Source organism: Cimex lectularius, unplaced genomic scaffold, assembly GCF_000648675.2.
Source record: "Cimex lectularius strain Harlan isolate CLEC.00 unplaced genomic scaffold, Clec_2.1 scaffold391, whole genome shotgun sequence".
Lineage (NCBI taxonomy): Eukaryota > Metazoa > Arthropoda > Insecta > Hemiptera > Cimicidae > Cimex > Cimex lectularius.
In genome coordinates, this window is record NW_019394149.1 from 1 (window position 1) to 144,179 (window position 144,179).

At 34.9% G+C, this 144,179-nt stretch overlaps 4 protein-coding genes across 6 annotated transcripts; 3 read left to right on the forward strand and 1 right to left on the reverse strand.

Moving 5' to 3' along the window:
* The first annotated feature begins 2,204 nt into the window (after positions 1-2,204).
* LOC106668243 (nuclear hormone receptor FTZ-F1) lies at positions 2,205-92,151 on the forward strand. 3 transcript variants are annotated; one of them, XM_014396799.2, is made up of 6 exons: positions 2,205-2,225; positions 16,316-16,642; positions 67,490-68,190; positions 90,860-91,121; positions 91,312-91,412; positions 91,790-92,151. In XM_014396799.2, the coding sequence occupies exons 2-6, from the start codon at positions 16,330-16,332 to the stop codon at positions 91,934-91,936; spliced, it is 1,524 nt and encodes a 507-aa protein (XP_014252285.1). In that variant the 5' UTR covers positions 2,205-2,225; positions 16,316-16,329; the 3' UTR covers positions 91,937-92,151. The 3 variants fall into 3 exon arrangements, with proteins under 3 accessions (XP_014252285.1, XP_014252280.1, XP_014252281.1); XM_014396794.2 differs by lacking the exon at positions 2,205-2,225 and having other exon boundaries at positions 15,676-16,642; XM_014396795.2 differs by lacking the exon at positions 2,205-2,225 and having other exon boundaries at positions 15,679-16,642; positions 90,863-91,121.
* A 7,961-nt stretch (positions 92,152-100,112) lies between these two features.
* LOC106668290 (probable dimethyladenosine transferase) lies at positions 100,113-101,301 on the forward strand. The gene has a single exon (XM_014396901.2). The coding sequence runs from the start codon at positions 100,345-100,347 to the stop codon at positions 101,263-101,265; it is 921 nt and encodes a 306-aa protein (XP_014252387.1). The 5' UTR covers positions 100,113-100,344; the 3' UTR covers positions 101,266-101,301.
* Positions 101,302-107,015: 5,714 nt separating this feature from the next.
* Positions 107,016-109,870, forward strand: LOC106668220 (U6 snRNA-associated Sm-like protein LSm2). The gene is made up of 4 exons (XM_014396751.2): positions 107,016-107,168; positions 109,386-109,453; positions 109,516-109,606; positions 109,681-109,870. The coding sequence occupies exons 1-4, from the start codon at positions 107,166-107,168 to the stop codon at positions 109,804-109,806; spliced, it is 288 nt and encodes a 95-aa protein (XP_014252237.1). The 5' UTR covers positions 107,016-107,165; the 3' UTR covers positions 109,807-109,870.
* Positions 109,871-112,030: 2,160 nt separating this feature from the next.
* LOC106668225 (LIM homeobox transcription factor 1-beta) lies at positions 112,031-141,387 on the reverse strand. Its single transcript, XM_014396755.2, has 7 exons — positions 141,121-141,387; positions 116,191-116,395; positions 115,901-116,124; positions 115,682-115,818; positions 113,245-113,431; positions 113,067-113,174; positions 112,031-112,989 (listed from the first exon to the last, which is right to left on the reverse strand). The coding sequence occupies exons 1-7, from the start codon at positions 141,188-141,190 to the stop codon at positions 112,772-112,774; spliced, it is 1,149 nt and encodes a 382-aa protein (XP_014252241.1). The 5' UTR covers positions 141,191-141,387; the 3' UTR covers positions 112,031-112,771.
* Between the last annotated feature and the right edge of the window lie 2,792 nt (positions 141,388-144,179).

Sequence of the window (144,179 nt, forward strand, 5' to 3'; positions counted from 1 at the left end):
TCTCTTTTTCACTCTCTTTCTCTCCTTCTTCTTCACTAATTTCCTCTTCCTCTTTCTCTCTCACTCTCCTTTTCTACCTCTTTCTTTCTCTCCCTGCTTCACTCTTTTCTTCTACGTCTTTTTTTCTCTCTCACTCATTCTCCCTCTCTCACTCACTCTCCCTCTCTCTTCTTCACTCATTTCCTCTACCTCTCTTCTCTCTCTCACTCTTCCTTCCTCTCTTTCTGTCCCTCTTTCTCTCTCTCTCTCTACCCCTTTCTCTCTCTCTCTCCCCCTTTTCCTTTACGTCTTTTTCTCTCACTCTTCCTTTCTATCTCTTTCCCTTTGCTTCACTCTTTCCTCTACGTGTCTCTCTCGCCCTCCCTTTCTCTCACTTTCCCTTACTTTCTTTCTCTTTTTCCCTTTCTCTCTCTGTATCTCTCCCTCTTACTTTCTTTCTCTTTTTCCCTTTCTCTCTCTTTCTCTGTCTCTCTCCCTACCTTTCTCTCACTCACTCATGTTCGCTCTTTCTCACCGCCCTTTCTCTCTCGCAATCTTCCTATCTCGCTCCAAAATGTATTAAAAAAAACGAACTATAATTCATTTATTTATTTGCAAAAGTTTAACTTTAAATAATTTACTCGTACACATAGAATTAAATAAAACGACAAAATTTCAAAAAAAAAAACCCTAAACATTCACTGTGTCGAAAGAATAAATAATTAAAGTTACTTTATTTGCAAAAATTGTATTTTTAGATAAAAATAGTTGAACTTTCTTATAACACATACTTATTGAACATTACGTTCTAGAACTAAAATTTGTATGTAACAGTAAGCTGTTTGTATGTAACATTTTTCAGACGTTATAAACCGTTAAGTAACTAAATCTTTGTATAGTTACTATATGTTTAAAAAAACTTTTGTATATTTGTATTAGTATTTGTATTTAAGACCTAATGATATAAAATAATGATTAATGTATTTTCCAGCTAATCGTAAGTCTTTCGCGACCTAAATTTGCCAGATTTTTAAGTAAAACAATGTTCATTCATTCTCTCTCCCCCTCTCTTTCTCTCTCTCTCCTCATTTCTTAATCTTTTTTCTACCTTTCTCACAGCTTCCCTTTTTCTCACTCACTCATTTTCTCTATCACTCCCTATCTCTTACTTGTTAATTTTCCCTTTATCACTCTCGCTCCGCTCTCTTTCTCTTCTTCTTCTCACTCTTTTCTACCTCTCTCACAGTCTCCTTTTCTCTCACTCAATCATTTTCTCCCTGGCCGTTTCCGTATTCCTCACTTTTTAAATTTTTCTCTATCACTCTCACTCCACTCTCTTTCCATTCCAATTCTCTCACTTTTTTTCTACCTCTCTCTTGCAGCTTCCCTATCTCTCACTTACTAATTTTCTCTGTATCACCCTCCCTCCACCACACAAACAAACAGACCTTCTTTCTGTCCTTCTAGTACTTCTACGCCCCCCTCTCTCTCAATCTCATTTCTCTTTACATCTATTTATCTATCGCGAACATCACACCAAAAAAAAAGTTGCTGAATTTAAAATCGCCCAAGTTCCGTGAGAGGAAAGAACTGATTATTGGTGAATCAATCTTGATTGCGTCATGCAGAGGTAGCATTGTTCGTAGAATGCAGTTCTTAATTAGTTTTGTACTCTTATCCTAGAGTTTCATGATAGTGTTTTAAGACCTAATTCTCCACAAATCGTAGTAACAAGAACTTGGGCAAACTGGGAATTGTTTACAACTTGTAAAGTTAAACCATCAATAAAACTCTTCCAAAATATACAATTGTTTAAAGCATTTCGCGTAAAACTATGTCGTACGTCTACTTCCCCAAATGCAGAAAAAAATCTTGACTTTTAATCAAATCTTTTGATCTTGACTTTCATAGTAATAAAATATTTATTTTTTTATATGAATTTAGTTTTATTTTACAAAGATAAGTTTTTAGATTTTGGTGGGAAAGATATTTGTATTTCTTTGAATTGGTCGGCTTTTTTAAGCGCTTTCTACCATTTGTCATCATCGTTATGTTTTCAGTCTGTTGTAAAACATTGTTTCATTAATCTTAATGACATTATCTCTCTCGTAATAAAATCATACGAATCTACATCAGACAATGGGTCTTTAAAGTCTTGTTTGTGTTTTTATGTCTAAGCCTAATCATTGTATTATTTTGTTTCAGGTAATTAGGAGATGTCCATTTCGGTTCCTTATGAATCCAAGGTAAATTAATGTAATTAATATTATTAATGTTACAACTGGAATAATGCAGTGCTTAAAATTAATGTTTTTTTTTGTTTTTTTAATCGGGAAAAATTATTTTATAGAAAATGAAATAATTTGAAAATTGTACGTATCGCACCATAACAGCATAGGAACACAACGAACAGACCTTTCCTTTATGTAAATTCCATAAACCATCGTTTGTTAAGTTTCGAGTAAAATGTAAATATTAAATAAATAACTTTCTAGCGTTCAATAGAATAAAAATAATTTATTAACAAATTAATTAAACAAAAGTTATATTTTGAGCGTATTTGGACTTAATGGGGTCACTACCTCGACCTCATCTAATGAGAAAATTGGCCTCCTTTCGGTACCATTATCTTCCGAACCCCTTGACCAAATTTGAAGAAATTTTGTTTATTTGTTGGTTAATGCTAATCATTTTTTATATATGAATTTTTAAAATATATCAATATATATAACACAGTAAGGACGACTTAGGATTAAGAGATTTCATGTTTCTAATTTTGTAAAATTTTGTCCCTGTTCCAGTTAATTTTGATTGAATATGTAAAAAAAATCGATTGTCTTTAATTAGAGTCTGGGAAGAGTACTTTTGTGTAAAAAAAACCCCGATAATTTTCAGCAAATCATCAAAACTCATCTTTTTCTCTTATTAAATCCTTTATATTTAGTGGTCTATTGACCAAATTGCTTCTTTCAATTAATTAATATTTTTATGTAAGGTTTTGTTTGAAATGAAAAAGCTAGTGTCACGAGCGGGATTCGAACCCACGACCTTCGGCTAAATACGCCGCTGCTCTACCACTTGAGCTATCGTGACTTCGATCCACTCGGACACNTCCCTCCTCTCTCTCTCTCTCTCTCTCTCTCTCTCTCTCTCTCTCTCACTCACTCTCACTCTTATATTCGATATTTACATAGTTAGCTAACCCTGTTCTATTTTGGAAAATCGATTTTTCACCGTGGCAATTGTTATTTTTACCTGGTGCATCCCTCCTAGGTGAAATTGTCAACCTTTTGTTCCCCATTTTATGACTCGTAGTCTTGACGGCTGCTCAAAACAACTTGTTTTTACCTGAATTTCGTTTTCGATTTTTGAGTGAGAGTTTTATTATTTATTACGACGTGCTGGAAAGTTTTTCGAGAAAAAAAAAGGTTAAATAGAAAAATACCTTGGTAAAAGGTCGACCATTGAGATAATATTGCGTACAGTGCAAATTTTGGCCAATTAGTTATAGATGAGATTGAAGCATTCGTTTAAGATGCAATTTTCAAAAAAAATAAAAAATATGGAACTTCTGGTGGATTTATTTTCTATAAACCAAAATCTCCTGTAAGGATTGAATTTCGAATGACTTGGACTATTGTTTTGTTTTTACTATTTAAATAATAGTAACGTGAAAAAAATCGAATCCACACGCTGTTAAGTACATTGATATAACATAAAATTCAACTCCCAATTTAATTTAATCAATGCCAATTTTAATTTTTTCCACATTAGCACTGTGTAGTACAATAGTTCCTGATCTATTGCATTTTTAAATATTATCTCTTTTGTTTCGAGCGTATGAATCCGCACGTGTAAATTTGTTTGTAGCATGTTTATTTAACAGAAGTACATTTTTAGAAAGAAAGCACGTGTAGAAAATTTGATTCATTTGGCGAGTTTTACAAACAACTCATTATTTTATTATTTATTATTTAACATAATTATTATTTTAAATTTTTATTATAAAGAAATATGTTCTTTGCCTTATTTCTTTTGTCCAAATTGATTCAGAAATTTAATCTTCCATTATGTTTTTAGGTAAAATTTGAAACATAAATTCACTTTTTTAAATTTAACTCATCTCAACGTCATAGGATCAAAAGCATTTGATACATGACTCAGTCCTTTGCTCCCCTATCAGCTAATGTGGGAAAATGAAAAACCCACAGCACAATGTACAAATTTTATTTTTGTCATGCTTAATGGCTTGGAACCTGACTGAACTTTGGCATCCTTGCCAGATAATTTTACCACCTGAAAAACTCGCAATACAACGTACAGATTTTATTTTTTTAGGTTTAATGACTTGAAACTTGACGCTGTTATACCTTCGCTACCCTATCAGACTATTTTGGCACCAGAAATACTCAGAATGCAATGTCCAAGTTTCAATTTTCCATATTTAATGGCTTGAAACTTGACTGGAGATTGGAAAGATATCCGTCTTTCAATTTATTTTTGTCATTTCTTTATGTATTTCTTCCCCCCCTCTAATTCCATTCTGCCTCTACACCTATATCTCTCTTTCTCTCGTTTCTTCTACTATCTCTAATCTAAATATCTATATCTCTATTTCCTTCTACTCTCTTTCCTTCTCTACATCTTATCTCTTTGTCTTGTTCCCTCTATTCTCTCGATGTCTATCTATCTTTTTGCTCTCTTTCTCTCTCTCTCTCTCTCTCTCTCTCTCTCTCTCTCTCTCTCTCTCTCTCTCTCTCTCTCTATGCGTGCGTGTGTCTCTCTGTGTGTGTCTCCCCCGTCCTTCTTCTACTCTCTCATTTTTCGTCCACTCTTTTTCTTTCTCTCGTTCCTTCTACTCTCTCTGTCTTTCTCGTTCTATATCTCTCCTCTACTCCCTCACTCTCTTTCACGCTATCTCTACCTTTCTTTCCTTCCTCTCTCTCTCTCTCTCTCTCTCTCTCTCTCTCTCTCTATTTCTCTTCCTCTTTCTATCTCTCTATCTATTTCTTTCATTTCTTTTTTTCTCATTAATGCGCTAATTGTAAGAGAGGTTGTTTGCGACATAAATTTTTGAGATTTTTTAAATAAAACGATATTTTTTCTGTAATTCCTCTATCACTCTCTCTCTCTCTTTTTCTCTCCATAAGAAAGCCTGGGGAACTCCTTCAATAATTATGTGCGTTATAATTATTTGTGTCTTTACCTTTTCATAAAAACTTAACGTGCGTAGAGGGTCTCTGCGAAACCAGCTAGATCAAATTTTTTGACATTTCTATAGTGTTCCTCGGTGACTTTTTAAAAAATATTTTTGGTTTTATATTATTTTAGATGGTTGGCAGAGATAAGAAATTTTTGTGAATTCCGATTCCAATTCTTAAAAAGTACATAGAATCTTGATCGCAGATTCTATCTTCTATTTACAGTAACATTGTTTTTATTTTATTTTTAAGTTTTTCATTAGAAGACTAGATTTATTGTTTACATTCTGATACGATAAGTTTAGCTTCATCTTTATGTTATTCGTATTCTGTATTATGTGAAATAGTAAATTTTATTAATCTTGATATATCTGAATAAAGAGACGAAAAAAAATTAGTTCATCGTTTTTCGCCCCGAAATATATTAGACCTGGCGACCAGTTGCCAGCGTTTTAACCAGTTGTACAAGTCCTAGATTTACAAATAGATAATCAAATTAATGGTGTTTTATATAGTTCCTACAACAATGCAATTAAAAATTATGATATTTTGAACTTTTCTGAAGACAAAAAATATATTTAAAACCGATTCGAAAGTTTGTATGGTACTCGACTTCGTGCCATACAAATTAAATAAATTATTTCACAGTTGTCTTACTTTTCTACACGTGTAACTAGATTCGGGAGACGTTATATTTTCAAAAGTTCTATCTATTTTCCTATTAAGTGAAGTTCCTCGGCAGGTGTTTGTCCGTGGGAACCGGCTACGGTCATGCATGTCCAATTAACCCGACGGTTTTCCTATGGCTCAGTCTTTCGATTAGTCACCAAGACGAACGTAATTTCGAGTTTTGAAATTCATCTTCCCCGACTGGGTACAAAATAATACAAAAAATTAAACTATTTTAATTCGTAGAACCATTTTTAAATATTAGGGGTTAGGATATTTATACAAAAAAAAAAGATTTTATTAGTAGCACTAAATTGAATTGAATGAAGTATTGACCAACCCCTTCACATTTTACGTTAAAAATCATCGTAAACATCGAACATGAGAAAATCTTCATGCCTAATAGGTAATAAGTAAAGCAATAAAAGATTGGTGATAATTGGGAGCAGCGGCCGCATTCCGTAATTAAATCGGGATGACAGCCAAGCTGTATTTTTACCTTTCATTTAAGGATCTGCAAGGGGGGTCCCAAGGACTCGGTTGGACAAAGGAAATCGATCGTTTACGGTATCGTAAGTCTAATAGTAAAATGTTTAATTAATAATTGTAAAAATGTGGATGGACATAGTTATCAGTTTTCATTTCACGCCATTCCTGAAGGAGACACTACTCTAAACTTATTGAAGGGGCTTATTGTGACTTTACTGTTTCGTAGCTGATTGCTTAGGAGAGAGAGAATAAGATGGGATAGGGACTTGATAAAAGAAATGTGCCAAATGTGTACGTCCCTGTTGTTTTTCCCTTACATACGTAATTAACAAATATTTAACTTCATTCATAATAGGAGAAAACATTCGGAATACCCTAGCACTATGGCAACTGTCATGTACCTCGATCAATCTATTTTGCTCTTCTTGACTGCTACAATTTCACTTCTTCTAAATCTATGCATGTATGACACTAAGCTTTTGCTACAAACATAAACCAAGTCAGCCAGAAGGTTGACATTCGTTCTATTATTGTCGGGTAGAGTTCATGAGTGTTTCTCCTTGTCAAGACATTTTATTTATTATAGTTCTGGCCATCGACCTGTCTGCTTGCATGTTGGAGTTTATCGTCTGTTGGTCATAACCTTGTTTATCGGACTACCTTTTTCTTTTTCCGATCGTCACTGTTACAAGGTTGAATCAGTAAAACATCGACGACTGACATCATACAACCCAAAGTGTCAGCATGACAGAAAGACAGTACCACTGACTTAAGAGAAAAAGAGACAAAGAACTAAAAGCTATAGAAACCATTGCACGCAATACCTGCTGCAACACAGGCAATAAAACAAATTCACATATATTTAGGAGAAAAGTACAAAAAATTATTATTAAAAAAATATTTATTTAGAAATCGTGAGATGCGGTCTGGTGTGATGTAGGTTTCAGAAAAACATTTTCTTTATCGTGCCAACGTTTCGATCTTTATTGAGATCATCTTCAGGGCCTGGGATTTACAAACATTGTTTACATATTACAGTTACATTTTGGATTATGTTTGGATTATTTTGTAATATGTAAACAATGTTTGTAAATCTCAAAACTAGTGATTATGTGTGGTGATGTGTGGAGACAACACAAGGCCCTGAAGACGATCTCAATAAAGATCGAAACATTGGCACGATAAAGAAAATGTTTTTCTGAAACCTACATCACAACAGACCGCATCTCACGATTTCTGAATAATTATCGATTAACGGTCACTAATCACCACACATTAAAAATAAAAACGACGATTCTTTTTTTAATTTAAATTTTTTACAATAATTAACTCTTACATTAAAAAGCCCAAAAAAATCGATTTAATACAAAATGCATGTATATAGACCAATAACTTTCAGTAGATTTCTCATAAACTAATTTTCTAAAACAATCCTATGAAACATACAAATACACAAACGTAGATAAAAAACCTCCCAAAATGCCAAAAGTAGGGAATAAAGCAAAGGCTGTTGTCAATTATAAATCTGCCTTGTTGACAAAAGATTTTAATAAAACGTCTTAAAGAGCTACATTTTCATATGCAACTGCTGCATTTGAAGAATACATCAAACTCAACAGTCCTAGTTAACATAAACGAATTAATAGTTATTTGACAGTAATTACAATAGAACGATACATGTACGCATTTAAATGTATAAACACTTGAACAATTTCTTTAATATTATTATTTTACTTTTATACTTTTTTATTGGTTTTTGGAGTTTGGGTGATATTTGGTGATGGTTATGACTCTACCAAGATCACATTTCTTCACATCAAAAATTTTGTAACCTCTTGTTAAAAAATAATTCGTTTACTAGTTAAAAAATTTTTTAATGCATTTTCACCCATTGAAATGTTTTATTAGACGTTCATTTATTAATTGTTTTTATGTTCAGATATGATCAGTAATGATAAAAATCAGTGATAATTTAAAAAAAAAATTAAATATTGACGACCTAGATCGGTGATTCATTCATAAAAAAATTAACGGCTTCCGGCACCTTACGTTTAAAGTAATGAAGTACTATTATTAACATTATAAAGTATTGTGTGGTGATTAGTGACCGTTAATCGATAATTATTCAGAAATCGTGAGATGCTGTCTGGTGTGATGTAGGGTTCAGAAAACATTTTCTTTATCGTGCCAACGTTTCGATCTTTATTGAGATCATCTTCAGGGCCCAAAGATGATCTCAGTAAAGATCGAAACGTTGGCACGTTAAAGAAAATGTTTTTCTGAAACCTACATCATACCAGACCGCATCTCACCATTTCTGAATAATTATAAAGTATTCGTGATGATCGGTTAAAAATATATTTTTTTCATTTAACACACCCTTAACTGGTGTATAATTATAATGCTATGTATTTCGTATGGCAATATGAGTATTTTGGTACAATGGACGTTACGGGATAAATCTGCACACTGGGAGTAAAACTAGATAAATCCAAAAACACTACTTTTGATTGTCTAAATGTACGGTGAGTCAGCACTGTAAGCCCAAGGTCCCAGGTTCGAATCCAGCGGCCCTGAATTCGAACCCGACGTACTTTCTTACTGGGATTTTTTTTTTTCAAAATAGCCCTCCGAGATTAGTTAAAATATCCTCGTTAAAAATGTTTACATCCATGGTACGAATTCAAATTTTGTAGTAACGTTTTGCCTTTTCCTTCCAACCGTATTAATTGTACACAAACAGACCTAGACACTTGAATACGTAGTTATTTTATTTTGACAAAATTTGACCTACTTAGTTTTGCCTCGAGGGTGCGGAAATACGGAAATAAAATTTTAAATTGATATTTTTTCAAGTTATTTTATACATGTATTATTTCTGTTATGGAAAACGTTTTACGATCATAGAAGTCGAGACTTAGTGCTTTGGATCAAGAAAAGTTGTTTTGGTGTTAGTTCAAAAAAAATATTAGGGCCCTACGAGCCTAAAACCTTTTTTAAATATTGTTTTCCGCCGTTGTGCGTAGATTTCAAGGTTAGCATATATCAGCCAATTTGTTTCTTTTATCTAGGGTAAGAAAATAATATGCAGATATATGGCAAGTTACAAAAACTGATATACACGTTAAGTAAGTAGGCAAAAAAAAATGTTATTGAGACATACAATTTGTATTCTTTTTAAGCAACTTTTAAAGCTCTTAAGTACGAATTTTCATGGCAATCAAAATTGTACATAATTGGGCTGGTTTCGACTTAAAAATCCAAACCTCTTTTGGATTTTATCCAATGTCCACGGTATTCCAGCCGTTGGAAAGCTTACTTTTTCTCGTTGAGGATTTATTAAATCCGTCGGTTTTTTTTCATTATAAGTGAGAAAAACATAGATGAAATCCCAGAAACATTTTATTTTATATCACAGGTTCTGATTTATTTACTTATTAGGGTAGATTTGTGTCATTACATTTAAGGTAGTATTATTAACTCCTGTGAAGTTTCATGCCGTTTTAAAATAATCACTAGTTATTCAGAAATCGTGAGATGCGGTCTGGTGTGATGTAGGTTTGAGAAAAACATTTTCTTTATCGTGCCAACGTTTCGATCTTTATTGAGATCGTCTTCAGGGCCTTGTGTTGTCTCCACACATCACCACACATAATCACTAGTTTTGAGATTTTCGAAAAAAAAAAGTCGGAAGTATAAAAATCGACGAGAAAAAAATTTTCCAACAAACAAATTGTGTTCAGAGGTTTTTGTCAGGAAACAAATGCTTTTTCAACTATCTTACAATTAATTAAGGTTTTCAGTTGAGATAAAAAAGTCAATGGCACGAGCGGGATTCGAACCCACGATCTTCGGCTTGATACGCCGCTGCTCTACCACTTGCGCTATTGTGACCTCGACCCACTCGGACACTAACTTCCCATCTCAACCACACCTTTTGAATTTTCCCTCCTTTTTGCCATTCTTCAACTGACTTTTTTATTTCAACTGAAAACCCTAATTAATTGTAAGATATTAATTGGTTGGTCAAGCAGACCACGAAACTAGTGAATTTTTCAACTATTTTAGTCAGGAAATATTTCGGTATTTACTATATTTCAAGATATCCTAACTTCACCCTCCACCATCAATCCTTTGCCGATTACACAGCTGTGCCATCCTCTTCCTGATCCCACAATTGCTTCGGAGGAGTTCCAGGCACATGTCCTGCAAATAGCAGAATGGACGCAAAAGCACCCATCCACCCTTCAAAGCGAAACCTGCCATACAGTATGACTCAGTTATACTTCCATCCATGAAAGAGGCTGCATCCGTTACTTTGAGTTCCATCTAACCTTAAGACTACCCTGGAACCAACACACGACTAAAACGTCAGACATTAAACAAACATTTCGGACTAGTCTACAGACTACTGTCACGCAAATATAACGTCTGAATAAAAACAAACTGACAACCTACAAGACAAGGAAGTTTGGACTAGAACTGTGGGACAAGGCTATTCACTATTCAAAGAATACAATCCTTTCAATCCAAAATCTTCACAATCGTAGTCAGTTCTTCTTAACGTCTCCAAAATAACCTCTCCCCTCACCCAAATCGAGTTGCCCAATCCTTATCCAATAGAAACCACCTGTATAATCCCACCAGACAGTTGAAGAGGAGATGGCTGGCCACATGACCTGCTGAACGAGGATTAATTAACAATAGTTAGAGTAGGTAGCCGGCACGGTTTGACATTGGCACGACGCTCACCACTGCAAGGGTCCCGAGTTCGAATCCAGCGGCCTTGCAAAAAATTTCATTTTTTAGGGTAAAACCCTTAACGAACTTGATAGCTATACAACAAACCTATGATTGTTGGCGGAATTGGCTCGGTTCAAGTGTTTTACCCATTGCCCATTAAAATTATTATTAGTATTATTGTTTAAGGCGTATTTTGATTTTTTTGACTTTTTATATATCTATTTTAATTTAATACCATCCTATATTATTAATATTATTTTTCTTATCTTAATTAAGAGAGAAAAAATTGACTTTTAATCACTTTGAAAAATATGTACAACAAAGTCAAAAAAAACTTTTAAAGTTATTTAATTGCTTGAATTTTTACTCAGATCCTAGGGTTCGTTTTTTTATTGTTACTTCTTCTTTTATAGATGTAAGGTGGTTTTATTTATCAAATTTGTATTTTATGATTATTTGGAGGTCGTGAGATGCGGTCTGGTGTGACGTAGGTTTTAGAAAAATATTTTCTTTGTCGTGCAACGTTTCGATCTTTATTGAGATCATCTTCAGGGCTCAAAGTGGCAAAACAAACACTTTGAGCCCTGTAGATGATTTCAATAAAGATCGAAACGTTGCACGACAAAGAAAATATTTTTCTAAAACCTACGTCACACCAGACCGCATCTCACGACTTCCAAATAATCATCAAGTAACGGTCACTATACACCACACATTTGTATTTTATACAACTTATTTTATGCATGACAACATATGAGATGAGGTGTCACATATACATACCAGTAACATACGAACTGGCCGACTGAAAAAGCTGCCTGATGAGTTGGACCATCGTTAATTGAAGTCCTTTTGTAAATAAATTTTTTTATTAAAATAACTTGCATAAAATACAAGATAGATATATATTTTTAGACCTAATATCTTGAAAAAAAGCTTCAGGTGATCCTAAGTCCTTTAGTTCACTGTATGACTTAATAAAATTAACGAACACTCTGGATCAAGGTATGGTTTTGAAGAAGAAGAAAACAATTTTAGTTCTCTTGCCAAGGTTTCAAGATGTTTGGATGTTGGGACTGAATCGGTCTTCAAGAAAATTTGAGATCGCCTGTAAAAAAAAAAAAATTTAAATATGTCAGTCTGTAGACATATTTAAGGTTGTTTTGCCCTGATGATGACCTTGAAATAGGTCGAAAGCTTGGCATCCAGTGGGTTCCTAATTGAAAAAGTGGTCGATACTTCTTATAAGGAAAATTAATAAAATTAAGTCATTGATCTTCAGAATAAGAAAAAAATTAAGCACTGCTTTATTCCATGTTTACGTTCAAACAAAAGTATTATTTTCAGATTTGAACATTTTACAAAATGAACTAATTATTTGTATGTTTATTAGTTATGGTGTGTTTTATGTTCGAGAACGTTTGCTGCTCCTGGAATAAACGGAAATTCTGCACATCCATTTGTTTTACAAAACAGACTTTGTGATCTTGTTAAACAACTTTTTCCATTCCAGTCTAATTGCAAGCCTCCAATCAGAATTCCGGATCGAATCGTGTTTCATCAATGATTTATTTTCGATGTCAGTTATTTTGTGGTTAATTCTTATTTCCCAAATCCGTCTGTATAACTTTGCCAGTTAAATTTCATTTTTAATATTTGTCGAGGTGTTTATTTTGTTTTTCGATGTTTCACGTTGGGTATCAAATGGTTTCGAGCACGTAAAAATATCTCTTGTTTGTTGAATTTATTTTGATAAAATCAAGTGGGTGAGGACAAACTGGTTGAATATCTCTATAATTAACCAATTTATAAATTTCCCTTTTAACCTTTTGTTTTGAAATGGGAGTTTAGTATGAACGATCTTCAAAATTTGTTGGCATTTTCTAATACAATTTGTCCAAATTGAGCTGCGTATTTCATGATTTTTTTAAAGATGGATTTTTGATTGAAAATATTGTCAGTAAGTAGTTGGGAAATGGAAGCAGCGTCTGCAAAATTGCGGCAGTTCATTAGCAAATTAAGCCGTTTCTTTCCCCTTTAAAATACGATCTGAAATCCTTTATTAATATAGCTTTTTGCCGTCAAATTTAACCTTTTTAATTTCAAATTGATCTTTTATACCTTCAAATCAATTTTTTTTTAAATTTTAAGTTCACCTTTTTTGCATTTAAATTAGCCCTTTTGAATTTCAAATTTTTAATTTCAAATTAACCTTCCTTTCATACTTCAAAAAAGCTAAGAGGTAGTATGATACGTAAGTACATAAAGTTATATTCCTACATATAAAAAGAGTAAATAAAAATATCCGGGTTCTTAGAGACAATTTGAAAATTAATTGCACTTCAATTTAAAAACAATATAAAATTAAATATCAAAAGAAACGTTTCTTCTTCTTTTCTTTATTTTTTACATAAAATAATTGGGCTCTATAAAAACCACGATTTCTCACATTTCCCAAATTAACGGAATTATCCTTTAATTATAATTAAAATAGTAATAATTATATGGCTTTAACAACCCAATTGTTTTATTATTTTCAAAAATCTCAAGTTTAAATAATCATTTGTTTTTATGGGCTTTTTTTCATCGTTTTTATTTGAAATGAACCATTTTTAATTTCAAATTAACCTTAACAGGTGGTACTTAATAGTAAGTAAAGCAAATTCCTGCAATTTGAAGTTTTTTTAAATATAAGATAATTAGGCTGTTGGAAGACCATATAAAAATTAATTAAAAGTAAAAGCAAATGGATTTTAATTTGAGATTTTTTAAATATAAAATAATTGGGCTCATAGAAGACCATATTAAAAAGGAATTATAATTAAACTTAAAAATTCATATAATTAAGCATAAACAGACAAATGATTCTTCTTTTAAATTTGAGGTTCCTTTTTTATTTATAAAATAATTGGGCTATTAAAAACCACAATTTCTCACATAGCCAAAATTAACGGAATTATCTTTTAATTATAATTATAAAATTGTGTTAAATTGGATATAGTTTTTAATTTTAATTTAATTAATTTTTGTACGGTTTTGACAACCCAATTATTTTATTATTTAAAAAAATCTCAAGTTAAAATAAGAATCATTTGTTTTTATAGCCTTTTTTCCGTCGTTTTTATTTGAAATGAACCATTTTTACTTTCATATGAACCCATAGGAGATGATATCGTAATTAATAGCAAGAAAGTAAATTCCTGAAAATTTGAACTTTTTTTAAACGTGAAAAAATTACGCTTTTGTAAAACCATGAGAAAATAAATTACAACTAATACTCGAAATAATTTCAAATTAAAAATAAGAGCAAATGAATCTTAATTTGAGATTTTTTAAAAATATAATATAATTGGGCCGTTAGAAGACCAAATTAAAATGAATTATAATTTAAATTTAAAATAACATAAAATTAAGGAAAAACAAACAAATGATCCTTCTTTTATTTTTTTTATTTTTTTAATATAAAGTAATTGGGCTATTAAAAACCACAATTTCTCACATTTCTCATATTAAAAGAAGTATTTCTCTTTTTTTGTAGTTTATTTTTAATTTTAATTTCGAACATTTTCATATAGTTTTTAATAATCAATTATTGTATGTTTAAAAAATATCAAATTAAAAGAAGTCATTTGTTTTTCTTCAAATCAACTTTAAATGAACCCTTTCTGTAAAGTATTAATAAGACTTAGGAGTTGGTATGAAGTATAAGCCTGTAAAAAAAATAAAATGCCGGAAAATTTGAATTTTAGATTTAACTTGAGATTTTTTATGAATATAAAATAAATGTGTTCATAGAAGACCGTGTAATAACGATGTACAATTAAAATTGTAAATAATATAAAATTACACATAAAACAAATTATTTCTCTTTTAATTTTGAGATTTTTTCGTTATTTAAAAAAATTTAATTTAAATGTAAAAAATGGTCAATGGTTAATTTTGACGCGAATAGGTTTTTTTAAATAATATAAAATCATTGTGCATAAAAAGCACAATTAATAGAAAAATCATGCTTGTATTTAATTTTGTCTACTTTTGAAATTTAATTGTAATTAGTGTTCATATGGTCTTCTAAGATCCCAATTATTTTATATTTAACAAAATATACATAAAAAATTGTCCTATACAGGTTTATAAAAAAAATTGTACGTTACATGTCATACCAGTTTTTGTTTTAATGAAAGGTTTAATTGAAAATTTAAAAGGGTAAACTTGACAGAAAAGAGGTATAACCTGAGTCGAAGAAATCAAGGTAAATTATATTATACTTTATTGTTTTATTTTTGAAGGAAAGGAACGAGTTTTTTAAATTTGAGTCGTTAAATTAGTCGAGTTTGTCCCTTTAAAACCTGTCAAATTTTGGTACAATTTCATATTTCCTCTGGGGGCTTTTGTTTTGTAGTACTTTATTTTTTTAATCTAAAATTGAACTATGGACATTTGGAGGCACCCACTAATTTGTAAAATTGAGAAACGCTTATTTTGTGTTTATAAATATGTCTCGTTTTGCCTGGAGTGTTTGTTTAGTTGTAATCCATTTTGGAAAAGAAATTTTAATAGGCATGTTGATGCACAGTCATTGTATCCACATTGAATATTAAATTCTGTGCGTAGACAATGGTGTTTGTGTGTTGTCGAACGAAATTGGACGGATCGGGTTTTTGGTCGGAGACGTTTCTGGGCCCCGGGCCGAGGTTTGACTGTGTTTACCTCCACCTCAGTTTAAGTACAGAATCGAAAGGATAAAATTTAGTAAACAAGTGTACAGAGTGTTGGGTGGTTTGACTGAGCTTTGGTGGGGGTTGTGGCAGTAAGTAGGTCAGTGGGTCGGCTCCCCACTCCCCCCCAACTGGGTCACCATTCACTTTCACTTATTTCCAAGGGAGGAGGCTCACTCTGAGTTGTGCCAGCGCACGCTACACAAGCCCGTGTGCTGTCGACAGTTGAGTGCGTACCCGAGTGTCTAGTGCTATGTGTCTGTGACAGTGGAGCATAGAATATGTTATTAGATATGGAGCAGCATTCGTCCCTCGTATCCTTGAACATGTCCCATTTCAACCTGAGCCCGGGGACGGAGCAGAGTGGAGGCGGCGGGGGCGGTTCCAGCCCCGGGGGCAGCTGTCCCCCGCAGCTATACGGCTCGCCGCCGCTCTACTCGATCCAACCCTCGGCACCCCAGCACAGTCCCTCCCTTTCACACGGATACAACCTAGAAGCGTGCTTCTTCTCGCCCACAGGTACCGGCGTCGGGATGGAACTGCCTGCTGGCGGCGCCTCTTCCTTCCAGCAGCAGCCGCAGATGTTGCAGCAAGCCGTGTCCGACATGCCGGACACCAAGGAAGGGATCGAGGAGCTCTGTCCCGTGTGCGGCGACAAGGTTTCAGGCTACCACTACGGACTCCTCACCTGTGAATCGTGCAAAGGATTCTTTAAAAGGACCGTCCAGAATAAGAAAGTGTACACCTGTGTTGCAGAAAGGAGTTGTCATATCGATAAAACACAAAGGAAGCGATGCCCTTTTTGTAGATTTCAGAAGTGCCTTGAAGTCGGCATGAAACTAGAAGGTGAGTGTTTTTTTATTCATCTAGTAACATAATTTCACTACATTTTTCAAAACGCCCAAGGCTAAAAAAAGAGCGGGAAAATAATTTTTTTAAACCGAAACTCATTTCACACTTCACCTATACCACCAGCTATCAAACTAAGAACAATCACAATCGGATTTCTTGAATTAATTTGAACCAGTGTAAACATAAGAAAATAAAAAGCCCCCCAACAATTTTTTCCCTCCATAATATCGAAAATATCGCCTCCATCCTGGCCTGTGACGATACTCTAAACCATTTTGAATTTTTTTTTAAATTCAGTATCAGTATTTCTGCCTAGAATATCGCCTAGAAATTTAACCTGTTTGTTGTATTATAAGACGCAATATATTCTCGGAAGAATTATTGACTTGAAAAATCGTTTTTCAGGCTCGGTTTAGTAGGGTTTCACTCTTAACCTAGGTCAATCAATAAGTCAATTGATCATGCTGATGCTGATAAACATTAGGAAAAAATCCATGATCTTAAGTCGGTTCATTTTATTTATTTTTTTCAAAAAAAAAAAAAAAAAAAAAGATTTTTGTTTATATTGATGCAGTTTGTTAAATTCTTCTAACAAAATATTTTATTACTGCGCTATTAGTGTTAGTTTGGATATTTGCTAATAAAATAAATATCCAGGTGTCTAATAATCTATAATGAATCCTCTTTTCCAACAACAAAAACAATTTTAAGCAATAAATATTGTAAAAATTATAAATTAATTTTTTTTTTGGGGGGAGTCTTAAACTTTTATGATCATTAGTCAGGCATGATTTTGTTTTGCCTATATTAATTGCATTGCTAATGTATTATTCTAGGCTGAGAATAGATATAAAAACCATAGAGTGGATAGGTTTTTTTAGTTTACATATTTTTCAAAAACTTTGGATAAAAGTAAAATTGAAAAAATGTCCCTAGTTTCGGACCAGGCATCTAGATGGAATAGCTTAAGGTGACAAAATTCTGCTAGGGCCAAAACAGCTTTCCCTTTTCTTCGAGTATACACATGTACTAACGTTTTCACTTTTAAAAGCTATGTTTTGATGATAGGAAATTCGGATGGATTTTATTCGTTGTAAATGGGGGTGGGGACTTTTTTGAGGGATAAATTGGCTTAGTTGTTTCGCCACTTTGTTTTTGTCCTATAATTCTATTTTTATTGTAGTCCTGTGTGGATAATATTTGTGAGTGGGATTTGATGGTACTCGAATACTTGTTAATTTTTGTCTTAAGTATAGTCATATTCCTACATTTTTTAAAAATTTCGTACTGAATTTGAAACAGGACGCTTTTTTTTAAATTTTTTCCGAAGCTAAAATTAATTAAAAGAACCATGCGCGTGCCAATATTTTAGGGAACTCGTTTTTGTGTAGCTGCGCGCGCCACTCTTTGTTTTAAAGACCAAGGTTGCTCCTCGATTTCCTGGATTGTCACTGGTCGAACACAAAAATAAAATTTTATCTTAGAAGGCAGACCGTGACTTCCGTAAACGCTTTGATCTAAGCCGTTATCCGAATCAAAATTGAAATTTTTAAGCCAGGGATCCAAAGGATTGGGCCGGACATTGAGGCCAAAACCGACAAAAAAAATGCTTTACCGATCAAGCACAAGTTCTGGAAAAAAAGAATGTTTTTTTAAACTCATAACAGTTACACCAATTTCAATTCTAGTCAACCCTAGACCCATATCAGTATATTTTAAAATTTCGTATTTTTCAAGAGCATTTTATTTATGTCAGAGACCAAATTTCTAAGTAACAAATTTTCGAAAATCTCAATAAAAAAATGTGCTTTCATATATACGTAATACATAATTTTTTTCTACCAATTTATAAAAGGCTCTCAGTTTATGAACTCATCAAATGAAAATTTTACGACCATCTCGTTGAAAAAAAAGACAAAATAAAGAAAATAATATTCCAGCGAATAGGTCCTGCTTAACGAACATTTTATAAGTATGAAATAAGTACAGGACTTACTGGCGCCTAAATTCCTTGGTACAGGTTGATCCATGATCCTAGCAATCATAATTTATTATTATAAATCATTATTGGACTTAAACCCCAAGGGTTGACACTCCGCGACGTGCTGACCTTAAGGTCTATACCACAGAGGTGTTCAGATACCCCTTTATGAAACTGGATCGTAGGTATCTCTCTTGTGGAGGAGATCGAAGTTCCCCAAACAGCAGGGCTTTCTTTCTACATCTAGGTTATTTCAGCCAAAACGCATGCAAAATATAATCTAGCCTAAAACTAACATCTATAATAGCGAAAATAAATACATTCACAGCTATTTACAATGATCTCGTGCAGGTTAGAAGGTGGAGTACCTCCATTGCTCCATCGACCCACACACATTAGTAATAATCTAATCTAAATTAGGGTCGATAAATAATTTCATAAATATTCCTCGATCAACCCTAAAAAAACACATGCAGGCATTGCTCGAGGGGCGATGATGACTAGATTTTACCTTCAGTTCTTTACCAGACACACTAATAAATACACGCACAAAATAAATCTATGTACAATAACAAAACCCTTGGCATCCAAAAAGCGGAAAAGGGCATCCAGAAACTCGCTACTGTGCCCGAAAACCACTTAAATCCGGCGGCAGGCCTACAAGCTCTCTGTAAAGAGCCGAGGCATTATAAGCTTCTATTATGTGGGACACATCGAGCAACCTTTCTCTTATTATTATTTGTTAATTATTATTATCGTAGGCTTAACAAATTTAGAAAAAAATTGTTTTTAATGGTTTTTTTTTCTTACACGTGTTTTCTACGAGTTTTGATACTTGCATCAAAATCTGTTTTTTTTAACGTGAATAGATTGTTCCCAAAAGAAAGTGGTTTTAAATTAAATAATAAAAAAAATTTAAAAACTTACATTTATCGGTTTTGTATACATATATATATATATATTTTTTTTTTTTTTTTTTTTAAATATAAACTATTTTGTTTAGGGATCTGAGAGGTGACGAAAGTTAATTGGTACTGGGTTCGAATCCTATCCATGGCATAAATTTTTTGTTTAATATATAATAAAAAGAATAGAAAATAATCAAAAATCATAATTTGGAATGGTTTAGTTGATCATTTCCTATTATCCCGGTGTGCCTTTTATCGCGTTTTCCCTTTCGCATGTTTAATCCATTTCGCCATATGTTGGGCTAAAAATGGTGAAATGCCGAAACTAGTCTGTCATACGAAACCGGCCGAGAGTAGGCAGACCAGGATGACCAGAGGCGATAAAATTATTCCATGCTGCGTGCTTTGCCTTTTCGCTTTAGCCTGTTTTGCTTATAACCCCGAATTGTACGTTTTATTCGATGTAAAGATGCAAGTTAATTTTCGACCATTGTTACACAAGAGCGCAACACGGCGACCTGTCATCCCCCATCCCGCGTCTACGACGTCCCATTCATCTGTTGTGGATGTTGTTGTGAAATTGGGCGAAACTTGACGTGGATGATCTCCTCAAAATATCTTTCCGTCGTTTCCGACCGTTGGGAAACTTTGTTTTGCAATTTATCTCGGAACCTGGCGCAACCACTGTCGAAAGGTTGGCCTTTGAAGGTTTAACTCATTCCACCAAAGCGCATGGAAGGAAAGAGTGGACGTTTTCAAGAGGAATAAACCTGGATTTAAAAGCTATTTGGTCAATTTTTTTTCTTTTCAAGCCCGTTTCAATCGTTTATACGAGCATTTCGCTTCATAATAAACTACAACGTCAAACGTAGCATAGATCAATTTTTTTCTCTTTAAAGCTGACTTGTATTTTGATTATTTCAAAATTGACATAGCAAGACTTGAGAAATAAGCTTCTGATCAAAGGTAGATTTAATAATAATCCATTATATTTCGTGGTCCGATTGACAAATAACTTATTTCAATTAATTAATCTTTATGCAAGGTATTGGTTGAAACAAAAAATTTAGTGTTACGAGCGAGATATTTAATAATAATAGATCTTTATTTGCAAGAATGCACATTGCATATAAATTTGCAATAAAAAATATTTTGGTACATCACTGCCTCTGTCAAAAAGCAATGCTTGTACTAAACAGCAGTTTTTGGAGATCCTAAGAGAAACAAATACAGAATAAACGTGTAGTATGAAAAACCAACCAAATTAAATCTTGGCTTTAAAATATCTTAACTACAATTTTAAATTTTTTAAATTATAAATTGTTTGCCTTCTTTGTAGTTTTTGAAATTTTGAATAATGATCCTCTCTTTATAAAAAGAAAAAAAATATGGCCATATTTAATGAAAAATTATAATATTGCTGCGTAGTCTTTACATTTGTAAAAATGGGAGTAGGCAAATGAATTTTTTTTGTGGTATAGTCACTGATGTACCTAGTTACAAGATTATTTTTGTATATACAAACATGAACATTTAAGAAAGACTTGGTATAGATTCATTACTTTAAATTCACTGTATAATTTTATCGTATTATATCTATATAGTTTATGTAAAATAATTTTAAGAGTTTATAGTTACATCCAGAGTCTTAGTGTATCATTTTAGGAAACAATGCCATAGGCTATTATGTATTGTGCAAGGAAAAAATTTATTGCCCTTAAGAGTTCAATTTTTATGAAGTTGCGTAGAATTTTAAATTTATAAAAGAGCTTTCTCAGACGGGAAACCAAAAAATCAATATGTAAATTAAATCTCAAATTTGCGTCCAATATCACAAGATATCTAACTTTATAAGCAAAAGGTATGAGCAAGCAAAAACATGCATTATCATCACAAGTATGAAAAGCAAATTTTAAATTATTAGTATTTATTTTCTTTTTTAATGAAAATTGTAATAGATTACATCCATTATTTAGTGGTCTGATTGATCAGAATACTTCTTTCAATTAATTATTCTTTGAATGAAAGGTCTTGGTTGAAATGAAAAAGCTAGTGTCACGAGCGGGATTCGAACCCACGACCTTCGGCTCCATACGCCGCTCCTCTAACCACTTGATGTCACGATAGCTCAGATTGTTAGAGCAACAGTGTATTTAACCGAAGGTCGCGGGTTCGAATCCCGCTCGTGAACCTAACTTTTTCATTTCAACCAAGACCTTATATACAAAGAATAAGTAATACATTACCATTTTATTTTGTTTAAAAGTATAAAGTTTGAGTTTAACCAAAAATTATTCATTTTCGTATCATTATTTGTAGTTTTAGTTAAATTAATTAAATTATCACCTGAGAAAATGATACTGCATAACTAAATATTTTTCCAGAGAATTTAATTTTCAAAAAATCCTTAATGTATAAAAGAAACAAAATTGGGCCTAAGACTGCGCCTTGTGATACTCCCGATTCAACGTGTAAAGAAGAACTATAAACTGCTCCAACCATTGTGAATAGAGTTCTGTCCGATAAATATGATTCAAGGAATTTAAAGGGAATTTTAGCGATACCAATACAATTTAATATTAAAATTTTCCGAAACAGTTCCCCTTTGTTGAAATTGAAATGAACCGATTCTTAAATGTAATCTATTTCAGACAAAACCAGCGAGACTAGGCGGACCGGGTTGATCAAGATTCAAGGTCTGTCACCTAGCAGACTCCGAGTGTTTCACAACATATTACTCATATATAATAGTATACCAACCTATTAGGATATTTTTATATTTTATACGGGTTACTTACGGATTAAGACAACCACGTTATCCTTTTATTATTATTGAGAAATCGATTCTGAATTACCTGTCTCCCCTCTTTCCTCATTTCCTTTTTAGAAACGAAGTAACCCATATTAAAAAAAAAAGAAGAATTTAGCCAATTTATTATTATTTTCGGGTACTTAGCAAGGTTAAAATAAGGGATGGTAAAAAATCATACTGCTTAATTTTACTTCTCTGATTTTGGGGATTGCTTGCTTATAGTTCCAAACAAAATAAATACAACTTAAAACATAGTAAATTGAAAAACAGTTTCCAGTCAGTCTGCTGTTTGTACAATGAGTTGCGACATATCTGTGCCAATATCATTTTATAAAAGAGTATTGTCAAACGTTGAGTAACACGACGTGAATTAACACCAATTATCCTCAACACTCTAAAGCAATAGCCGTAGTTGTTGACTAATTATTTTAATATCCTTTTTATACCGTAGTTTACTGTTTACTGCAGGGTGAGATGTTGAGATTTAGATGTGGATTAGTTAAAAAAAAGGATAGTTGGTAGAATATAAATAATAAAGTTGAATGGTCAGTTAATGGCCCTGCCCTAGGTTAACGCAAAATTTAAATATTAAAAATAGGGAGGTAGACATCTCGTACCCTTAACGAGGATAAGAATTTTCAAAATCATCCCATATTAAAATTAATTTCAGTCATAAAATGATTTTACAGCTAAGTTTTGTTTTTGTTTCTTTCTATTTAAAAATGTGGTAACTTGATTTTTTTATATTAAAGTTTTGTTTGTTTTGCTTTCTTTAGTTTCACACTGATAGGATCGAACGCTTTGGACCTCCACTACATTCATCATTCTATACAGTGTCATAAAAAATATAAATTCTTCATTTATTTTTATTACTATCAATAAACCTTCGCCTGAGGATGACTCCATATATTTTTCGGTCTACGAGGTTTTAAATTTCTGTTTAAATCTCTTAATATAGTTCCTTCATCCGTATAAAACATTCAAGCTGGAATTGTATTACCTCAGTTTGGCCCTTTCCGAGCATTTTGGCCTATCATTTCTGTTGTTGGTAAGGATGTAAGCAGGGTGAGGATACAAGCCCAACGATTGAGATGATGAGAAGCCATAAACAGCGAGTTAAATCAGTACTTAAGTCATGATCATAAAGGGCCAAACTACAGGTTCATCACTGGACAGAACTCGAGAGGAAATCTTAATAGTTAAAAAAGAATTAATTAAGGTTTTCAGTTGAGATAAAAAGTCAATGGCCGAGCGGGATTCGAACCCACGATCTTCGGCTTGATACGCCGCCGCTCTACCACTTGAGGTCACGATAGCTCAAGTGGTAGAGCAGCGGCGTATCAAGCCGAAGATCGTGGGTTCGAATCCCGCTCGTGCCATTGACTTTTTTATCTCAACTTAATACCTTAATTAATTGTAAAATATTAATTGGTCAAGCGGACCACAAAACTAGTGAAGTTATTTAAAAAAGAAATTGTAAATTGTTTGTTTTCTTCATGGGGTCTGAGTATGAACCTGTAGGTTGATTCGGTTGATATTTTTGTCTTCCTATTATATCTGGTTAGATATTTCATATTTGTTTCGGCTTCTCGCAGTCTTCAGTGCTGGATCTCTGACAACAATTGGCCATTTTTCATTTTTAGTGACCCTCGTTGACCCAGCACTGAAGAAACCAGAGGGTGATGAACCTGTAGTTAGGTCGATTCCAATCATTTTAATCATTCAACCTTCTCTTCTCATCTTCTATCTGGTTTGGTCTCTTAAACGTGTTTGGATCTCGCGATCTTCACTACTAGGTCTCTGATTTATTTACAAATAGAACAAACACAAATTGGACAATTTTTCATTTTGAGAGACTCTCGTAGACCCAGCACTGAAGAAGAGACGAGAAGGTGGTGGACTTGTAATTAGGCCGTTTACAAACATTTTGGTATATTTTCGCTGGTTTGGTCGCCATTAATTGCGAGGTTTGTGGTGTGTCTCACCCTACTTATAACCCTGCAAAGGAACAAACCGACCATTGTAGATGGCGATAAGCCAAATCGTTTCCGACAGGCCAAAAGAGCGAGTATAGGCAGGAGATAAGACCAACTAGGACAAACGCAATTGACCAGTTTTTCATTTTTAGAGACTCGTAGACAGCACTGAAGAGACGAGAAGGTGGTGGACTTGTAGTTAAGACGTTTACAATCATTTTGGTTCATATTCTCTGGTTTGGTCTGTCAGGCGCGTTTCAGCTTTTCGTCTTCTAGTAATGAGTTTCACCCCTCCTTACATTTATGAACAGACACGAATTCCACAATTGTAGATGGCGATAAGAAAAATCGCTCTTTACAGACCAAAACAGCGAGTACATGCGGATAAGGATAGGAGCCCCGGGATAAGGGCAAACCACAGTTTCATCACCCCGCAGACGCCATGAAGAAATTTTACAATTTACCATTAATTTTGGTCTATCAGACGTGTTTCTGCTTTTATCAATGATGAGTTATGATTTGGTCAGGGTTATAAAGAGGTTGAGGCAAGACACAAACTAGTACTGTGGGTTGAAAAGCTAAAACCTTGTCTGACAGATTAATGTGTATTAGCAGGCAAAAACGACCTAAACTCGCAGAAACCTTAAAGAAATTTAGCAGTTTACCATTATTTTGTTAAATTAATTCTTAATTTTTTATCCTCGGGGTTTGTCGGGTGGTGAATCTGTAATTTAATCGTTCCTAATGAATAAGGTCTTCCTGTGTTCTCTATTTTCATCTATTTCACAAGTTTCTGCTTTTATCAACCTACAATCGTGGGTTTAGGTATGGCCAGGGTTATAAGCAGGGTGCGGCAAATCGCGTATTCTGAAGGGGAAAAAAGTGAAACAGCCTCTGTCAATCTAAAACAGCGAGTATGGCAGACCAAAATGAACGAAAACGACAAAATCCTGGTTTGTCACCTCGCAGACTCCTCCGCAAAGGCATTTCACAATTTACCATAATTTTATTTAAAATAAACGCTATTGTGAGATATCGAGTCGAGGTCTGGCTGATGAATCTGTAGTTTGGTCGTTTCCAATTATTTTGGCCCGCTTGTACTCTTGTTTGGTCTATCCGATGTACTGCTTTGGTCCTTGTATAAAGTGGATTCGTGTCTGGTTAGGGTTATCAGAGTAACACACACACCTAGTACTAACGGGCGAGAAGCTGTCGTCTGACTGACTTAACCAGCGATTATTGGCAGACAAAAATGATCAGAGATAAGACCAAACTGTTCATCAATATGAAGATATTTCACAATTTAACACCATTTTGTTAAAAAATAAAAACTATTGGGAGATTTCGTCTCGAGGTCTGCCTGGCGATGAGCCTGTAGTTTGATCGTTTGCCTATAATCTCCTATTTAGCCTATCAGGCTGTTTCTGCTTTTATACATTTGCAATGGTGAGTTTGGATCAGGTCATGGTATAAGCAGGTTAAGTCTTGACTACAGTTAGCACCAAAGAACGAAACTGCATCTGAAACATCAAACCAGCTAGGTTTGCCGAACAAAACGGATTTCAATAGCCGACTGACTCAAATAATTATCAGTATTAATTATCCATATACTTTGACATCTTAAAGTCTCATTTGTCTATTTTAAGGACTTATTTAAGGAAATATTTAATGAATCTGCTAAAAGCGAAACTTCCAATGATGGAACAGCTGTTAAGCACGGGTGTACATGCGTGCGCGTATCTGAGCCGAAGGGGTTGCCCAATTCGGCCAAGTTTCATCAGGCATGTACACATAGCCATCCCACCGAGGGTCCCCGTCGTACTAGCCGTCCTGAAAATGTTACCGAAAGATATGTTATTATCTATTTTCCTATTTCTTGTTCCGCCTTGTGGGACTTTTATTACGGAGAAACAATTCGTGTTTTATGACCTTTAATGAAACTGCCGGGTTATTGAAATCTAATTACTGTGCAGGCTTTGTTTCGAGCTAAAACTTGTTTTTCTCACATATAGTAAAAACGCTTTAAGCTCTACTTTTTGTAAATGATTTTTACAACGAGATTTGATAGTTTTGTCTTGTTTTTTGGATCTTTTTTAGCATAAGGTAAAATTTCGACTTGATCGTTGCATGTCGAAAGGTCAGGAAAGGTCCTAAGAGATTTTCCACTGAAATCGACTGAAACAAATCCATGAACCACATCATAAATTCAGGCAATGATTAATATTTGTGACCTTTTACTAAAAAACTATTATACCTTAAGTTTCCTTCGTAATACTATCAAAGAAAAATAGTTGTATAATTATTACCAAGAAGACTTTTGCTTGAGCCTTTTGGCACTGTGCTGAACCGACTAGGGTCAATTATTGGTCAGTCTTCACTGTTTTTGATTAATTACTCAAACGCGTTTTGGCATTGCGCCATCTTCAGTGAGGAACTCGATCTAAACTCATCAACTTTTAGCACTTGTTTTATACCAGGTCTGATCTATCCTCTCTAAAGAACAGCTACAAACCAATGTTATTTAAAGATTGTATCTTTCTGTATCTAGTTGATCATGTTAGAGCTTAAAATCGAACATATGCGCCGAGTTTTCAAATACTCCGTTAAAACTTTCGGTGAGTGATTTGAGGTTCATTCCCATGAAGGGAACAAGTCGAAAGTTACGCAATTCATCGAAAGTATCTAAGACAGTCCAACCTTGACATTGCTTCTATCCCCAGGTACTCGTTGCGCAACGGTCAAGTCGGTATGGCCCGTTTCAACTAGTACCTCAGGAGAGTGCGAAGCGTTTAAAGAGAAGAGACGACAACCGCGTATGGAGCCGGGATAGCTTTCCCATTGTTCCAGTAACCTTTAGAGCTCGGTTGTAATTCTGCGTTACATCAGAACTAGGAGGGGGTCCCTTCTACCGTCATCCACCGAGCACTCCCACAACCGGCGGAAACCATTTTCGAACATTTTATTATTTACCACCCTATAATTTCAACGTTCAAACTTGGAAAAGAAAAATTATAATAAACCGTGACGGTTTTAAATTGTATTTTTATGTCAATTTATCAATTTTTACGATTTGAACTAGGTACTCTTTTAACAGTTTTCCCCCTTCCGTTACTGTTAAAATGCCCTAGAGTTAATTTTAATGTACACAATACGTTTAACATTATACAGAAAGTTAAGCCAAGTTAGATTTATTTTTTTGAAATATTTTTTTAACAAGTTTTACTTGAGTTTGTCTCTAAATCTGTCTGTTATCTTTTTTCCCGCTTCCACAAGAGATCTTATTTAGAACAAGAGCCACAATAGCTAGCTATAAAATATTTTAAAATATATATCCACTTTTATAATAATAATAATAATAAATATTTAATTAGCCATTATGGGAAATACCCAAAATAATAGTTTTTTTGGATTCGAAGTCGAATAATAAAAAATAAATAAAAATAAAAATCTAGCACATAATTATAAAAATAATTTATTATAAAAATTGTAAAATTAACAATGTATTTTTATTATAATAAAACAAGTAAAAAATTACATTAATTTAAAAAACATTGAAAAAAAATCTTTAGAATCAAGAATGTATGAATGTATTCATTTTTTGTAACTGACTAAAGTTCTGAAACTACCGATTTTAATTATATTTTCATATTTTAGTATTTTAAGTTAAAGAAAAATTAAAGTATTTATTCGTATTTATTTTTTGGCAAGTCATGGCAATAGTTCAATCTTGTGCTATATAACTTTAAGGATTTATGAAATAATTTTCATTTAAACGTATGATGACACGAACAATTTAAAAATAAAGTATACTTTCTGCCCAAGTTCTTGGTTGAGATGAAAAAGCTAGTGTCCCGAGCGGGATTCGAACCCACGACCTTCGGCTCAATACGCCGATGCTCTGACCGCTTGAGCCAAAGTTCGCGGGTTCGAATCCCGCTCGTTGCTTTTTCATCTCAACGATGACCTTACAAAATTGTATAATTAATACGGTCAATTATAACTCCTAAATACATGTATGGATTTTAAAAATTATTGTTTTAAATTTAAAACTTTATTTTTCTTGTATAGTTACTTTGTTTTTATCGTCTTGATTTTATTAAAATTATTTTTATTACAATTTTCAGTAATTTTTAGGTCGCGTAATATATTCTTACTAGTTCCTCCTCATAACATATGGTACTAAGGCGAAATAAACCGTTTTTAGAGCAGATAAAATGCTTCTACGAATTCCAAATTTGTAAAAAAGTTTTCTGATTCTGTTTATCAATGTTTCGATCTGAAAATAAATGTTCAAATGTTGGTCCAGTCATCCACCTAAGTATTTCACTTTAATAACAAGACGAGGACAATTTAAAATATTTCTCAATGAATGTAAAACAATTGTATGGTTATTTAAATCTAGTATGCTTTTTTAATGAAAAGAATATAGTTAGTTTATTGTTAGTTTTTTTATAAATTTAAAAGCAGAGAATTTTTTTATCAAGCCTATTTTTTATATACAGAAATGGCTGTAATAGCTTTTACTAACTTCATTTAAATTTTTTGCTCAATAAATAAGTAGTGTCATTAAAGTTAGTTTTCCCCAGAAATGTTCAATTTTAATAAATCGTTAATGGAAATAAGGAAAAGGGTAGGACCTAAAACTGTACCCTGTGGCCCCCCATACTTACTTGATAATAGTGTACTATGATAAAATCCAATTTTATGTTTCTGAACTCTATCAGAAAGATATGGTTTAAAAAGATTAAGAGCAGTTTCATTGATGCCCATTTTAGATAATATTGGTCAATAGACACATGCTTTCTTAATCTCCAAAAAAATTTCTTTATTTTTTTTTAGCATCAAATTCTTGAGCTATCATAAGACATCAGTGCTGAACGTGAAACGCCTTGTCTCGATGGTAGAGAATGCTACAAAATATCGCAATTCCCCCTGAAAAAAGATGAATACGGTCAAGTGATTTAAAAAATGAAAGAATGAACTTGATACTAATAGAAATGAGAGCAACAGGTTGCGTTGTATGTATCGGTGTGTGAACCACCGCCCGGATATCCTCCCGTCATGCATCACATCCGTATACAACTCGGTTTGTGACTCTAATGGGATATAATGGTTCGGGGCTGACTACGTTATTTTTATTCTTATCGCACCCATCCACGGCACATGAAAAAAAATGGGGAATGAACGTTGGAATAATTTAGTAAAAAGGACTGGTTTACCGCCTCGTCCAGATCCTGAGTGTGCGACCGATATTAATATCTCCTCGGGGGACTTGCCGCGATTGGGCAAGAGAGCTGCCTCGCTAAGAAAACGATATGGAATGATAATTAGCTGACTCCTACTTTCGTTTTATTATCACTATCGTAACACAAGCTTTATCTAGGTCAGACAAAGCGACAGTCATCGGTGAAGCTTTAACCGACTGCCGTGCTGGTAGGAATATAAATCCAAACCCACAGCTTACATTTTATTTTTTGATGTAAAGTGTTATTAAAAGGATGCTTTGAACAAGACCTTTCAAGACCTCTCAAAATAATCCTACATCCTCTTTGCAGGTTGTTCATTCATGGTTATAAAAAAAGTCAATGAACTAATGCTCGTTATGTTTCTAAAACAAATTCATTTCTGAAGACTATGCTGGTTTTCTTAGTTTTGCGTAACAATACCATTGGATTTATTGTTTACCAAATATTTGATATTTTTAGTAGCTCCTTTTGTCATTGGTGATTGCTCAACGCTGGAAAAATTGTTTGTAAACTAAAAAGACAATGTATGGGTAATAATGGGCGTTGAACCTGTAAAGGTTTTTGACTCCGGAATTTTATGCTTCGCTTTTTCGATTGCAATTTTGTATAGAAAACGTAACTAAATCGGCACGTCAAAATGCGAATTATATTTTAAAGGTAGGGTGGAATAACTTGGACGGTCGATTCGTTGATTTCTCAAAAGTAGAACATATGAGAAACATGTTTTAAATGCATAAATACAACATACTACACTTAAACATAGAAAAGTTAAAACGATCGTTTAATGAAAAAAGTCTTGACTTGAACAAACCGAAAAAATACTGAATTGATTTCCCATTTTGACTTCAGTATCTAAATTGATTTACTATTTGGTATCTAGTTATATAACTGCAACTCTGGATCATCGGATGCTAATTGACCTGTTACTCGTGTGGTGACAGTCCAACCCCTATATTGGGCAATAAATGTTATACCCTTGTTACTTCATTGGCTAGATTTGATTTTAACTTTACGACACTTAGCTTCCGAATTCCAATTCTTTTTTGGACATCCAAATGTCTTCGCTCAATTGACTAATAATAATTTCTAAGAAGTAACGAATGAATAAAACTTCAAATAATCTCGCTGGGTAGTGTACAACAATGTTACTAAATATGGAAGTAGATAGCACTTTGGCGTAAGGTCAGGTAGATTCCTGCAATGTTGAACTCACAGTTATTAAATATGCAAAATACTGTCCTAGTTTTCTTCTAGATGAACTCTCCCATGGATCCAACAAGCTAGTTTTGTCACTGTTATCTCTCCTACCTCTGGACTTCGATGGTCAGACAAATTCTGATATCAGTATATTTATTATTTAATTCGAAGTTAATAGTGGGGTCTTCCAGCTGAACTTGTGAGCTATCGACAGCTAAGTTTATCAGCCAAGCATGTTCAAGGTCATAATTAAACAAATTTTATATATACAGTTCGTCCAGTACCGGTAGGGTTCATTATCGTTCTCCACAAATTATATAATTGTTAAGTATGATGTACTCAATGTACCACAATTGACCTTTCCAAGCTGCATAATTGGAAATGGACTTTTCAAACAAGGATCGAAACAACAAGCCATGGAAGTTTACAGTCTTACTCAAGACCTTTTTTGGTATATACATACCTACATATATCCTTCATCATCCTATGCACAAACGGGTACAGTGAGTGCTGACGAAGTACTCAATATTCAACGATCGACCCCATTATTTCATAATTGGAAATAGGCTTGTCTTTAAAGCGGTCAGGTCTTAGGTTAGACCTCTTATACGTTCTGCTAAACGAAGTTCAAGTAGCTTCATGGTGCTATCGATAGCTAGTTCATAGGGTGGTGCATTTCTTCATGTGCCTTAACTATTCGACGTAGTACTCAATATTCTACAATGTCCTTCCCAAACCATAATTGTGGATAGGCAATTTTTGGCAGGCCCAGGTTAGAACTCGGTTTTTCCTTACTGCCCATCCAAGCCATTCTCTGTTAAAAATCCGATGTAGTTCTTCACATTCCTACGTTACCGACATATACACGATATTTGCATCTAAGTGACGGTCGACGATATCCTCAATATTCATCTATCATCATACTTCAGTATGAGATTATGGGAAGTAAGACCCCTCGTCAGGCCATCAAAAGCACCTATATAGGTTTTGTTGGCAGTGTTTGTTTATACCTTGGGTTATCCATCCTGACGAAGTAAGACCCCGGGGTTATCGACAGCTAGTTCATTTCAGGCCCAAGGTGGAAGTTCGCCCTCACACTTAATTTTATGGTTCTTCCAACATACATAACGTCCATTCCAAAGAGTGAGTGTCAACATGTCATCATAAGAGTCAATATTAGTCCAAATCTCTATATAACTACCCCAGTAAGGGTCGATAATCTCCTCAATATTCCTATATCAAAATACTGCCGACTGAGATTATTGTATATAAGACTTCTCGAGACAAGCTGTCACTTGGCCAAGGTTTTTGGAAGTACTTCGTTCAGACCTTGGTCTATCAATCTAGACGGTGTAAAGTCCGGAGGCTATCGACAGCAAGATTATTTCAACCTCAACACACTCACACTCAATTTTACGTCTTTCAATGTAAATACCGTTCATTTCAGTAGGATGTTTGTCAGGATGTCCTCGAGATTTCTCTATAAAATAGTATGTAGTATATACAGTATTTTTCAGGGCAAACTGTTAGAAGCATCTACTCGGATGTTGAGGTTGAGGTTAGACCTTGGTCTGTATAGTTTTTAATAAATATATGTACATAGTCATTTTCCGTATGGTTTAATATCAATGGGTGCCACTTGGCTAGTTTAGAAAACGTAAAACCCATAAAATGAATTTACTATCTTACGAACTATTATAAAATATCGTTTTGTTTTCATTTTAATTCATTGGTCAATGTCTGTGTCCGGTACAGGCCATTTTTCGGTTTATTGCACTTTGTGAGTTGAGTAAGCAAAACAGTTACCGGGTTGTACACATAATTATTTAAAAAACGGATTGTTTAATCCGTGCGGGCCGATGATCCCCTTGGTAAGCATTTTTTTCTTCAATTTTTCTGTTTCTTAACTCGCAGGCGTTTTCCTTGTTCCGCGTTTATCCGCAGATGGTTCGTTCAACCTTTACGTAACACGTCCATAGCAAAACATTTACGGAAAAATTGCCAGACGGTGCGCTCCGTTTTTCCAGCCCGTCCCGTCATCACGGGTTCACTAGGCTAAAATAAATAAAAACACGGCCTTAGCAGTTACTAAATATTGGCCAATAAGTTTGAAGGATGACGCCAGCAGTTGCGTTGCACCGTTTCACAATTGCTTCGTTTCCCCAAACCCAAGGGTACTAATGGGCTCTCCAGACCGCAAAATAACGGCCTTTGGTCCGGCTCTCTAATGCTCCTTTTGTACTTGTACAAGTTTATACAGTTCATGTGATTTTCACAACGCATAAATCAATTTAAAAAAAAAAAACAATAACACTGTTTTTTCAATAAAATCAAAACGAAGAGATCGATTTGTGGGTCAAGTAATAAGCACATGGGTCCGATTAGTTCCAACACATCCTAAATGAAGTAAATGAGAAAAAAACAGCCCGAAGAAGGAAGAAAACAAAATTATTTCAATCTTTAACTTTGTTAATGATTTAATAATAATAATAGTACATATAAATAAATGATACTTTTTATCTGTCTCGGTGGAGATGAAAAAAAAAACTAGTGCCATGAGCGGGATTCGAACCTACGACCTTCGTTCAATACGACATTGCTCTAACTGCTTATGATATCTCGTGGTTAGAGCAGCGGCGTATTGAGCCGAAGGTCGTGGGTTCGAATCCTGTTCGTGATACTACGTTTTTTATCTCAACCAAGACCTTAGATAAAAAACATAATTAATTTAAATAATTAATACGGTCAATTACAACTAAAAATAGACTAATAATACAGTTTGGTGAAAGGTTGTTCAAGGATTTATAAAAATCACCCTCTATGTATTCAGAATTAAAAAGTTACGTTCTTACTCTGTTATTTTAATTTTCTACTTACAAATATAACTATTTACACATTGTAACGAATTTGATATATAACTAAAATAATAAACAATGATAAGAATGAACTGGAGCAAATAAAACAAGATAAAAATGTATACAATTTGTTGATTTTTTTCTAAGTTGTTACAAACTAAGCTAATAAACTTTGCGCTTCGAAATAAATAAATTTTGAACGATTTAATGCCTTGAAAATATTGCGAGATTTGCCTGGTGAGTTGATAACAAGGACTTCTACTAGAAAGTCCAGTTTTGTTTATAAAACTGGAAATATTCTCCCAAAGTTCAAAATTAAAAAAAATATATATATTTTGCTTTAAAATCTGTAGGTGAAGTTTCGAGGTACAGTTTACCAGTCAATTAATTACGAGTGTTTGACATAGATTTCTACGTTGTTGATTGGTAAGAAATAAATTGTCTTCTCCACAATAAGCATTTATTTCGTTAGACGCGTTTCGGTCTAATATAGACCATCTTCAGTGACATTTTTTTAAAATAAAGTGGTTTAACGGTTTATTGCAGAATCTGTATTCTTGACAGACTACTGTCCACGTCCATAGTGTAGATATCCACTTTTAAACTTACAACAATGTTACAAAACGTCAACTTTATTTTTAAATAAGTTACTGAAGATGTCTAATATTGACCGAAACGCGTCTGACGAAACTGTGGAAAAGACAGTTTTATTTTTTCCAATCAGTTTATTATAGAGTTCCACAAAATTAGGACGGGGCACTATCAAAAAATTCTACGTTGTTTTACAATATGTCAGAATAACACAGGGTAAACTTGTTTATCAGGGTGACACTATTCCATGTGATTCTTGGACATTTCGTGTCTGATAGTCTAATCGGGCCGATTGCGTTTATAAGTTTGATTAAGATTTATATATGAATCATTCAAGCTTGAGTGACAAAACTTTATACAGTCGTGCCTAGATTTCAAAATCTCATGGGATAAATCCGTTATTTTTTTTATAATAATCGAACTTTGATTATACAAGTCCATTATTGAACATGCGGATTGTAATGATTATCCGCAAATGCAGATAGTCTCGATAATTTGGCCAATTTTTCCTAGCTCGTTTTAACTAAACTAATCCGGCGAACGAGTATTTACTTAAATAATTAAGTATTATATTCGTGTATCCTGCCAGACTCGCTACAATACTAGTTCGTTTTCGTACTTAATGAAATATTTAACGTGGGATCAACTCTACAAAAAAACTAAAATTTTGATCGCACACTCTTCAAAATGTCCACCAATTTATTCCTACGTTTCAAACGATTATAAACGTGTAATTATAGGAAAAATATAAATGCTAAAACCGCCTGATGTGTTTTCTAAGCAAAATTACAATTTATTGAATGAACAATGACAACAAGACTAGGCTCAAGAGTTCGCCTTGTGGCCTCGTGACCCTGACCTAATTGCCGAAATTCCAGAATAATTCTCTAAGGACTTCTGATTTTTTAATATGAATTATTCAATTAAGTATGGAACACTCGGCCAGCTTCTCCCAGCGTGAGGGAAGCAGTCAAAAGCTGTTCGAAAATTAAGTTAAAAGACGGAAACCTATGATTTTTTTTCTGAGCCTATTCAGAATCGATAAAAAACACTTTATCATCTACTTTTTTTAAGTCATAAGGCCTCATAATCCAACATATCCAAAACTCCCCCTCCTAACGCGTGATGTTAGTTGTCCACAAATCTCATGGAATTCTGTTTCTACGCGTTCCAAATTTCTTATAATAAATAATATATTGTTCGTATTTGCTAAGCTAGCGGTTCTGGATAAATCTCTGTCTAGCCTTTGGAAATTATTAATAAACAATTTTGAAAAAGTATTGTAAAGTGGTTTGACCCCCTGTCCACGACACCGAACGGACTGTTGCCCGCCGAGCAGCCCTCCAACGATTAAAGAATGATGGTTCTAGTCACAAACTGGTTTTGCAGTGATCCGGATTTCGAGATTTAATTGCCGATAATCAGTCTACTGAATATATCTTTCTGGAAACCTCCTTCCCAAGCCATATTGCAAGTTGTTTCTTCGGATTTTGATAAAATGGTTAAATTGTGAGATTTCTCAATGTGGTCTTCGGGTGATGACCTATACAGGGAGAACAGACCTGATCTGTAACGACCAAATTATAAGATCTAGTAGGTCTGTTAGTTAAATTCAAAATATCCTTTAAAAGTGCCTTCAATGGATATAGACATGCTAGTCTGAGGACATCGGTTATTTATCACCCTTTGTTAGATCACCATCAAAATTGTTTAAACAAACTGACGTCAACGTATGTGACTTAAATTGATAACTTTCTGCGAGCGGAGTTTCTCATGTTCTATGATTGTATGTTTCAAAGCTCAAGAAAGCTGAAATAATAACACCATCAACCTAGAAAAAAAGTGCCACATCTCGTGATCGTGAAAATTCGAATCCCTACCGTCCGTTCAGAGCAAACTTTGTGATCGGGTTCGGAAAATTCCTTGTTTATTATGTTTGAATAATTTATCTAAAGACCCGTCCGTAGCATTCAAACAGCCGGTATCCGCTAGAGATATCGAGGGATTCACATGTTGAAAGTACCTATTATGGCCCTACGTCAGGCATCGATTCCTCTCCTAGATCGATTATGACCTAAATACCTCGGACAAACCGATTCGGTTATTTATTCCTATTTCCCGAGTGCATTTTCCATATCACTACTAATAGTCCAGACCACATTGCATCTATCGAGTTTTGATAAAACTTAGCATATTGATTTCTCTTTAACCGTGCTTAATTGATTCAAAAAAATTTCCTGTTGGAATACTACGTAATGATATTTTAATTATATTTGATGTGATTTCAGTTAAATGTCATATCACTTTCTAATAATCAACACCAATCTATTAACTGATAGCTTTCGAAAACATGTTGGTATAGTTGTCTTATTAATCCAGAGCGTTCTTTATATGATCAAAGAAGGTTCTTGATGATTGTACTTATGCGGCAGAAGTGCTGCGAATTTGCGTGAGAATATATAGTCTCCATGGTAGTGGGGGATAATGAAGGGTATTGCTTCAGTGACACAGTGTGCAAGAGTTAGCTAACGGCACCTCCTTAACCATAGTCCGTGTCCTGCCGACCTCCACCGCGACTTGCCCAATTTCGGCCCGACGCCAGGGGCTTTGTTCGCACCCGAAGGAACCCCGTGGAAAGAAAACGCCGAAGGTCGAGATTTTAGTTCCTCGTCGTGAATCACCCGCGATAACCTGGGATGAATCACGTTCGTGGGGGTCTGAGGGGAAAAGGAAGCTTGGGGGGAAAATCGTATACGACTTTGAGCCATGGATGCACCATTCTTTTCTATATTTATTTGATTACTTCATTTTTCGTATTGTTTAAAGCAAAATCTTTCAGTCGGTTTTAATTTGGGTTTTAAACAAACCTCACACTCCTTTCATTTTAACTATTCACACCAGTGGTATAAACTACGATCTGATTGTCCAATATAAATCATTACTGAAAGAAGTTTTGTTGAAGGTTCATGAATCGTAGTTATCGTATATCGCTGGCTCGGAATTATTGTATCCAGGCTGGTAAGATCTTTTGTTTCAAACTCGAAAAACTTTAAAATAGTAGTTATCCATTTAGGCTTCCTTACAGCGCAATTTGAATGATTATTTTTAGAAAAGAAACCCTTCTCTTAAAATTTGTTCCATATTGGTAAATAGAGCCATAACAGAAAGTCTCATAAATAAACTACCATATATGCCATATTGATTTGACCCAGTGTACACCAAAAATTATGTCAGTTCATCGTTCTCATATCGAAAGTGTTTAGGAACAGTATGGAATTTCATTCGAAAACCCGCTCAACATGTACCTTTTCGAAAATGGCATAAAGACGGTATGAAGGGGCCTTCGTCGTTCGTCGGGGTGGGGCGAATGAAAACGAAAGCCTGTCCGGTTTCACACAACCTTGACACGGTTGTACACCAAGTTGCGACACGAGACGGCAACTGCCAGAACTTTCGGTTTCCATCTTCAGGTGTTCCAACGAAACTCGCCCTCCTAAGGCTTGAAATCCTTCCGGAAATCGGTATTGTAACGCCGACAATTCAGATCGATTCTAGAAGGTCTTCTCAGAATAAACAGCAAATTTCATCGCAATACAGAAACAAACAGAATATACAACTGCTCGATACATAACGAAAAAGTTGTCGGTGCTTAACCCCGTTTATACCGTGACAACCAGAAACTAAATACTGGATAAGGATAAATGTCGATCCAGCGAGGATAGGCATACCAAATCGGTCGGCAATGAACCCAAGTTACAATTCATCATCCCCCAGACTAAAAAGAAATGCTCAATTTCCCAAATAAACAAAATTCCAGGATATCTCTTCCATTCAAAACCGTCAGATTTCACCTCGTACCACCATGTAGTACGTTTCTTTACTCGTTTTTTAAAACACTAATTAAAAAACCCTCAAACATCGAATTTAAAAAATGATTACAAATCAGAAAAGCTCATCTCTTGTGACCTGAGTGTCTAAACAGGTCCTCTTTGTAAAATAGCCCTTTTTTATATGGATTTGGACTATATCATATATCAGAAACAGGTAAAGCATATGGCAAAGACATTTATTGCCACTATGTAACAATTTTTAGCAGAGAGGTAAAAGTAGACGAACACCCTTCCATATTAGATTGTACACAAATTCTCTATAATTTTCACCTTTTTTCCATGTTCTTGTCTGTAGCACTAGAATTATTTTCATTACATTGTCACTTTCTAGCACCGGCAGGGAAATAAATATAATAAAATTTCCCTTTTTCTGTCCAATATTGCAGTTTGTGTCGGCCACGTACCGAATAATGAGTTTCTTTGAAAAATTAAACAAAAACTTCGCGTAAATCTATTCTAGTTTATTAGACATATAACGTATCAGTTTGAACTTTTTTAGTTCAAAATCGATGTTCTTTGGTGAATTTTTTTTAATAGATGTAGAAAAAGACGATATCCCTAAATGATCATTTAGGAAAAGGGAAAAAAATTCTTTTTTTCTCCCTCATCCCACATGGTTAAAACGTGCCTCCAGAATCCCTTTGTTCATACCAATATTGCGATATTTGTCGACCACATATCGAATAATGAGTTTGTTTGAAAAATTAAACAAAAACTTCACGAAAATCTATTCTAGTTTATTAGACATATAACGTATCAGTTTGAACTTTTTTTTAGTTCAAATTCGATGTTCTTTGGTGAATTTTTTTTAATAGATATAGAAAAGTCGATATGCCTAAATGATCATTCAGGAAAAGGGTAAAAATTCTCTTTTTTTCTCCCTCATCCCACATGGTTAAAACGTGCCTCCAGAATCCCTTTGCTCATACTAAGTTTGCAGTATTTGTCGACCACATATCTAATAATGAGTTTCTTTGAAAAATTAAACAAAAACTTCACGAAAATCTATTCTAGCTTATTAGACATATAACGTATCAGTTTGAACTTTTTTAAGTTCAAAATCGACGTTCTTTGGTGAATTTTTTTAAATAGATGTAGAAAAAGAAGATATCCCTAAATGATCATTTAGGAAAAGGGAAAAAATTCTCTTTTTTTCTCCCTCATCCCACATGGTTAAAACGTGCCTCCAGAATCTTTTGTTCATTCAGGTCTGGATTAAGATATTTAAGGAGAATTTATCGAATGAAAAACTTTACACTGTAAGTGTTACGAAAAATTAAGCGAAAATCTCACGAATGTTCGTTCTAACAAATTCCCTACAAATTCAGATTTGTTAATACACAATCCATGTTCCTTGTTCAAAACATGTTTTTTTATATAAAAAATAAAGTTAATGCGGCTAAATGTTTGTCCTAAATCATTTAGGAAAAGGTAAAACAAAAGTTCCCTTGAAATAACTATACAATTATTTGCATTAAGCTTTCTTACACCGGCAGGGAAATAAAACGCCGAAAATTTCCCTTTTTCTCCCACGTGCATAGTTGAAAATGTCCTTTTCATTCAGGACTGGATTAAGATATTTGTTAAATCATATAATAAAATAATAAATATAATGAAAAACTTAAAAAAAGTTATAATTACTTTTTTCTTAAAAATTAAATGAAAACAAAAAGTACGTTGTAGTCCATATCAGTTTTTTTTTTTTTTTAAGTACAAAATCCATGTTGCTGGATGAGGTTATATGTTAATCAGGGGGAAAAAATCCTATCTATAAACTTTAGTATTATTTTCGATACATTTTCTTGCATCGGAAGGGAAAAAATCAGACACAAAATTTTCATTTTTTGTTCTGCTTTCCATTTTGTTCAAAATGTGCTCCAAGAATCCTTTGTTCAATACAAAACTTAAATAAAGTATACAATAATATGTTTTGTAATGGATTTGTGGAAGTTCACATTTGAGAAATAGTAAGTAAATAGCCTTAAAAAAAACCTTTAGTGACATTATATGAAAATTAGCAAAATTTTAGTGTTCAAATAATTTTCTTTCCCTCCCCTCGGTCATTTCGATCTCTCCATCCATGATTGTTCAAGGACCTAGAGTCCCTTTGGTGACAGTGGGATTGAACACGAAATATCAACGAAATTCTTTATTCCATCATCAACACTCCGTCTTCATCTAATGAACTAACAGAAAGAAAACAGTAAATCCATTTGCGGTCTACGAAGGACGATCAAACAAAGCAGGCACACAGTATCACCAGATCATTAGGACGATCATGCTGTGGGTTTTTAATCATTACTCTGCACATTTGAAATATCAGAATCCCATTGTAATATTATCTCTTGTACTCCGTACACCTTTCCTTGTAAGTAGTTCATTCATTAAAGGTTAATATTTGAAAGTTAAGTATTTTTACAATAATAAAATAAATAGTGTCCTTTGCGAAAGCTGAAGTCCCTTGGTTACAATTTTAAAGGATTTTCAACCAAAATTTGAGTATTTCAAATATTTTTTCTACCCTTCTCAATCCTGATGGACGTCCATCCTATAATTGCTCTGCTAGATTGCTTAATCGTAAGTTCCACAAAGAACATAGTGACCATTGATTTTTTTTTTTTTTTTAAGATGTGTAATTAAGCAGTTGTTTTACTGGCTACAAAAGTTCACTAGGTGATTCCTCCTAGAACAAAATATTGCTGAAACTCTCTAGTTTACCCTGATGGAGCATGACAGTAGTAAAACTAACTCATCCCACAATAAAATTTTATTAAAAAAACTTTTTTAATTCCGTTAATCGTAACTTTAAACTACAAGTGTTCGTTTAAACATACATTTCATATATTTTTGTTCGTTTAAAAATCATTAATGGAAGAAAACTGTCTAATGTTTTTCATTTGTGCCAACAAAATTACACGCACACATCCGACTAGCAGCTCCGCATTTTGTGATAAATAATTGTCAGGAAGATTGATTCGACCCAAGCTGTTTAAAAAAGGGAAATTTTTGTAAAAAATCGTAATGGAACCCGAATTTGAGCATTTAGCTGGATAGGTGGCCGCAACGGTTTAGGCGTGATACGGCGCTCATCACTGTAAGGTGAAGGTCCCGGGTTCGAATCGCGGCCCTTCATTCGAACCCACGTCTTTCTTACAAATGGGCTTTCAAAAACACCAGCACCCGAGGGTTGATATAACCTCTACTATTACTGTACTTCTTAAAAAAAAAATTAGCTGGATATATAAAATTTCTTCTTTTAGGGAGAGGGTCACACAGTTAACAATATTTTTTTATTATCGCTCTCAATTAAAAACAGATGAGCTATGCTGCGATTCGAACTCAGGACCGCCAGCATGGTGTATAAGTCAAGCGCCCAACCATTCGTCCACCTCGGTACCCTCAAGTATTATGGCTATCCGATTTCAGAGGTCGCTTTTAGCCTGTGGTTTTGTTTATTGTGTGATTTGATGTCCTGATGAGGGCAATAGTTGTTCTTTGTAAGCCTTCTTGTTTAAAGAAAGAAAAAACTATGGGTTATGGTGATGGTTGGGGTGATATTCGAAAACTTGTTTTTAATGGCAGATGGGGCGTCCATTCTCGCGAATTGCGTAGCACCTATGCTAAAGGTTTAACAGTGGATTTTTCACTTGTTTCTTCAAATCGTACGTGAAATTTCGTCAATCACGGTTCAAAAATGCGTCAGCTTCGTCTTGTTGACTTTGCCGTCGGCCACACGCGTGACCTGTGTTCAAACAAAAAGATCGGCCGAAAACCAATCGATACCTAAATACGCCGTCTCTCGCCACGACCGGGTTGACACGGATTTACGTGACCTGCGAACATTTTTAGGCCAAATCGAGGAAAAACCGTGCTCATTTCAAACCCCGACGGTCCAAATTTTCCAAAATATCCGTATAGTAAGTACATACAACACGTCTCGATGGATACAAAACAAATCTCTCGTTTTAATTTATAACATGAATTAAACTTGGCCTCGTTTCCTACGAAGACCATTGGAAATCAAAAGTTTAAGACGGTTTTCCTCTGGGAATCGAGTTTCAAGGTGGATAATGCCTTTGCTCGATAACCAGAAGGAGGGGAGAAGCAGCGGACCATGACATGCTGTATCGAGCACAAGGACCCTTACTTTCAATCCTTACTACCAAATACAGGTATGGCTTAAATGTGGCCATCCCCGGGATTCAAATCTTAACAGACGGTTTTTGAACCGTCCGACCATTTTTTATCATCCAGGACGTCTTCCTCGATTGACATCTTGAAAAGATTCGTCAAAGATTTATTTTTATCGATGCATTTCCATATCATTGTTCTCCCAGTTAACGACAATTTTCGAACAAAATTAATATAATCATTTAAAAAATGATGATTTTTAGCGCGAGAGCGGGAGAAAGATGGCGAAGAGAGTAAAAATATAGAACCAGATCTTGTTTTCCTTGAACTCAAAAATCAACTCTGCCAAGGGTCTACTGTTACATTAGACAGACACGCATCCGTGTACCGTGAAAACTTTTGTATTATTAATGAGACGTAAAGCAATAAGAAAAAAGTTCTATTGTTAATGCAAGCTTATGTGAATTTATTAAAATTAAAAAGTTCTTTTGTACCGATTGCCCACTCCCTCCCCCAAGAGAAATAATTAAGCAAACAAACCTCAAGTTTTTATTGAATTAATTAAACTATTATAATTCATACTTTGAACCATTTAAATTTAATGTAATATACTATAAATAATCCATTATATTCAGTGATCTGTTGACCAAATTACTTCTTTCGATTAATTAATATTTTTATGTAAGGTCTTGGTTAAGTTAAAAGAGTCATTGGGGCGTCTGTGGCCGCAACGGTTTAGGCGTTGACACGGCGCTCATTACTGTAAAGGTCCAGGGTTCGAATCCAGCGGCTCTACATTCGAGCAAATGGTTTTTATTTTCAAAAACACCGGCACCCTGAGGGTTTATATGACCTGTTGCGAACCCTCGTAAAAAAAAGTCACTGACTCGAGCGAGATTCGAACCCACGACCTTCGGCTAAATACGCCGCTGCTCTTCCACTTGAGCTATCGTGACTTCGATCCACTCGGGCACCAACTCCCCATCCCAACAACCTTTCGAATTTTCCCTCCTTTTTGCTATTTTTCAATACTATAAACAATAATCAAAACTAATTCCCCATCAGCATTCACTTCCATATTATCTCGAAGCTTTTTCGTTGGTTTACTTTATGGTTAAACTATTGACCTAGTATTTACACATATTTCAACATGTGAGTATTTAATAATATTATTTCCTTTTACGACATTAATCAAATATTGTTTAAGAAAACAATATCGATTTCTCCTTTGTCTGGCGGTCTGCCACGCTGTGACAATACTGGTTTTACATTAAATCGCAATTCAAATGCATCGAATTATAAGTTTAGGTGTTCTTGGTTCACTCTTCAATGGTGACAATTGGATAAGATATTTTCCATAAGATTACATAGTAAATTAAATAGTTTAGGATTCAGTTTTAACAAATAGAGATAGAACTTCTGCCAAAATAATAATAATAATAATAAGTAGATGAAGAAAATAAATTTTATTTGAATAACAAAAATTCTGGGGGGGGGGATTAACAGAAATTAAACGTACCGGAGCACAGAAAACTAAAAAAATTTAACCATTCTCGGTGTTAAATTGTAAGAAGGTAATCAAGCTTAAACCTATGTGGCCCTATGCCGTCCTTAAGCAAGACAACAATTTAACAAATTTTTTTTTAAGCTTGAGGGAAATCCCGTCAAACAGTTTTGACAACACTGTCCCCGCCCTGAACAGATAGGATTTCCTGCTAACCTTAAAAAAACTACTAAATTAGGCATTGCTCTGAAGCAAATTTAGGCAAGAAAGGGTTCAATTATAAACTGTATATGAAAATGTTTACCTTCGTCGAGTATGACAATCGATGGGAGATGCAGTAGTGGGGTGAAGATTTGCAGATAGAAGATTTCAAGATAGAGATTTTCGATTGGCGCCAGAAAAATCAGTGTTGGCAATAAATGACAGTAAACAACACTGTCCCCGCCCTAAACTCACAGCATTTCCTGCTAACCGTAAACAAAACTACTAAATTAGGCATTGCTCTAAAGCAAATTTAGGCAAGAAAGGGTTCAATTTAAACAGTATATGAAAATTTTTTATCTTCGTCAAGTGTACAATCGATGGGAGATGCAGTGCTGGGGTGAATCCTGGAATTTGGAATTGGAGATGGAAAATTCCAAGATGGAGATTTTCGATTGGCGCCAGAAAAATCAGTGTTGGCAACACTCGGGCAAAAACATAGAAGGAGAAACACTGCACCCGCCTTACACTCATAGGATTAGCTAAGCTTTAGAAAATTTGCCAAATTTGATGTTGCCCTGAGGCAACTTTGGGTAAGAAAGGGTTAAAAGTGGAAAGGAACGGGAATAATCGGCTTGCATGATGAAATTGCATAGGTGAAAAAGCCAGGAAATTTTGGAAATGTTTGTTTTCCAGGATTGGTCAAGGACGATCCCTCGGTTTGTTGACATTGATAGACACTATTTTTTCAACGGCCCAGGAGATGGAATTTAGGTCCTCTTGGATTTCACTCTTAATTTTCATATGACTTGTAAAATATTATTACTGTATTGTTGAAAATTACCATAACTGCATATAGAAAATACACTCAATTCAAAAAGGACGGAAAAGTTACTTTTTAGTCAAGTTAAAAGTGTAAGTCCACAGGTCTAAAACGACTTGCTAATAGTTTTAGAAACTTTCTGCAAAGAACAATTTTAAATCTGATCAACGTCGACTATTAGAGAACGATTAAAAAATAATTCAAAATTTAGGATTTGCAACCCTTGGGGTTCCACCAATTGAGAATCGCTTGGAAACGAACAGGTAAAAAACGGCCATCTAATCCTTTTTATCGCTTTCGAAAATGGACTTGTCGACAGCCGAACAACGTGTAATGTCGAGGGGTTTCCGTATAACAAAATAACGTGGGTGGACAATACAAATAATTGACTGGGAATTTTTTTTTGTTTTTTCTATCAAACTTTCGGTCATTCGACTGTATTTTAAATATAAAAAAATGTCTTTTCCTCTTCTCCTAGAGAAAGTAAGATTTTACTACTCCAAAAGTACCGAACGTGATAGGGAATTTTTCTAAAATCTGTCGCGAGGTTTTTAACTTAATTTAATATGGCTTATTTGTCAGAGAATCATTAAATTTTAAATTACAGGGTAAAAAACAGACCAATATTTCCCTTTTTTTCTCTCCCTCCATTCCATTTTGTTAAAAATTTACTCTAGAAATCCTTTGTTGCAATGTGCAGTTTCGAGTTTTCCCCCTTTCCTCGAGTTATTTACGATAAGTCCACTGAGAAATTTTGAGTATATTCATCCTTTTTAGTACAAAATCTCTGTTTCTTTGTAAAGACTAATATTGTATTCAAAATACACTCAATTGGTCTAAGTTTTAATTAGGAAGAAGTGGGATAGACTGAGACAAAAATTTCCCGTATCTATAACCTTAGAAATTGTATAAATACACTTTCTTACACTTATAGGGTAAAAAACAGGCCAAAATTTCCCTTTTTTTCTCCCTCCATCCCATTTTGTTAACAATTTACTCTTGAAAACCTTCGATACAAAGTGCAAACATGGATAAATTTAGGACCATTTCATTTATTTAAAATACCAGGATGCTACTTTTTTTGTAGATTTTTGTATTCCAGTATGCAAATGTAAACAGGATGCCGGATGGAGAGGAAAGGGCAGAAAATGGAATTATTACAAAAATGACTACAATTAAAATTATGATTTTTTCTGACCAAGGTAGATACATAGTATCTGGATATTATGAGGATTAGTTCCGCAGGTTCAAAAATATTTTTAAAAAAAGACTACAACCCCTACGCCAAATCAAGTCGAATCGTCCCCCTTCGAAAGTCCGGTGTCAGAGGGTAGGAAGAGGTCGTCTGCGAAGGGCAGAGGGCCCGTTAGAAGAAAGAAAGAAGAAGCACCTTGACCGTGCCGTCTGAGACGGTGGTCGAGGAGGCGGGCGGCCCGAGTGGAGAGCAGCGGCTGGGACGATCCGAGGGAGCGAGAGTGGTTTCTGGTTGGGCGGCCGGCGGTTCGAACCGGCAACGCCGCCCCGACACGGGCCTTACGCAAGCATTTCAAGGCCACCCCCGCCTCGGCCGACCGCACGCCCCAACGCCGATCCTCGTATTGTTAGTCAACTCTTCCACACATCCACCGCGCTTACAATTCCTCTTTCGGCCCTCTCTCGCCTCCATCCGGCATCTTTCTCATTTACATTGTCATGTGAGAAAACAAAAAAATTCATCTTGGTTTTTTTAATCAAGAAACTATTTTTGAAATCCTTTCTATAATTAAAAAAAAAAAATAGTGTCAATGGGCCTAAATGTTAATCAGGAGGAAGGGGAAGAAATTAAATCATAAAATTTACCTGTCCATAGCACTATATTTATTTTCAATACAGTATCTTACACTGAAAGGTGAAAAAATGGAAAAAGTTCCCTTTTTTTCTCTCCCCCACCATATTTCATTGAAAACATGCCCCCAGAATCCTTTGTTCAAAAATGAACATAAAATGTATATTGGTTTATTTTAGTATAGGGCTGGATTATTCGAAAACAGTGAAAATACTGTCAATAGGCCTAAATGTTATTCATGAGGAAGGGGGAAGAAATTAAATCATAAAATTTACCTGTCCATAGCACTATATTTATTTTCAATACAGTATCTTACACCGACAGGGAAAAAATGGAAAAAAGTTCCCTTTTTTATCTCTTCCCCACCATATTTCATTGAAAACATGCTCCCAGAATCCTTTGTTTAAAAATGAACATAAAATGTATATTGGCGTATTTTAGTGTAGGGCGGGATTAAAATATTCGAAAACAGTGAAAATCAGATATAAAAAATACTGTCAATAGAACTAAATGTGAAGAAATTTAATCATAAAAATTTACCTGTCCATAATAATCGATTTATTTCCAATATACTATCCTACACCGAAAGGTACAAAATAGAAAAAAGTTCCCTTTTTGCTATCATCCATCCTATTTGATTAAAAACATGCGCTAAGAATTTTTTTTCTTTTTTCAAAAATGAGAAGTATCCCACAGTTGGTTTACTGTTGAGTAGGTCTTGACTAAAATATTCGAAACCAGTGAAAATCAGATATAAAAAATGCTATCAATAGGCCTAAATGTTATTCATGAGGAAGGGGGAAGAAATTTAATCAGAAAAATTTACCTGTCCATAGCACTGCATTTATTTTCAATACAGTATCTTACACCGAAAGGGAAAAAATTCCCTTTTTTTTCTCCCCCACCATATTTCATTGAAAACATGCTCCCAGAATCCTTTGTTCAGAAATGAACATAAAAAGTATATTGGTTTATTTTAGTGCAGGGCAGGATTAAAATATTCGAAAACAGTGAAAATCAGATATAAAAAATACTGTCAATAGGACTACATGTGAAGAAATTTAATCATAAAAATTTACCTGTCCATAATAATCGATTTATTTCCAATACACTATCCTACTCGAAAGGTAAAAAATAGAAACAAGTTCCCTTTTTTCTATCATCCATCCTATTTCATTAAAAACATGCGCTAAGATTTTTTTTCTTTTTTCAAAAATGAACATAAGAAGTATCCCACAGTTGGTTTACTTTTGTGTAGGTCTTGATTAAAATATTCGAAATCAGATTGAAAATATAAAAAGTATAGTCAAAAGGCCTAAATGTTAATCAGGAGGAAGAAGAAATTGAATCATAAAAATTTCTCTGTCCGTAATTGGATTTATTCCTAACACACTATCTTACACCGAAACCATCAGTCGGTATAATACAGTGTATTGAAAATAAATCTAATGTTATGGGCAGGGAAATTTTTATGATTCAGTTTCGGCCCCCTTCCTCATTATTACCATTTAGCCCTACACGAAGATAAACCAATATACTTTTTTTGTTCATTTAAACCAAAAGAGGAGATTCTGGGAGAATGTTTTTAATGAAATAAGGTGGGTGAGAGTAAATAGGAACTTCATATATCTTTTACCCTGTGGGTGTAAGATAGTGTATTGAAAATAAATTTAGCGTTATAGACTGGTAAATTTTCATCATTCAATTTCGTTCCCCTTCCTGCTGATTAACATTTAGGCCCATAGACAGCATTTTTTATATCTGATTTTCACTCCGATTTCGAATGTTTTAATCCACCCCTACACTAATATAAACCAATACACATTTTATGTTCATTTTTGAACAAAGGATTCTGGGAGCATGTTTTCAATGAAAAACGGTAGGGGAGAGAAAAAGGGAACTTTTTCTATTTGTTTACCCTTTCGGTGTAAGATACTGTATTGAAAATAAATGTAGTGCTATGGACAGGTAAATTTTTATGATTGAATTTCTTCCCCCTTCCTCATGAATAACATTTAGGCCTATTGACAGTATTTTTTATGTCTGATTTTCACTGTTTGCGAATATTTTAAATCAGTCCTACACAGAAAATTAACCAACTGTAGTATAACTCTTATGATCATTTTTGAAAAAAAAAATTCTGGGAGAATGTTTTTAATGAAATAAGGAGAGTGAGAGTAAAAAGGGAACTTATCTAGTTTTTACCCAGTTGGTATAATACAGTGTATTGCAACTAATCTAATGTTATGGGCAGGGAAATTTTTATGATTCAATTTCGACCCCTTCCTCATGAATAACATTTAGCCCATATACAGCATTTCTTTTATCAGTTTTCGAGTATTTTAATCCAGCCTTACACGAAGATTTTTTAAATTATAGAAAGATTTTCAAAAATAGTTTCTTGATTAAAAAAACCACGACGAATTTCGGTCGGAATTTTGATGATTGGTTGTATGGTTTATTTTGGTTCGAAAGAAATTGAATCATCAAAATTTTCCTGGCCATAACGGTAGATTTGTTTTCAATACACTTTCTTACACCGACAGAGTAAAAAATAGACCAAAATTTGCCTTTCCCCCTATTCAATTTGTTTAAAACTTAAAAATTGAGTTGATGAGCCTGCAATATAAAAAGACTTAGCTACGTTTTTCAACAGATATTGAAAATAACCGAGTGAGGTGGTTGGGAAAGAAGAAAAATTACTTGAAAACCCCCGATTTATATGTGTACTGATATACATATTTTATTTACGTTTACATAGGAACAAAGGATTTCGACAGTAAATTTTAAAAAAGTGTAGTAGGGAGAAAATGACATAGTTTACATGAATATAAACTATCCAGTTATATATTTTGTTTTTGTTCATTCTTGTCCAAAGGATTATGAGAGGATGTATTTATCGAAATAACTCGGGGAGTGGAACGAAGTTTTTTAACAGGCCTTGTGTTCCCTCTTAAACCCCAATCATAGAGTTTCTTAAGAATACCAAATCTCCAGGTCGTATCGTATGCTTTTTCTTCTTCTTCTTCTTCTTCTTCTTCTTCTTCTTATTATTATTATTATTATTATTATTATTATTAAGAATAGTCGTTATTATTTTATACGTTCTAAAGCATAAGTTTAAACCCTGGGGTATTAGAGTGTGGTCAAAGTACCCAATCTGTTCCGCACTCCTTGGTGAAAATTTTTTAATTTCCAATACCGTCAATGGGACTAATTATTGATAAAGAAAAAGGGGAGAGAATCAATAATAACCCTTTTAAATTTTTTTAATGCAAAACAGTACAATCAGTTGTCCTAAATTTAATCACGATTGCACTTTGCAACAAAGGATTTCAAGAGTAAATTTTTAATAAAATGAGAGGAGGGGGGAGAAAAATAAAGAAATTTTGATCTGTTTTTACTGTGTCGGAGTAAGAAAGTGTATTGAAAAACCTCTAGGGTTATAGACAGGGAAATTTTAAGTCTGTGTCTATGATTTTCCCAGTTCTTCCCTATTAAAACTTAAGCCCATTGAGGGTATTTTGTACTGAAAAGGGTAAATAGACACAAAATTCTCTCAGTTGGCTTAAATGATAACTTGAAGAAGGGGGAATATGGGATGGAGGGAGAAAAAAAATGAAAATTTCGTTTTCATGTAAGAAATGGGTGTAAGAAAGTGTATTTACAAAATTTCTGGGGTTTTATGTCTCAGTTAAAAAATTTGATGGAGGGAGAAAAATAATTTTGATTTTTATTCCTCTGTCGGAGTAAGAAAGTGTATTTAAAAAACCTCTAGGGCTATAGACAGGGAATCTTTAAGTCTCAATGTACCCACTTCTTCCTTATTAAAATTTAGGCCAATTGAGTGTATTTGGTATATAAAATTAGTTTTTACAAAGAAACAGAGATTTTGTACTAAAAAGGGTGATACACAAATGTCTCTCAGTCGATTTAAATTTTTTAATTTTTAAGTTAATATTCGACGAAAGGGGGAAAAACTTAGTCATAAAATTTTTCTTTTTTTCCCTACCGAATAAATGTAGTTTAAAATTTAATGATTTTCTTACAAATAAGCCTTATTAAATTAAGTTTAAACCTCACGACAGATTTGTGACAAATTCCCTATCACGTTCGGTATTTTTGGAGTTGTAAAATCTTACTTTCTCTTGACATAAATACATTTTATATATTTAAAATACCACCAAATGACAGAAAGTTTGATCAGGGTGGTAGGAAAAAAAAAATCAAAAAAATATTCAGTCATTTATGTGTATTGTCCACCCACGTCATTTTGTTATTCGGGAACCCCTCGATATTACACGTTGTTCGGCTGTCGACAAGTCCATTTTCGAAAGCGTTAAAAAGCTACATGGCCGTTTTTTACCTGTTCGTTTCCAGGCAATTCTCAATTTTCCTAAATTTTGAATTTTTTTATTTTCTCTAATAGTAGGAGTTGACCAGATATAAAAAATCTAGAAAATTTCTAAAATGGTTAGCAAGTCGTTATTGACCTGTTTGGATTACACCATTATTTAACTTGACTAAAAAATGTATACATCCTGGGTATTTTCCCCATTTTAAAAAACCTAACTTTCCCAGTCTTTGAATGTTCTTATCCTTTTAAAACATCCTCTAAAGTCTTGCAATTTTTTTTAATCCCTGTGTTTGCTAGTTTCCGTTGGAAAGACAGGCTTCGAGGATATGGAAGCTCGTGCTTTTTTTAACCATATTTCAACTTGTGGAAGTCCAAGATACAAATTTTTTAAATATAGATTTGTATTTTCCCGTTTTAACAAAATCTAACTTCCCATTCTTTGAATTTTTCTATCCTTTTAAAACACCTACCAAAGTCTTAACAAGTTTTTTTAAATCCACGTTTGCTAGTTTCCGTTGGAAAGACAGGCTTCGAGGATATGGAAGCTCGGCGCTTTTTTAACCATATTTCAGCTTGTGAAAGCCCAAGATACAAATTTTTTAAATATAGATTTGTATTTTCCCGTTTAAAAAAACCTAACTTGCCCATTCTTTGAATTTTCCCATCCTTTTAAAACACCCACTTATGTCTCACAATTTTTTTTTAAATTCATGTGTTTATTACCTTCCGTTGGAAGGACAGACTTCAAGATGAAAGCTCGTGCTTTTTTTAATCATATTTCAACTTGTGGAAGCCCAAGATACAAATATTTTAAATATAGATTTTTATTTCCAATTCTTTGAATATTCCTATCCTTTTAAAACACCCATTAAAGTTCACTTTTTTTTGTAAATCCATGGGTTTTTAGCTTCCGTTGGAAAGACAGGCTCTTCAAGATGGAAGCTCGTGCTTTTTTAAACCATATTTCACCTTGTGAAAACCCAAGATACAAATTTTTTTAAATGTAGATTTGTATTTTCCCATTTAAAAATAAAATCTAACTTTCCCATTCTTTGGATTTTCCTATCCTTTTAGCCGATAAAGTTTATCAATTTTTTTTAAAATCCTTGTGTTTATTAGCTTCCTTTAGAAAGACAGGCTTCAAGATGGAAGCTCGTGCTTTTTTAACCATATTTCAGTTTGTGGAAGCTCAAGAAAATATCTTTATATGTAGATTTGTATTGTTAATTTTTTTTAACATATTCAGCTTCTTTCTACAGAAGCTCCAATTCTTTATGCTTTGTATATTTTCTTTGACAGTCTCTTCCTAGTGCTTTTATTTTCCAACTTTTTTGTATTTGGTAATAAGCTCAGTTGCTTCGTTTTCTCATGTCCTCTAATAAGCTCAGTTCAACTTCTGTGTTGCTCTTGGCTTATTTTTCTTTTGTCATGTATTTTACTACCTGAACGGATTGAATCTTTGCTAATTGGCCTGTACCAATGTTACCGAAACAATGTCATTTTAGCTCTGAACCTGACTAAGGTGTACTAACTATACAATTATAAAGAACGTAATTGAAATTTAAAAATAAAGCGCTGTCTGGAAAGGGTTTAAGAAGAAAATATTTTATTTAGTTAGTTATCAATGGAAGACTTCAAATACTCACTCATCAGTCCTTGTGGTAAATATTTTCATCAGTGCTAGATTTAAAATTGTCCAAAAAAATATATTACAAAATAATGAAAAATAGAAATGGAAGTTCAGCATTTACATTAAATTTTTGTTTTGTTATCTTTCTTTAAAATTTAGATGTTCAAAATGGTTGTTTTAGACAAAATTGAACATTGTTTGGAGTGGTGGTACTACATAAGAATTCACTGAATGTGTAGGTCGATCGTTTCCGACCATTTTTCCCAATCACTGAAGATGCCTATAATCCGAAACAAGTCTGACATACAACTGGCTAGGGTGGGCCATCGAAAACGTTCAGAAACGACCAAATTACATCCCCCCGCAGACCCCCAAGAGGAAAAACCACAAGAACCCAGAAGAACGAAAACATTTTACAGGTAGAATTCGACTTCTCACGTTTGAGTAATTTTCAACGAAGGTAGGATATGCACGTCAGGTACTTCTGCCTTTACAGCGTGAAGACCGAAATCCCACATCGTATTTCAAAATTCGGCCAGGTTCTTTTGTTGTCAAACTGACAAAAGTCAAAACTGAAAGTAAGTCTGATATACCCAACCGACCAGTTTTTAAATAGAATTTTCATGCTTTCGCCACTTTTACTTTAACTATGAATAAAAACCAAATATATTCGAAATATTTAAAGTACATGCTTGCTTAAAAACGTATAAAACGGATAAAGGATAAAACTCGCGGGAATGACTGCGGGTGGGACTGAAGCTCCGCCTCTCCTGCTACCTACTCCCATGCACATTCTTTCATAGTCTGCCTTTTGATTTGCACATAGCCGTATTATATGTTCGAATATCGATTATATCCGCCGATTCCGGTTGGAGAACTTTGAATACGATGAATATTCTATGACACTGACCTACGAAAGCGAACCGGATGAACAGCACTGCTATTCAGCGTTCTTCGAAGGACGCTCACTCCTTTCCTAGAGTGATTGGGAGCGAGGGGAGATGAAACAATGCCGTGACGTGTTTGTGTGTAAACAAGAGACAAAGACACGTGGTCGAAGGGTGTCGGAAGGCGCGGGAGAGTTTCCTTTCGCTACAATGTCACGGTCGGCACTCCCACTTTCTTTTGTCCTATTTTGCGAACCTGTTACGAAATAGCCTGCTTCCAACTACTCGCCACGATCTTATATCCGCATAATCGTCTAATAAGAAAGGCACGCGTTGAAACTCTCGACACTTGTACTATTCTCGAAAATCCTAAATTTAAGCGCATTCAAAGATGATTTTTCAACATCCTATGTCTTATTCTGTCTGCCATACGAAGTTAGGCTCGCGGTTGTAGACAACTAAGTCATTTCAACCTCTAACGCCTCCAAATTTTCAACTACAAATACATCAGCTACATTCAAATACCACCAAGTACAAACTAGTCCCACTTAAATACCGTCCATTAGCTATTACCTAGTTCTCCAATTTCTTCAAAGTGAGCGACGAACGATCGGCGTCCTCATAGTGCGACCTCACGGCAAGCTGCCAGTGTTATCTGGTGTTAGGTCCTATTCTCCCAAACCACCGAAGTTAGCTCGAAATCCATCTAAGCTTAGTCATTTCAACTGCAAGACATCAAGTGCACACATACTCACACTCATTAAATATTTCTTTTCCTATGTATATACCAATGATTCTAATAGGACCATGAGAACTACAAAACCCAAGGCAACCACAAACTATAATAATCTAAGTTAGGGTCGAATTGGAGGTTGTCAACATTCTTCCTTCACTGATTACCTGGTTAATTTAAGGGAAGGTCATTTAGGCGCAAAACTTAATCACATATTCTAAGAGAGGTTCGAATGGAACTTAACATTCCCTAAACATTTAATCGCGTTGAGTTCTTCCTTTACCTACTGCACTATACCACTGTTCTAAGGGAAGGCAGATATGGTACTCTACACTTCTCCGATCACCCGATAGGCAAACTTTGTCGATATTCTAAGTGAGGGTCGATGAGTACTCAATGTTCCTTCTGAACCCTTTCCACAACCTATACCCCTATGATAGTATACCTTGACCCCCTAACGTAGGGTCTTTGTATACCCAATGTTCTTCCATCACTGCAAAGGTAAACTAAACATTTATTTAGCTTATGTTCTTCTTAAGCTCTGTTCTAAGTAAAGGTCGATGGCACATTCCATACTCCTCCATCACTCAATAGGCAAATTATGTCACTATTCTATCTGAGGGTCGAAGGGTACTCATCCTATGCAAAACTGAACATTAAATCCATTTGATTTGTTCCTTTATCCACTGCACTATACCATTATTGTAAGTGAAGGTTGAGGAGGTACTCTATTCTCCACTGTCCCAACAGACAACCATTTCACTACTGTAAGTTAGGACCATTTTGTACTCCACATTCTTAGTAAAGGTCGTTGTGATACATTGTACTCCTCAATCAAACGATAGATAAACTATGCCACTATTGTAAGGGAGGTTCGATGAGTACTCATTCCTCCATCACCCAATGCAAAAACTATCTTTTACACATCTGATCTAAGTTTGGGTAGATCGCGTATGGATAGAAGAGGTGGCCACGTAGCTTCTTCCACCTTGATCCAAAACAGATCTATGTGCACGTTTACGTTTATTATAATGCACTATGTTTAGTGAAGGTCCATGTGGTACTGTATATTCCTCAATCTCCTAGTGACAAAGAGAAAAGTAGACTATAAACTTACTGAAAGTTCCGGCTGGAAGTAAGTACTCAATATTCCTCTATGACCCATTAGACAAACACTGCCATTATTTTAGGTGAGTAGTCGATGGGTCATAGATATCTCCCCACTAGCGTATAAAAAACAATCTTGTACACATGTAATGTTATGTTTGGATCGATGGGTTAGAAAGAATAGTAGTAGCTTCTGCCACCTTGATCTAAAACATTTATGCAAGAGGTTGATCCTAAGCCTTCAAGATCACATGTCGACAGTATCTTCCTCTTCTCGGCAACATTTCCACGATGTCACAAAGTACTCGAACTTCGGTATGCCTTCTCAGTGCCCATTCAGGAGACATTCAAGTTTTTTTTTCGTTTGCCCTCCAGTAAGAGTTGTAGTCGCTATGAATCTCTCGATCGGGTTTTCAACATCCCACCATCGGTCTCTCACACTACACGCTTAATTTTAATCGCATTTAACACAAAACAATTGATTTTATAAATGTGTGGTGATAGTGACCGTTTGTCGATAATTATTCAGAAATCGTGAGATGCGGTCTGGTGTGATGAATGTGTCAGAAAAACATTTTCTTTATCGTGCCAACGTTTCGATCTTTATTGAGATCCTCTTCAGGGCTCAAAGTATTTGTTTTCTGCGTAAGTGTGCCATTCTTGCTTGTCGTGTTGAGAGACCCCCAAAAACACTTTGAGTCTGAAGAGGATCTCAATAAAGATCGAAACGTTGGCACGATAAAGAAAATGTTTTTCTGAAACCTACATCACACCAGACCGCCTCTCACGATTTCTGAATGATTATATAAAACAACATGGAGAACATTGGTTCATAAAAAGCGGGTGGCATACACGCACTATATAAGGAGCCAAGGCATGACACTTTTTAACCATGTAGGGCAAAACTAAAACGCCTTATCTATTGATTTTTTTTTCTGACGTGTGACATAAACGTGTTTTGAACAGATAACTGAAAATTATTCAGCTTTTTAGGCTAATGAATTCTTTTTTCTTAAATGCAAGTCAAGAAAATCTAACCCGGTTTCTGCTTTCAAGTTGAAGATTTCAAACTATAACTCACGCACGTATTCAATCAGGTCTGCAGCTTATAAATTTGCATATAATGTAAATCAGACATTGTTCTACTAAACTTCATGTTTGGTACTAGAACAATGAAATGTATATTTGGCTTTTTGTAATTTTTTCGTCAAAATTGGAAGAGAGTGTGTCTAATTTTTGTAGGACTTGTGTACCCATGATCTGTTGATTATAAACCTGAATATTTAACTTTTTTCTTTTATATTTTTAATAAAAAGTTAATTTGATGGAAGCAGCATGTGAACCAAGGTCGAGGGAGGCTGAATTTAATTCGATAATTCCGTCCGTACAGCTCCCGTTGACCCCAAGTGCAATTTGAACAGTACATAGTACGGCTTCAGTAGGAAATTGGATTCGAACGAGTCTAGGGTACGTCGTCGGTGTAACGATGAAAAATCGGGTTGCCCGGTGTAAAAAACACAATCGAGGAAGGGAATGGAAGCAATCAAGTAAGAGATGTGGCAACGTTGATGCCGCTGCCTACCTGTGACCTGTCTATGAGCATTCATAGAATCATAACTTTCCAGTTGATTTCAAGACCCTCTTGTGGACAGGTCTTATTACAAATCAAGACGAAGTCGTAACATCCTTTAAGCCACAGTTGCGTTCTGACATTCAAACAGTTAACACCTCGAAGCTCTCGATCCTCAACCGTTTCTTTCCCATGTGGAAATTCCATAAACCGTATTTTTTCGTTTTTAAATAGTTAAATATTTTCTTGGTTTTCAATATCTCATTTTTATTTTTCCCATAGGAATTTTTCTTTTTTTATTACTTTTTCGATTCATTATTCAGGGATAAAATCATAACCCTGATAAATCATCGGCGAAGGCGGTACTTGTATTACGCGATTTTGATGAGGTTTTTGAAAATAGGTCAAAGTCAGTAAAAAAAAATAATAAGAGGCCCCCTTGAGTATTCTAATCAATCTAATTATCCAGACAGATCTTACTTCGATGATAAGGAAAGTTAAGATGAAGAACATCAGGTATAGAAAGGAATTTTTTCACCTTTTGTAAAAGATGGTTTTACACTCACTTGTTATTTACAACTATACGGATTTCAAGCATCAAACCGTCATCATCAGCTTGAAGGAGTAACAAACACGTCTCTCCATATAAATAGAGTGTGTATACTGTGTCTCCACAGTGTGTGTGTGTATACTGTGTATCAACCTGATGATGAGCGTTTAATGCTTGAAATCCGGCTAGTTTTAAACAACAAATCTGTCAAAAGAACCGGTACAAAAAAGTGAATCTACATAACCCCACCTTCATCATTTCTATAATAACTTTGTATAAAAATTATTTTGGAAATGATGACACTTTCCGTCCATTTTTTTTTCCAGTGTTCAGAGACATAGGTCGAGCTCGCCCTGTTTTATTTGGACTCAAGTCTTCCAAAATAGTCTTCCAAGACCCTTATTTTAAAATTCCATCCTAAATAAATCGTAGGCAGGAATCGCGTTAAAATTACTCGTTGACGGAAGCCAAATGTTGAAACAACAAAAACTTTACGCGTACATAACAGGCTTTTTAATAAAAAAAAAGGAGAGTTGTTGGATTAATTGATATGAGCTCGTCTTAGGAGGAAATTATAAATAACTTAAATAAATTTATCATCAAACCAGTATCTGGAGAATGTCTTGAAAAATTCGAGAGAATCGAAGATAAAATTAAATTTTTTCAATTAATTAAGGTTTTTAGTTGAGATAAAAAAGTCAGTGTCACGAGCGGGATTCGAACCCACGACCTTCGGTTGGATACGCCGCTACTCTACCACAGACTTCTATCGTGACTTCGGTCCACTCGACACTAACTTCACTTCTCAACCCCACCTTTTGAATTTTCCCTCCTTTTTCGGTTGCAAGATGTCCGAAATGTGGAGAAGATCTCACTCATTGAATGGTTGTAAAATTGACCAACCTATCTGTATCTATTGTGGTAAAGATCACCTGGCTAACGATAAGAGCTGCCAACATTTTAAGAAAACAGTCGAGGAAAATCGGGAAAAAACATATAGAGCATTCCCACTCCTCTATAGATTCGGTAAATAAATTCGATATTTGTAATAAACTTGTGAACGATGATGACTATGAGAGAAATTTTCCTCCACTTACCGCCAAAACTCCATTGCATCCGAAATCAGATACCCATTGTTAGAAATGAGGACTGACTGTATGATCTCGGAAACATTCTTTACAACATCCTATAAAGTCTCATCGGACTATAAAGTAGAGGAAGATCTCAGGAGAGCATCAGGTACAATGATATTGTATACATATTGCCCCAAAACAAACGAACGAACTTGATCGGGTATTTTTTGTACAAGCCCAAGATATGAGCAATCAAACTCAATAGGAAAGTACTTCGGTCTTTCAAGCAGAAATACATGCCATCAACGCTTATGCCCTAGAAAATCTTAAGAGAGTACACTGGCAAAAAAATCCTCAAAAGATCTGATAGACGAGCATCTATTAGCATTAGCGTGTAAAACAATCACATCGAAATTACTCAGTGAATGCACCCATCTAAAACCTGGGACATAATAACCTGATGATATCTTGGGTGCCAGGGCACCGAGGAATTTTGGGTAACGAAAAAGCAGACACACTGGCCAGAGGAGGATCTGCAAGACCATACATAGGCCCCGAACCTATACTTGGGATAACAAAAACAAATATAGAATGGCAGAATGGATACAAATAAAACAAAAGGAGAACTGGTTAAACTCTACCGGTGCTAGACACAGTAAAGTTATGCTAAAACAACCACTAGGACTTTCTTTTACTTGTCCCGCTTCTAGGCCCTTTAAGGGCATATGCTAAAACAACCATCACCAGGACAGTTGGAGAGGGTCAGACTCAGATAAGTGAACATAACGTGGGCGTATATAAAGATGATCCCATCTGCAGATTCCTCAATGAGGAGGAGAAACAGCCACCCATATTATCTTCGAATCCGAAGCTCAATGGAGAGATAACCTAGCATACAAAAACAAGCCTAGGGAATGAAATTGTAGCAGCGACAGTCAATGACTTGATACTTCTAAGGAAAAGGATTGAGTCTATTGCAGTAACTATGCAACTAGGTAGGTACAATAAGCCAGAAGGTTGCAGTGCCTGGGGAGCACAAACCCCGCTTCCTAGTATCCTCATTACCATCATCATTGCGTCCTAAAAATACACGAACTGCGAAAGCATATCCGAAGAACCCATTATAAAACCATCTAAATCTTCTCGTACATCTTTCATTAATCCCCATAAAACTTCTGTATATGAAAAAATATATTAATATTTTTTTGAGAAATAATATCCGCGAAAGCGAACTATCGGAAATGGATATAGTAGATCATATTGGACAAACACTATATAATCTAGTAAAAGGCAACTTACAGTTAAATCATTAAATAATAAATTTAAAATTGATCAAACTAGAAATAAAAACATTTAAAACAAAGCAATTTAGAGCTAGCAATAAAGAGTTTTTATGTACAACACTGGTATTTTTTTTTTTTTTTTTTTTGGCTTCGATTCTAATGGCAATGGCTAAGTATAAAGTGCCATTGGTTGATAACGAACCAAATTCTTATATGTTTTAATTTACCAAATTGGTTTGGCAAATAGTCTGTAATATGGTCCTTTCTGATCATTCAGGTCTACTCGCTGGTTTTTTTATCAGGCTGTTTTCGTGACAAACCGACCAGTGAAGATGGCATATCGAGTTATAAAGGAAACACAAGGAATACAAACAAGGAATACATTAAGATTTTTTTCGAACAAACAAAAAATTATGTACAGCAAAAAAGGAATATTGTGTTTCTATGTCAAGTGACTATGGCAAAGAGCCTGTCGGCAAAATTCCATTGGTTAAAAATTGCCTAAAGTCCTGTGAGCTTTAGTTTACCAAAATTGGATTCGTAAGTACTTTGTAATTTGGTCCCTTCTGATTATTCTAGTCTGCTCTTTTCGCTAGTTTGATTTGCCATACTCGTTTCGTCTTGCATCTCTAGGAAAAACCGACCACCGAAGTGACATGCACAATAATCCAGCTGGGATTGGCATACCATGTAACGGAAACAACAAAATACCAATAAAAAAAACAATCATAAAGTTTTACGTATAAAAATGCTGTATAACAAAAAAAAAGGTTTTTCTTCGACAAGTGATAGTGGCTAAGAACCTGTCGATAAGGTGCCATTAGTTAGTTAAAACTTAACAAATTTTTAGAGTTTTAGCTTATCAAAATAGTTTGGCAAGTAGTTTGGTCCATTTTGATAATCTGATCTGCCCATTCTCACTAGTTTGACTTGTCAGGCTCGTTTTGTCTTGCATCTCCAAGACAAACCAACCATCGAAGATGCTAAAGACGGAATCGTCCAAAATGCAAATAAAAAGCAATGGTCACAATAAAAAATTGTATGAACAAAAATGATGTAGAACAAAGAAAGATTATGTTTTCCAGACTTACTCACTGAAGATGGCGCAATACCGAAACGTGTATGAATAATCAAAACCCGCGAGTGGAGTCAGACCGAGTAAGTGACCCTGTGCATCAACATGAATTAATTTATAGTTTGGTGAAAAAAAGAGCTATACAACAAAGAAAATTGCTTCAGAGTCAAGTGACTATGGCTAAGTCTGTCGACTATGTGCAATTAGTTGAAAACTAACCAAATTCTTTTAGGTTTTAGTTTATCAAAATTGCTTTTTCAAGTATGTACTTAATTTGTATTATGTATGTCCTTTCTGGTATTATGGTCTTCCAGTCTCGCTGTTTTAATTTGATTAGTCTTTCTTCTTCAGGACAAACCCCACCACCTATGATAGCGTAATTCGAATGTGGGAGAAGGGGCAGAACAGGCGGAAATGGCTAAATCACATAAATCAATGGGAACGATGATAATAAAAATTTTGACGAAGGAAAAGTAATGTAGAGCAAAGAAAATATTTTCTTTTTCGAAAGACTATAGCTACCAGCAGTCGTCGATATAGACCATTGGATGGAAACGCCAAAGTTTTATAGATTTTATTTTTATACAGCATTAGCAAATTTATTCTTTTTTAATAATTTGTGATCATTCTAATCTGCCTATTGTCTCGTTTCGGCCATTGTCTTTTCAGGGCAAGCCCACCGCCGAAGATGGCGAAATAAAGACCAGCAAGTACTGAAGGTCCAGAAAATAAATTAAGCAATTGTTAGTAAAAATATAATAAATTATTTAAAAACTATCTTAATTGTTAATTTTGGCCCTTGTTCTTTTGGTACTTGGAACAAAGGAAGGTAGAAATAATAATGGTGGGGTGGGGTGGTTATGTCGATTCACTTTTAGTAAATGATTTGTCTATTTGACCTATTAAATGTTCAAAACTAATAGTTTTCGGGTTAGTTTGTCAAAATTGGTAACGTTTAGCAAATAGAGATAGATTGGGAAAACATGCCTGATGATTTTTTCTCAAATATATTTCATATTAACAGGTTTGAGGGCGAAGAAGATGGTATTTGAATTTTCGAATTTTTGACAAGATTTAATATATTTTTGTTTAACTATTTTTATATACGTTTTATTCTTATTTATTTAAATTTAAATTCCATGTTTTGTTAATATGCCAAGTGGACTCATGATGGTTTGAACCTGCCATCACCATAGAATAAAAAGTTCTTAGGTAGCTTTTTACCATATCGATGATAACTTAGCGTGTTTGCTTATCGAAAAACCTTTTTCTTCATTTAATACTTTCTTAAGACCTGAGAAACTGGAACCTTGCCTACGCAGTTATTTATCGGATATTTTTTTCAGGAGTAAGTGACCAACCTTGAGATCCCCACCAAAACTCAGACACTCAGGTTCGTGGTACGGTATCCAACCATAAGGGAGTTTTGTTTATAGCGATATAACAAATTTTATAAAAAGAACATTCATTGGTTTGAGCATAAAACTTTAGTTTTATTGGTTTAAAACAGTTTCACGCGAACGAACTTGAAGACTTAAAGTTTACAATGGTGTTTCTCCTTTTATGTAATTTCAATAAAAAAATTGTTTCTTTATTTTATGGCTTTTTCAATGTGGTAGTTTCTACTAATCTATGCGTATTTATTGGTACTCGCGCCCTAATCATTGCAGTATTGAAAAAGCAGGTAAAAAGATGGCTTTGTTTAATTGACCAAACTGATAGACGTGACGTCTAGGTTATAAGCAGGGCGAGGCCCGACTGTGCGGAGTGTTTCAACCAGATTGCTTGATATTGAGTCTATAACATCAACAACCTTCAATTCAGTAAACCTGACCTTTACAGATGTCTTAAACTTTCATTTCGAAAATTTCTTTAATTGCCGCCTTGAACCTGTGTACCTCTTGTCCTAAATTTTCCTAAAATCTCAGAGAAACTTTTTTTCTCTACGGACTTGCGATATTTCGAAAGGTAAAGAAGATCTTAGGTACATTGCTGAATAACAAGTCTGACAATTAGTCAATGTAAATATTGAAATGGAATTAAAAAGTAAATAACGATAATATTGTTTAATATTTGACTAAGGATAAAATAATATTGTCAAGCAGGACTAGTGTAACTAGCATTTTATTTTTGCGATAACCGTCCATAAATATTAAAAGTTCTATTGTACAATTAAATTAATTTTACTTAATTTAAAATATTTTTCCCTTTACGCACTCGCGAGTTTCGATGTCTCAAACGCTCCTAGGCATTTTCTTGAATCAGTTCCTCATTGAAGATGGCGCAAAGTCGAAACACGTTTGAGCGACATCGAAACCTGCGAGATTAGACGGACCCAGTGCCATTTCACAACAAAAAATTCCTACCGTTTGAAACGCTTCTTATTATTTCATACAACATTAAATTTTAACTACACAACTCAATCTAGTTTCCTGACAACAACGAAGTTTTAACAGATGTTTATCGATGTTATTTGCGAACGTGACTGGTTTTGAAGTAAATCATTGTTAACGCGTAGGTTTCGTCGTGTCTGTAATCTGGGTTATAAGCAGGGAGAGGCAGACCAAAATTAAATATGTTAGATGTAACATTCGGGGTGAGTACTGCACCCTTGAGAGCTAACTCATCTCCCACCGTGTACCCTTCGCACACCGTTCCCCAAGAAATTTGATTACTAGGTCAGTTTCAGTGGTTAAATTTCTTCGACGGTTTACGTTGTACATCTCGAAGCACGTCGTTCTGCTTGTGTTAGTACGTGTTTTGACGTTTCTTCTGGGTCCTTGCAGAATCTGTCGCCGTGTTGGATTATACTAATCTTCTTTAACTGTCTATTCGGTCTGTAGTGTCCTGTTAAGATTGCCATTAGGATTTGAAGTTTTTATCTTCCTTTGATGCATTCTGTTGCTTCTTTCCTTCCAAAAGTTCTTGGATTGTTATTGACTGTTTCATCCTTAGGAGGCAAATTCAACTGAAAATAAGGCGTTTTTACCTAATAATATCCAAGCTTTGTGTTAGGTAATAAACTCTTTTTGATAGAATAAATGACACTGAGCAAACTCGACAGAAAAAGGGGACATTTTTATCCAATAATATCCAGGCTTTTGGTAGATAATAACCTATTTTTGATAGACTCTTTAGCTGAAGCCTTAGGAATTAAACTCAACAGAAAAAAGATATTTTTACGCATTAATGTCCAGACTTTGGTAGGTTGAAACCAAGGTTTTTGGTAGAATAAAGACTCTTTAGCTGAATGTTTTAGCCTTAGGAATCAAACTGTACAGAAAAAAGATATTTCTACGTATTAATATCCAGACTTTGATAGGTTGAAACAAAGTTTTTGGTGAAATTAAGGCTCTTTAGCTAACTGTTTTAGCCTTAGTGAGCAAACTCGTCAGAAAAAAAATTACCTAATAATACAGGCTTTTGATAGAAAAAAACCTCTTCGGTACAATAAAGGCTCTTTAGCTGACTGTTTTAGCCTTAGGAATCAAATTCAACAGAAAATTTTTTTTTTAACTTAATAATATCCAAGTTTTTGATAGATAAAAACCTCTTTTTGATAGAATAAAGACTCTTTAGGTAACTGCTTTAGCCTTAGTGAGCAAACTCGTCAGAAAAAAATTTATCTAATAATACAGGCTTTTGAGAGAAAAAAAACCTCTTCGGTACAATAAAGGCTCTTTAGCTGACTGTTTTAGCCTTAGGAATCAAATTCAACAGAGAAAAAAATTTCTTAATAATATCCAGGCTTTTGATAGATAAAAACCTCTTTTTTATAGAATAAATCTTTAGCTGACTTTTTAGCCTTAGGAATCAAACTCAACAGAAATTTTTTTAAAACCTAATAATATCCAGCTTTTGATAGATAAAAACCTCTTTTTGATAGAATAAAGATTCTTTAGCTACTTTTGCCTTAGGAAGCAAACTCAACAGAAAAAAAGACATTTTTACAAAATAATACCAAGGCTTTTGTACATAACATATTCCTTTTGGTTGTTTAAACACTCTTTAGTTGTCTGTTTTAGCGTTAGAAAGCAAACTCAACAGAAAAAAGACAGTTTTACGTAATAATATCCAGGTTTTAAGTAGATCAAAATTTCTTTTTGATAAAGACTTTAGCAGCCTGTTTTACCTTTAGGAGGCTAACTCGACATAACAAAGACACTTTTGCCTAACAATATCCAGGTTTTGATAGATAAAAACTTCTTTTTGATAGATTAAATTTAAATTTGACTGTTTCTTCCTTGGAAGCAAGGTTCTTGGATTATTTGTGTCCAATAAGGGAATTCATTTTCAATTTTTTTTGTCTGTACTCATTGGCACTGAGTACTATACCACATAAGGTCTTAGAACCTACTCTTACAAATTCTGGGACCAGCAGAGAGTAACTTCATTTTACATATCTAATTAAATTCACTAGTTTTCGTGGTCCGCTTGACCAATTAATATCTTTCAATTAATTAAGGGTTTTAGTTGAGGTAAAAAAAGTCAGTGTCAGAGCGGGTTCCCAATAGCTCAAGTGGTAGAGCAGCGGCGTATCTAGCCGAAGGTCGTGGGTTCGAATCCCGCTCGTGACACTGACTTTTTTATCTCAACTAAAAACCTTAATTAATTGAAAGATGTTACATATCTAATATATTTAATTTAGTTTTGCATTCAGCACCTCCTTCGAGCTTGTGTTTGAGCTTAGTGTTTTGACGGAAGATAACTGACATATTCTTGTTTTTGTACCCTTTGTTCAGATTGAATTGAGTACATCTCTCAATCGCATGGACTTCAGCCTGGAAGATACTGGAGTAGTTCTGAGTATTTGGTTCCAGGACGACCAGGACCGAACATTCCCTGTGCCTTGTTGCATTCTATGTAGACACAACAGTGTACCAGCAGACCTTTTCACTTCATTGATTTATTTCAAACATATTATAACGACTTACTAAAGTTTTAAAACAAAGCAGTTAAATTAAAAGTGTGCAGTCTTTGCTCATCTTGACACGCTCGTACATCAACAAACATCCGCTTTAGTTATTTGGCTAATTAATAGGTACTAGTGCAATACGAGCACTATTGTAACATCTCTGTTTTGCAGTTTAGGACAAACTTCAGTATATTCTAATCAGAGGATTCCCCTTAGTATTTGACACTTTTTACTTTTCTCACTTCTCCTCTCTTCGGGTGGGGAACAATAAAATATTTCCCCAGACAATTACTGCTGCTAAATCTTGATAACGGGCGAAACAATAAAAAGACCCCCCTACTCCAGAGTTGCCAATCCGAATTAACATAGTTTCACACAACAATCTGAAAACATTCCTCATTCTTCTCCACTTGCGAAAACGCGCACGCGGAAAAATCGGCGGGGGGCTTTCTTTTGTTGTTCTTTTTATTTGCGTCTTGCACGCTTATTTATCTTTTCCCTTTTTATCTCGCCTTTTTTTTTGTTATCTGACTTTAGTTGACATCTCCCTAGGAGCATATTTGAATACGAACTATTTTCTCGTGATAAGTAAAGTAAGTGGTTGAATGCCTTAGACAAAACCAACAAAAACAAATCGTAAAGTTTTTGTGTCAATTTAATTTGTTTATAAAGTTATGTTACATGCTTGGATTCATTTCCTAATAATCTAAGCCGTGAAATATCCTGTTATCAGGTACTAAAGGGCATTAAATGTCTGCTCATCCTGTCAAGTTTAGAAGTTCCTGATTGGAAATACTAAAGATCTTAGGTGAAGGATCATGGTAGTTGTCCAAATTAAGCACAATATTGATTTATATTTAGCCTTCCTCATGGCAAGCAAAATCAAAGCGTAATATAAAAACCGAGGGATACATGTCCTTTTTGAATAAAATATCTCCTAGGTCCTCTTGTTCAATACAATAAGTCTCAATTTGAGATAGATTTTGACTCAAATTGAGACATATTGTATTGAACAAGGGGAGCTAGGAGATATTTTATTTTTGAAAAAAGTTATGTTCTTTGGGATTTTTTAAATTATTCTTTGATCACCGAGTTTTGTGGCTTAATGATGTTAACCTTAAACCCTAAATGTTTTTTTTCCATTCGTCTTTCCATGGTGCAAGGTTTACAATTTAGGTGAAGGCACATCGATCATTAGATGGTTAGTTACAGCCACCAAATCAGTGTTCTCAGGGTTCTTCCAGATCCAGGTTTTCTTAAGTCGGCAATATTCAAAAATTTGACAACTTAGTGTTTTATATCTGTGCGCTACCGTCGAAAAACTTCCCATTATTGAAGATTATCAAAAAATCTTCGGCTGATTTTTACAATTTCACGTATCAGCTTGCAGCGGTTTTATTTCACAGGCTTAGATCTCACATCGCTTTTCCATTCGACGTTTCGTCATATTTTTCACCCGGGTGACGTGGCGAAGGCGGGAGGAGAGCGTTGTATTGATCGTATTGTTGTCCTTGACTGTTTGAGCAACCCTTTGCTGTCACTGACCCTACCTTCACTCTCCTCTATTGCCCTAGACACTGGCCTTAACACCAACCCTTCCATCTACCCTCTGTAGTTGTGTAAGGACTGAGATTCAAGTTTTAATATTGTTTTCTTAAATCATTCTTGAAGATGACTCTTTGCAAAATAAATTGTGAAAAATTGTGTTTTTGTTTTTTCAGCGGTTCGTGCCGATAGAATGAGAGGAGGTAGAAACAAATTCGGTCCTATGTATAAGAGAGACAGAGCTAGAAAGCTGCAGATGATGAGGCAGAGACAGTTGGCAGCCCAGACCCTCAGGAACAGCAGCGGCTATAGCCCGGGTGGCCTCGGAGACGCAGTGACCCTCAGTTACCAGCCGGGCTCCAACTTCGCGAGCCTCCATATCAAACAAGAGATCCAAATCCCACAAGTCTCGTCACTCACCTCCTCCCCGGAAAGCTCACCAAGTCCCATCGCGGTGGCCCTCGGCCAGGCCGCGAACGGAAACATCTCCAACAACAACATGTGCTCCGTCATGCCCGGATCTCAGACTCAGCCCGCTCTGCAGATCGTCAACGACCAAAGGATCTCCCACCAAAGCGTCCAGGCTTTCGAACACGCCAAACTCTGGTCGGGCAACACGTCGCCCCCGCCTTCGAAAACGTTCCAATACGAAGGTTCTTCCTCCCAGAGCCAGTCCAAAGTATCGCCCATGATTCGGGACTTCGTCCAAGCCATCGACGACCACGAATGGCAAAACTCCCTATATAACCTATTACAAAATCAGACGTATAATCAGTGCGAAGTGGACTTATTCGAACTCATGTGCAAAGTGTTGGATCAAAACCTTTTTTCGCAAGTGGACTGGGCAAGGAATTCCGTATTCTTCAAAGACCTCAAGGTATTTAAATTTATTTTAATAGAATAGTAACCATTTGCCTCATATAAATTTAGTTTAGACGCATTCTGTTCGCCATTAGAGTGAAAAATTGATATTATCAATCAGTAGTTTTTTTATTAAGTTAAATTTGACAGGAGGGCTAGCACAATGGGGCGCGGTTAATAATTTCTGGTCCCCCTCTGAGTTAGAGTCCACCTATTTAATCGGATATTTGGGTCGCCAATGGGAAGGTCTATTCGGTCGAAACATCAGGCCGAGACAAAAGACGTGTTGGGAAATTTCACACTTGCGTAAGCCGGAGGAAACAAACAATAGCTCTTGGAAGCAGCATTTTCGTTTTCTCCTGGTCTTCCTGGCATCGATTCAGATGATGTGCCTCCCGCGACGCAGTTTAGGTTGCATTGCGGAAATGTCTCGTTCATTTTACAACTGACCGCTCTGAGCCTAAATAATTGCTCAAGTTTCTGACGTAGTAGACCTTCCTAATACAAAATTGCATTGGAATTTTCACTCTTAAAACTTTTTTTACAGTCAATACTGCTTACACTTCCTTTTTATATTTAATTAATTAAAAACAGATTTCTCTGTCAGAACACGTGCACTCCCAGGCGCGCGTTTTCACAATATTGCACGTTGCCAAATCTGTTCCCCACTTCTCTAAGCCTAGAAACTCCACTCTCTTGATTTACAGACCCAGGATCTATTTTTTTCGGAGTTTTCCACTTCGGGCTAGTAGAAATCAGATGCGTCAATATTTTACATAGGATCTGGATTTCACTATGAAGTTACTATGATCAAATATCTTTATGATGTGTTTAGCTTCAGTGGAGGCTTCCTTTGAATATTACTCATAGTGGTTAATGTAAATGATTCATAAGTCTGAAGTTCATCTTTCACCAAAAGCGTATGTTACCGAGACAGCCGATACCGTGTATGTATCATCTGACTGACAAAACATAGCGAAAATAAATGAACCAAAATGACAGGTAACGATTAGCTTAGCAGGTTACTAGATATTGACAGATCTTGCCTCACCCTGCTTATAACCCTGAACAACTAAAAAACCCACCATTGAAGATGGCTAAAAGCTGGAATTTGTCTGAAGACCAAAATGATCGATAACGACCAATTAGAAAATTGCTAGATATTGTGCTTCACCCCTTCACACCTGACCAATTAAAAACCCACTGAAGTTGGCGAAAAACCTAAAAGCGTAAGAATAAAAAACGACGATGATTGGCAGACCATAACGATTTCTAAAGGACAAATTAAAGGACTAATAGAGATATTATTCGAGGTTTCTTCTTGCCTTACCCTGTTTATATCCCTGAGCAACTAAAAAAATTGTTTTGACGAAAAGCTGCAACGCTTGTGAACAGCAAACAAGATTACTATATATTCATGGTGACTTGCCACACCCTGTTTATATACCGGACGAATGATTGTAAGAGATAACTACTAGCTGCACAGGATTGATGACAAAACTAGCTATGACAGGGCGACCATAATGATGGTAACTTACATTTAAAATATAACTTGATTGAAGGTGTCTTGCCTCACCCTGCTTATTACCGTGAACAAAAATCCACCTGAAAATGGCTCAAGCTTCAACATGTCTCAAGACAAAACAACCGACAATAGGATGACTAAAATGATCGGTAACAACCAACATAAAATATTTGTTAATAATCAGGGTGTCTTGCCTCTCCTTGCCTATACCTTGACCAAGTAAAGAGCCACCACTAAAGTTGGCCAAGATGACATCATTACAGGCGTTAATTGCAAGCGTTGTACGCTATAACAGGGCGATCATAACGATGAGTAACATTAGACTTAAAATATTCCTTGATTGAAGGTGTCTTGCCTCACCCTGCTTATTACCTGAACGACTACACTCCGTAACCTCTGATAATTAAAAGTGTGAACAACAATCAAGCAATGGTAGGCAGACCATTATGATCTTTAACGACTACTTACAAGATTACTAGATATTCAGAGTGTCAAGCCTCACTCTGCTTATACCCTGAACAACTAAATCCAAACTAGTGATGGCTAAAAACTTCAACGCTTCCGAAGACAAAACAAGTGATAATAGGAAGACCAAAATGACCGGTAACGACCAACTAAAAAAATAATTTGATATTCAGGGTGTCTTTCTTCACCATAAGCAACTGAAAACCTACCACTGAAGATGACTAGGTTCAGTGTGGTTTCCTTTGAATATTAATCAAACTGGTTAATGTAAATGATTCCTGAATCTTAAGCATCTTTATTTAGGTTACCTAGACTCCTGAAATCACCGCACTGATCAGACTTTGACATACACCGTGTCGATACGGATTACAGATCAGAGAGAATCGGAAACTCGACATACCCGGTCCGAATGTTTTTAGGACGGTTAGTTTTCAATCTTTCAAAAAAAAGAGCATGAGACGACACCGGATATGGAGAGAGAGAGGGCAATTGCAAGTCGTGCATTAAATTTTGCGATATTCATCGCGAGGGCCTATGCATCCCGATCAAATTGGCCAACATAAAATCGTACACATTTGTAATTCATTGGAAAAATACACTCATTGTGGATGGGATTGGGAAGACGGTATGCATCTTTTCGCTTATTGCTTATCATATTCAGATATTGATTCCAGTTGAATTAGCAATCAGCTTCATCAGAATGTAGAATAATAATTGGTACATGGAAGAAAACCCGGTGTTGTAAAATGGCCAAATATGAAAAAAGAAGAGAGGAAGTCTAAACCAGATCGGGCATTGTAAAACCGCCAAGAGGTCACCTAATGGCACGCGAACCGCTTCCACAATTCTAACCACCAAGCAATTATCTGTTGGTAACAAGTAAAATTTACAATCGACTAATTTCCTACCACACTGCAAGACATTGGCGACAGTCATAATAGCGTAACCAAACGTGCAAACAATTTTTAACTTAAATAATAATATAAATGTAAATCATACAATCAATTGTAGATTTTATGTACTTAAGTTCATTAAAAAAGTCCATTTCGGGGCACCTGCCTCCCCTCTTCAGACTAGTTTTGGATAAATATGGGCCTATCCGAAGAGAAAACTGGATTGAAGAGGAGAGGCAGGTGCCCCGCATCTATACGTAATAAAATGCTAATTGGTAGTTTTATTTCTGAAGTAACTGGGTATATAAAAAATAAATGGAGAGAAGAATAATGTAATCAGAATGGACGCAGAGCTGCTATTTCTTTCTCCTTCTGACCCTTGTTGGTTCTTGCCATTCGCTGGTTCCTCTTAATTGTTATTTCCTGGCCCTTGATAATTCTAAGCCTTTGCTTATTCCCTACGTAGATCGTGGCTGTCACAGTTGTTTCCTCCTGGTCCTTTGTAAGTTCTGATTTTTGGTGCGCCTTGCTCCTGGCTGGTCTCTGTCAATTGGTGTTTACTGGCTATTGGCGATTCTTGCCACTTGCTGGTACCTGTCCTTTGCTGTTTCCTCTCCATTGTTCTTTCTTGGTCCTTGGTGATTCTTCCCCTTGCTGGTCCTTGTCAACAAGTTCTTCCCTGGCCCTTGATGATTCCCACCATTTGCTTTTCTTACCCCTTCGTAGATAACAAGATCGTTGCTCTTTCCTGGTCATCGGCGATTCCTGATTTTTGGTGGGTCTTGCTCCTTTCTGGTCCCTGTCAATTTTGTTCTCTGGCCCTTGGGGATTCTGCCCTTTTATCTTTCCGCCCCTTTCTAGTCGTTGTCAGTAAGCTCTTTCCTTGCCTTTTATGATTCCTGATTTTTGGTACATCCTGATCCTTGGTGGTTTCTCAATTGTTGTTTCTTGGCCTTTGGCGATTCTTTCGTGTCCCTTGCTGTTCCCTGTTGACACGTTCTATCTGGCCCTTGACGATTGCTGCCATTTACTTTTTGTTGGCCCTTCGTTGACCCTGACCGTTGCTGTTTCCTGACACGAGGGTCCTGCCATTTGCTGATTCCCTCACCTTGTTGTTTCTTTGCCCTTGGTGTCGCCTTGCCATACTAATAGATCCTTAGTGGTTATTGCTCTTTGATGTGTCGAGTCCTTTTGTCGTTCATACCCCTTTGCGATTACTGCCATTTGCTAGTTTTTGCCATTGGTGGTTCCAGCCATTGCTCTTGAACCTTAATGCTTGGCCTTTGCTATTTCCAGGCCCTTCTAGATTCCTGGCTCTTAATAATTCCTGCTGTTTGGTGCACCCTCTTCCTTGCTTTTCCTGTCAATATTTTTCCTGGTCTTTGGTAATTCCTCCATTTTTTATTTCCTACTATTTGTAGTTTCCTGACCCTGAATGGTTTATGTCCTTTGCTATTTCCAACCCCTTCCTGATTCCTGCCATTAGCTGTTTCATAACCCTCAGCCGTATCTGACATTTGCTAGTTCTTCCCCTTTGCTGTTTCCATACCCTTGCTGGATCCTTTCAGTTAGTGTTTCCTAGGCCTTCAACAACGCCCTTAATCAATCGAATAAAATTCGGTTATTTCTGCTTGTTTTTGTTGGCTGAAGAGAAAATGGTAGGGTTAAGCGAAATCGACTGGTATACAAAGTGGTAATACTTCTGATATTGATAGATGGGAACGTAAGTGGTATAAAGTTAATGTGGATATTCAACTTTCGAAAGGTTAAAGGCATGTCGACCTTTAAATGGAATTTGTTTTAATTCAGAAACAAAAAAAGGCACGTTTTGGTCATCATTATAAGCAATTTTTACAATTTAATCTTCAAATAAATAAATGGTTAGTATTAAATGGACTTGGTTTTGGTTCAATTTATATGAACGGACAAAAATTGGAAACACCGAATGTATAAAACGTTGAAAAAGCTCCAAGTCCGATCGTGAGAACGTAGAAAAGAAGGGAAAAAGAAGAAAAAAAAGAAAGAGTGGAAACGAATAGTGATAGAGACCAAGCGTTTTGTAAATAAAAGTGGTGGGGCTGCCCGGTTTTGTTGATCGTGAGGAAAGAGTGGTGGGCCCCGAGGAAGATGATGCAAGCCGAACTTGGCCCAGTTTCGGCCACTGTTTCACTTTTTAGCCTCCTTCACCACACACAGCCAGACGGGACGAAAAAGTGTAAAATCCCCGTCCCGTTCCTCTAAATTGTCAACTGTTCAATTGCTCCTGTCGCCATTCCATTGTGGGCCGACAATTTTTGACTGTGACTTTTCAACGTCACTTGTAGAACGAGGAAGCTGTTTGTCAAATTGGTGAACAAAAGTCTTGACGCTAAACACACATTGTTAGGTTGAAAGGTTTCACATATAATTCCGACATTTTTTCAAAATAGTTCCGGTTAGCTAACTTACCACCATTTTCGACTTTTATGACGTACCATAATGGTATATCCTCGGCAGACGAAACTATGTACAAAAAACTTACTCAAATAACATAAACTCTCCCTATTCGTATATATCGGAAAACTATTGTGTTACCGCCTCTGAAGCCGCAAAGGTTCGTAAAAATCAACTTAAGGATAGGTGGACCAGTTTGATCGACTTCAACAATTTTTTGTATTGTGTAAATATAAAACACAACAAACTTCACCATACGCATATACAATTTACTTAAAACAGGCACAGTGTTTCCGAGAGTTTTTGGATCCAGTCAGCAGGTAGCGCTTCAGAGTGGCCCTACAAGAAAGATGTGTCGCCTGATCGTTGCAGATCATTTCTGTTTGCCGGTTCTTGCTATTTTGGGTTGTAACACACGTTAAGGTCGTTTTGCTGGTTTGTTGCCTCGCCTCTCCTTGCTTATAACCCAGACCAACCCGGTAAATTTCACAATTTATCAAACTGACTAAATTTTTTTAAAAATTCATATGTACAGATTTTCATAGATATCGGCGTTTGAAATAGGCAAGATTGATCGGAAAACGGTCAAACTAATATTTCAGTGTTTGAAATCCATTTTAAGACATATCTCAAAGCCTGTAAGTTCATCGGAATTGAAATCTTCTCGTACATCCTACCTCATCCAACCAAGCCTGTGAATCGAACAGTACCCAGATTGTGTCGGAAGACAACGAATGAATGATTGGCGGACGAAATAATTGATAAAGAACAACTTACAAAATTAATAGATATTAACTTTATCGAGCTTCACCCCGCTTATAACCCTGAACAACTACAAACCCACCACTGAAAATGGCAAAAAACTAAAACGCGCCTGAAGAACTAGCGAAGTAAGGATGACAAAAATTATTGGTAAAGACCAACTTACAAGATTACTAGATTTCACGGTGTCTTACCTCATCCTGCTTATAACCCTGAGCAACTAATAACCTCCATCGAAACTGCTAAAAGATGAAATGCGTCTGAGAAAAAAACTGGCTATGATAAGCACACGAAAATTATCGATAACGACCAACTTTCAAGATGACTAGATATTAAGATTGTCTTGCCTCACCCTGCTTATATCCCTGAACAACTAAAACCCACCATCGAATATGGCTAAAAGCTGAAACACGTCTGAAGAAAAACTGGCTGTGATAAGCAGACTAAAATAATCGATAACGACCAACGATTAGAAGCGTGTCTTGCCTCACCCTGCTTATAACCCTGAACAATTAAAAACCACAATCAAAGATGGCTAAAAGCTGTAACACCTTGAATACAAACTAGCAAAGGTTGGAAAACCAAAATAATCAGTAAAGGCCAATTTACAAGATTACTAGATATTATCTTGCCTCGACTTGCTTATAACCTGAGCAACTAAAAACCTTCCGCTTAAGGTGTCAAGCTGCAACGCTTCTTAACAGCAAAGAAGTGATGATAAGTCTAAAATAATGGTAGCGGCCAACTTACAATATTTTTAGATATTCTGGTTGTCTTGCCTCGCCCTTTTATATCCCTGACCTTGATTATCACCTTTTACGAAATAAAAAATTCACTAAAGACCAAACAAGTAAAACACAGACCAGGATGGAACCGACCTAGGTATAAAATATTTTCGTCAATAAACAGGTAATGAAAATACCTACATAGAAGTAAATATAAGCAGTTTAATCTTTGTTGTGCTGCCATAGCATGTCAGTATGCTATTTTTTAAAAATATTTTATTGTTAGACTTTGATTTTCGTACTGTGTTTTGATTTTTGTTCATTTCCGATTTTGTTGTTCTCGCTTGAAGGTGAAAGTTTGCAATGTTTCAGGTAAGGTGACAGTTCTATTGATTCTTAGTGCGTTCAAGTTAGTCTTAATTTATTTCAATATATTTTTTTATCGATATCGACATCAGTCCTCTTTACGACCAAAGAAGACATTGAATCAACTTCCTGTGAGATGGTTTCTTTTCGATTTGATTTGGCTGTATTTAAACGAAAGTGGTTCTTTGTTTCGGCTGCATGTATCGAAAGTATTTAAAATGATATATTGTCCATTCGTAGGTGTTTAAAGGAGCCGTCCTTGAAATTCCGTTTCTATCCGTGTTGTTCATATACGAATTATTTTAAACCCGATTGTAAAGGGGTCTGGTTAATTTTAGTCGCATTCTAACCTCATGATGTTTTTCCTTGAGGAAATGAGATTATGAGGAAATTTATGAGGAAGAAGATGGATGAAGGATCCATATTCGCTGGTTTGTTTCTACAGTCTTCAGCATTTCACCATCTTCAGTGTTGGTTTAGTTTCAAAAAGACGACCTGAGCTTCCTCACATTGTACAGACCCACTACTGAAGTTGGCGAAATTTCCACATATCAAGATCAGAAACAAATAGACATACTTTTTATCCAACTAGAAAATATCAGCATGAATTACTCAAATTTACTGCGTTTCCGGAAAATAATGCAGGTTTTCATGTTTTCTTTCAACTACCCCTCTATATAATAAACTGTTTACGTTTCTTGGATAATTTTTTGTACGAATGTCAACATTTTTAATCCTCTTCCAAGCAAAAATGTTTCGTTATTTGGGAATAATTCAGTCTTTTATTAGATGTCAACGCGCTAATTTCGCGTAGTTTTTGATTTTACGAGATAGAACTTGGTCGCAATGGTGCCCAAACGTCAGAAACATTAATGATGTCTCGAGCGATGGCAGTATGAGAAGAAAATCCCAGAAGGACTGTTCGAGAACGAGCCAAATCTTTCAGTTAACAAATCGTCGCTGACCACCTTAAGGCAATTGGAAAGGTTGTCGAGTCGACCCAAAGCTCGAGAGTTGGGTTTCTCATGCATTAAACGACTGTCGAAAAAATCATGCACAATACATCTTTGCCGAAACAGAAGCGAACCTTTTTCAATAGTGAATCTCTATGATAACAGCGTTCTAGGCAGTGGCTCGACAATGGAGAAGCAGCATCACTTTTTCAAAGCCCCCAACTTATCAAAAGAAAAGGTTATGGTACTCTTTGGTGGTCTTCATTTGGGCAGATTTCCTACAGCGTCTTGAATTCTGGAGAAACAATCAATGCCGAAATGTATTCCTTTCAAATTGAAACAGTGCAGCAGAAATTGGCATTATTGAGGCCATCTTTGGTCAACTACCCTCGGTCCCACGTCTCACAATGGCCACACGAAAACTGTTGGATCTTTTTATGAGGTTCTGCCCCACCTTCTTATTCTCCAGACCTTGCGCCTACCGACTATCGTTTTATTCAGACACCTGGACAAGGTTTTACAACATAAAAAATTTATTGATCAAAAGTCGTTAGAAAATGCGTTTACAGAATTTGTTAATAATAAAGGCTCAAAATTCTATTCAAACGGTATAGTAGAGAAGTTGCCAACTCGTTGGGAGAAGTGTATTGAGAGTGATGGAGAGTATTTTAATTAATAAAAATGATTAAAATAATTTATTTAATTGTTTTCATTTTAAAACCATAAAGCTGCATTAGTTTCCCGACAATGCAGTACAATGTCATGCCTATGCTGTAAATTATAAAAGGCGTAACATATCAGTAATGTGTTCGACAGCTTTAAGTTATTAGCTGTACTTTCAACTGCTTTACTTTTCGGCCACACCTGTGAACGAGTTTTATTCCATTTAGTTTTGTACAAGGGGTTCCGCCTTTGCTCGACTCACTTCTTGACAAAGAACTGTTTTCATTTTACAAAATCCACCTCCACCCATCACCCAAAAAATCGTTTCCTGGCAGTCTCGAAAAGCGAATATGCAGAAGACAAACGTACAGGATTTATTTTTATTTTTGATTAACCCCTCGACCGCGTTTCTCGTCGTAGAAAGAGTAAACGAGATAAGTGCATTGACTATAGGACATGATGAAAAAATTGTCCTAGGGCTCGACCGGCCATGAGCGATAATGTCGTTTAAACGCTTCTGCAACATCGAAAACATTTCTGCAATGATGTTGCATCTGCAATCTATCCAAGTTTGGGAAATGTCCAAGTGGAAGTCAAATTGTCTATATATCTTTTTAAATTATAGGTTAATTGAGATAAACACATTTTATCCTTTGTTAAATTGTATTTTGAGATATGCGAGGTGAAGAACAGTTTGGTCGCTTCCGATCATCCCTCTATGCCAATTCTCTATCATAGTGCTATCATCATTGATTGATGATCTGTTATACGTGTTCTGACAGACCCACTGAAGTTATCAAGATAACGAAAGGAACCATGTGTACAATATTTATTATGCCAACTAAGGCTATTGGAATCTTAAGACAAACTCGACGGTCATACCATTTCCTTCATCCCAACATAAAGGAATTTTGAGAAGGCAGGATGGTGTTCCCCGTGGACAAACCATCAGGAACAGCCTGCCATTTTCTTCGATTAAATGATACGTTAAGCTACCCCTAGAAAGTGAGTATGATGACCATCATCAAAACTGTTGAAATTCGCCATTCTCAAGCAACAAATTGTAGTCTGAAGACTGGGTAAGCATAAGTGTCACGTGGTCATTCATATTAAACATTAACTAACGAAACCTGTTTTACGATGTGATCTTTAGGAGCCGTTCGATTGCTGGGTCGGCCCAGGCTCTTAGTTTAGAATTGATTTCTTCACTGTTCATAGATACCATTCATCTCGAACAAACTCATGTTACAAAAAGCCAGGCTGAGGTTCCATCATGCATGGTCAATCCATAGGATTTCTCCTGCCCAATAAGGTTGAGGATCAGTAGTATCACCTTTGAGTTCTTCCAAGCCTATGTTACGATGGGCCACCAAGCTTAGCAACTTCCAATCGGTAGACACTTTGCAAGCCTACTACCTTTATTAGCTCTAGTTATTTAGGGGTAGCATTCCTGAGAGAGGTTCTGAACAGGCACAAGGTCGCATCACCCGTAATGCCGTCTTTGTTCAATTAAATGAACTGTGCATCCCATCTATTCTTATTACCATTCTTCTCGTTCAAGGATACACAGGTAGCATCGCACTCGACCCGATGATCATGCCATTCTTCTCACCCGCAAATAGAGGATTTATGGGTAGTATGGGTTTCCATCATTCATAATCAAACCAAGAGACGAACCTAAACTCCATCCATGTTCCTCTATTGCACAACGAGGTTGGCCATTATTATAACCTGTGTAGTTCTTCGACATTCGAACTCTCAGTACATCAATCGGGTACCTACTCCTTTCAAATTAAGCTTCAGTTATTCTAGGGCAATATCCCTTAAGTACAGAGAGGTTTCTTCTGTCGTCCACTCTAAGATATGAGTGTAATAATTATACTTTATAACAATAACCGGTGATGGCTTATATTGTTCCATAATCAACTACTGGGGCATTTGTCAACATGAACAACTCCTGCAGTCGACTCTTTGGTTGGCACTTATTCTACCTTAACTCCTGATATGTCCAGTTAACTATAAATTGACCTTTACAAGTTGGCACTATCTACACTCTCGATTCTTGACTGGAAGCACTGCCTTCTGTCGTAGTCATAACTTTCGAAGAAACTAAACAAAACATTTGCTGCGCCGCGATAGTTTTGCCATTCTTCTCTGCAATGACTGGAGTTCTGAGAATGCTAGTTCAACCATGATAAAACTATTGATTTGGAATGGACTTCACTCCATGTTCATCTGCTGCACAATGAGGTTGAATAAAATTATCATTTTGATGCATCTTGGTCTTTCAAACAACTCCCTGGACAACCAATTGTTGTGAAAAGGTCCTATCATTCATAGATTCGATTTCTGTGCAATTAAATGAACGGTTCGCTGTCATTCTGCGTTTCTTCCGACGTCCATAGATAGGTGTGTGAGAATCATTACCATAACAGTTGATGGTTTGCTTTCTTAATCAACTGCTATGTAATTTACCAACAAGAGCAACTCCCAAGCAGTCGAATATTTGGGTCTCTTCTACATTTCCATTTGCTATACACCTCTATCCACTTTGCGCTCCTTGGCCAGAAGCACCGCCCTCACGGTTTATCTACGCTATATCTTAAGCCATAGTTTGCGAAGAACATGCAAAGTTATCAATATGCACCCGAAAAAAAAATATATATTTTCGGATCTTGCGGGACTGTGTCTATACCGATGGTATTACCATTGTACCTGTACAAAGACAGTGGAGTTCTGAGAAGTCTGTTCAATTAAATTAATCGTTCTCTTTTAATCTAAGAGAGGGGACCTATTCACCAACCCGAACGTCATCCATGCAGTCGACACTATGGACTAGAGACGGGCAAACACGTTCCTTTTGGGACAATTCTTTGTATTGAACTACTATAGTTCATTTGAGTACTATCAACATGAACTGAAGTACTGAACTGTAGAGCTCCGTCAGGTTATTTAGGTTCGGTTTTTCGACGAAGCACTATTTCCCTAAGTCCGAAAAGTAACTGAACTATTGTGCTGAACTCAAGTACAACAAATGAACTAAAAGACAATTGAACTGGGAACTGGATGAACACTGCACCCATGAGAGGAGTATTGGACCAAATAAGCCCAAGGTTGTGAATTCGCGCTCGCGCATGATTCTTGTGAACCCTAGCGGTGAGGGGCTGAAAAGTACTACAGTTCCGTAAAGAGAAGACAGGTCAGTACAGTTCTTTTTCAAGAAAAGTTCATTTGAACTGGGTCGTTCATAAACTACCCATCCTTACTCTGGATGCATCCTTACCTCCAGTAACTCTCAGTAAAAGCATTGCCCACTTCTCGAAGGACATACCAAAGTTAAGAATTTATAACGAGAATAGATCAGTACTGTTAGAATGCTGTATTCTTCCCAGTTACGTCCGTCCTGATATAGAACAGAAAACTAGACATAAGGACTACAGGATTGCAGTAATCAAAAATCCTTGAAAAACACTCCATTTATTCGTTTTCAATTTACAACATTAAAAAACTTCAAGGTGTAAAGTCAGGTTGTTTTCTGAACTAGGCCGTTTCAATCGGCATGTTAAACAGGCATCGTCCAAACGCCCGCCCCGGATAAAAATCCTTTCCATCTTTCGGAAAAGTTACGAAACGGCTAACGAGCCTAGGAAATGGGAAAACGGCAATGAAAGCACGGTAATTCGGGGCTTGGCCGGGTTCGAACAATGCGATGGTCCTTGACCGCGTTGGGCCCTACTCCATCGCCTGCAACCGGCCAGGGTAGAGGGGGCGATCGGTGCCAAGGACCAACAACGTCTACCCTCTTCGGAAACATGGATAAATAATGGATAAACTGACTTTTTTTATTATTGTTCTAAATTTGGTACTTATACTTGTTTCACATCCATTGAAGAGAAGCAGATGTAACACAATTGATTCGCAGTATCCAAGATAACCAAAAAACACTATTCGGCCTTTACCAACTCCTTCCACTGACTTCAACGAGGCTGCATTCGTGTCAAGGGTATTTGAGCTTGATCAGACCTTCCAACTTGTTTACAATTTTTTTTCTACAATCCCATAAACTAAAGATAATACGCACAATTCGTTGTGTCAATGTAGTATGCTTATTCCTAATAGCTTGTCTTCTTTTCTTCAAAGAATTTTATTAGAATTTGATTCTATGTTTTATCATAGATAATTCAGTTTTCATAATCAGGTTTTCCTTGATTAATTTAACAGTTAAGGGTAGGGGTAGAGAAGCAAAAAGTTCGGTGCGCCTATCCTCGCTATATCTTTTTCAATAACTAGGATGTTTTGGTCAAACCAGCCTTTCCTTCAACCCTATTTGTTTTCCATTAGCCATCCTTGAATATTGTTTATTATTATTTTATTATACTACTTTTTAAAATTATTTTTTATGTATATTACAAATGTGATCACAGTACGTTTTTACATACGGTCACACTATTGCCAGCGCTGCACCCAGAGGACACATGCCATGAGAAACCAGTCAATGCTGACAGTCGCAAGGGATGACCGAGTTGGTGGGTCACGGATTTGGACCAAACTTTTTTTTGCGATTCTACACCCCAAAATATCGTACACATAATCCGCCTTTTGTTGAGAATGTGCCCAGGTGTTTCGACAATTTTTTTTTTTGAAAGTTGAAATTTTCCGTATTTTAATAATTTTTTTCGCTTTTGTATTTGCTCAAAACAATATGATGTGAATACATCATTTTACAGCATTTTTATGTAGTTTGCAATAAAATGTAGATAAGGCTATCAAAGTTTATCAATAACGAAAAAATTTCTAAAAACTGAATATTTTTCGAGTTAACTTTAAAAAAAAATAATAAACATTTTTTCCGTGAAACATCGGTAAAATTAGGGGTCAAAAATTCGATAAATTTAAATTAAAACAAAAATTTATATTTAGGAGTTTCTAGAAGTGTTCAATCAAAATTTCATATTAGTTTCATTAGAGAGAAAAATTATGACCCAGTTTACATGAAAAATATTTTGTTTTTAGAAGTCTTGGTTATTGATAAACTTCGATAGCTTTACTGTATTTTTACTGCAATGTAAATGAAAAATGCAAGAAAATAATATAGTCACCTAGTTGACTAGAGCAAGTAGAACATAATTTTCAAATTTTTTGGCGAAACGAGAGCCTATTCACAAGAAGTGGCGGATACATGTCCTATATTTTGGAATGTAGGATCACCAAAAGCAGTTTGGTTCAAATCCGTGACACACCAACCTTGGCAGTATGAGGGATTAAGAGACAAGGAGGTCTCGAGGCACCGTCGATTAAGTAGACATGGCGGGTTCTCATGGTGGAAATGTGTAGAGAGGACTCGAGCAGTAGGGTTGGTGTGAAACTTTCGGAATCGGGGACAGATCAGCGTTGACAAAAGGAATGTTGAGGTCGTGGATAGTGTGGTCAGTGACGTAGTAAGTAGCTTTGACGATTTGTCTCATGACTTTTGATTGGATGCGTCGGATATTAGATGGCTTGGTAGTTCTACACCGTATATTAAGTCTTGTAGAAGGTTAGTTGTACCCAGCCCTAGAAATCTTAAAATTGCCCGACTTAGATATAGTCCTAAGAATCTCTGACTTAAATGGAAGTTGCTATCTCTTACTAAAAGTTCTGGGACATTTTATCCATTCAAGTGGTTATTTTTACCGTCCTTGTTTCGTGATGATCGTCTTCAAGCAGATGTTGTTTTGTTAATTGTTCAGGTGGCGAAAACAGGTCAAAATGATTTGTAGTTATGAAACTGTTCGATGACAACCCATCGCATATTTTGTCAAATAACAGATTTACATCAAGTTATTGAATGTCACTAGCAAACTGCCTATTTGATGATGATGCTGGATACTAGGAAGTGGGGTTTTTGTTTACCAAGCAAGCCTTCTGGTTTATCGTACTTTCCTAGTCCCTAGTTCAGTGCAAGCGACACGATCCTTCTAAAAAAAAAACTGCGTATTTGTACCATGATCAAATCCCCCGATTTTCAATTCCGTTGACCGTCAAATTTATCAAAAATAATATTTACATGTAAATAAACTCTTCCTGCAGTGAATAAAACAAATTCGACTTAAATATTTTACAGAAATAGGGGCAGGTCTTCAAGGCCCTGGTTTTACTTTCACTTAGCGTTGTTGCTGCAAGAATGGTGGGGCCATCGTTGCCCAAGGCTCGAAAATGTACACGTGTTGACAGGGCTTCAAGTTCATCCCCACCAATTGGTCGCGTGTGGTCAAAATAACCACAAATACCGATGAAAAAAAAATCTCCGTTTTAGTTTTCTAATTTTTTTATTTCTCAATTTGCGCAATGATTAAGTATAGGTACAGAGGTATGGAAACAACTTGTTTGTTACCCCTTTACAAATTGTATCCAATGAAGAACAGAAAATTATTTTTTTGACTATTACTATTTTATGACCTTAAAGTTGTGTGATTTCCTCTTAGGGTCTGCGAGATGCAAAAGCTAAATTACCGATCAATTTAGCCTGTCGTCGCTTTGTTGGTTTATAGACGTGTTTCGGCATTTGACCTGTCGGTTTTTAGTTTGTCAGGGTTATAAGCAGGGTAAGGCCCACATACCCACCACTTAAATGGTGGCCATCTTAAGATGGCCGTAGCCAAAACGCGCCATACCACAATAGTGAGGCAAGGCAAAATAATTGAAAACGACCAATCTACAAATTACCAAATTCTGAATTTACAAAAAGTATTGCATAGTCGATATGAATTGAACATTAAAAAAGGAGGGAAAATTCGAAAGGTTGATTGAGATGGGAAGTTGGTGTCCGAGTGGATCGAAGTCACGATAGCTCAAGTGGTAGAATAGCGGCGTATTTAGCCGAAGGTCGTGGGTTCGAATCCCGCTCATGACAACTTTTTCATTTCAACCATTACCTTACATAAAGATTAATTAATTGAAAGAAGTTATTTGGTCAATCGAACCACGAAATATAATGGATTAAAAAAAGGGTTCAATTTAACTATGTTTAAAGTGTTTCTTACGAACAATTTTAATATCTTGTTCAATTTTCCCCTCGTCGTACTAATTACAGAAACTATTTACATTTTCATTTAAATTTTTACACTATTATTAAGACACAAGCTTTAAACCGGCGCGACTCGGAAAATATGAATCGCTGAGCCCGATCGACTGCAGACAACACAAAGGACTGTTCCAAAGGGGAAAGCGACACGTGGAAGGCAGGGTGTCTCAAAACAGTTTACGTAATTTAGGGACAAGCATGTTGTCGGTACACACGGTCCTAATAAAAGTTAAGCTGACCAATTGATAGTTTTTCCCTTGCAAGGACTATTTGTTCTCGCGTAAACATATTTTTTCATGGCATAGTTTTAATCTTTTGAGTAAAATGGGTCAAGTTTTAGGTCGAAGTGAATTTAAACCCTTTGCGCGGATTAATTAATCCTCCCAGGAAGATTCACAATAAAAATTATTTATAGGGATTATGCGTAAGTCATTTTTCAACTTTTCTTCCACAACATGCATTCACGTGATTTAATTCTGCGTCAAAACTACATTTAAAAATAGTTGTAAAGGGTGGTGTTGGTCGGTATTGATCGGTACTCAGCCTCGTCCTAGTGGCCTACAAAACGTTTTGAAGGCCTGGGAGCAACACGTTCCGACCACCCCAAAATAAAAGAATACAAAAAACCACCCGGAACGTCCCGATGAAGATTTACCAGGACGTTTTTCAATAAATCATGACAGATCATGCTGTTCTGGTTTCATAAGACGTATTCTGATTAGGGTTTTTATTTTGAAAGGAACAAACAAAACCAACAAGAATCAGAAGACAGGACGAACGGAAAAGATCAAGCGACAAACCCATGTCATTCGTCAAATCATACTATATAGCTAATTACTACTCCGAGAATTGATTAATATGCCAAAAGGATCATAGTAAATTCTCAGTTCATTTTTTCCAGAGGGTGTTAGGCGACATTCAATGCACGTTTGATTCAGTGTTACTGTTAGATCGTGCGTTTTAGTTCAATGTTATGCTGTGTTTTATGGATGGGAACAGACGTGAACGCATCTCAACAGAATTCAATAAAACTTATTCGGCATTTTTTATATACAGACTCGTCTCACTTTCAAAGACATTTTCAACTCATTTATTGAAATATGTACAGTCGAAGAAGAAGATAAATTAACAAAAAAATTTGCGATCCATTAAGCACAATTACTTCATGCATTTGTAATTTGATTAGCCAGCAAGTTTGGTCACATTTCGCCGTTTTCAGTGCTCTATTTTTTTGCTTCACCCTGTTTATATCCTCGACTAATTAAAAACCTAGCTAAAAGCTGCAACGCGTCTGTCAGGATAAACTATTATAGTTTATATGGATAATCGGAACAGACCCTAGGTGCCGCCTCGCAATCCTCAAGAAGAAATCTTGATTTAATACAGACGTAAAAGACCTGATTAAAATGTTCTCCCTGTTTATATCCCTGAATGACTAGAAACCACCTGGTAATTGGCTGAAAGGTGAAACGCGTCTGAACAACTAACAAGCCATGATCGGTAACGAACAACTTACAAGGTCTCTATATATTCAGAGACTCTCACCCTGTTTATATCCTAAACAGGTAAAAATTCACCTCTCGGCTGAAAGCTGCACGTGTCTGAAGACCAAACAAGTTGGTATAAGCAAATCAAAATAATCGGTAAAGAACAACTTACAAGATTATTTATTTAGAAATCGTGAGATGCGGTGTGGTGAGTTGTAGGTTTCAGATTATTTGATTCAGAGGGCCTTACCCTTTTTATACACCTAAACAGCTAAAACCTAAAAATGCTGCTTATTGTCTGAGCACTAAACGAGTGTTGATAGGCAGATCAAAGTAATCAGTAAAGAACAAATGAAAAAGACTACTTAAGAGTGTCTTCCCTCACCCTGCTTATAACCCTGAACAACTAAAAACCAAGTTCCAAGATGGCTAAAAGACACGTTGAAGACAAAACTAGCAAAGTTAGAAAGACCAAAATAATCGGTAAAGACCAATTTACAAGATTTCTAGATAAAGATTATCTTGCCTCAACCTGCTTATTCCCTGAGCAACTCAAAACCCAACCACTGAAGATGGCTAAAAACTGGAGCGCGATTGAACACTAAACTAGCGAAGTAGGCATACCAAAATGTTCGGTAATGACCAACTTACAAGATTATTAGATATTTAAGGTGTGTTACTTCACCCTGTTTTATCCCTGACCAACTAACAACCCAACTCTGAATAGGCTAAAAGCTGTAACGCGTCTTGACAACAAGCAAGCGATGTTAGACAGAGTATAATGATCGGAAACGATCAACTTACACTATTACATCAGTATCTAGCCTCACCGTGCTTATAACCTTGAAAAACTAAAAATTCACAACCGAAGATGGCTAAAAGCTGCCACGCGACTGAAAACAAATCAAGAGATAGGCTCGTAAAAATGATTTGTAACGAGCAACTGAAAAATTCATGTTGAACCGACATGTGGTCACGTGTTGGGACTTCCAAGATTGCGCAATGTCGAAACGCGTCGGAGTAATTAAACAAACCCATGAGTGAAGACGGACCAAATAAGTGGACCCTATGCCGGTTCAGCATGTGTTCACCTACCAGACCCATTACCAACTAACTGAAAAATTGCTAAATTTTAAGTGAATCATGATTACTAGCTGTCGAAACCTCTTGTTTCTGGTTTAAATTGGCTGTTTGCTCCATTAGAGTCTTAAGTCTGATTTAAGTCTGTTAAGCCCCTGTTTAAATAACGAACGGGTAAAGCAGGTAGAAATTTGCAGTCGCTTTGCATTCGATCTTTACAGACCTTCTAAAGAGTAAACCATTCTAGAGACTTCTGGGTTCTTTGGTCCTTTCTACCGAGTTGTCTAACGGCTGGAACTGCAGGACATTATCTTCTCCTATTGTGTGCCATGGACAGCAACGTCATCTTCTACTAGTCTGATTTAAATCTGAGACCCGCTTAAATAGAACGTCAAAGGTCCGAACTTGCATCCACCACAGGTTAGCAATTAGATCTCGATGTTTCATCACAAACAGTCGAGTAAAGGTTTTTGTCTTCGTGCAGACCATTGTTTCTTAAAACATTCTAGTGACTACTGTATGATTTGGGTTTTTCTTCAATATGCATCTGTCATCTTTGCCAGTCGATCTCACTAATGATAGTCAGAGCACATAGAACCAAAAGGTCATGGATGATCCAGGGATCGAACTGTCAGGGCTGATCAGATCGCATTAAGCTTTAGTGTAATAATGAATTAAACTGGCGACTGGTAGAGTTTTCAGCCAATTTGCCAGGCCGTACAATTTTAGAAAAATGGCTTTCATGTTATATTTCTTTGATGGGACGGAAAAGCACGATCAAATAAAGACCCGAGAAGAAGACTGCCTGTTGCGAGAAATGTGATCATTCGCATTCACGTTTCGTTTACCCATGGTTCTGACACAACTGTATTTTGGGTGTATTGCGAAAATTTTTAGGGTTTCTTCACACAAGTTTCAAGTCATCGGGTAACTTAATGATACCCAGAGATGTTTCTCCGTCCGTAATAAAAACACATCGGACAATTATAACAAAGGCACTACGTGCAGGCGATCCGTAAATTGAATTCTCAACGACCTTGCCTAGTTTTCTTTGTTGCGCAATCCTTCGCCTTCCGGAGGGTGTCTGTTCGCATCGGCTGCACTTTCCCTCGTGGTTTCCCTGTCGGTTCTATTTTAAATATCCTCGTTGAAGTCTACCCATCCAATTTTTTCAATGAAGATATTTATTTGAAATAAAGCGACTTCAGGAAGTGTACGTTTTAAAAAAATGACTCTAAGGACGGGAAATTTCCCAACTGAGATGATCATCAGTCGAAAGTCAAAATCCATCGCATTTCTTGCGCGAATTTGATTTTATTTTAGCGTTTTTATTGGAAGATAGGGACGGATTTGAATTTTTAATAATTCGTGTTATAAAATACAAGAAATACACCGACGTGAAGTGTTTTCGAAGCTAGTGCGATGAGTGTGAGCGCTTTCAGACGAGGAAGAACCTTGAGCGCAAGGCCCTTCCTCGTGTTGTGGCAACTTGGCACTCTTCTTGATCATCGTTACCGAAAAATTTCTAACGGTTTTTTAAACACGTGTTTTTCCGTATTTTCCACCTCGTACGAGAAAATCATGTGTTTTTGCTTGAAACCGGATCCTTTGGCACGAAAATGATCATCCACCTGGGTCTGATAAGCATCCTGTACTCGATTCTACTCTACTTCGCCTTCTCTTGCCTTTTCGTGTTCCTCACGGCGACCCTGACCACCAACTTCGTTTTCTTCGTCGTCTTTGATTGAATGTAAGACTTGAATGTTTGATATCGGTTTATTACACCATTGATGTTGGACGGTTTTGGTCTACCTACGTTCAGCAAATTTTGCCATTTTATTCTTAACTCAACCTTACATACGTTTTACATACGCCGGTTTGATTAAACAATGCAGTCAAAAAGTGAAAAACATTAATAAATGACATCTAATAAAAGTGTTTAGACTTCTTACTGAGAGCAATAAAAACTTATGCTTCAATTTTATACTTGTATTTATATTTTTATAAATATTATATTTTTCTCTTGCTCAAACCATAATAGACTATAGTATTTTTCATGGGGGGTACTAATAAATGCTACATTAAGACTGGATGTAACTATAAACTCACTCCTTAAAATTATTGTGTGTAAACCATATAGATATAATACAAAAAAAAATTAAGTGAATTTAAAGTAATGAATCAATACCAAATCTTTCTTAAATGTTCTTGTATATATAAAATATGTATATACATAAAAACAATCTTGTAACTAGTTCCATCAGTAAATATAACACAAGACACAATTCATAGGCTAACATTTTTACAATGTAAAAACTACGCAATGAATTTTTCATTAAATATGGCATTTCGTTTTTTCCCTTTTTTTAAGAGAGGATCATTATTCAAAATATCAAAAACAACAAAGAAAGTAAAAAATTTATAATTTCAAATTGGGCTTTTTTTTTCATATTACACGTTTATTCTGTACTGTATTACACTGTTTATTGTTTGTTCATTGGTTTGTTTTTCATTATCCTTTTATAAAAACATACTTTGTTTCTTTCTTTGAGGATCTCACACGCTACCTAGTACAGGCAGGGGATGTACAAAAATATTATTTCGTTCTAAATGGATCAAATTAACTTAGTTTGATCTTTTTTGATTATTTTGAGCAGCCTATCTTCATTTTGGCCTGTAAGATATGCTTCTAGTTTAGCCTTAAGTGATGAATCTGTGCAAACCTCAAAGGAAATCTCACAATTTAATTTGAAAAGCTGTTTAATTGTGCATGAAATTTTAAAAAAATGTATCATATGGAACGACATTAAAATATATTAGTCTAAAATATAAATTTTGTCTAGGAATAGTCTTCCATAAATAAATCCACTTACGATTTAGTAACATTTTTGAAGTAAAAAACATTTTTTATGTCATAATTTGATTTCATAAAATGGAATAGTCATTAAGTTGGCTTGCTTATGCCCCAGACAACTTGATAGTTGCTGCTTCTTTTTTATACCGTTCCTTAGGAAAAGATATGTTGGTGAGATCTCATATTGATCAATTTTTTTTTTTTTTCATTTCGGATCTTTCTGCTCTGTCAGACATAATTTGGCATTTTAATATTTTTAGTGGTGGATTTTGTGTTTTTAGTTGTTTCTTTTTAAATCTATAAGAAATACAAAAAGAAGATATTTCTTGACGATGTTTTAGGGAACAAATTTCAGTTGTTGTTGCCTATCCTCACTGTTTTTGGTCTGTCTTTCAGTATTTTTACATTTTTAGCAGTAGGTTTGTGTCTTTAGTGTTGTTTTTGCTTTTTAATTTATAAGAAATAGAAAAATGCAAGATTTCTTGTTGAGGTTTGAAAATTGATCATCATTAGTTGAGTTGTTTCCTTTCCTGTCCTATCTATCCTAAGTGTTTTGGCTTGTCGTTTGGCATTTTAGCATTTTTAGTGGTAGATTTGTGTATTTAATGATTTTTTTTAATCTATAAAAGATACAAAAATGTGAAGTTTGTGGGGCTGATCACTTGTAGTTGATGTTTCCTATCCTACCCTGTCTATTCTCGGGCTGCTCTTGCCTATTTTTTAGAATTTTTCATTTTTAGTGGTAGATTTGTATTGTGAGGTCTCTTTTTAATTCTATGTTAAAAAAAAAAAAAAAAGAGAGATTTCTTGTTGAGATTTGAAGAGTGATTAACTTGTTTTTGGGCTTTTTCTTGCCCTGCTTATCCCCTCGCTGTTTCAGTATGTCAAACATGTTTTGGCATTCGGTAAAAATCTTTTATAAAGTTTTTGATGAGTTCTGGGTCAATGAAATTGTTGATAAAGTAGTTTCCGATCACCCTGATTTGGTCTGTCATGCATTTCAGCATTTTGCCCTATTTGGTGGTCAGTTTGTGTGTTATTTCTTTATAAACCTATAAGAAATACAAAAAGGTAAGATTTCTTGTTGTGGTTTGAAGAGTGATGAACTTATAGTTGGTTTGTTTCCTGCCCTGCCTAATTTGTTCTTTTGGTCTGTCAGACATTTTTCAGCATTTTATCATTTTTAGTGGTAGGTTTGTTTTTTAGTAATATCTTGTTTTTTTTGTTTAAATCATTTTCAATTGCCTAGTTCTCTGACAAATATATTACAACATTTTGCCATACCCGGTGTATTTGTGCTGTTTGATTAATTAATAAAATGTTTATTATTTTATTATTTATCTTTTCTTTCTATTTCAATTACATTTTTTTAATTGCTTTTTTGTGTGTGTTATTTTTTTATATTTTTTTTTATTGGAGGTTGATGACCAGATGAAGTTACTCCAGCACTCGTGGTCGGACATGCTCGTGCTCGACCACATGCACCAAAGGATGCACAATTCACTGCCCGACGAAACGACACTACCAAATGGACAGAAGTTCGATCTGCTGAGCCTCGGCCTCTTGGGCGTTCCATCCCTCTCCGAGCCCTTTACAGAGATCACTACCAAACTCCAGGACCTCAAATTTGACCTGAGTGACTACATCTGCATCAAATTCCTCCTCCTACTCAACCCAGGTGAGACAACAGATGGGAAAATCTTGATGGAAATGTTTGTAAAGTCAATGGTCAATGTATCGGAAAAGTTTAAAAATAATTAATAAACTTTTATTAGTACTAAAGACTCTTTTTAACGTGAGCAACTGATAGCAAACGTTAATAGTGTTCATGTTATCTTGTTTAGTACATTATTTTTCTATGTTTACAGAAGTGAGAGGCCTGATGAATAGGAAACACGTCCAAGAAGGACATGAACAAGTTCAACAATCCCTTCATGACTACTGTCTGACAACATATCCACAAGTGCAGGTAGATGTACATCGATTTATGATATTTCTTACAATCCACTTTCGGTTTCACACTCTAAAAATTTAATAAACAACCAGTTTTTGTATTTTAAAAAATTTTCCCACTGATTTTTCAGTGATTGTGAAAATGTTTAATTGGAGCTAGTTATGTTAGTTCTAACGTTTGCTTATTTGTGAAACATTTACCGCATTTCTTGTAGAAGGCATGAATCAAAAGTAAATTTTATTTGGCAGAAACTGCAGTTGTGAAATCATTTGTCTTCAAACTTGCAGTTGAAGTATTGGTAAAACCATTTCTCACAATGTGTTGGTTATGAACTTCTGCTGATAAGGGCAACGAAAACATTGTTAATTTTTTTCTTCTTCTTTTTCTTTCAGGACAAGTTCAACAAACTCCTGCAGATCCTTCCCGAAATCCATAGATTGGCGACAACGGGTGAGGAACACCTGTACGTGAAACACTGTAACGGAAGTGCACCGACACAGACACTCCTCATGGAGATGCTTCACGCAAAGAGGAAGTAACAATATTAATAGATATGTCAAGGGACTCATTGCAAATTTACAATACTCCTTTAGGCAGAAGCATACAGGCGTACCGGCATCAAAATGCCAGCTTATTAGGCCAGTATGCCAATTTTGAAGGAGTAGGATAACTATAAAAAGAATTCTATTGTAAAAAGAACAACAATCTCCAATGTCCAATGTGCAATATTCATTTAAAGAGGAGAAGAAAAAAATCCGAAGAAAAGTGAGATTGCAGGTGTCATGTGTTCATAAGTTAATAAGCAGTTACCTGTTGTGTGCCCTAACCACAGTTTACCAGGCTCACAAGACAACTGTGTAAATTATAAAGAACAGTTTGTAGATTTTATTATGTTATGGTTATAGTTTTAAGTGTGTGATGTGCAAGACAGAAGGATTATTTGACTCTTTTTTAGATCTTATTGTTTAATAGAAAAGAGAAATGCCTTCAAAATATATATAAAATATAAAAAAAAAAATTAAAAATAAAATCTAAAAAAAATAAAAACAAAAAAAGTACAAAGCACATTATAAATTGCTTATTTTTTTATTGAAAAAAGGCATTATATAAACCAAGAAGTACATCTTTCATCTCGCAGGCCCAACACCAACCATATCTTTATTTTTTTTCCTAAAATAATGAATTGAATTTTATCATATATTGTTATTTGTTGTTTAAAAAAAAAATTGTTACCGACCTATCGCCTGCAGATTTTTGTTTTTAATAATATTTTAAATGTACAAACACTCAAAAATATATAAACGTATATTTTTTTGACGAAGATTGTTAAATTACTGTTATACATTCCAGTTTTACAAGAGGGTCTTGTTCTGGAAGGGATATTTTGGGCATCATAAAACAAAAATTTATTTATGTATAATTAATTATAAATCGTTATCCTCACAAAATTGCTAAAAGCATGTGAGGTGGATTCACATGGCTTGCAAGAAGAGAAAAAACAGTTGTGATTGAATTTTACTAATATATTTTTTAATAAAAATGTATAAAAACAATTTATAAAAAAAATCATTGTAAAAAAAGTTATATGTGTGTAAGTCAGCTTAAACCATAAGAAACACAAATTGCAACAATTTACATTCCAAAACGAAAGTTTCAACTTTTATTTTTCCTTTTGCCATAGTTAAATGATTAATTTTATTTTTTTTCCTTTTTGGTTATGGCTAATTTCCATTAGACATTGCACATTTTCTCTTGTCTTTCTTATCAACTAATTTTGTTTCTTTACTTGTTAACACGTTTGGGGTCATGGTGTTGGTACATGTATTGATTTTAACTTTTTGATTTTTTAAATTTTTTTTTCTTGAAAACCGTAAAGAAAAATAATTTTTAAAGGCCAGCGTTTGTTGTTTTAAATAAGGAAATCTAAATAAAAGTTGGCCTTTAACAATTTGATAATTATTTTAAAAAAACTAATAACTTTTGACAGTTTTAGTTGATATTTTTGGTATGCATGTTTCCTGTTAAGATATTTTATTAAGTTTTAAAAAAAAATGTGTTTTTTGTTTCTAGTTTGAAATATTTTTATGGTTTTGATCCGTTAAAAAAAGATAAACAAATAAGAGTTACCAGTTATAACATGGATTAATTGTAAAAATTGGACCCAACTGTGATCAGTCACCACTTTTGTGACATGTGACATAGATTAAGAGTAAATGGTATTTTTAGTCTTTATGACAAAATATGCATGATTTTGTTTGTATTTTATAGTTTTTATTAATACAAGAATATATAATAGTTTAAAAAATAATTTACCAGCTACAAATAAATTGTTTTAATAAATTCTTTATCAGGCGTGTAAGAGAGTTGAACGTGCGAGAGAGAGTTATCGAGTGAGTGAGATTGATAAAGAAAAATCGATGCAGAAAAACCTTAAAAAGATTTCCACAAGAAATATTTCACACATTTTTTTCCATATGATTCATTACTGTAAAACTTCTGTGTGAATGGTTCTGTGTGGAATTTGAGTTTTTTTTTATTATTGTAAGAGTATGTTTTTTTTGTCACAGTTACCTACTGGAACTAACTATTAGATGAAAAAGTTGTTAAAAGAAAATATATAATTTTAAATTTTACAATCCCAGACCAAAATTAGCGTCCACTGTTTCGGCCGTTTTGTGGCGGATTAGAAAAAGAAGAGAAAAAAACTTGCACTCAATCGCATATTTTTAATTGTAAAATGCGTTATGTATAATAACAAACATCTGTCTTCGCTGTCAACAGATTGATCTGTTTCTATCTAAAAGTATGATACTTTTCAAAAAATCTGCCTTGCTAAAGAAACATTTTTTAAGATCTCCACTAGCACACATTTAATTAAGTTCCCTAATAACACAATTATCTCTTCAAGAGCAGGGTTTGAGTCTCGTTACATTTTATAATGTGTACTTAAAGATAATTTGGATTTTTTTATTCAAATCGGGAGAATACAGAGGCTCTTCCAGAACTTGTTAAAATTTTATGAAATGTTCTAATGAAAAGTTACTGTATTAGTGAAATGAAATATATTTCTACTTACCTAAGTTGTGTAGTTTGAACGATTTCTATAATTTTTATAGAACGAGGTTTTTTTAAATTGCAGGCACTATCTTCAGCCACCTGAAAATTAAATATAGATCAATGTTCAAGTTTATGCGTGTGTTGAAAACTTTCACTCAAAACGTTTAAAATACAAGGTAAATCTGTTTGCGAAATAGAGGTTTGTTTAAATACAAACGTCGATTTTTTTTTCCCCTAAAAAAATTTGTAAATATGCATAACTTTTTAAAATTATATTTTTGTCTTTTGGTTTTCTGTTCTTTTTAGACAGCATATGTATGTGCAATGTATAAAAAAAATAATAATGTGAATGAGATATAAATTATGTATATTTTTTGTTTAATGCTGTCCATTTTTTACACTGCCAGGCTTTTTAAATGATCTGTCACTTAATTGAAATGATGGAAACATTAATCAATCCAATATAATATGAAAAAATGTACATTTTTCTATGTATGCTGTAAATTTTGTGATGATTAAAAGAAAGAAATTGGTATTTTAGTATGAGAATATATTATATATTTTTATGGAAAGTGTTATATAGAAAGAAGAAGCAAGGGGGAGCAGTTATTAGAATTTCTTTTAATTGGAAAAAAAAGAAAGTGATAATTGAAAAAAGTGTATTGTGATTAAAGAGAATTTATTTTTAAAAAAGATATTAAATTACTATGAGAATTTTTAAGAACTTCAGTTAAAATTTTGATCCCGGTTATAAAAATTAGATAGAAAAAAATTCATATATTCTATTTACTGTTACATTTGAGCAGAATTTTATGATTATAGATTATTTGATGAACATCACATTTATTTTTTTCTGGTCTAATGTTTTTTAAAATCTTGTTGAATTGAGAAAAAAAAATTATTTCTAGCAAAATCGATACAATGAATACGAGCCTACATATAATATTATATAACATGCACATTAATAAATGAGAAATTACTTAAATATTTTATTCAACTTATTTTTGTACACAATTTTGGAAGTGTCTAGTTTTACATAATAAACAAAAAACACAAAACAAAAAACTTTTATGTATATTTTTTAATTGTTTTTTCTTTTATTATAAATGTATTCATTTTTCTTTGTCTGTGAAAATATTTATCAAGCAAAATATATAAATAATTATATGTATATGAGGATGATAAAAAATTAACAATAAGTATTTAAAACAATCAGAGAGCACAATATGATATATTGTGATGTTTGATTACTTGTGTCAAATAACCAAGATTTCTTGTGATGATTTTGTAATAATTTGTTTTTAAACTGTCACAGATTTCCTCTGTCCTGTAACCTACCATTCATTATTTTTAAATATTGTTTATTAAGACATGGAAAATTGTTACCTCAATTTATATAGTTAACTTGTATTTTTACCATTTTAACAAGTCAGCATTACCATGTTAATAATTAATGGCGGCTACTGTTGCATTATGTCAGTGTATATATATTATAGGCATCTTTTATGCAGATGCTATTGTTTTTTCATCTCTGGTTGAAAGATGGCCTCACTTTGTCAATAACTTGTATGTATATAGTCTTAGGTTCTTTATTGTAGAGTAAAATAAAAAATAATAAAGGGAGTAAAAAGTAAATCTTTTATTATTATTTCTATTATTATGATTATGATTATTATTATTATAGTTCTTAACTTATTATAATTTTTGTATTACCAGATAATAAAATGGTAAACAGTAATAAATTGACATGGTGAAACTGTCCTTCTTCCAGTTACTAAATATTGTGGATGAAATGTAGATATAAATAAAAGCAAAATATTTTATCTGTCTCCTGTTATTTGCTACTTGCTTGTGCCTTTAAATGACCCAACATCACTTTTTGCTATGGTTTGTATTTTTTAGACCCACCACACTATAAACTTTTAGTTGAATAGGATATATTATTTTTAGTTGAATAGGATAAAACCTTTTGCAATGTCTGACCAAGATCTGTTTGGTGACGAAGACACTGAGAGCATTCAAGATTCTCAGTACTGCTCGGAGACTAGAATGCTCAAGCATTACTGGAGCTATGAGAATGGCCCCCATTGTCACCCTGGAAGTCTTCCTGAATCCCACTATATCTTTCATCTGGAGAAAGCAGAGCCACAATTAACATTCTCACAATAACCTACTCATAAAAATAAGTAATAAAAATTCAGAAGGAACTTCAGGAGACAAATTTATAGGGATGCCAGTTGACGCCATGAACTCCCAAAATTCAGATTTGATAAGAAATTTCAAATTAAAATACCTGATATGCAGATGGCTCTAAGACGGTAGGGGCCAGCAACTGGTATCTATGAAAATTAACCAATGACGAATGCAAATAATACTTGGGAAATATTCCACTCTTTCGAGCAGAAAATGTAACTATAGAACACTGTGCCAAGGAGATAAAAGGCAAGAATAGGCATTTATTCAGACAGCCAGATGGCATTGAGAGCAATTACTGCATCGGAGTAAAGTCCCGTCGTTTGAGTTGGAGGGCGCAGAGGGTAGAGGGGCAAAATGGAGAGGCCGAAAGATTGGGCAAGGAAGTTCCATGAAGACACCTATCGGTTCTGAACTCTTTGGCGGCATACCAAATTGCCAAAAAGGTAGATCCATCAGACATTGGATTAAGAATAAGTTCTCAGTTCAATGGGACTGTATTCCAGGACCGTGAGAAACAAAAAACCTAATTAAAAGACCCTCACAGAAACTAACTGAACTATTAAACCTACGACTTGTCAGGTTTAGAATGATAGTTGGATGCTAGTAGGACATTGCACTTCCGAGGCTTATGCATACACTCGGAACAGTAGAAATAAGCCAAGCAGATATTGCCAGGAAGAAGAAGAAAAGCAGAACATGTCCTTCTAAAGTGTGAATGCTTATGCAGGCTGAGATTCCTACGGTAAGGAAAAGCCAAGGCATGAAAGATGCACAGGATTTTGAGAAAGCTTTTGGGCTGTAAAATACTCCACTTCATAGATATAGTTTTCGTTGAGTGAAAGTACATATTAGTGAGAAAGTAAGTATAGTGCTGATGGTTGAATATTGTGAGTACCCCCCTCAACCATGACTTTCATTGTGTACAGGAAGAATACTATGTACTCCTTACTCTTAGAAAAGAAAAAGCAATCCCTGAAGGATAGCAAAGTTGTGAGATCTGATAAAAAGCCAGCTTCGAGCTTTACGAAGATCTGTAGACAGTGATCTAAATGGACACATTGGTCTCTGTGCGCAAGGTCATAAAGAGGCTGGCTCCACTAACTGAGAACTAACTTAAACCATATTTGAAAAGTAGTACGCCAATGATACTAAAATATTGCCTGTTTAAATACTTGTGTATCACTTTGACTATCAACACCATCGCTTCCTCGATCTCACAGCCATCATCTCATCAGTCGGTGAGGTTTCTGATGTGCTGATTTACGGTGGTTGGGAGGGTTTTTTGAAAATTGCAGTAACAGGAACAGACTTTTTATCTAAGGTATTGGTTGAGATGAAAAAGTGTCGTGAGCGGGATTCCAACCCACGACCTTCGGCTCAAGTGGTTAGAGTAGCAGCATATTGAGCCGAAGGTAGTGGGTTTGAATCCCGCTCGTGACAGTAGTTTTTTCATCTCAACCAAGACCTTAGATAAAAGTGTAATTAATTTAAATAAATTCTTTAGATATATATTTTTTTAAATGGTGGAAATATGGAAAAGCGCAATTTTAAAATAGTCTAGGAGTCAACATGTTCCCTTTTCACTAGTTTTCTGGCAAGTTTTCTGCATACAATCAATAATGATTATGTCATTTAAGCTTATTATCTAGTACAAAATTTAGATAGTTTACAGCTTTTTTATTATTGTTTTCAATCTCATAACTGATAAATTAATTTTTATTCACATTTATGGCTAGTATGTTAATGTAGAAGTAATCATATACTTCAGTTAATACTGTTGTCAAATTTTTTATATTGTCTTTAGTATCGCCAGCAAGTTGGAAGGGGGAAATATTCTTATCTGTACTATTATGAGAGCTTTCAAGTCATTTAAATATATCACAAAAACTATAGGTCCTAATTTGGACCCTTGGGCTACACCATGTTTAACAACTTCATGACTAAAATAAGTGCCATTAATTATTAGTCTGTTTCTTGTTTTATTATTCAATTTTCACAAAATTTCAAAGATTTACCCCTGATGCCAAAGTGACGTAACTTTTCCAACAGAATTGTGTGATTAACCGTATCGAATGCCCTAGGCACATCACATAGTATATTATGGTCACATAGCCATTGTTATAGGTGTTTTTTTTTCATAACCATTACATGTCATTATCACAACATTTATTTAAGCAATGGTTCTTAGGTCATTTCTGTATCCATATTGTGATGGACATTAAATTTTTCCAGGAACTTGTACAGCCTATTCTTGAATGCTGTTTTAAACAGTTTTGACAAAGCTGGAGTAAGTGTGATCGGTCTATATCACTTGACACACTCTCTCTGACCTTTTTTACAAACAGGAGATACATTAGTAGTAAAAGTTTAAGTTTATTGGGAAACTTTCCCTCTATAAAGCTAAGTTTAAATTAGCTAATTAAATGACTATCACTGATTGCCTCATTTATATGTTTGGCTAGATTTGTGGACATACCATACACATCTAGGGCATTGGAATTTCTTAGGTATAGTATATATGCCATATACCTTGAGCAAAGGTTAGAAATTTAAATTATTTCTTCATTCGCTATCACTGAACCGATTCAATTGTCTGTTGGGGGCTGGACTCGGCTGGCTTGTCTGCAGTGGGCGGGTGGGGTTGATAGGGCTCCCTGAGCAAGTTTAGCTCCGGGGATTTGGGAGATGTGGACTTTTCCAGATATCCTGATGTAAGGTTTATATCCACATCTCAAAAACATTAGACCTTTAAGATTTAAGATTGAGAATATGAGAGGGGAGCCTTATCATTCCCTGTTCTTTTGCTGCGGCTGGGTTGGATGCACGGCCCTGAAAGCCTGAAAGTTGGTTCATTGGCTAATGTATAACAAGGCAAAAAAAAAAATTAAATAATATCTAATAAACCATTTATTTTATATATTTTTCATACTTTTTTAAAAACTTTAAATCGTTGTTTAATATTATATTTTAATTTTAATTTAGGGATGGTTAGGGGTGGAATTTTAATTTAGATTCTTGTTTTTACTGTTCATGTCATTAATTCATTTTGTTTGCTTTGTTCTTGTGTTTGGGCTTTGTTTTGTTTTGTTCATAATGTTATTGTTCAATTATTATTTGTATTTCACTTATGTTTAGTTTTATCTATGAGTTTGTATTAAAAACGTGACTGATTTTTTTTTCTTTTTCATTCATGTAAAAGGCCATTAATTATAGTAAACATATTACAGCTAATATTTAAAGCTTATAGATGTTTGGTTTTTTATCAAAATTTTAAAATAAAAAAGCTATGCATAATAACACACCATGCTATTTAGAATAGCACACTATGCTCATTTTAATTGTCATCTAAATATTTTATAAATGATCATTAATGAACAATGTCAAGTACTAATATGCTGAGCCTGTCGGTGATGTCACTATCTTTAGTTCTTTGGTGTACCGTGGATACTAGTTTAATCAGCAACCCAGAAATGAAATATGTACAACCTCAACCACGTGGTTTGGAAAGTTTGAAGTGGATTTTGTTGTTTGAGTGCGAACAGTAAATATTTAATTTTATTATAGAACTCCATGCGTTGAAGAGTGTGCATAGAAGTGTTTTATACGCGGAAAGTGTTGATTTGCTTATGTTTTTATTTATTATGGAAATAAGATTATTTTCGGTTTCTTGATAAAAGTGAATAAGGATTTCACCATGCCCAAAGAGAAGAAGGAGAGGAAGACATCGGTGCACAAGGATGTCTGTAAACAGGGGATACGTTTCAACAAGACCTTCGGTCAGCACATCCTGAAGAATCCCATGGTGATAACCAGTATGGTTGAGAAGGCGGCTTTGCTTCCGACAGACACAGTTTTAGAAATCGGACCTGGTACGGGAAATTTGACCATTAAACTTCTTGAGAGAGTGAAGAAGGTAGTCGCATGCGAGATAGACACCAGGCTTGTCGGTGAACTGCAGAAAAGAGTATGCGGTACGCCATATCAGGCCAAACTTGAAATCAAGATCGGCGATGTGCTTAAATCAAATTTGCCTTTTTTCAACACCTGCGTCGCCAACATACCTTATCAGATATCATCACCTTTGGTGTTTAAACTGTTACTCCATAGACCTTTCTTCCGTTGTGCTGTACTCATGTTTCAGAGGGAATTTGCTCATCGTTTAGTCGCAAAACCCGGCGACAAGCTTTACTGCAGGCTATCCGTGAACACACAGCTCCTCGCCAGGGTTGATCTCCTGATGAAAGTCAGTAAAAACAATTTCAGACCTCCGCCCAAAGTCGAGTCCAATGTCGTTAGAATCGAGCCTCGTAATCCACCGCCGAGCATAAATTTCAAAGAGTGGGATGGCCTGACAAGGATAGCTTTTGTGAGGAAAAACAGGACCTTGGCTTCCGCTTTCCACCAGGCGACTGTGGTGGCCCTCTTGGAGAAAAACTACAGGATCCACGCATCGATAAACAATATCCCCGTTCCTGATGATTTCGATGTCAAACTTAAAATAAATGAAGCTTTAACAAATTGCAATGCGCTTGAACTAAGGGCTAAGAACATGGACGTTGATGATTTTATTAAAGTTCTTCATTCTTTTAATAGTTTAGGGTTTCATTTTTCATAAGCTACCTTTATATTGACTGTACATACTATTTTTATATATTTTGAAATAGTAAAATATAAGTTAATTAATGTTTATCAGAATTTATTACTTCAAAATTCTAACATCTATACAAAAATATCTATATCTAAATATCTATTCAAAAAAAATATTAAGACAAACAGCTTAGTCAGCCAACTATCAGAGCCTGATGACAACATAAAAAATAATATCATTTTAGAATGGGTAGTGTAAGAGAGTTTTGGTCATTAAAAAAGTAAAGTAATTCCTGTCATACAAGAAGGTATAGCCCAATTACCTGGACACGGACGAGGTGTCCAACCCTTTACAATATATTTTTCATACTATAATCAATTAAAAAGACATGTTTTTTACCAGGATACGAATCGGATGCCACTCGGGCACTGCAGTCCTCATGGGTTGTGGTCAATCACCTGTGAGATATTTATCAATTTCCAATTTTTAAGCCTACCCATGCCTCTACATACATTTGGTTTTGTACTGAGGAAGGCCAAATATAGGTTGAAAGCTTGGTAAAGAACCAATGCCAATTTGTGTTTTTTGAGTTGAGCCAACCAGTGGGATGAGAACGAGTGGCACTGGCTGCTGGCCTTCCTCAGACGACTGCATGAAGGGGTTCAAGCAATCATTTGCTATAGGGCTACACTCCTAGAAACCCCTCTGTTCTACCAGTTAATGAACTAATTGCCTCATCTGAAAGAAACCTGTTCCTCCTAAAAATACTCAATTTTCATTATTGGAAGTTTGGGGCTCAATCAAACATTTCAATTTATTCTATCCAGCCTCTCCAATCCAAAATCCTTCTACGCCAACCTACGTATTACAATCATTCACAGCCTTGTGAGAAGAAATTGCATAATACAAATACCCTTTCCTCACCCCACTCCCAACCTAGGTCTCAATATCTACTGAAGAGGCAATGGTCTAGAAATTTGCTTCGGTGATTTATGTGTGAAATTTGAGGGTGTCACCAGTGGGTTATTATTTATTATTTACTTATCCCAACTATGGTTGCAGGTATAATTATGAAATAAATATTACAAAAAAATGCTTTTCCAACCTTTTGAAAAAAAATTTAAAAATTTCAGATTTATATAGGAAATATTATGTAGGTTGCAGAAGTTCAATTATGTGGAGTATGATGTAAATGGCAACATAACATGTGGCCCATGTAATTAAACTGAGAATGCCATTTTACTATATTTGAAACTTTAAACATTATTTTTTTAAACGTCATATGTTATCTTATTACCCTTGCGCTTTTACATGTCTGTTTTTTGTTAATTTCTGTTAAAATGATTTTTGTCAATTGGCGACGTATTCTGCATGTAAACAAATATTTAAAAATAGCCTACATAATTGACGTATCTCTAGGTGCTGTCGGCTCTCTAGGTCTTCTTTATTCCTACTATTTGAAGAAAGAGGACATAAAGAAAATAAATTGCTTTGAGGAGTCTGTAAGAAAGTAAAACAATCATACAAAGGGATGGAAATTCCAACACATATGTACATAAAGGCAGAAATAACATTGTTAATGAGAACAGCTGAAGCCAAGAGTAAAGATTTGGATGAATTTGATGCTAAAAGATACAATGATAAATTTTCATCACTTAACAAAATTGTAAAAAGCAATATTTATATGATTTATGTATTTTAAAAATAAACTATCAAAAAAATCACATTATATATAAATGATATGATTTTAATTCAAACACATGTTTTATGTAAATATTTTTAAAAAACGGACAAAGTACCACTTAAGATGAAGTAAATACCAACAGTTACAATGGCCACAACCCAAATTGATTTCAACAATTCTGAACCACCCAGACTGAGTTGTGGCTTCTTCATTTCTGCTTTAGCTTCAACTATAAAACTTCGTTCTGAATTTAGTTTATTCCCAAAGTGATTTAACAAGGATTTATGGAAATGTAAATCCATCTGCTCCGGCTGTGTCCACTGTGACTTTTAAAAAGATGGATTGACTATTCGATGAGACAGAAGCATACATATGTTCTTTTATACTACTTTGCATGAAATGATTTTTGTTAATTGGAGGCGTATATTGCACATGAACAAATATTTAAAAATTGCTTATATCATCGACGTATCTCTCGGCGTGATCGGCTCTCTTGGCTTACTCTATTCATATCACTGTATGAGGAAAGAAGAAGATGAGAAGTACGAAAATAAACAAAACTGTCATGAACATAATTGTTTCCCTCACTATGAACCACAGGGACAGATCATAATTGAACAAGTCAACGAAAAGAAGTTTGAAGAAGTTGAACAGATCCTGGAAAACAGTTTTAATAACATTTTGGATGTAGAAACAAAAGAAAATAAAACAAAACATTAATTTTTTTATCGATATGTTTGGCTTTTGCAACTGGATCACCTTTTATTTTAATGTAAGTCCTTTAAATATCAAGCATCGAAAAAAAGTTTTTACACGGTTAATTCATAGAAGATCACAATTTCTTTCAAAAATAATGTTAAGTGTACAAAGCATAACCAAATGTATCAACATATTAAGATGGTGAACATCCGAAATCTAACAACTGTATGAGAGTATAAAGGAGAAACATTTTACCCTGCTTTCATTACATTTCTATTATAAAAATAGATAGTAGTAATTTATTTAATAATAACACTCATGTGTCAACAATTAATGACTTGTAATTGCTAAAGAGTTTTCATATTCTCTTTAAGGTCTTGTACTCACTTTTTTTATTCACTTTCTTTCTATATTTTTATGATGTTTACAAGAGATGTCTGTGCCTCTGCCATTTCAGCCTCTGGGGTTTAATTAAAGGATTCCTCTTTATGAGCTTATAGGACCACAGAACTACAACCACTAAATATAAGACAAAAAATAATGACCTGATGTTTTATTACAAACTCATAAATAATATGCCCACAATTAATTATTTGCTAAATTTCTATGTTTCACAGTTAACACCAGACAAAAAATATTATTTTCAAAATCTAATTATAGTCAATACCTTTAATTAAGTTAATTTAAACATTAACATGGCAATTGTGTTTAATTTGTTTATATATTTCTGTTGTTTAATTAAATTTTTGTGATTCCTTCATACTTTGTTTATATTCACATGTGTATTATACCATAATACTTACATTTTTTGCTTGTTATGTTAAATATTTACTTATTTTTAATTATTGTTATATGTATATATTATTACTTATTTCAATTAATTATTCATTTTACATAAATACATAAATAATAATGAAGAAGTGAAACATAAATAATAATAAACACATTACAATAATTAAAAATACGGACATATTCAACATAACAAACACAAATGAAATATCGTAAGTATGTGTAGAGATTAGTGACCGTTATTCGATAGTTATTCAGATATCGTGAGATGCGGTCGGGTGTGATGTAGGTTTCAGAAAAACATTTTCTTTATCGTGCCAACGTTTCGATCTTTTATTGAGATCATCTTCAGGNCAAACACTTTGAGCCCTGAAGATGATCTCAATAAAAGATCGAAACGTTGGCACGATAAAGAAAATGTTTTTCTGAAACCTACATCACACCCGACTGCATCTCACGATATCTGAATAACTATCGTAAGTATTATGTCATAGTACACGTGTGTAAAAAAATATGAAAGAAATGAGAAAGAACGATAAAAATTTAATGAAGAAAAAAAAACAGAAATATACGAACAAATCAAACATAATTGCCATGATGAATAATAATTTAAAAAAATTAAATTGACTTAAGGAAAGGTAAAAAGTGTTACCTTGAAGTTAAATACTCATTTCCATGAGTCGAGGAATCGGCCCAAATTTTAAATAATTTGTATTATGAAAATACTATTTTTTGTGATAGAAATTGAGATGGAAATTTAGTAAATTGATTAATTGTGGACATTCAATCATATTATTGATATGATTAATTTATTAATTAATCATATTACCTGATATAAGAAAATATCAGGTCATTATTTTGTTGTCTTATGTTGGTTGCAGTTCTGCTAATTCCATAATAAGTTGATAAGGTGTGTTTTAATAATTCTAAAACAGAATGCAAATGAATTGTCACTGAACATTTTCTATTGAATCACTTAGTACTTTCTGATATGGTGACCAAACAACCGAACAGTATTAAAAATGGGATAAACCATAGCATTAAACAGTATAATCATTGTTTCTGCATCCTTATAATTTTTGTAGTTCTATGTAAGAAACCAAAAATTTGATATGCATTATTAACTATTGAGGTGCAATGTAAAATGTGAGGTTGTTAGAGTTGGTGGTTCCAAGGTCTTTAATGGTAGTCTGCCTGTCTTATTGGATATTTTGTATGGCATAAATGTAGACAACACTACTTCCTAGACTATAACTAACAACCTTACACTTAGTTACATTTAGTTCTGTGCCTTATATGAACACAATTCAACAAGATTATTTACAGATCTTTACAGAAGCTCAGCAACACGAATCAACCTTCAGGTCATCAGCAAAGAGGGAAAAATTAATAACACGCAGAAATATCATTAATAAATACCTTTCAATTAATTAATCTTTATGTAAGGTATTAGTTGAGATAAAAAAGTCAGTGTTACGAGCGGGATTCGAACCCACGACCTTCGGCTAAATACGCTGCTGCTCTACCACTTTTGTGACTTCGATCCACTTGGACACCAACTTTCCATCCTAACCCACCTTTCGAATCCCCCCCCCCTTGTTGCCATTTTTCAAATGTCGTCTAATCGGTGACAAATGAAATGGCCACGGAGAGTTTAAGTGAAGATATATGCCATTTTAATTATTAAATCCATAGATTTCATGGTCCAATTACCAAATAAAATCTTTCAATTAAGAAATCTTTATGTAAGGTATTAGTTGAGATAAAAAAGTCAGTCACATTATCAAATGCGTTGGCATAATCTAAATTTGTAGATTGTATCAACCTGTTGATGAATAATTGGCTTTGGTTATGTAAAAAAGAAGAAGATTTCTTTTTGAACGAGAAGGGTGGAAACCATGTCGTGCAAATATTATGTAAGGATTTAGTAAAGGATCGGTAATTTGCTTCGCCAGCAGTTCTGGGTTTGAACTCTATAAGAGTTCATGACTTTTTAATTTATTATAGTATGAAAAATGTATTGAGAAGTGGTTTGACCCCCTCGTCCGTGATTCCCAACAGGTGGTCGTTCGTAATTTTTTCCTTTACTTAATCAATCAATCTAAACTATACAGAATCTTCAGTTAAGTCCAAAATTTTGAATTGAAAAATCCTTCATTGTACAAGAGGTTAGATAGTGAAGACATGCTTACTGAAAAATGAACTATTCCGACAAAGAATCGCAGGAAGAAGGCTAAGTTCATTTTGACTAAAATAATATTTTCCTTTCCTCAGTGAATTTTATGTTATCGTTATTATAAAAAAGTATTATTTAATAAATTTATGAACTTACAGTTAATAAATGTATCAACGTACGTGCAGCCGTTAGAAAAGAGAAGACAAAAAGGCGGGCTTGTGTCCGCGTAGTGCCGGGTTCATGTCGCAGCCATAATCGATTTTTGCATAGCAGCTATAACGAACATTTTGAACTTTGTTATATTGTATTTTATGCAATTAAATTATTTAAAAACATACATAACGATTAAATAATCATTAATTTTTATTTATAATTTAATTAAATATTTTATTTTTTCGAAATTGATAGCGGTGGCCGAGCTAGATCGGAAGGTTCAAAGCTGTTAACAGAATGCCGTTTGTTGATACCAGTATGAAAACGTAACTCGTACGTTTTCTTTAGAGTCAGTATCGTTTGTATTTTTGAACATAATATTCGTCTTATTTTTATCATTAGAAATTAACATTTCAACACGGAAAAATGGTAAGTCTTATATTGAAAAACCGTTTTTAGACGCAATAGTGTAACCCAGGACCGTTTGTGCTTGTTCTATAACTCAGATCATGGGAAAAAACATTGAGTTTTTGCTTCATAAACATGCTAAGACCTGTCAGTTTTTGCTTAGATGTTTCTCATGATCTCGATAAAAATACATCGTTGACGCCTTTGCGTTAAGGCCAATTGTTCACTTTAGGAAAATTATTTGTTTTATTTAACATATTTGTACATGTATTAAAGTTTGTGTTATCAATGATTACACGGTGTATGTACATGGGACTGATGAATGATGATGAATCCATAACTTGATCCGTACCGATGCCCATCCTCACTGCGTTTCACCATCTTGAATGGGTCGGATGGCTTTTATCCATTTTCAGTTTTGGTTTTGTTTATCGCCTCTCCCTGTTTATAACCCTATCTACTGAAGATGGCGGAATGCATTATGGCCGTTTCTGATTGAGTCTGCTTTGTTGTTTTGCATTCAGTGGTCGTAAGAAGTCATTTCCGTCCCACAACTGAATACCAAAACAATGAGAATAGTCAGACCAAAACGTAAAATGACCAACATACATATTAAACAATTTATCTGTTACCATCTCAGACAGTAATTGAGCTGAAGTTTATGGATGTTATTTGGTTTGCCATAGATTATGGCGAAAAACCGAAAGGCATCTAACTGACTAAAACAGTGATGATAGTCAGGCGAAGATGATTGGTAAGGATCTAATTACATCCTTCAATTAGAATTGTGGATCCTATGTTTTAGTCTTCTTCACACAGTAGGCCATGTATAAATGTTTGAGAATGTAATAAACAATACCTGTTGCTAATGTATTTCAGGAAGGTTGATTTCACAAAGGATGAAAATATATAAGTGGTTTCTGAATGTAGAATATTTTGAACTGTTGAGCATGTATTTTTATGTATTTTATTATTATTTATTTATGTATTTTTATATTGGTGAATTTGGAGGAGTATGACACCAATTAGTGATTTGCTCTTGCCATGACAAAGTGTGATATAGACTTGTTCAATATCGTTTTTGAAATTTTGAAAATAGTTAGTTAAACACTGCCATCCGAGCACTTATGGCTAGTTTTTTTTATATAAATTTTTTTTGAATATAAAAATATACCCTAAGGTAAACTTTGCAGTTGACTAGACCAAGTTCATTATTGCATATATCTTCATAAAGGTTTCAGTGAAGGCCAATAAATCATAACCCAAGCGACATATCCATGATGTGGTAGAGCAACGAAAAATTAAATTTATTTAATAATTTTGGAAGTACTTTTGTGATATTGATAAGTATAGCTCTTACAATCTGTGTGTGGCCTCTTAAGTATTTCATAGCTGTCATTTTCTCCATCTAGTCTCTTGTTCAGTTTTGATCACATCAGTCTGAGATATTCTCTCTCCTTAACAATCAGATCTTTTCTAATTCTTACATCTTTAAATGGTGATTCATTAAGGATGTTTTGATATCTAAAAATGCGAAATGCCATGTCTCTATTCTCAAAAACAACTTTGAGAGGTCATATTTTGTTATTGATAGGTTTATCAAGACAAAATGTAGTCACTTTAGAATCATTTGCCAAGTGCATTAAGAATATTTGAGATTACTGTGTGTGGTGTTTAGTGACCGTTAATTAATGATTATTTGGACATCGTGAGATGCGGTCTGGTGTGACGTAGGTTTAGAAAAACATTTTCTTCTATGTTCTACGTTTCGGTCTTTATTGAGATTGAAACGTTGGCACGATAAAGAAAATGTCTAAACCTACGTCACACCAAACCACATCTCACGATCTCCAAATAATCATTGACTTACAGCCACTAACCATGAAACATTTTTATTAATTTTTTTCCTTTACTCAATAATTATTATTTTTGAATTTGGAAAAAACATTTTCTTTTTAAATGTCTTATTTTTACAACCAACTCTCTTTTTGGTATGCAAAATATGAATAACCTAAATACATTAAAATTGAAGGGTGGTGCGTTAATTTTGTCCAACAGTGTAGTAACAACCAAACTGTTAACTAAATTGTTTCTTGAGATCTGCAGGGCGAATTTGTAGTTTGGTAATTTTTGATTATTTTTCTCTGCCTCGTAAGTTTTGCCTTTAGTTATAAATAATGCACTGTTTGAAAGTATCAGTGTGTAAAATAGCATATTAATTAATTTTGTTGTTTTTAGTTATTCTATTCGTTTTTCAAGTCCCTTGTTGGGAAAGATGTGGTTGTAGAGCTAAAAAATGACCTCAGGTAATATATTTAAGATTTCCAAATTTATTTTTGAGTTTATGTTTTATGTTTTACGATTTCAGTATTCATGGTATTTTACATTCAGTGGATCAATATCTTAATATCAAATTGACTGACATTAGTGTTACAGATAGTGAAAAATACCCTCATATGGTAAATATCTGCTCATCTCTAAATATTATCACTATAAGTTTTTTGTTTAATTAATTAATTTTTATTTCTGTTAGTTGTCAGTTAAGAACTGTTTTATTCGAGGATCTGTAGTACGATACGTTCAACTTCCTGCCGATGAAGTCGATACACAATTGCTACAAGATGCTGCCCGAAAGGAAGCTTCGGCACAAACTCGATAAATTATTTTAACAAATTTTACCAAATCTTGTCTTATTGCATTAAAGTCATTTGTAAACAAACCTATTAGTTATGTTTATTTTCCCTTTTAAACCTTGTAAATTTTATATTTTTATTTTATTTTAAAAAAAGATTTTTTATTTAAATTTTTTTTAAAGAACAACAAGGACAATAAATTCATGAATTAAAAAATAAGTGATATGAATGTTTCTTCCATTTATGATTACAATGTTGAAATATTAAATTATCCCACATTTCATCAGTAGTTTTACAATCAAATTGGATGGAGATGAATAGAAAAAAAGTCTGTGGCATTGTGTGTATAAATTATTGGACATTGGTTTAAAAAATTGTCTTTACTTTTTGGGGGGGGGGGATCCTATTCAAGGGTTTGTGTTCCAATATTTATTGGAGAATTGATAAGATACATATTTTTAATCTTTGCACTGAAGCACAGTAAGATTATCTATTTAATATTTTGACCGCTGCTTCAGAGTGAGATGCGACGAGTTCTTTGAAATCAGACTGATACAAGCCAAAGTCCCACAAGGGAACATTCTAGGTCCCATCCTCGATATCATCTTAGCTACCTGCACCCCCAATACCATCATTACAACCTACACGGACGGCACTGCAATTTTCTCCTCTAACTAGCTTTTGAGAAAAATGATGTTCTTGATGATGTGATTTCACTAGGAATGCCATCAAGGAACAAGGAAGGTCAAAATTATCAGTTAAAAAATTAATTTACACCGATTCCCGGGAAAGTCGGTATTTGAGTGACCAGAATCACGAATCTGATAATGAGGGCGAGTTTTGACCTCCTTTGCTTACAGAATGTTTGTTAAAATATGCAAAAAGTAGTATTTTGTTGATTTATCTTATTAAATCATACCGAATTAGAATATTATATGTCATAGGACTTTTTTTTTATGTTAACCTACCAAATCGAATTAATTGATGAAATTTTGTTTATTCTCTAAATAAAAACAGTCAAAAGTCAGTAAGTGACAGATTCGTGTCTGAAATTTTAGAGTGTAGAATCAACAAAAAAAGTTTGGTCCAAATCCTTGACCCGCCAACTTGGTCGTCGCTTGTTAGTGTAGCTGTGGCCGTATGAACAAACATACAGTGGAAACCTCTTTTATCCGGACCGGTTTGTTAAAATATTTTTTATAAATTTTTCACAATTCTCAATGTATGTGTATTAATTTTTAAACATTTATAATTCAACTATGTGACATTTAATTTGCTGTTCAAAATTTGTAAAGGCTACTAAACCGCACATCTACTAGTCACACGATCGAAGAAGCCAGAAAGGCTGACAATCACATTTTTATTTAACAAAAAAATAAATAAATAAACAAATTAATTAATTTAAAAAAAAATAAAAAAGGAATATCCTATTTTAAAAGACTAGAAATTGTTGTGTCATGTTGTTTGTATGTTGGCTTCCATTGAAAAGGTTTTTTTTTATTATGTTAAATTATATGATTTTTATTAGGCATTTTGTATGTATAAATTTTTCAAGTTTATTCGGACTTAAACAAAAATAAAACTAATAATAACTATCTATTATTTTAAATGTTTATATGAATAAAAGTGTTCACTTTCGTATGTGTGTTTTTATGACACGATTCTAATAAAATCACAAATTTTCGGATTATCTGGACTTTCGATCATCTGGACAAATCCCAGTGCTTTCAAATCCAGATAAATGGATTTCTACTGTATTGTTATCACATTTGTAATATGTTTAAGCTACAATTAAAAAACATTAAAAAAAATTAATATTCTTCATATTTATTTCCGGGGAAGAAGAGGAATCTGTGTCACAATATTCAATAAAATGTGCCTATATCCATATATGTAGTTTGTAGCCATAATTGACCGTATTAATTTTTTAAATTAATTATACTTTTAATCGATATGGCAAAAATTGGGAAAAATTGGAAAAATGTAGGTTGACATGAGGAGTTGGTGTCTGGGTGGATCGAAGTCATGACAGCTCAAGTGGTTAGAGCAGCGACGTATTGAGCTGAAGGTCGTGGGTTCGAATCATGTTCATGACACTAGCTTTTTCATCTCAACCAAGACCTTAGATTAAAAGTATAATTAAGTATAATATAAATTTAATTGCACTCATAAAAACGAACGAATTTATTTGCCAACCGTATAGTTACCTGTAATTTTAATTTTGGATTTGAAATAATTACGTGTGCTTGCTTTATTACAGTTTTATTTGTGCTCAAGCAAATTCGTCATCGATACATATTCAGCTTGATTAATAGATGTAGTAGCCTATGTACATCTTGTGCTTTCTCTCTTATAACAACAATCTATATATTTATGTATTTACAAAATGCATAACATTTATAAATAAATTGAAATTGTATTTACATTGTTTAAACATTGAACATCATAACTTAATGTACATTACATAGAACATTTATTTTATACACAATATAAAATGTATTAAAAGTTCGAGTGGCATTTTGTACTAGTTATACATATGTTTTGACTAGTGCCTAAATTTGTATGATTTGGATACTAAATTTTGAAAATAAAATGTTTATGTTATTCCAGAAGTCTGCATTTATGGACGCGAAACCAAGTATGAAAGGTGTTGGTCCCTCTGCCATTACAATTTAAAATATTGATGTCACTATTAAATATAGTATGTAAACATTTAAATTTGAAAAAGGCTGTTAAGTTAAAAAATTGGGTGTTACTTCAATTGAAAACTTATATGGTACCGTTTTGATAATTTTTGTTTTAAGACAAGATTAAAGAAGAATAAATTTGATCATTGTGCCAAATGCAATCACAGAATACAATTAAAATAAGAAGAATTAAAGGAAAAAGCATTTGGCAAAATTTGAGCAGAGAGAATTATGTTAAACTGTATTAAAAAATTTTTTCAACTGCATATGAAGCTTGTTTTCATCAGCTTGTTAGTCTTTCCTGTTACTGTTCGTTACTGCTAAAATATGAATTTTGCATAAGGTAAAGCTTGTCGATTGGATTAATATGACCCATCGGGTTGTGGAGCATCCCTTCGTGACTCGGTGGTGGCCCCAGTTCAAGGGACAAGGTATCCGAGCCGCCCTCATCGAGGTTTGTGCTGTCGTCCAAAGAGATGTCAGAACTGCAGAAACTCTCGCCGGAATGTGCTGGATAGTTGTCTTTAAAACAAAATAAAATAAAATTAGCCCTGTTAACAAAATTTATCTATAATAATAAAAATTATAAAAAAATTTACCGTCAGGTGAATACGGATGATTCGGATTAAGGGGTTGGCTGCTCGACGTTGGATATGCGGAGTCAGATGAGTCGTGCATACTCAGCGCGTTCAAACCCAGATAATGACCTAGAAAGCCAACACGGTTACTTATCTTTTCAGCCACTTTAATCTCTTGAAATAATTTTTAATTACTTACTGTGATCGTTCGATAAAGGCTCTTGCTTTATACATTTGTCCCTTTTATCATCCTTATCTCCAGGCGATTTATCTGAATCTTGTTTCGCCTTTCTTTGTATCTTCTTCATTTTAGCTCTTTGATTTTGAAACCAGACTTGGACGACTCTCACGCTCAGACCAGTCTCCTTTGCCAATGCTTCTCTTACCTGTGAAACAAACAAATATCAGATTATATTTTACTATTATAATTTTATGATTATTATATGTATTATATTTATAATAATAACTCCTAGTAGCACTGAAGAAGGACCTGTGGCACAGGCTGAATATAGCATGAAACAATAAACTAATCTCAAGGCTGAATTGGCGATTTTATGGTTTTTATTTTTTATTTTATGGTTTAAAAAAAAAAAAAAAAAAAAAAAAAGGAAATTTATATGTGATTCTGGATTGAATGCCCATAACTGCTTTTGATTTGAAATTTGTTGTTTAAATGATCATTTAGGTCCCTTCAAGTTTTGCAGAAAAGTCATATCCTCATATCATCCATAGTTATCAGGTTTCTGTTTCATTTTTTCATTGTTTTAGGCTTATTATTGTACTTATTTTCTGTATGCTGTACTGAAGTAGATTTTTGTTTTTCTTGTTGAAACGTGGAGAAACATCTTTGATTTGAAATTTGTTTGAATACTGATCATTTAAGTACTTTCAGTGTATGTCAGACGGCTGGAACAGGGAACCTATTTGCAGTGTTGGGTTTGTTTCTTGCCTCTCCCTGTTTATATCCTTGACTACCACCGATTAATGGTGAAATGCTGAATTGACCATTCGACCAAACAGTTTTTTTCTTAAAATTCGCACTCTGGGATTTACCAATAATTAATAAATGAATATTAACACCAATAAAAAAGTAAATAAATGTTACAGTATGTTGTGACAGTAAACAATAATTTACACCGAGGATACGAGGACGGCTCGGCGAAAGTCTACCTCACCTTGATTACCGGACGGTTGTGCTGGTTTAGTATAACTTTTCAATACAACTTTATCATTTCAAAATTACTAAACTTTATGATTATCTGCGCGTCCGGGATCACGTGTTGAACTGACACTTTACCTGGGTCCGTACTTCAGTTCCTCACTGAAGATGGCGCACAGCCGTTACGCAATTGAGTGACCTTGAAACTCGCAAGTTTTGACAAACCCATTAGTAACATAGAGACAGTTGAACTGCGACTTTTTGAGCAAAACTTTAGGTTTGGTAAGGATGCCAGAAACTCGGGATTGGATAGAGTCGGAAGTCGTCTGATTCTGATCTATTCGGTATTGCAGGAGTCCTCAAGATGTCAGACCAACACATGTACTCTTGGTGTAAGCCAGATGATTCCTCAGTTCGAGGTCAATGTCTAGAGGAACTGTTTGATAAAAAAAGTCAAGAAAGGACGGGTGAAGAATGAAGAACATGATCGCCTTTCTCCAACGAATAACAGAAGAGAGTACTCGTGAATTTCGTGAAATTGAAGGGGTCAGTTTTAGCATGCTTGGGGGATTCCAATTTATGGTTCTGGTTCAAAGGGTTGTGGGGTGGCTCTTGCTTTTTCTAGTTTGTCAGCATGTTTGTTGCTTTCTAATCCACTCATGTCCTGACACTCATATCAGCATTACCTGATTACGCTCTTCAATGTTTTCCTGAGTTTTGTAAATTATTTTAATTTCTTTAATTCCTTAGCTCACATGTTTTGACTTTTAGTCGTCGTATGTGGTGGGATTGTACTCAGGGATATAAACAGGGCGAGGCAAGAAAAACCCAATACTGAAAATAGAAAAAAACCAGCATTCTATGACAGAACAAAAGACAAAAATGGCCGAAACGACCTTGCTGACAGGTTCATCACCAGACTAGAGTTTTTTTTGTAAAATTCAAAGTTTATAATTTACCAATAATTAATAAAGGAATATTAGCACTAATAAAAAGTAAATAAACGTTACGGTAAGTTGTGACAATAAATAATAATTTAAATCGAAATTACAAGGATGGCACGGCGAAATCTACCTCACCTTGATTACACGACGGTTGAGCGGGCTTAGTATAACTTTAGTATAACTTTCCAGTAGATGTGGTTTCTTTCATTTTCTTTTTTTTTCATGACCTAGGGTTCCGTAAATTGTGTGTTGGAATCTTTTGACAGCAGATCAAAAGCCGAGAGGTTTTCAGGACTGCCAGGAGCTTTCAGGACGCTTTGACTATCCTCCATCCCTGAACTATCACTCTGATATTTTCACACCTGAAGAGGTTTGTGAGCGATTGGCTCTTGACATAAGCTTCTTCATGTTTCCATTTCAAGGTATGCTCGTTTATAATTTAAATCGACTTGCAATTTTGACAGTGGTACTATGAGTTATTCAAAGTAATAAAACCCTTTGATTCTTTTTATAAGATTTGTTGGTGTACGAACCTTTCGACATGGCTTTGGACTGACTTCAAAGGATGCTTTGAACTGTCTTCTTTGAGCTGAGGTCAATATAGTTCTCGGTCTTTTCGGTCCACGTCTTCCGTCTCTTGGCCGGCTGTTTTCGTCCATCAGCATCTCGTCTAAAAAAACACACAAAAAAAAAACAATTTTAGAAAAGTGAGTCTATTGTACGTATTACTGGGATCGTGAAATCGTAATTACCAGACGGCGACGTGGATTGTTGAAGTATGAACATTTCCTTTTCAAAGTCCTGGCGGCAGAAAAGTTGGCCGCTCCTTAGGACAAACTGTTCACCCTTTTGCAGCGGTTGACAACAGACGACGCAGGTAAAACACGGCAAGTGGAAAACATGCGTCTGGGCCCGCATTACCATCTCGTGAGGATGCAGTCGATCACCGCATCTCGAACACTTCACCCCGAACAGTCTAATGACACGTAAAACGGTATTATTTCTATTACAGAAGAATTTCGTTGTCATTTCTGTCATTTACCTGTCGTAATCGGGTTTACAGTAGAGTTTGCCGTTTCTGCAGTAGCACGAATGGGACAGAAGCGCTCCGCACACGGTACAAGAAAGGCAGTGTTCGTGCCAGCTACCGTCTGCCACTCTCATGAGGTACCTGTCGTGGATCTTCTGACCGCATCCTTCGCACATCTCATACGTCTTGTCGCACTTCCCTTGAACGCTAGTTACATCTGTACAACAAATAAAAGTCAAATAAGTAAATTTAGAAGTACAACAATATGTGGTAAATAAAAAGTGTTATGCGATGTGTTAAACGTGTAAGTTGGTCGAAACCACACAGACCTGGGCTAAAGATGGCGAAAAACAGAAACTTTTCTGGCAACAATTTCGACTAAAACTTCATATTAATTTGTAGCTTTGTCATTTACGAACGGTTTGGTCTGACAGAAGCTTTACTCCTATCCGCCGATTTAAGAAAAAGTGTTCCGCCGCGCCCTGCTTATAACCCTTAAAAACTACTATGGTAAAATTTTGGAAAAATGAAAGAATAGTACAATTTCCTCCAAATATACAACATAGAAACATGTACGACATATGTGGTAAATAAAAAGGATTTTGCGGGGTGATGAACCAAGAGTTTTGTCTTTTCGAAACCGAAAATGAAGATGGCGAAGAACCGAAACCCTTATGGTAGCAATTTCGACTAAAAATTCGTAGCTCTGGTGTTTCCGTACGTTTTAGTTTGAGACGCGTTTATGACTATCTATTTATATAAGAAAAGGGTATCTGGCCCCGCCCTGCTTATATCCCTTAAAAATTACTATGGTGAAAAGTTGGTAACATGAAAGAATAGTAAACTTTTCCTCCAAAATAAGTACATTTTGAGGTACAATATAGAAACAGTAAATATTTGGTAAATAAAAGGGTCATTCGAGGTGATGAACATGGAAGTTGGTGGTTTCCGAAACCACACAGACCTAGGCTGAAAATGACGAAAAGCCGAAACTTTCTAGCAGTAGTTTTGATTAAAACTTCACATAAGTTTGTAGTTTTTTCGTTTCCCAATCTTTTGATCTGTCGGACGTGTTTCTGCTATACGACTATTTAAAAAAAAGTGTCTGGCCGCGCCCTGCTTATAGTCCTTAAATACTATGGTGAAAAATTGGAAAAAATGAAAGAATAGTACTTTTTCCTCCAAAGTAAGTACATTGTGAGGTACAGTATAGAAACAGTTAATATTTGGTTAAAAAAAGGGTTATTCGAGGTGATGAACATGCAAGTTGGTGGTTTCCGAAACCACACAGACCTAAGCTGAAAATGGCGAAGAACCGAAACCCTTATGGTAGCAATTTCGACTAAAAATTCGTAGCTCTGGTGTTTCCGTACGTTTTAGTTTGAGACGCGTTTATGACTATCTATTTATATAAGAAAAGGGTATCTGGCCCCGCCCTGCTTATATCCCTTAAAAATTACTATGGTGAAAAGTTGGTAACATGAAAGAATAGTAAACTTTTCCTCCAAAATAAGTACATTTTGAGGTACAATATAGAAACAGTAAATATTTGGTAAAAAAAGGGTTATTCGAGGTGATGAACATGCAAGTTGGTGGTTTCCGAAACTTCACAGACCTAAGCTGAAAATGGTGAAAAGCTGAAACTTTCTAGCAGTAATTTTGATTAAAACTTCACATAAGTTTATAGTTTTTTCGTTTCCTAATCTTTTGATCTGTCGGACGTGTTTCCGCTATACGACTATTTAAAAAAAGTTGTCCGGCCGCGCCCTGCTTATAACCCATAAATACTATGATGAAAAGTAGAAAAAATGAAAGAATAGTACTCTTTTCCTCCAAAATAGGTATATTTGAAGGTACAACATAGAAACAGTAAATATTTGGTTTATAAAAAGCGTTATGCTAGGTGATGACATGAAAGGTGGTCGTTTTCGAAACCACACAGTCCTAGGCTGAAGATGGCGATAAACTGGCTTTGTCGTTTCTCAATATTTTTTGGTCTGTCAGACGTGAACTGCTATCCAACTATTTAAGAAAGATGACAAGCCGCGCCTTGCTTATATCCCTTACAAATTACTATGGTGAAAATTGGTATCATGAAAGAATAGTACACTTTTCCTTCAAAATAAGTACATTTTGAAGTACAATATAGAAACAGTAAATATTTGGTAAAAAAATGGTTATTCGAGGTGATGAACATGCAAGTTGGTGGTTTCCGAAACCACTCAGACCTAGGCTGAAAATGGCGGAAAGCCGAAACTTTCTAGCAGTAATTGTGATTAAAACTTCATATAATATTGCAATTTTTCCGTTTCCTAATCTTTTAGTCTGACAGACATGTCTCTGATATCCAACTATTTAAAAAAAGGTGTCCGGCCGCGCCCTGCTTAAAACCACACAGACCTAGGCTGAAAATGGCGAAAAGCCGAAACTTTCTAGCAGCAATTTTGATTAAAACTTCACATAAGTTTATAGTTTTTTCGTTTCCTAACGTTTTGGTCTGTCAGACTCGTCTCTGATATTGCCTAGTGTCCTGCTTTTATCCCTTAATAACTATTATTGTAAAAGTTTGGATAAACGAGAGAATAGTACACTTTTCCTCGAACATTTGCGTCAAAAAGACTCGAATAATCCAGTTGGATTATCTTCGTCCTGGTACAATCGGTATTTGTCAGCTTTGCTCTCAACTTATTTCGGGGGGTGGGTGGGAAACGTCAATCGACGACTCGCTTAATCTAAATCCTTCGAGCCTCCACAGGCCGATGCGCCATGTGGCGAATTCTCCTTATCTAGGCACATACGCCCTCACAGACACGTACAAACGTACAGATAATTAAAACCACTCGCATACACAAGATAACCGATTACATTACTAACTTTCACTACTGACATTTCCCTGTTTGTTCGGTAAATACAACTCGATAAACTACGTCGATGTGCGTCAGCGATAAATTAAATCAATCAATGTAAAAAAAAATTGTTTTTAACAAACCGCGACTTCTTTTTCGGCCAGAGAGTGGGTTAAAAGCGGTCTGTACAATTTGTAAATCTCATTAAAACGTAATGAAGGATGAATTAAAAAGATGGCCGAGGACGTGTTGCGGCGGTAGGTTAGGGTGCTAATGGGCGAGGTGATTAAGAGGAACAATTAGCTAGGTTCATTACCACCCTACATCATCCCCATTGACCTCTCACACCCTCGTAATGTACCCCTATTTATAACATCCGTCCTCTCTTCGAACATCGCTGTTTACGCCTGGATTCGGAAGTGTGGGGATTAATTTTTAAGAAAAAAATTAATTATCTGAAACTGCAAATATCACGACCTAAAACCATTCAACTTAATAAAAAAAAGTATTATTACTTTTCCCTCTCGCATTTTGTACATTTTAAGTAATGAAATTTCAACTAATTTTAAGTCCAACTTAATATGGGGAGAACTGCACAACATCGGACACCCGAAAGTAGGTAGATCCCTAAGAATCAAATGTTGATTAAAATATTCTTAAATTTTCAATCTGATGTGTGAGCAAGTTTTCTAAGTTTACGGAGATTTAAAAAAAATCCAACTCAATTAGAAATTTTAAGGCTTTTTTTATTGTGAGGTTGAATTGCTATTGCATTTATTTTGAGAAGTACCACTTAACTTTAACTGTGCTCAAAAGTTATTAACGTATAAAAATTCATATTTATTTTAGATGTGATAATATTTTTTATATTTATGAGAGAAGTTAAGAGATTTTTATATTCCTATTATTCTGACAAACTGTTATTTCACAAATTTATTAATAAAATAGATTTTTTTAAGTTTAAGTTTTTTTTGTTATTTTTATTATATGAAATATGTAGCTCATTCCACGAGTTTATTAATATAACAAGTTATTAAAGTTATTAAGTTTAAATGAAAAGACAGCCAATGCAATCAAAAATTAAAAGAGAATCCCCAGAGCAGAAAGAGATCAAAATTATTTAAACTTAAAAAATACATCGGGTTCCAGAATTGCGGAGGTCGAGTCAGACTGGAAAAGGTCATGCACAAGGTTCATACGTCCAACTAGGAACATGGAAAACGATGGTGAGGCCATGACGAACGTATTTATTAGCGAGAATGAAGGGTCGTATCCTTCGAAACCCGAAGACTGCTCAGGCATGAACGATTGGCTGAATACCATTCAAATTATTTTCGTAGAAATAAGGCCCAATTAATTTATTTCCGAGAAGTCCACACCAAACGTTGATACCGTAAACCACCTGATGACAAGAGTACGAAATTCTCTGATTTTCCTCCGCCCACGTTCGAAAATTTTTTTTTATGGTTTAGGGTGCCATTAGAGAACTTGAATTCATCAGTCCATAGGATGTATAAAAGAACGTTTTCTTCAGCTTACCAAATCGACATTTGTGCAAGGACGTTAGACCAATGTCATAATCAGAGTCCATAAATCCCTGGACAAGATGAGACCCTAAAATTGTAAGTCCGGAGTACATCTGTAATTTTATTTTTTTGAAAAACCTAAAACCCTTCCAATATTTCGGAGAGAGGAATTCGGATTTTCGCGAACATACAGTAAAATATTCATCTCCTCGTCGAAATTAAGGTGCCGGTTTCTTTTTACCATAAATTTGTTATTTTTCGACCAATTAAAAATCCCATTGCACCATTGTTTGCAGCAGAAACATCCTTTAAAATGATGCGTCAGGATGTATAGGGTCTCTAAAAAAAGGTAAAAATTTGAAACTAGACTTTAAAAAAATTTAACGCGTATTTTTTTGTTTTTGTTGATAGCGTCATTGGTTCAAGAGAAATTCAAACGAACCATCCAAAAAGAACACCCTGTGTATAGATGAATCAAATCATGAACTTGGATTTTTAATTAAGAAAAAGACAAAAAGAATTTAAAAAAAGTAGGATCAAAAGAAAAGGACAAAACGACAAAACTATGGAAAGGGAACCGCAATCGGAATCCGATGGGTTGCGGTCCGGCCAGGTGCTCCAAGCTCAAAACAGAATTCCGGCAAAGACCGACGAGAAAACGTCCATCGAGTAAAAACCGCTTTTAGGATTGTTCATGCGGCTTGCGGTGAGAGAGTCAAACCTCGTTAATGAATGACAAATGCCGGTTAGCCGACCTATACCCCGTATAACTGGGACCTGCGGTCATCAGGGCGCACGGCACCCCCTCTGTATAATTACAGACCGCAAACAGCTCTATAATGACCCCAGGACGGGGGAATGCCACGCTTCATTTACTAAATTATTTACCTGTACCTACCATCGAAATTTTACCAACCATTATGTAAACATACGCTTCCTGATTTTGAAAACGAAGCTCGTGGCATACTATTTATTATAATAATTAAAAATAATTATTACCTCTACCTAGAACTGTGAATTTAAATGGAATATGGAATATTTGTAATATTTTTGATGATAATTTTGATCTGTTTATCAGGCAATCGGACAGCCAAAAGACTCCTCACCCCGCAGTCCGCAGTAAAATCTCACAATAAAATAATTCCCAGAAAATATAAATTTTTTCATACAAATGCGGAACGTTTGAAATTCTATTAAACCTTGGTTGTACTATAAGAGAAAAAGTAGTCCTCAAAGAAAAACATCAACAGACAAAAACTTAAACCTGCTGTTAGTAGGTACCGAACTCTAATAGAAATGGAAACTAAAACTATAATAACAAGAAAGAGAAAAACAAATTAGCAAAGACAGTAAAATAACTAAAAGACTAAACTACTACTTATCTATTGAACAATTTAAAACTATTTTCTTATTGCCAAGATAGGTAATTGGGAGAAATTTAAACTAGACAAGAATTGTCTTTACGCTTTTTTGCGTTCTGTGTGATTTCTTCCTGAGATCGACCAAATTCAGCGGTTATGTCTTGCTACACCCTGTTTATGACCCTGATCAACACTGAAAATAAAGAAAAGCTACTTCGATGTTATAAGCAGGTTGAATAACCATTATGTCTAATAGTTTGTAATTTGGCAGTTATCGATAATTTTGGTATGCATATTCTTTCTATTTTGGTCTGTCCAACATTTCGACCGTCATCAGTAGTGGGTTTTTTGCTGGTCAGGGTTATAAGCAGGTTGAGAAACTAAACCCTTAATTTCTATTAGGTTGCAATATGAACGTTAACAACTTTTGATATTTTCAGTGGCGAGTTTTTAACTGGTCAGGGTTATAAGCAGGTTGAGGCACGACACTAAACCCTTAATTTCTACTTGTAATATGTATTTTCAGTGGCGAGTTTTTAACTGGTCAGGGTTATAAGCAGGTTGAGGCACGCCACTAAACCCTTAATTTCTACTTGTAATATGAATGGTAACATTTTGATATTTTCAGTGGCGGCTTTTTAGCCGGTCAGGGTTATAAGCAGGTTGAGGCACGCCACTAAACCCTTAATTTCTATTTGTAATATGGATGGTAACATTTTGATATTTTCAGTGGCGGCTTTTTAGCCGGTCAGGGTTATAAGCAGGTTGAGGCACGACACTAAACCCTTAATTTCTACTTGTAATATGGATGGTAACATTTTGATATTTTCAGTGGCGGCTTTTTAGCTGGCCAGGGTTATAAGCAGGTTGAGGCACGACATTAAACCCTTAATATCCAATCGTTTGTAAAATGGACATTAACAACATGTATATCTTTTCTTCTGGAGAAAAGATTCATGGCTCAGGGAAATAATTCTGTGAAGTAGCCCTTGGCCGTGTTTATTATTGTATGAAGAGGATTGTATGATGTAAAGTTAAGGTAGCGATCTGTGTTTCTTGGTTTTTGATACCAAACTGTGATTAATGTGCCATCTGGTTGTTTTATTACAAGTGTATCTAAAAATGGTATTTTTTGTTCTATTCGATTTCATGTGTAAATTGTAGGCGTGGTTAAAAGCTATTAAATCTATCTAATAGTTTGAATTTGATCTGTGCAAACTGCTGTCTATATATCATCTAAGTTTTTAGTGAAGAAGGGTAATGTGAAAGGAAGTTGTGGCATAACTGTGTTAATTAGGTGTTTCATAATTATGTCTGCAAGTATCGGGCCTAGGTTGGTACCCATGGCTGTGCCAAATGGTTGTTTGTAAAAATGATTGTTGTATGTAAGGTATTCGTTTTGGCAGTGTCGAACCATTGTTATAACAGTGTTTTTGTGTGTGATGTTATGTTGGGCCATTTATCTTTAATAATGTTTACTGTTGTGTTTATATTTGTTACAGGTGTGGGATTACGATCTTCAAATATTCATTAATTAACGATCACTAAATACTACGCATTAATAAAAATCCATTCATGTTGAATGGTCAAATTAACCAAATTACTTATTTCAATTAATTATTCTTTTTATGTAATGTATTGGTTGAGATGGAAAAGTTAATATCACGAGCGGGATTCGAACCCACGACTTTCGGCTCAATACGCCGCTGCTATATGAGCTGGCTATGAATTCACGATAGGTCAAGTAGTTAGAGAAGCGGCGTATTGAGCCGAAGGTCGTGGGTTCGAATCCCGCTCGTGACACCGACGTATTTATCTAAACCAAGAACTTACATAGAAAGAATAATTAATTGAAAGAAGGGACTTGGTCAATTGACTACTAAAACGTAAATAAAACGTATTCTCATTGCTAAAGCTCAACCCCCCCTCCAATCACATCCTCATACAGGCTCATCATCCTTCAATGTCCAAAATCCTTCAAAGACTCATTTTAAAACGCTTAATACCCATCCTAGATTCACGTAAAATCGTTCCTTCTCAGGAATTCTGTTTCCGTTTTAATCATCGTTCGATCAAGAATTCACAGTTGGAACTATTTCCTCCATTCTATAGACAAAAAAAGTATATAGCTTGGGTGCTTTATTGGACGAGGTTCAGGATTTATATAGAGTCTTATCACTCAGGTATTCTCTATAAAAAAATATTCTTTCTTTCTAAGGTCTTGGTTTAGATGAAAAAGTCAGTGTCACGAGCGGGATTCGAACCCACGACCTTCGGCTAAATAAGCCGCTGCTCTACCACTTGAGCTATCGTGACTTCGATCCTCTCTGACACTAACTCTCCATCTCAACCTACAACCTTTCGAATTTTCCCTCTTTTTGCCATTTCAAATGTAATGTAATCAGGATTGTATTCTCAGCGACTTATGAAGTGGCCATGTTGAGCTGTTTGTGAAGTGATACTTCTTTTACTTATTAAATATTAATAATTTACGTTTTAGTGGTCCAATACTTCTCTCAATTAATTATTCTTTCTAGGTAAAGAAGATTGAGATGGAGAGTTGGTGTCCGAGAGGGTCGAAGTCAAGATAACTCAAGTGGTAGAATAGCGGCCTATTTAGCCGAAGGTCGTGGGTTCGAATCCACTTGATGACACCAACTTTTTCATCTCAACTTACTTAAAAAGAATAAGTAATTGAATTAATAAAAATCTTTAAAATCATTTATTTAATTGTTTTTACTTTATAGCCATAAACTGCACTGTTATTCCAGACAGCCTAATATTGTTACATTAATGAATAATAAATAATAATTAGCAAAAACCAGGTTTTACGAGTCGTAATAGTGAATTAATAAAGACAGTATGTGCTAGCAAGTTTAAATTAATTGGAAATCGTTCCATTTGATTCATGGATGAAAAAATTCAAGGGAATTTGCACGAAAAATAATTTGTTATTACTGAAGTTCTTTAGGAAATTTTTTCTCCGTTTTAGGGTGTTTCGCCTGTGTGCTTCGGCCCGTTTATTCTCGCTGATGGCTTTTATATTTATTTTTTAAAGGATAGAGAAAGAAGTAAAAGAATTTTATTAAGATTTTTATAGGGCGGAGGAGTACTTTTTAAAATCTCTCCCTAAAGACAGATCCTCGGAGGGCGGCGTTATTGAATTCTTTAGGGAACTCTATAAAGGTTTTATAAGAACATGAAAAGGAGGATCTGCCTCCTTTTTCCTCTTCTCCCTTCCGTATTTTTTCGCCCTGGCGCCTCCGACCGTCGGATTTCACGGCGTCGTTGGCTCGAGAAACGTTTTTTAATATCTGACACGGGAGGCGGCGAAGGCCGGAGGAGCGCTGAATGGGGCGGCGAGCCTCTTTCCCACCAGCCACTCGCTACAATAAACCGTGTCAATGCCGGTGCATTAAAGTGAAACGGCTCCGTTATTAAACGGGCGTATCAATTCGACGGTGCACCTCCGCCGATATTGCGCGCCCCTGGCTTTTTTTTCACGTTTGAATCGGTTCAGCCCCCAACCCCCGGACACCTGGCTCCCATGGATCTCTGAACATCGGTGAAGTGTTATCTTCATTTGACTACGTCTCTCTCCACCATCTGGCTCCGGGTAGAGTAATTTTATGCTGAATTCTTAACCGAAAGCGCAGGGAAGGCGAAAGGGTTACAACTTCTTTAAAAGTCTTCCTTTACACCCTTTTTGCATTAATTTTCATGTTAATTCTATGTCACCCTTTATTCACAAACGAAAGAATAATTTAATCTTTATTTAAACACTCTAATGAATTTTAATATATTAATTCTTTTTAACAAATCATAAGGTTTTCATGATTCTTTATATATTCAACCGTAAAGTTTAACCTTCAATGTGACTTTTTTCTGTCAATCCTTCTAAGTCTGTCAGATGACTTAATGCATTTGTTATCTTGCGCCCTGAGTAACAATCCTGTTATACAGTCCAAATAAGTATATTTCGGGGATCGTGAATGAGACTTCAGACGATATTATGTCTGTCTTCGCCAACCTTATAGTCCTATCCAAATTTATACACTGACAGGCAAAAAAATCCACCCAATTTTCTCGATAAAAGAAAATTCTGCCCTTAATTTGTCAAATTATTTTTATCACTTGTTTATGTTATGTTTTAAATTGGGAATATCAAGTACAGGTAAACACACTTACTCGTTCATCCAAAAGAAGGATAAAGGATTTTTCAATGTTTACCTTTTACGAAATTTAAAATGTTTATTCAACTCATTTGAATTCTGAAGCAATAAACTGTTTAGTTTTCATCTTGGTTTTCTTAATTTCAATTTTTAAACATAAATATGCCACATAGTGCTGAGGATGTTGCGCATGGTTTGGCATTTATTGATGATGTACGTTCCATCAGGTATGCGGCTATTGATATTGGAGTTCCCTACGAAATACTGCGAGACGCCGTTAGACGTTTTCAAAAAACTGGGTCCTGCCATAGAAGACCCGGTTCTGGATGCCCTAGGCTAACAGAACTGTAGGATGACCGTTTTTGTCTTTGAGACTTTTGCACTTTGTGAAACCGGGACCTTACTGTTGTTCAAGTGATTCATCAGCTCCAGGAAGTTCGAGGTGTCTAAATTTCCGAACGCACTCCTCGAAGTAGATTAAATCATTATTGCTTTGAAGCTTTTCGCACCGTAAAAGGAACGGAATTGACCAGAACACAGAATTGCAGGGCTCGCATTTGCTCGAGACCACGGCCATTGATCTTTGGACGATTGGTCTGCTGTACTTTTTCCAGATGGGCGTAGATTTGCTCTACGATCTCCAGATGGGCGTGAAAGAGTGTGTAAAAAGCGAAATGGAAGCTACCAAGATTGTAATTTTTCCATGAGCCAACCTTTTCAACGTAGCTCACTGACGGTGTGGGCGGGAATTTCAATGGGGAGTCTCACAGAGTTGACTCTTGTTCGTGGAGGGTCTTTGGCGGCCACTCGCTATGTTGATGAAATTTTGGAACATCATGCCTATCCTCGATGAAATCAGCGACAATCCTATTCTAATGCACGATAATGCCCGTCCACGTGTAGCTCCTATAGCATACAAACGTACCTACAACAACATAAAATCAGGGCCTTAGCCTGGGCAGCCCGTTCTCCAAACTTGAACCCCATCGAAAATTTATGGGATAACCTCAAAAGACGAATACGACGACCATGACTTCATGATGACGATCTTGAAAGGAATCTTCGTTAAGAAAGAGCTAACTTCCAGCAAAGAGACATTTCCAGACTGGTGGAAAATATGCCGAGGCGTCTTCCAGATGTACTTGAGGCAAGTGGAGGAAATACGCGATATTGAAATGGTAATTAAAACTCGAAAACAAAATTAAAACAAATTTTATCTGTCCGTATTTTTTTCGTTAGCAATTTTTTTAAACTTTTTTTTTTAGACAAAAACTCAAATATTAAACGTTAAAAAACGTGAAACTTTGATTAATATGTGTGGTGATTAGTGACCGTTAATCGATAATTGTTCAGAAATCGTGAGATGCGATCTGATGTGATGTAGGTTTCAGAAAAAGATTTTCTTTATCGTGCCAACGTTTCGATCTTTATTGAGATCATCTTCAGGGCACGCACACTCTCAACACGACAGGCAAGAATGGCACATTTACACAGAAGACAAACACTTTGAGCCCTGAAGATGATCTCAATAAAGATCGAAACGTTGGCACGATAAAGAAAATGTTTTTCTGAAACCTACATCACACCAGACCGCATCTCACGATTTCTGAATAATTAATTTTTGATTAATATATAAAATTATATACAAAATCAAGTTATTTTATATGTGAGTGGACATTTTTGCCTGTCAGTCATATACTGAAGATGTTGAAAGATTAATCACATCGGATAGTCAAGACGAAATATAGCATTTGGAACTCCTGAAGTACAGGTGTGTTTTATGTCAAAATAAATATCGTCTGTCACGAATAAGCATTCATTTTGAAGCAATTCTTAATCGTAATTCTAAAGAGAAAGCCGACATTTTAAACACGTTTAATGATTTTCCCATAGGGTGTGTAGAGTGAGTGGGTTTTCCTATCTCAGCAGTTTTGGTCTGTCATAAGTTTCCTCGGACGTTTTTTCCTCTTACAACCCTAAATTAAGAAGTCTCACATATGTGCTTTCTATAATACAGTCGAAATAAGATCATTTCGGGGGCCGTGAATAAGCGTTCAGACATGATCATAGTTATGCTAGACCCATTTTAGCTGTTGTCCCGTGTTATAGTCCTATTCAACTTTTTATGCTCTGGAGTTGTTGAAAGATTAAACGCTTCGAATAGGCAACAAAAGCGCGCATAGGCGTTCCAAAAGATCGGAAATGACCAAATTACATGTTCATCTCCGAGCAAACCTCACGACAAAATCGCCCATTTGTGACTACTGATGTGTATAGATGTGTTTTATGTCCAGATAAATATCATGTGTCATGAACTAGCGTTCAGACAGCTTATTCAAGTAATCCTTCATTAAAATTGTAAGGATAAAACCGGTATTCGAAACAAGAACCATTTAATGATTTCCTCGTGGATGTGCAGTGTGATTGACCTGTTCTATGGTCGTTTCAGGTTTTTTAGGGGTTTTCCTATCTCAGCAGGTCTGCCAGAAGCGTTTGAGTTTTTCGCCATCTACTGTTATGTTTTTTCTCATCGACCTGCTTATAACACTAAATTAAGAAATCTCATTATATGATGTTACGAGTTGGATGTTCGGGAGGTCAAATCATCGTTTGCTAACATCATTTGCTGTAGTTCGATAAACTCAACTTCATCTTAAATCTCACATATGTGCTTTCTATAATACAGTCGAAATAAGTTCACTTCGGTGGTCGTGAATAAGCTTCAGACGACATTATCATAGTTATGCTAGACCCATTTTAGCTGTTGTCCCATCTTATAGTCCTGTTCAACATTATATGCTCTGGAGATTTTGAAAGGTTAGACGCTTCGGATAGGCAACAAAAGCGCGCATAGGCGTTCCAAAAGACCGGAAATGACCAAATTACATGTTCATCACCGAGCAGACTTCACGACCAAATCTACCATTTTTGACTCCTGACGTACAGGCGTGTTTAAGTCCAAATAAATATCGTTTGTCATTAAGTAGCGTTGAGACAGCTTATTCAAGTAATCCTTAATTTAAATTGTAAGGACAAAACCGGTATTCGAAACAAGAACAGTTTAATGATTTCCTCATGGGGTGTGTAGATGAACCGTTTGGTCGTTTCAGGTTTATTTGGGTTTGCCTATCTCAACAGTTTTGGTCTGACAGAAGCGTTTCGGTTTTTCGGCATAGAAATCGATGTTTGTTTCAACCTACTTGTAACCCTAAATTGAGAAATGTCATGTACGTCCGGTTATACAGTCCAAATAAGTACTTTTCGGGGGTTGTGAATAAAACTTGAGACGACATTATCACAGCCTGTCTTGTCCAACTTTTTAGCAATTTTCCAATTTTATATGTGCTGAAGTTGTTGAAAGATTAATCACATTTGATAGGCATGATGAAATCTACCAATTGTGACTCCTGACGTACAGGTGTGTTTTATGACTAAATAAATATCATCCCGCATGGATAAGTGATCAGACAGCTTTATTAAAGTAATTCTTAATTAAAATTCTAAAGACAAAGCCAGAATTCGAAACCAGAACAGTTTAATGATTTCTTCATGGAATGTGTAGGGAGATGAACATGTATTTCAATCGTCCAGGTTTTTTTGGGTTTGCCTACCTCAGCAGTTTTGGTCTGTCAGAAGCAGTTTTTCGCCATCTTCTGTGATGTTTTTTTTCCTTCAACCGCTTATAACCCTACATTAAACAATCTCAATGTGCTTCCAATCGTCCAGTTCAAACAAGAAGTGGTGCAACATTTTTTGGAGAAATATCAAAATCAATTGGGTCGTGGCCTTCCTTTAGCCAATTTAAACAGGCATCAAAACGGAAAATCTCACAGAAATGCGCGATTTTCACCCGGACACGTGTACCGGTCGGCACCTTTTGAATATTTATCGCATCCTCACACATTCGCTCAGCCTCCACTTCAAAATAAGGCTTCATTTACTCTCTCTCTCTCTCTCTCTCTCTCTCTCTCTCTCTCTCTCTCTCTCTTTCTCTCCCTCTCTCTCTCTCTCACTCTCTCTCCTCTCACCAGGGCGTTCTTATAGGCGCCACCCCTGGCTTTTAACCGTTTCCTCTTACCTACAAGTGTCTAATGAAAGTATAATTAGTTTAAGTGATTCCTGAATACGTTTATCCTTTGAGAACTGTTCGGTAGAAATCGATTTTTCCAGCTCGCTTACAAAACGACAACACTTCATATATATAAAATACAGATTGAGTAAGTTTTAAAATTATAATCGTAACTAGACTAGAAGGAAGATTAGGTACATTTTGGTTTTAGATAAACGGTTCATTGTCATTATAAAAAAATAGTATATAATACTCTAAGAATTGTTTCTACCTCCCTAAACCAGGTTTGGAGCACTCCATGCCTCAATATTATGCGATTATTCTTTTACTGGACAACCTTGTGCGAACAGATTAAATAGTTTTTGACCCAAAACGATACAAAGTAATGATGTATAAAAAAATAGTTAACAAATCGACACTCTCAACACGACACACAACAATGACACATCTACACAGAAAACAAACACTTTGGGCCCTGAAGATGATCTCAATAAGGATCGAAACGTTGACACGATAAAGAAAATGTTTTTCTAAAACCAACGTACCACCCAGACCGCATCTAACGATCTCCAAATAATAATTAATACATTCAGAAGCTCTAGATCCAATCAGGCGAGTGATTTGAGTGGCAGTGTCGTAAAATAGATCAGGCAAAACATTTGGGGTAAAGATTACATCCGATCAACGGACGAGATTACCCAACAGCTTTTTCTCAACTTTTAAGTTTTCAGTTTGTGATCATGATGGCACAAGGCGGAGTATTCTGTATTATTATTAAATTCACTAGTTTTCGTGGTCCACTTCACCAATTAATATCTTTCAATTAATTAAGGTTTTTAGTTGAGATAAAAAACTCAGTGTCACGAGCGGGATTCGAACCCACGGCCTTCGGCTTGATACGCCGCTGCTCTACCACTTGGCTATCGTGACCTCGATCCACTCGGGCACTAACTTCCCATCTCAACCCCAGTTTTTTTTTAAATTTTCCCTCTTTTTTGCTATTTTTCAAAAGTCGTGTAATCTATTTCATTCTCGGCGATAAATGAAATGGCCACGGACAGCTTTAGTGAAGGAATACTTCATTTTAAACTTATTCAATTCACTAGTTTTCGTGATCCGCTTGACCAAAGAATAGCTTTCAATTAATTAAATGGTAGAGTAGCGGCGTATCTAGCCGAAGATCGTGGGTTCGAATCCCGCTCGTGACATTGACTTATAACTTTATAACTAAAAACCTTAATTAATTGTTATATTAATATTATTATGGCATTAATTCTTACTATTGGTATTATATTCTATTTTTTATATTTTGTATTGCGTTTGGTTTTTGTTAATTTATTTCACTATAAGTCAACGCCAAACCTTTATTAATTCAAATGCTAGATTTGTACACTTCTTGCGACCTTATGGTTATTCTTCGGGGATTCCAGTGTCCGAGAATAAATTATTCTCTCTCTCTCTCTCTCTCTCTCTCTCTCTCTCTCTCTCTCTCTCTTTNAAAAAAAAAAAAAATGCTTGTTGGGGTTAGCTATAACATGAGCCTTGCGGTTTCACGGACTTCCCAGGCCTAGAAAGATCAATTATCAAGGATTATCGAGTACTGTTTTGCCAATAAATAGAAAAGTGACTTAAAAGTGCTTTATGGTTTTGTTTTAAGAAGGCTTAAAATTTAGACTTTACAGACCCTTGGCTATAAGTAAGTCTAAAGGTTTAAGGCCTGAATAAATTTTTTATGAGTACTGAAGATGGCTAAGTGTCGTAAAAATCCCTGTTATACCCTCGGTCATAATTAGTTTTGAAATCAAAATTGTTTCAGTAGGTTTGTTATGAAATCAAATTAATTCCATGTACAATATACAAGGTGTATTTTCAATATAGGAATAAATATATATTTTTTTTTATAAAAGTGAATACAGTAATAAGTGAATTGTTTACATATTAAATTGTTTTCAAAAGGGAATAAATGTCCAAGGGAACAATTCTAATAATTTAACTCCTCTCTGCCCCCAATTACAGTTGATTCATCGGGTACGCTTATAAACTGCATTTGCCTCCGGCTTTGTTTTTAATCAACAATGGTCGGAATCCATGAAACGCAGGCCCGTCCTCGTCTGAAAACGAACGGATCCTCTTTCTATTTTAATAATATCGACGGGCCGAAGTGTTGTAAATTGTGTCGAATTCCGTTCAATGAATTGAAGGAGAATCCGAGAACTATTTTTTTGTAAACGCGAATATACCCGGTTTTGTCCAAATAATCAAGAAATTGGTTGTACATCCCTGTATGGAGCTTTGTACATGGGAAAGATCTGCAACTTAGTTCAGTTTATTCATTTTGCTAAAAATCTAATAATTATTTATTCAGAAATCGTGAGATGCGGTCTGGTGTGATATAGGTTTCAGAAAAGCATTCACTATACTGCAAGAAAAACAAGCTCAACAAAGAACCAGTAATCAAAATCATCAGTATATTTCAAAAATAATTAAATCTAGCAATGATCGACTTTCAAAACACCACCAAAACAGAAAGGAAGGAGTAACGCATCGAACAGTTCAAAACAGTGAAAACGCAAAATTTCATTATTTTATTAGTAAGAAGTGTGTGGTGATTAGTGACCGTTAATCGATAGTTATTCAGATATCGTGAGATGCGGTCGGGTGTGATGTAGGTTTCAGAAAAACATTTTCTTTATCGTGCCAACGTTTCGATCTTTATTGAGATCATCTTCAGTGCCTGGGATTTACAAATATTGTTTACATTTCTGAATAATCATCGACTAAAGGTCACTAATCACCACACATTTCTAATAATTGTGTAATTCAACTTCAAACATAGTCGTTAATAGAAAAACCGAAAGCCGTCAAATAAAAATACGTTTTTAGCCCTTGTGTGATTTCTTCGTGTCGTGATGGACCTGTAGTTTGTACAAATTTTGCTGTCTATTCTCGCTGATTTGATATCTATGGATCTGCAGTTCAGACTTCTTTTGAGTGTACATTAATATAGGTGAGAAATACACACTGGTGAAGATGACGAAAAGACAAAACGCGCTTGGTAGGTCAAGATCAATCGAAATCACTGAAAATGACCAAACTACAGAATCATAAACCCATCAAACCCCATAAGAAACTTGTCAGATCTCATCCAATTATACTTGTTTTATTTAAAAATTATTTGGGGGGAGGGACATAGTTTAGTCTTCTGAAATACACCACCTCCGACAAATATTAGCAATGAACCTGTACGAGTTTAGCTGATTTGAGTAACCACGCACTACTGATTTGTACAACTATTTTTTATTTAAACGCTACACAAGATCAAACGTACTTTCTTCTACCCGCTTAACTTTTTAAGACTCTCGTCACGTGGTCTTGAAGCAGTGTTGTTGCCCCATACCACTCCCTTCTCAGCTGCCAGGTCAGCTTACGAACTGGGCATAGCGTCCGGGGCGTCCTGATCTTGTACTTCTTGACAATGATGGAGGTCCTTCATCAAATGGTTTGACGGTGCAATATGTGGATTCTCAGAGTCGGCTAATACATATGCCGGATTAAGCCTATGTATCGAAATATTAGTCTTCTTCCCTTTTATTGCCCACCATGAAGAATTTAGATTTTCCAAGACAGGATATGGTCCTTCATATGGTCTATCAAAGGAAGCTCGTATACGACCCACTCGGACGAAGACATGAGAACTGCTTTGGAGGTTTTTGGCTGTTGTTTGAGTTCTGGTTGTCTTGGTTTATCTGCCCAGAATGGAATCTTGACGTTGACCCTTTCAATGAAGTTGGATTGTGAAGTCATTTGGGCCGGATTATTGATAGTTCACTAGTTTTCGTGGTCCACTTGACCAATTAATATCTTTCAATTAATTAAGGTTTTTAGTTCAGATAAAAAAGTCAGTGTCACGAGCGGGATTCGAACCCACGACCTTCGGCTAGATCGTATACAAATTATCTATTAGAAACGAATGTGATTATGTATCAACTGAAATTATTTCGCGGATAAACAAATGTATTGCAACTTATTTTATATAGTTCATAGTTGAGTGTTATACTGAGGCAGAATACAAACCAGTGAATCAAAACCGAAACGCTTCTGATAGAAGAACGCAACAATATACAGATTAGTGTTATGAGATCACAAAAATATAAATTCTTCACAAAACCCCGAATGGGGGGAATCTTCAAACAGTTCCGGGTTCGAATTCTGCCTTTATCCTTGGTATATTAAAAAATATTTGAAAAAGAGAACTCCTATTCACGACACCCGACAAGTATTTGGTCCGTCGACATAAAGCATATATGTGAGATTTTTATAAATTTCGGGTTATAAGTAGGTTGAGGTCTCACCACAGAAGTTTGCGAAAAACGGAAAGGCAGACGAAAACTTTCAGGGCATTGGTGAGAGAGGGAGAGAGAGATATAAACCGAACGGTTTTACGTCATCTTCAGTAAGGAACTGTCGTCAGTTCATCATGAAATCACCGAATCAAAGACTATCCTACCAACTTTAACATATTCGGCTTTCAACGAATTGAGTAATGGGTTAGAAATTGGACCGGACTATAAGGCGGGTAAGTCAAAAAAACCGAATTGCGTCACAGTTAAGACACGATTCGCGATGGCGTTACCTACTATACCAAACTTCGATCTTCCAAAATTTTTCCATTAGTCTCGTTTAAATAATCATAAATTTTAATTACCTAATGAACCATCGGTTTTATGTCATCTTCAGGGAGGAACTGTCGTCTGTTCAGTATGTGACACAAACCCTACAAAGAATAAATTTCGAAACGCTTCTGATAGACCAAAACAGCATAAAGACTAAAACGATATGAAATGACCAGAATATGGATTCAGGGCGAGGCGGGATAAAAATCCACCAGTGAATAAAATCCGAAACGCTTCTGATAGACTTAAATGCAAGGATATGCAGATAAAAAGTGATTTGAAAATTTCAGAAATATAAATTCTTAACAAAACCCATGGGGATATTTTCAAACAGTTCCGGGTTCGAATCCCGACTTGTCCTTGGAATTTTATTTAAAAATTATTTGAAAAAGAGAGTATTGGATTCTCATTCACCACTCCCGATATGGTTTTGGAATGTGAGATTTGTTAATTTCGGGTTATAAGTAGGTTGAGGCAAGGCTCAACAGAAAGTGACGGGTGTTGATGAACATGTAGTTTGGTCTTTTTCAAACATTTCGGTCGGCATATCGTCGCTATGTTCGACAGTCCGATGCATTTCACTTTCAACATCTTGAGTAGGGTTGACGTGGTTACAAAAATAACCAATAGCAAGTAAGCTGAAACTCGCCTGACATATGAAAACAGGCATGATAGGTGGATAAAATTAACGGAAACGTCCAAACTATGATAACAAAAATAATTTAGAAATAAAAACATTTTGTATTCCAGAGTTATAAGCAGGATGAGAAGAAAAAGAGTAAACCCGCTTTGTTTGAGTTGTCTTGAGAAAATAGCCAATCTAGACATACCAGATCTGACCTTTTACAATTGTATTCTTTTTTTTAAATATTTCTAGAGGTAAAAGTGAAAGGATAAAACAGCCTTTTGATATCGACAATAGTTAAGCCCCTTTCTAGTACCGTACTTTGACCTGCGCTAAAACGAACTGCGGGTGGGTAAAAAGGTGTACAACAGCGACCATAAAGCAAAAAAAACGAAAATTCAAGCAACTTGATTTTTTATGTAAAAATTGCACAAATTTTTAACTTAAGATTGAACTTTATGAGTTTGTAATGAACTTTTTTAAATTTATTTCGTTTTTAGAGTGCAAGAATAAAGTTTGGTTTTAATAATTAAGACCTTTCGATTTCATCTAGTAGAAAGTAAAAAGTTGAAAATTGGCAAAAAGGAGGGAAAATTCAAAAGGTGGGGTTGAGATGAGAAGTTAGTGCCCGAGTGGATCGAAGTCACGATAGATCAAGTGGTAGAGTAGAGGCGTATCAAGCCGAAGGTCGTGGGTTCGAATCCCGCTCGTGACATTGACTTTTTTTATCTCAACTTAAAACCTTAATTAATTGAATGTAAAAAGTACGTTATTCATATAGTCATTTTCCGAAATTGAAATATAAATATAAGAAAATACAAATATAAAGCAAAACAATTAAAAGACACAACTAGAATTCATGGAAATAAAAAATATAAAATTTATTTTAGAATTACTTTAAAGTTGTCATGGGGATGAACTTCCTCACTCTTTTGATCTGTTTGATGCGTTACACCTGAAGTGGTGGTTAAAAGTTGGAGTATAAACAAGCTTAAGCAAAAAATCCGATATGAGCCTGATATTACAAAACATCGAGAATGAGATGGCCTAATTATCACAAATTATTGAAGTACAGGTTCGTCGCTCTTTTGACTCGGGGGGATCATCAGCGGGTTCTGGGTCCATGCATATCCCATGGAATTTTAATTGACAATAATAAGAAAAAAAAAGAAACTATCATAATCTAGGCATATCAAAATGATTTGAAACGACTAAAATACAAAATTATCATTCCTTAAAACCCCACGGGGAAATAAAAAAAAATTCTAAAATTTCGAATAGAAAATTATTTAAGAAATGTGTGGTGAATAGTGACCGTTAATTTCAAAATTCCATTTTAAGAAAGAAAACTTTAGCCTTAAATATTTGAAATAATTATTCAGAAATCGTGAGATGCGGTCTGGTGTGATGTAGGTTTCAGAAAAACATTTTCTTTATCGTGCCAACGTTTCGATCTTTATTGAGACCTTCTTCAGGGCCCGGGATTTACAATTATGGCACAATTACACAGAAGACAAACACTTTGAGTGAGTAGAAATACTTTGATTGAATATAAAAAAAATATATTTTGCATTGTATAAATTCACTTTTTTCCACAACCTACATGTATTTGTTAAATTTAAACTATATTTGTAAATCCCAGGCCCTGAAGATGATCTCAATAAAGATCGAAACGTGGGCACGATAAAGAAAATGTTTTTCTGAAACCTACATCACACCAGACCGCATCTCACGATTTCTAAATAAATTATTTAAGAAATCGGAAAGAATAGAAAAGAAAATCTAAAATTATTTAAGAAATATTTCAAAAGCGACGTCTGAACATCCTTCTAAAAATTTGTGTTAGTTAATTACCGGTAGTTTATTAATTTGTTGAAGTAGTGAGAAGCGGTCAGGAATGAAGTATTTTAGAAAAACACCTTTTTAATTTTTTTCCGAGGTGCTGACCTTTATTCGGGTCATCCTCAAGGCCTGGGGGAATTTCGAAACATACGTTTTTTCTTTATATATTTTTTTCAAACAAAATATGTTTTGTAATTATGACCCGAATAAAGGTCAAAACCTCGGAAAAAATTAAAAAGGTGTTTTTCTAAAATACTTCATTCTTTAAAAAATTATAAAAAAACGTTCTAAACTTATGTTAACTATTAAGATAAAAACATTAATTTGTCGCCCTTCAATAAACCCAGCCCTAACTAAGTTTTTCATGTTACGGCCGTAAAAAGTAAAATTGGCAAGTCTGGAATAAAATGTCATTAATTTTTTTTCTAGCAACTACTTGTCGGACCGTACGTGAACAGATCGAAAATTTACTGGGTCCGTCATCTCTCGCTGGTTTACGTAATCGTTCACTATACTGCAAGAAAAACAAGCTCAACAAAGAACCAGTAATCAAAATCATCAGTATATTTCAAAAATAATTAAATCTAGCAATGATCGACTTTCAAAACACCACCAAAACAGAACGGAAGGAGTAACGCATCGAACAGTTCAAAACAGTGAAAACGCAAAATTTCATTATTTTATTAGTAAGAAGTGTGTGGTGATTAGTGACCGTTAATCGATATTTATTTACAAATCGTGAGATGCGGTCTGGTGTGATGTAGGTTTCAGAAAAACATTTTCTTTATCGTGCCAACGTTTCGATCTTTATTGAGATCATCTTCAGGGCCTGGGATTTACAAACATTGTTTACATATTACAATTACATTTTGGATGTGGAAAAGTTGTATAAATTCACTTTTGATCAAAACGTTTGCACGATAAAGAAAATGTTTTTCTGAAACCTACATCACACCAGACCGCATCTCACGATTTCTAAATAAAAATTTATAAAAAGGTTGAAACAAGACACAACCCGGTACAATATAAGTCGAAAATCAAAACGCGTCTGATAGACCAAATCAGCACAGATAGGCAGACAAGAATAATCGGAAACGATCGCATTTCAGGCTCATCACTCCGCAGATTTAAAGAAAAAATCATTAAATAGATCATTCGGACCCTGGCCAAAATTACTGTTTTCGTTATAAATAAAGGATGAAAAGATACATTTTCAATATAAGCTACAATATGTTGAATGCTACTGTTCGTCCAAAAAATTCATTTACAAAGATACATAGGCGTACAAACTAAACCAATCTATTGCATAAAACAGACTAAAGACAACAAAAACAGTTAGAAAACTCTTAACAGAAAAAATAAAAAACTAACCCAAAGCTGGGAGGACTGCGATAGCCGAATGTTTAGGGAGTTCGACACGTATTTGCCAAGCTAGCGGTCCTGAGTTCAAATCCTGGTACAACCCATTAAATTTTGATTGAGAATAGTATTAAAAAAATTGTAAAGTGGTTTGACCCTTTGCCTGTGAAACAATAGATAGTTGGACGTTAGCTTCTCCTGACAAAAATTCCTTTAATTAAAGAAGAATGAACACATTGACCACTGATGATGACGAGGAGACGAAAAGAAAGGCCGACATTTTAATTAGAATAGGCAGATTAAAAGACTCCTTATATCATGGGAAAACCTCACAATTTACAAACATTATGCTCGGTCCCTTGCAAAAAATAATGTTTTTATTATAATTGTGGAAGAAATAATATCAATTTTAAATAAAGACGAGGTCAAAAGAAGTGGTATATTCCGCTTATTTTTTTGCCTGAAAAGTCAACAGATAAAATATGATACGATTATTCCAGATTGGAAAAAATCATAAATAACAACCATTCTATGTATTTTTCATTAATCTAGTTTTTAATTTAAAATGATTTTTAGGGGTTTATTAATGTATAAAATTAAAAAGTAATCAATTGATTCGTTTCAACAAGATTTACTATACTCATGGAGGGTACTGAACTTGAAGGCTTCACGCCATCTGCATTGAGGAATTGTGTCGTCAGTTCGCACGAATCAATGATCAACAATCACCAGCAACAATCGCTTTCAACAACTTGAGTGGTGGGCTAGTCAGGGAAGCCGAAATATGCATGATACTCGAAAACAGCGAGTATAGGCGGACCAAATTATTTGAAACGACAATATGTTAAACATCGTCAACAGAAAGTATTTCTCGGATAAACCAATACATTTAAGATTTAAACAGCTTGTTGAGGGTTATAAGCAGGTCGAGGCAGGACAAAAACCTACCAGGGGATAAAATCCGAAACGATTCTGATAGACTTAAACGCAAGGATATGCGGTTAAATATGATTTGAAAATGTCAAAAACATAAATTCGTTGGTTCGTACCCCGATTTTATCCTTGGAATTTTTCAATTTCGGGTTATAAGTTCGGGCAGGGCAAGACCCACCACCGAAGTTTGCGAAAAACAAAAATGCAGACCTAAACTTTCAGGGCATTGTCTTGATTGCTTCTTGGAGGTCTGTTTAGTGATGGTATTTTCCAAAAATTTTGGTCAACTTTGTTGAACTGTCGGGGGATATCCCACAATTTATAAAAATAATGAAATAAAAGAATGAAATTCATCAGGGAAGTATTCCAGACAATAAAAAATCATAAATAAATACAATTTTATATATTTTTCATTAATGAGAAAGAAAAGAGAGAGAGAGAGAGAGAGAGAGAGAGAGAGAGAGAGAGAGAAGAAGAAGAACTGAACTATCGGTTTCACGTCATCTTCAATGAGGAACCGTCGTCAGTAAATCGTAAGATCGCCGAATCAAAGACAATCAGTGCCAACTTGAACACATTCGGCTTTCAACGAATTGAGAGGTAGGTTAGAGATTGGACAGGACTATAAGGCGGGTAAGTCAAAAAAGCTGAACTGTTATTCACGAACCCGACATGCATTTGGACTGTATGGAAGCATATATGTGAGACTTTTTCGGGTTATAAGTAGGTTGAGGCCTGACCACAGAAGAAGAAAAACGGAAAGCAGACGAAAAGTTTCAGACATCGTCCTGATTTCTTCTTGGCGTCTTTATGGTGATAAGCGAGAGAAAGAAAGAGAGATGAACTGAACTATCGGTTTTACGACATCTTCAGTGAGTGACTGTTGTCAGTTCATCATGAGATCACAGAATCAAAGACAATCACTACCAACTTTAAAGCATTGGGCTTTCAACAAATTGAATGGTGGGATAGAAATTGTACAGGACCATAAGGCGGGTAAGTCAAAGAAGCCGAATCGCGTCACAGTCAAGACACGATTCTCGATTATGAAACAACATCGATCTTACAAAATTTTTTCATTAGTCTCGTTTAAATAATTATTAATGTTATAATAAAAAATAATAATTAGTAGAGAAATAATGGCTATAGTATTCTACCAAAAGGATGGATGGTCAATAATTAATGTTAGATTAGTAAACTAGAGAATCACTTTTAATGTTTTATGACTAAACAAAATTTTTTATTTGATTTATGGTAATAAACATTTCATTTTTGGATATAGCATGGACATTAAAAGCAGAAGATATTTTTTGATATGTTGTTATTTTTAATGGTAGAATTTACAGGAAAACTAGTTATGAGGGGTGGTTCTGAGAAATGCAAAAATTTATTTTGATTTGGAAGAAGCCGCAGTATAACCTCCACCGGGTGGATGCATACTGTTTTGTCGTAAATTTGATGACGGACGGGATGTAAATAAAACTTAAAAATTGTAATGTAATAAAATTGAACAAGTTACAAAACAGAAATAATTACCTGAACCGGCGTTGCAAGGGCGAATATTCTCCATACTTTGCACCATACTGCAAGGAATGAACTCTAACATTGCACACTCAGACCGGCTTCAGTGGGACACTGGCGTATACGAACTCATCGCGCTTAACGACACGCCACTGGAGAGGGGTTGACAACCCCCTTCCACCCCTTTCCAGAGCCACCCCCGAAAGCGCAGGCCCGTTCTCCAGAAAGTAGTCCATAGAACGGTCCGCCTACTTTTCCAGGATTGGCCCTAGGCCTCATCCCGGCCCGTCCCATCTGTTTACATTCTGCCCTGCCATTGATCAGTCTCATCTAGGTCCTCCTCGGACGATTATCCACCGAAATCCCACCCTCTCTCCTGTCAATAGAAAAGACATGCCGATTCGAAATTAGCCGGCCTGTTTTCATATATTTTATTTACGATACCGCATAAGGTGATTTTTCCGTGTCTCCTATCAACTTACGACCCAGATAAGAAAATTTGACTTACTTCATAACGCAAGTTTAAAATTTCTACGTTTTTTGTTTTGAATAATAACTGAATTTATCAAGTAAATTTTGAATATTTTGTCTTAAATCCTCGTTAACAGAGCAAAAGGGTTGCAAAAACTTCTGAAAGTGTTTGGAAAAAAACTTAAGTTTTCTCATCAGGCAGTCTCTCACTTTTTCTTCCCTCGTTCCATCTCACATACACTCCCATGTGTCGTATAAAGTCTTTTTAAAAAATTCAGAATTTAACCCTTTCTGAGGTTGATTAAACACATAAAATATAGATACCTAGTTCCAAAAAATTTTTATTAACACCTTTCTGTTTCCGTCTCACCGATATTCCCATTTGTCATATAAAGTTAATTTTCTCACATTTTTGCATCCTGAAAAACGAATCTTTAAAAAATTAAAAATGTATCTTTTCTGAAGTTGATAAAAAAAGAATACAGAAAAAATGAAATTAATATCTTTTCAATACCTATATTAAAATACTATCACTGAAATTTGTGCTTTTATTAACACCTCTCACTTTTTTCCTTTCTGTTTCCGTCTCACCGATAATTCCCATCTGTCATATAAAGTCCATTTTCGCACATTTTTGATCCTGAAAAACGAATCTTTAAAAAAAAAAATACAGAAAAAAATAAAATTAACCCCCTTTCAATACCTGTAATAAAATACCATCACTGAAATTTGTGTTTTTATTAACACTTCTCACTTTTTCCTTTCCTTTTTCCATGACATTCCCATCTGTCACATAATGTCAATTTTCACACATTTTTGCGTCCTGAAATACGAATCTTTAAAAAAAATATTAAAAATGTATCTTTTCTCGTTGATAAAAAAAATAATACAGAAAAAAATGAAATTAACCTCCTTTCAATACCTGTAATAAAATACAATCACTGAAATTTGTGTTTTTATTAACACTTCTCACTTTTTCCTTTCCTTTTTCCATGACATTCCCATCTGTCATATAAAGTCAATTTTCGCACATTTTTGCGTCCTGAAAAACGAATCTAAAAAAATTAGAAATGTATCTTTTGCGAGATCGATAAAAAAAAAATACAGAAAAAAATGAAATCAACATCCTTTCAATACCTGTAATAAACATACCATCTCTGAAATTTGTGCTTTTATTAACAACTGTCACTTTTTTCCTTTCTGTTTCCGTCTCACCGATAATTCCCATCTGTCATATAAAATCCATTTTCGCACATTTTGGGATCCTGAAAAACAAAACTTAAAAAAAAATTAAAAATGTATCTTTTATCAAGTTGATAAAAAAATGAAATTAACATCTTTTCAATACCTGTAATGAAATACCATCACTGAAATTTGTGCTTTTATTAACACTTCTCACTTTTTCCTTTCCTTTTTCCATGACATTCTCATCTGTCATATAAAGTCCATTTTTGCATCCTGAAAAATGAATCTTTAAAGAACATCAAAATGTATCTTTTCTGAGGTTCATTAAAAACATAAAATACGGTAAAAAAATGAAATCAGCATTCTTTAATAGCTGTAATAAAAATACCGTTTCTGAGGTTGATTAAAAGCATAACATATAGTTTAAAAATAACAAGATAAATTAACACTGATAATAAACGTAACCATCTCTGAAACTTATTGGCTTTCATTAACACCTCTCACTTTTTCCATCTCACCGACACACCCATCATATAAAATCCATTTTTACCAATTCTTGAAGCCTGCAAAACCAATCTTTAAAAAAAATTAAAAATTAACCTTTTCTGAGGTTTATTAAAACCAAAAAATTCCAGAAAAAAAATGAAATTAACGTTCTTTCAATGCTGTAATAAAGATACCATATCTGAAACTTATGTGCTTTCATTATCACCTCTTACTTTTTCCTCCCTTTTTCCATCTCAGGCATCATATAAAGTCCATTTCTGTCTATTCTTTTAACAATCTTTTAATAAAAATCAAACATTAACCCTTTATGGGGTATTATATTAATGATATAAAATATAGTCAAAAAATTAAAATAAAATAAACAGCCTATCAACAGCCTTAATAAACATAACGTCTCTGAAACATAGGTACTTAATAACTTAAAAGCTCTCACTTTTTACCTTTCTCTTTCCATCTCACAGACACTCCCATTTGCCATATAAAATCCACTTTTGCCCATTGTTGAAGCCTTAAAACAATCTTTTAACAAAAATTAAACATTAACCCTTTATGGATTGATTAATGATATAAAATATAGTACAAAAAAATAAAATTAACAAATTATCAACAGCTGTAATAAACATAACCATCCTTTTTTCCTTCCTCTTTTCATCTCTCAGACATTTTCATCTGTCATATATGACATAAAATATACGCCACTTTTGCCCATTCTTAAGCTTGAAAAACCAAATTTTAAAAAAAATTCAGAGATTAACCCTTTCTGAGGTTGATTAAAATATAAAATCTAGTAAAAAATATAGGTATATAAAATATAGCTTCCTAGTTAAAAAAAATGTAATAACAACTCTAATTTTTTCCTCCATTTTTCCATTTCACAGACATTTCCATCTGTCATGTAAAGTCCATTTTCT

What these genes read in the sequence shown, in the direction of transcription:
- LOC106668290 (XM_014396901.2), top strand. Translation starts at nt 100,345, where the DNA reads ATGCCCAAAGAGAAGAAGGAGAGGAAGACATCGGTGCACAAGGATGTC.
- LOC106668220 (XM_014396751.2), top strand. An exon ending in GAGCTAAAAAATGACCTCAG is followed by an intron (nt 109,454 to 109,515) that starts GTAATATATTTA and finishes TTACGATTTCAG; the next exon opens with TATTCATGGTATTTTACATT. An exon ending in GTGAAAAATACCCTCATATG is followed by an intron (nt 109,607 to 109,680) that starts GTAAATATCTGC and finishes TATTTCTGTTAG; the next exon opens with TTGTCAGTTAAGAACTGTTT.
- LOC106668225 (XM_014396755.2), bottom strand. Translation starts at nt 141,190, where the DNA reads ATGTTAGAGTTCATTCCTTGCAGTATGGTGCAAAGTATGGAGAATATT. An exon ending in ACAATCCACGTCGCCGTCTG is followed by an intron (nt 115,819 to 115,900) that starts GTAATTACGATT and finishes GTGTTTTTTTAG; the next exon opens with ACGAGATGCTGATGGACGAA. An exon ending in TCATCCGTATTCACCTGACG is followed by an intron (nt 112,990 to 113,066) that starts GTAAATTTTTTT and finishes TTTGTTTTAAAG; the next exon opens with ACAACTATCCAGCACATTCC.
- LOC106668243 (XM_014396794.2), top strand. Translation starts at nt 16,078, where the DNA reads ATGTTATTAGATATGGAGCAGCATTCGTCCCTCGTATCCTTGAACATG. An exon ending in AGTCGGCATGAAACTAGAAG is followed by an intron (nt 16,643 to 67,489) that starts GTGAGTGTTTTT and finishes TTGTTTTTTCAG; the next exon opens with CGGTTCGTGCCGATAGAATG. An exon ending in TATTCTTCAAAGACCTCAAG is followed by an intron (nt 68,191 to 90,859) that starts GTATTTAAATTT and finishes TTTTTTTTATTG; the next exon opens with GAGGTTGATGACCAGATGAA.